The 144,179-nt window shown below is 41.1% G+C and overlaps 3 protein-coding genes and 1 long non-coding RNA gene across 8 annotated transcripts; 1 reads left to right on the top strand and 3 right to left on the bottom strand.

The window, feature by feature from the left end:
* Positions 1–26,676: 26,676 nt before the first annotated feature.
* On the bottom strand, positions 26,677–41,656 carry bet1 (Bet1 golgi vesicular membrane trafficking protein). Its single transcript, XM_059972559.1, has 4 exons — positions 41,357–41,656; positions 40,136–40,230; positions 32,092–32,148; positions 26,677–26,859 (listed from the first exon to the last, which is right to left on the bottom strand). The coding sequence occupies exons 1-4, from the start codon at positions 41,373–41,375 to the stop codon at positions 26,704–26,706; spliced, it is 327 nt and encodes a 108-aa protein (XP_059828542.1). The 5' UTR covers positions 41,376–41,656; the 3' UTR covers positions 26,677–26,703.
* A 7,122-nt stretch (positions 41,657–48,778) lies between these two features.
* zgc:85777 (uncharacterized protein LOC405871 homolog) lies at positions 48,779–88,122 on the bottom strand. The gene is made up of 9 exons (XM_059972555.1): positions 87,911–88,122; positions 68,754–68,874; positions 65,016–65,145; positions 62,383–62,489; positions 59,439–59,606; positions 57,845–58,018; positions 56,114–56,275; positions 52,683–52,833; positions 48,779–50,870 (listed from the first exon to the last, which is right to left on the bottom strand). The coding sequence occupies exons 1-9, from the start codon at positions 88,103–88,105 to the stop codon at positions 50,777–50,779; spliced, it is 1,302 nt and encodes a 433-aa protein (XP_059828538.1). The 5' UTR covers positions 88,106–88,122; the 3' UTR covers positions 48,779–50,776.
* On the top strand, positions 88,003–116,050 carry LOC132395666 (uncharacterized). Of its 4 annotated transcripts, none has more exons than XR_009512710.1 (4): positions 88,003–88,137; positions 94,714–94,776; positions 109,653–109,745; positions 109,849–112,781. It is a non-coding gene; the product is annotated as an uncharacterized LOC132395666 (long non-coding RNA). The 4 variants fall into 4 exon arrangements; XR_009512711.1 differs by lacking the exon at positions 88,003–88,137 and adding an exon at positions 114,958–116,050 and having other exon boundaries at positions 94,585–94,776; positions 109,849–111,152; XR_009512709.1 differs by lacking the exon at positions 88,003–88,137 and having other exon boundaries at positions 94,585–94,776; positions 111,058–112,781.
* Positions 113,081–119,097, bottom strand: LOC132395665 (guanine nucleotide-binding protein G(T) subunit gamma-T1-like). Of its 2 annotated transcripts, XM_059972558.1 has the most exons (3): positions 119,087–119,097; positions 114,114–114,198; positions 113,081–113,206 (listed from the first exon to the last, which is right to left on the bottom strand). In XM_059972558.1, the coding sequence occupies exons 1-3, from the start codon at positions 119,095–119,097 to the stop codon at positions 113,081–113,083; spliced, it is 222 nt and encodes a 73-aa protein (XP_059828541.1). The 2 variants fall into 2 exon arrangements, with proteins under 2 accessions (XP_059828541.1, XP_059828540.1); XM_059972557.1 differs by lacking the exon at positions 119,087–119,097 and having other exon boundaries at positions 114,114–114,206.
* Between the last annotated feature and the right edge of the window lie 25,082 nt (positions 119,098–144,179).

Genomic DNA, 144,179 nt, shown 5'->3' with positions numbered 1-144,179 from the left:
CATGGACACCATCTCCTCGCTGACATGGACCACCGACACCTTGCTGACGTGGACCACCAACACCTCGCTGACATGGACCACCGACACCTTGCTGACGTGGACCACCAACACCTCGCTGTCATGGACCACCAACACCTCACTGACATGGATCACCAACACCTCACTGACATGGACCACCGACACCTCACTGACATGGACCACCGACACCTCACTGACATGGACCACTGTCACCTCGCTGACATGGACCACTGTCACCTCGCTGACATGGACCACCGACACCTCGCTGACATGGACCAGCAACACCTCGCTGACATGGACCACCAACACCTCGCTGACATGGACCACCAACACCTCGCTGACATGGATCACCATCACCTCGCTGACATGGACCACCAACACCTCGCTGAAATGGTCCACCAACACCTCGCTGACGTGGACCACCGACACCTCGATGACGTGGACCACTAACACCTCGCTGACATGGACCAGCAACACCTCGCTGACATGGACCACCAACACCTCGCTGACATGGACCCCCGCACCTCGCTGACATGGATCACCAACACCTCGCTGACATGGACCACCAACACCTCGCTGACATGGACCACCGACACCTCGCTGACATGGACCACCAACACCTCGCTGACATGGACCACCGACACCTCACTGACATGGAACACCGACACCTCACTGACATGGACCACCGACACCTCACTGACATGGAACACCGACACCTCACTGACATGGTCCATCGACACCTCACTGACATGGACCACCAACACCTCGCTGACATGGACCACCGAAACCTGACTGACATGGTCCACCGACACCTCGCTGACATGGACCACCGACACCTCGCTGACATGGACCACCGACACCTCGCTAACATGGACCACCAACACCTCGCTGACATGGACCACCGACACCTGACTGACATGGACCACCAACACCTCGCTGACATGGACCACCGACACCTGACTGACATGGACCACCAACACCTCGCTGACATGAACCACCAACACCTCACTGACATGGACCCCCAACACCTCGCTGACATGGACACCAACTCCTCGCTGACATGGACCACCAACTCCTCGCCGACATGGACCACCGACACCTCAATGACATGGACCACCGACACCTCGCTGACATGGACCACCAACACCTCGCCGACATGGACCACCGACACCTCGCTGACATGGACCACCGACACCTCACTGACATGGACCACCAACTCCTCGCTGACATGGACCACCAACACCTCGCTGACATGGACCACCGACACCTCGCTGACATGGACCACCGACACCTCGCTGACATGGACCACCAACTCCTCACTGACATCGACCACCAACACCTCACTGACATGGACCACCGACACCTCACTGACATGGACCACCAACACCTCACTGACATGGACCACCGACACCTCGCTGACATGGACCACCAACACCTCGCTGACATGGACAACCGACACCTCGCTGACATGGACCACCAACACCTCGCTGACATGGACCACCAACACCTCGCTGACATGGACCACCAACACATCGCTGACATGGACCACCGACACCTCGCTGACATGGACCACCAACACCTCGCTGACGTGGACAACCAACACCTCGCTGACATGGACCACTGACACCTCGCTGACATGGACCACCGACACCTCGCTAACATGGACCACAAACACCTCGCTGACATGGACCACCGACACCTCGCTGACGTGGACCACCAACACCTCGCTGACATGGACCACCAACTCCTCGCTGACATGGACCACCGACACCTTGCTGACGTGGACCACCAACACCTCGCTGACATGGACCACCGACACCTTGCTGACGTGGACCACCAACACCTCGCTGTCATGGACCACCAACACCTCACTGACATGGATCACCAACACCTCACTGACATGGACCACCGACACCTCACTGACATGGACCACCGACACCTCACTGACATGGACCACTGTCACCTCGCTGACATGGACCACTGTCACCTCGCTGACATGGACCACCGACACCTCGCTGACATGGACCAGCAACACCTCGCTGACATGGACCACCAACACCTCGCTGACATGGACCACCAACACCTCGCTGACATGGATCACCATCACCTCGCTGACATGGACCACCAACACCTCGCTGACATGGACCACCGACACCTCACTGACATGGAACACCGACACCTCACTGACATGGACCACCGACACCTCACTGACATGGAACACCGACACCTCACTGACATGGTCCATCGACACCTCACTGACATGGACCACCAACACCTCGCTGACATGGACCACCGAAACCTGACTGACATGGTCCACCGACACCTCGCTGACATGGACCACCGACACCTCGCTGACATGGACCACCGACACCTCGCTAACATGGACCACCAACACATCGCTGACATGGACCACCAACACCTCGCTGACATGGACCACCGACACCTGACTGACATGGACCACCAACACCTCGCTGACATGGACCACCGACACCTGACTGACATGGTCCACCGACACCTCGCTGACATGGACCACCGACACCTCGCTGACATGGACCACCAACACCTCACTGACATGGACCACCAACACCTCGCTGACGTGGACCACCAACACCTCTCTGACATGGATTACCAACACCTCGCTGACATGGACCACCGTCACCTCGCTGACGTGGACCACCGACACCTCGCTGACATGGGCCACCGACACCTCGCTGACGTGGACCACCGACACCTCGCTGACATGGACACCAACTCCTCGCTGACGTGGACCACCAACTCCTCGCCGACATGGACCACCAACACTTCACTGACATGGACCCCCAACACCTCGCTGACATGGACACCAACTCCTCGCTGACATGGACCCCCAACACCTCGCTGACATGGACACCAACTCCTCGCTGACATGGACCCCCGACACCTCGCTGACATGGACCACCGACACCTCGCCGACATGGACCACCGACACCTCACTGACATGGACCACCGACACCTCGCTGACATGGACCACCGACACCTCGCCGACATGGACCACCGACACCTCACTGACATGGACCACTGTCACCTCGCTGACATGGACCACCGACACCTCGCTGACATGGACCAGCAACACCTCGCTGACATGGACCACCAACACCTCGCTGACATGGACCACCAACACCTCGCTGACATGGATCACCATCACCTCGCTGACATGGACCACCAACACCTCGCTGACATGGACCACCGACACCTCACTGACATGGAACACCGACACCTCACTGACATGGACCACCGACACCTCACTGACATGGAACACCGACACCTCACTGACATGGTCCATCGACACCTCACTGACATGGACCACCAACACCTCGCTGACATGGACCACCGAAACCTGACTGACATGGTCCACCGACACCTCGCTGACATGGACCACCGACACCTCGCTGACATGGACCACCGACACCTCGCTAACATGGACCACCAACACATCGCTGACATGGACCACCAACACCTCGCTGACATGGACCACCGACACCTGACTGACATGGACCACCAACACCTCGCTGACATGGACCACCGACACCTGACTGACATGGTCCACCGACACCTCGCTGACATGGACCACCGACACCTCGCTGACATGGACCACCGACACCTCGCTAACATGGACCACCAACACATCGCTGACATGGACCACCAACACCTCGCTGACATGGACCACCGACACCTGACTGACATGGACCACCAACACCTCGCTGACATGGACCACCGACACCTGACTGACATGGTCCACCGACACCTCGCTGACATGGACCACCGACACCTCGCTGACATGGACCACTGACACCTCGCTGACATGGACCACCGACACCTCGCTAACATGGACCACAAACACCTCGCTGACATGGACCACCGACACCTCGCTGACGTGGACCACCAACACCTCGCTGACATGGACCACCAACTCCTCGCTGACATGGACCACCGACACCTTGCTGACGTGGACCACCAACACCTCGCTGACATGGACCACCGACACCTTGCTGACGTGGACCACCAACACCTCGCTGTCATGGACCACCAACACCTCACTGACATGGATCACCAACACCTCACTGACATGGACCACCGACACCTCACTGACATGGACCACCGACACCTCACTGACATGGACCACTGTCACCTCGCTGACATGGACCACTGTCACCTCGCTGACATGGACCACCGACACCTCGCTGACATGGACCAGCAACACCTCGCTGACATGGACCACCAACACCTCGCTGACATGGACCACCAACACCTCGCTGACATGGATCACCATCACCTCGCTGACATGGACCACCAACACCTCGCTGACATGGACCACCGACACCTCACTGACATGGAACACCGACACCTCACTGACATGGACCACCGACACCTCACTGACATGGAACACCGACACCTCACTGACATGGTCCATCGACACCTCACTGACATGGACCACCAACACCTCGCTGACATGGACCACCGAAACCTGACTGACATGGTCCACCGACACCTCGCTGACATGGACCACCGACACCTCGCTGACATGGACCACCGACACCTCGCTAACATGGACCACCAACACATCGCTGACATGGACCACCAACACCTCGCTGACATGGACCACCGACACCTGACTGACATGGACCACCAACACCTCGCTGACATGGACCACCGACACCTGACTGACATGGTCCACCGACACCTCGCTGACATGGACCACCGACACCTCGCTGACATGGACCACCAACACCTCACTGACATGGACCACCAACACCTCGCTGACGTGGACCACCAACACCTCTCTGACATGGATTACCAACACCTCGCTGACATGGACCACCGTCACCTCGCTGACGTGGACCACCGACACCTCGCTGACATGGGCCACCGACACCTCGCTGACGTGGACCACCGACACCTCGCTGACATGGACACCAACTCCTCGCTGACGTGGACCACCAACTCCTCGCCGACATGGACCACCAACACTTCACTGACATGGACCCCCAACACCTCGCTGACATGGACACCAACTCCTCGCTGACATGGACCCCCAACACCTCGCTGACATGGACACCAACTCCTCGCTGACATGGACCCCCGACACCTCGCTGACATGGACCACCGACACCTCGCCGACATGGACCACCGACACCTCACTGACATGGACCACCGACACCTCGCTGACATGGACCACCGACACCTCGCCGACATGGACCACCGACACCTCACTGACATGGACCACTGTCACCTCGCTGACATGGACCACTGTCACCTCGCTGACATGGACCACCGACACCTCGCTGACATGGACCAGCAACACCTCGCTGACATGGACCACCAACACCTCGCTGACATGGACCACCAACACCTCGCTGACATGGATCACCATCACCTCGCTGACATGGACCACCAACACCTCGCTGACATGGACCACCGACACCTCACTGACATGGAACACCGACACCTCACTGACATGGACCACCGACACCTCACTGACATGGAACACCGACACCTCACTGACATGGTCCATCGACACCTCACTGACATGGACCACCAACACCTCGCTGACATGGACCACCGAAACCTGACTGACATGGTCCACCGACACCTCGCTGACATGGACCACCGACACCTCGCTGACATGGACCACCGACACCTCGCTAACATGGACCACCAACACATCGCTGACATGGACCACCAACACCTCGCTGACATGGACCACCGACACCTGACTGACATGGACCACCAACACCTCGCTGACATGGACCACCGACACCTGACTGACATGGTCCACCGACACCTCGCTGACATGGACCACCGACACCTCGCTGACATGGACCACCAACACCTCACTGACATGGACCACCAACACCTCGCTGACGTGGACCACCAACACCTCTCTGACATGGATTACCAACACCTCGCTGACATGGACCACCGTCACCTCGCTGACGTGGACCACCGACACCTCGCTGACATGGGCCACCGACACCTCGCTGACGTGGACCACCGACACCTCGCTGACATGGACACCAACTCCTCGCTGACGTGGACCACCAACTCCTCGCCGACATGGACCACCAACACTTCACTGACATGGACCCCCAACACCTCGCTGACATGGACACCAACTCCTCGCTGACATGGACCCCCAACACCTCGCTGACATGGACACCAACTCCTCGCTGACATGGACCCCCGACACCTCGCTGACATGGACCACCGACACCTCGCCGACATGGACCACCGACACCTCACTGACATGGACCACCGACACCTCGCTGACATGGACCACCGACACCTCGCCGACATGGACCACCGACACCTCGCCGACATGGAACACCGACACCTCGCCGACATGGACCACCAACACCTCACTGACATGGACCACCGACACCTCGCCGACATGGACCACCGACACCTCGCTGAGATGGACCACCGACACCTCGCCGACATGGACCACCGACACCTCGCTGACATGGACCACCGACACCTCGCTGACATGGACCACCAACTCCTCACCGAAGTGGACCACCAACACCTCGCTGACATGGTCCACCAACACCTCGCTGACATGGATCTGCATCACCTCACTGACATGGACCACCAACACCTCACTGACATGGACCACCAACACCTCGCTGACATGGATCTGCATCACCTCACTGACATGGACCACCAACACCTCACTGACATGGACCACCAACACCTCACTGACATGGACCACCGACACCTCGCTGACATGGACCACCGACACCTCACTGACATGGACAACCGACACCTTGCTGACATGAACCACCAACACCTCGCTGACGTGGACCACCAACACCTCGCTGACGTGGACCACCAACACCTCGCTGACATCGACCACCGACACCTCGCTGACATGGACCACCGACACATCGCTGACATGGACCACCAACACCTCACTGACATGGACCACCAACACCCCACCGACATGGACCCCCAACACCTCGCTGACATGGACCCCCGACACCTCGCCGACATGGACCACCGACACCTCGCTGAGATGGACCACCGACACCTCACTGACATGGACCACCAACTCCTCGCCGACATGGACCACCGACACCTCGCTGACATGGACCACCGACACCTCGCTGACATGGACCACCGACACCTCGCTGACATGGTCCACCAACACCTCACTGACATGGACCCCCGACACCTCACCGACATGGACCCCCAACACCTCGCTGACATGGACCACCGACACCTCGCTGACATGGACCCCCGACACCTCGCCGACATGGACCACCGACACCTCGCTGACATGGACCCCCAACACCTCGCTGACATGGACCCCCGACACCTCGCCGACATGGACCACCGACTCCTCGCTGACATGGACCACCGACACCTCACTGACATGGACCACCAACTCCTCGCCGAAGTGGACCACCAACACCTCGCTGACATGGTCCACCAACACCTCGCTGACATGGATCTGCATCACCTCACTGACATGGACCACCAACACCTCACTGAGATGGACCACCAACACCTCGCTGACATGGACCACCGACACCTCACTGACATGGACAACCGACACCTTGCTGACATGAACCACCAACACCTCGCTGACGTGGACCACCAACACCTCGCTGACATGGACCACCGACACCTCACTGACATGGACAACCGACACCTTGCTGACATGAACCACCAACACATCGCTGACATGGACCACCGACACCTCGCTGACATGGACCACCAACACCTCGCTGACATGGACCATCGACACCTAGCTGACATGGACCACCAACACCTCGCTGACGTGGACCACCGACACCTCGCTGACATGGACCACCAACACCTCGCTGACGTGGACCACCAACACCTCGCTGACATGGACCACCAACACCTCGCTGACATGGACCACCGACACCTCGCTGACATGGACCAGCAACACCTCGCTGACATGGACCACCAACACCTCGCTGACATGGACCACCAACACCTCGCTGACATTGATCACCAACACCTCGCTGACATTGACCACCAACACATCGCTGACATGGACCACCGACACCTCGCTGACATGAACCACCAACACCTCGCTGACGTGGACCACCAACACCTCGCTGACATGGACCACCGACACCTCGCTGACATGGTCCACCGACACCTCGCTAACATGGACCACCAACACCTCGCTGACATTGACCACCAACACCTCGCTAACATGGACCACTGACATGGACCACCGACACCTCGCTGACGTGGACCACCAACTCCTCGCTGACATGGACCACCGACACCTCGCTGACGTGGACCACCAACACCTCGCTGACATGGACCACCAACTCCTCGCTGACATGGACCACCGACACCTCGCTGATGTGGACCACCAACACCTCGCTGACATGGACCACCAAGACCTCACTGTCATGGACCACCTACACCTCGATGACGTGGACCAGCATCACCTCACTGACATGGACCACCAACACCTCACTGACATGGACCACCAACACCTCGCCAAGGTGGACCACCAACACCTCACTGACATGGATCACCAACACCTCGCTGACATGGATCACCAACACCTCGCTGACATGGACCACCAACACCTCGCTGACATGAATCACCAACACCTCGCTGACATGGACCACCGACAACTCACTGACATGGACCACCAACACATCGCTGACATGGACCACCAACACCTAGCTGACATGGATCACCAACACCTCGCTGACATGGACCACCGACAACTCACTGACATGGACCACCAACACCTCGCTGACATGAACCACCGACACCTCGCTGACATGGACCACTGACACCTCGCTGACGTGGACCACCGACACCTCTCTGACATGGACCACTGACACCTCACTGACATGGACCACCGACACCTCGCTGACCTGGACCACCAACACCTCGCTGACATTGACCACCAACACATCGCTGACATGGACCACCGACACCTCGCTGACATGAACCACCAACACCTCGCTGACGTGGACCACCAACACCTCGCTGACATGGACCACCGACACCTCGCTGACATGGACCACCGACACCTCGCTAACATGGACCACCAACACCTCGCTGACATTGACCACCAACACCTCGCTAACATGGACCACTGACATGGACCACCGACACCTCGCTGACGTGGACCACCAACTCCTCGCTGACATGGACCACCGACACCTCGCTGACGTGGACCACCAACACCTCGCTGACATGGACCACCAACTCCTCGCTGACATGGACCACCGACACCTCGCTGATGTGGACCACCAACACCTCGCTGACATGGACCACCAAGACCTCACTGTCATGGACCACCTACACCTCGATGACGTGGACCAGCATCACCTCACTGACATGGACCACCAACACCTCACTGACATGGACCACCAACACCTTGCCAAGGTGGACCACCAACACCTCACTGACATGGATCACCAACACCTCGCTCTCATGGATCACCAACACCTCGCTGACATGGACCACCAACACCTCGCTGACATGGATCACCAACACCTCGCTGACATGGACCACCGACAACTCACTGACATGGACCACCAACACATCGCTGACATGGACCACCAACACCTAGCTGACATGGATCACCAACACCTCGCTGACATGGACCACCGACAACTCACTGACATGGACCACCAACACCTCGCTGACATGGACCACCAACACCTCGCTGACATGAACCACCGACACCTCGCTGACATGGACCACTGACACCTCGCTGACATGGACCACCGACACCTCGCTGACCTGGACCACCAACACCTCGCTGACATGGACCACCAACACCTCGCTGCTTGTAAAACAAGACACAACAAGACTCTTCGTCCTCAGAAAGCTGAAACAGGCCAAAATCCCACAAAACCTGTTGCTTAACTTCTACAGAAGCACAATTGAAACCATCCTGACCAACAGCGCCACAGTGTGGTATGCCAGCCGCACAGCCGCTGAGCAACAAGACCTGCATCGCGTGGTGAAGGATGGAGCTCCCAGGACTGAACACCATCTATTCAGGCAGACTCAGGAGGAAAGCAATTAGCATAACCAGAGACACCACACACCCTGTTTGACCCGCTGCCGTCCAGCAAAAGGTTCAGGGCACTAAAAACCAGAACAAATAAACTGAGGAACAGCTTCTATCCCAGAGCTGTGGCCTCCAACACACCACTCCCACAGAACAATGTCTGAAACTGTGAGCACACACAAGGACTCTTGCACAAACACTTGCGCATTACTGTGACATTCTGGTGCTGGTGCAACTTATTTTATGCTACTTATCTATTTAATACTGTTTTTCTATTACTGTCTTGTTTTTATCTACTGCTTTGTTTGATTGCCTGAGAGGAAGCCAAACAGGGTTTCATTGTACCTATGTATAATGACAATAAAGATCATTCAATTCAATTCAACAAAAAGTGATGACATAGGATCAGAAGATGTAGAATCCTTGTCGGTAGGGGTAAGACCAAGAATAAAAAGACCCTGTTGCTAGTTATATACAGGCTTCCGAACAGTAGCCATGATTTGGGATACAAATTACACTGGGGTGTAGAAAAGCTGTATAAAAAGGACCATGTGCTGTACTTCCTAAAGGTTCACTTGCAAATTGAGTCAGTGGGGCTTTATAAGATCACATTTGGAGTACGGTGAGCAGTTTTGGGCCCTTTATCTGAGAAAAGATGTGGTGGCATTGGAGAGGGTCCAGAGGAGGTTCACGACAAAGATCCATGGCATGAAAGCGTTAATGAATGAAAAGAAAACACGAGGAAATCTGCAGATGCTGGAAATTCAAACAACAACACACACAAAATGCTGGTGGAACGCAGCAGGCCAGGCAGCATCAATAGGGAGAAGAACTGTCGACGTTTCGGGCCGAGACCCTTCGCCAGGAAGAGCGTTTGTTGTCTTTGGCTCTGTAGTCTCAGGAGTTTAGAAGTTTAGAAGAATAAAGGTGGATCTCATTGAAACCTATCAAATATTGAAAGGCCTGGATAGAGTGGATGTGGAGAGGATGTTTCCTATCATGTGGTAGTCTAGGACTAGAGAACACAGCCTCAGAATAGAGTGTAGTGGTAGTTACTAATGTTATTCCTATGCCACTTCCACATGGGAGGAGTTCACATACAATACAAGCAGGGTTATCAATAAAGTTGAGTATCCTGCATGCTGACATCCTGGTGTGCTCTGCACTCTCACTCAAATTCAAGCAAAGAGGTGTCAGAAGTGCTTGATCTTTGATGAATTGGTGCTAAAGACCATGTGAGATCCCCCACTAAAAAAGAACTTACAGTAAAACTGTTTTGTTTACATATATTTATGAAAAATATCCAGAAACTTATCAACCTAAACTGCCTATGCTAGTTTGCTAACTGTATGTGTGAGCTGAGAAAGGGCCAGGTTTACTAGACAACACATTCAAGCTACAGCCAAAGTGGGAATATTGTAATAATCTGTGGACCATTGGCCTGGGAAAGTGCACAGAGTTACAGACATCACACAGAAGTCAGAGAAGTCAATCAAACTCTCAGGGAGAGAAAAGAAGACTTTTGTAGTCCAGACAAATAAAATGAGAAGTAAAAAACAGGGACATAGAGCAAATACCTGCAGTACCTACATCTACTTAACTAATAAAACTCCCCGAGCCACTTGATTTCTCTAAACCCGGGGACTTTGAGAGGTGGCTCAGATGCTCGAGAGATTTAGAGCTGCAAGCATTCTCACTCAGGCTTCAGAAGAGCATCAAGTGAGCACACTGATATATGCACAACTTGCTGGAGAAACTCAGTCCTGACGAAGGGTCTCGGCCCGAAACGTTGACTGTTCATTTCCACAGATGCTGCCCGACCTGCTTTGACCCCAGCATCTGCAGTGTACTTTGTGAGCACACTGATATACTGCTTGGGTGACAAAGTAGATGATGTCATGGGTAGATTAGGGTTGACAGATGCTCAGAAAAAGGGGTACAAGACAGCGCTGGAAAAATTCACTGAATATTTCACAGGAAAGTGAAATGTGATAAATGAGAGGGTGAAGTTCAACTCCAGAGAACAGGAGCCCTGTCAGTTAACTGCAAATGGAAATCTGAGAGATGAGCTCATTGGAGACAGGATTGTTGTCAGGCTACTGGACACCAAGAGAGACTCGGTTGTAGGTAAATCTCACACCAGAGAAAGCTATTACTATGGTCAGGCAGAGTGAGAATGCTTGTCAGCAACAGGCAGAACTCAGGCACGAAAATGATGCTAAGGTAAAGCTAGAGGCTATACAAAAAGACAGGTACAAACAAGGTGCCGTCAGAAAGACAATGCCCCTAGGGTTCATAGTTTCTGTGGACAACCACTTTAAAATGGTGGGAGAATGATACTGGCTTTTGGACACTGTTTGTGCTGCTAATGAGAGAGATAGAAGAAGGGGAGGCACCCAGCGCAGAAGTGAGCGAGAGAGAGACAAAGATTTAAAGTTATGGCTCCATAGCTGATTATTTACTTCTACTCCAAGGACACTTTCTTTGCCTGCTTAAGATTCCTGCTGAGACAGCAAGGCAGGACCAGGTGATGGACATGGGCAGTTGATGGATGGCTGGTACCCCGGCAGGGGAGATAAAAAAGCAAGTCTGCTGAGACACAGGCAGACACACCACGGGACTCTGAAAGAGCATTGTGCACCCACGGGAAGGTGGGGGTTTGGAGGATCGATTCGGGGGAATCGATCAGAGGCTCATAGTGTGTGAAGGCAGGCCGGTGGGGGCTTGTGTGTGTGTCCACCCTCACCTGGGTGACAGGCTCACTACTGAAGAAAGGTCTGGCCTGGTACGGAAGGGTCACAGTCGGTGACCACAACAGGACAAGATGACAACGGAAGGTTTGCCTGCAACTACATCACCTCTCGCTCTCTGTCTCTCTCTCTCTCTCTCTCTCTCTCTCTCTCTCTCTCTCTCTCTCTCTCTCTCTCTCTCTCTCCAATGGTACAACAGCAACTACCTCGACTTAAACTAAATTGAACTGAACTCTAAATCATCTTAAGACTATTCATTTACCCCGGACTTTGATAGAACTTGGTTTTGATTCCTATTTCCACACTTCTGTATATATCATTGGTAACCTGTTGTATATGTATATTTGCATTTTATTCTACTGTATTACTTAGTTTTCTAATAAACACTTTTAGTTACAGTACCACCAGACTCCAACGTATTATTCCATTTCTGCTGGTTCGGTAACCCGGTCACGGGGTACGTGACAACAGAAAGAGGTGGGAGTAGAGCTCACCTCAAACAAAACAGGCAAATGAAACAAAGAACAGGTGAACTATCCAACTGCAGGAGATGCGACAAGTCTCCATTCAATGTCAAAGAGCCGTCCAGCAACAGAAGTGAAATGCCACTAATGCAGCAGAGCTAGCCACTATAAAAGCCAGTATCACTCAAAAACAGTCCTTCAGGAGGTCGAAGAAGACCATGATTCAGACGAAGAGAGAGCTTTCCTTTGGGCCTTAGATTCAAATAGACAAGGTTGGTGTACGACAGTTCAGTTGCAAAATGAGTCCGTGATGTTCAAAATGGACACTGACACAGCATGAATGTCCGGTCACAAACTGGTGAAGAAAACAGGCATAGTGCTAAATGCATTAAAGAAAGTTCTTGTTGGACCAGGGAAACATAAGCTCAGTGTGTAAGGAATGTTTACTACTTCCATCCATAAAAATGCGAAACAATTAAAGAGGATGTCTATGTTGTTCAGGATCTCTTCTCACCACTACTGGGATGACATGCCATCAAAAAGCTAAGCCTCAGTACAAGGCTGGATTCGCTAAACAATGTTCAGTGGCAGGAGAAGTACCCAAAGTTGTCACAGGCTTGGTGGTACTGAAAGAAGAGTACTTTATCCATCTGAGGCCAGGAGTGATACCCTACTCTCTGACCACAGTGAGGCATATACCAGTCCCATTGTTGAACAAAGTCAAAGCTAAACTTGAGAGAATAGAGGCTCTTGACCTGTGGTCCTTAAGCCAGTAATCATTGGAGGATCAGAGGTGGATAGGGTCAGTAACTTTAAATTCCTGGGTGTCTCTATCCCAGAGGACTTGTCCTGGACCCATCATATAAATATTATTGTGAGGAAAGCATGACAGCACCTCTACTTCAGATCACCAGATCCAAAAACAGTTACTACCCCTCAGCCATCAGGCATTTGAAAAAAAGTGGATAGCTACCCTCATTTAAGGACTCTGTTATATTGTTATTTCATGCTCATTACTTATTGTTATTTGTTTATATCTGCATTTGTACTATTTATTTACAGTTAACAGTTCCTGATGTTTAGAATTTACAGTTACTGTTCTATAGATTTACTAAGAATGTCTGCAGCAAGAGAACCTCAGGGGTGTATGTGGTGACAAGTATCTACTCGGATAACATATTTTACTTTGAACTTTACACTTTTCAATCAACTCAGCGAAGTGCTTGATCTAAGATTTTATTTTGGTTCCTATCTCTTTTTAATCAGTTTGATTCCAGTTCTAATTTGGGTTCTTGTTGTTGCAATTCCTTTTCTGAATTTGCGTGGGTGTACTATGATTAGTGGGTATGCGCTGCCAAATGCTAATAGATTCCATTCTATTCCTCGTGGTTAATAATGTATCTTGTACAATTTCTAATGATTTCAGATTTGGTGCCTTATGTTCTTTGTAACGGAGAAATCTCTGTCTTTCACTGTGACTAACAAAAGCATTAATAGCATATCCAAAGTGGATGATTTGAATGTTTACTTCCTGCGCATATAACTTCTTTCACATAATGTAACAGTACATCTGTAATAACATTCAATCATTTTATTGTACACAATGTGAAAACTAGTTGAATAAACAAAAAAAAATTAGTTTCATTGAAAAGGATCCATTAAGTAGTAATAACTTCTCTTGTGGAAAAGCAAAAGCAGATTTCTGATGAGAGGATGATTGCTCTAAATATGGCAATATGGCATTCAAAGAGTATATTAGCTAATGGGAGTTCACAATAGAAATCATGCACATTATTGTTAATTGGCCAAAAAGGATACATTTTGTCAGAAGTGCAATATTTTCAAAAGACCTCCACATCAACAAATAAACATCTAAGCTATTTGTAAAGAGCATTGTTATACAAATTCTGTGTGTTGATGGAAGAAGAAATGTAGTGTGGAAAGAAATTTATATGCCTTTTCCTGAGATGTCTCAATTCTCACTGCTCTCATGCACCATCCAAGAACAGCCAGATATCAAATAAACTCACTCTGTGAAAGAACATTATATCTGATCCTTATACAGACTATTCCCCACATAAGAAGTGGCTTCACTTTTACAGGTGTCCAAAGTTAATTTTGTCCATAAGTCAGAACGTACACAAAGAGATCAGCTGGGTAACTGAAGCAGAAAAGTGGCATACAGATATTGCATAATGCAGCTCACAGCACCTTCTCAAAATTGTTCAGGTTGTACAATAAATACTGAGTTTTCCCCGTGAGGACCACAGAACATAGTGCATAGAAGCCAACACAGGAGCAGGCTCTTCGATCATGTAGATCATCTTCGATCATGTCGGTGCCAACCATAACTCCAATCTAACTAATCCCATCTGCCTACACAGTTCCCTGCCTATTCACGTATCTATTTAAATACCTCTTAAACCACACCCAATAGTAACAAAAAACTAAAAGTAGGAACTCCATTGAGTTCATGCTGTTTATGTGTAGATCGGGAAGTTCTGAAGATCAGTGGAACTTTAGTATCCTGACCAGTGGAGATAGAGAAACAGAGATTCTCAGTCAGCTGTTACAAGTGTAAGTGCTCTGTCATTGTGACAATTGCAACAGGGAATAAAAGTTACCTATATAAGTGTAAGGGGTTTCTTATGTTAATCAAAATGTCTTCTTTGTTATGTTAACTGGTGAGAGAGTGCTTTCTCTCGCAGGTTGTTTGGGTTATAATTACTGATAATGAGATTTGTTAACCAATTGGGATAGATGTAATTCTTTCTTGTGGGTCTGTAAGCTGGTGTTATGCAGGCTTTTGGGGAGTTGGAGAGGAGATCACAAGGAAGGCGGATGGTGCTGGATGCACTCTGGTTGACCACTGAGATTGGTTCCAGGCACGTGGGTCGTGGAGGTCGGAGAGGATCGAATTGTGGACTGAAGGCTTCGATGGTTGAGCTCCAATGATTGTGCACTAATTGACTGACCCCTGATAAGTTCTGGTGCCTTTTCTTTCCTTTCTTTTCTTTCATATATATTGTATCGCTATTAATCACTTAGTTCTAGTAAGATTTATAAAATGTATTCTGTAAATGTACATGGTGTGCAGTTTGATATTGTGTGTGCGAGTTTGTACCCGTGTGCATTTCACAGCATCCATGTATATGGGAGGCACGGTTTGGCGGGTGGAGAAATTTTCCCTAGACATACACCAGCCATTCACATGAGCGTTACATAGGCTAAATAGGAAATTTATTACTTTTAAAATGTTAATTCAACCTTTTACGCTAATCCTTCATATGTGTAGTAGAGGCCAATTTCTGAGGATCTAGTCTCGCTGGAAGCATGATCAAGAAAAATCATAGATACTACATGATGGCTCCCATGTCTACTTGGTCACGAGAACAGTTAGGATGATATTTTGGTCTTCACCCGATGATTCACAAGTGAGTGCAGACTGACAGTGCTAATTAACAGCAATGAAGAGCTCATTTCAGATTGTGTAGATACCTCCAAGGACTGCTCCACTGGAAAAAGATACAACATCCTTGACTCAGAGGAGCAGCTAAAATGGACCTGAAGCCCTTCTGAATACACTGAGCCTGAATGCAGACAAAATAAATGAATTTGTTGGTTCACAATGCTGGATAATCAGCGGGGCCCATACCAGCTGTGCACTCTAGATGCCAGCAAGTCCATCAGCCTATGTAAGATGGTAAATGGGATCCCTTTGGATTCATATCTATGCTGCATGAATCCCTCAGCAAAGTAGTTGTGATGACATACAACTGGATCATTTGAGGCATGACAGCAAAAGAACAGGCTTCATTTGAAGCACATTCAATTCTTAACCATTGTCAAAACAAGTCAAGTTTATTGTCATTTAACTAAGGTCAACCCTCATTATCCGTGGGAGATCAGTTCCGGGACCCCCCCCCCCACCCCCAGGGATACCAAAAAATGCGGACGCTCAAGTCCCTTATTTAGTTAACCAGCGCGGAGGTCTTTAGGACCCAGCAGGACCCCGGACCTTATTTAACCTGTCTCAGCGCGGTGGTTATTAGGACCGGGTGTAGCTCTGAATCTGCAGTGTCTCTGTTCACGAAAATAATCACGATCAGGATTGAAAATAAAGTGGAAGTAATAAAGTGATCGGAAAGAGGTGAAATGCCATCGGTCATTGGAAGAGTTAGGCTACAGTTGGTCAATGATCAGAACAATTTTAATGGAGCATGTGAAATGCCCTGCCCCGATGAAAGCTATAATTATTACCGGTACTAAGCAACACAGTGGTTTAACTATCGAAAAACATGCATTTCTTAACTGTTTTATATGCATAGGAAGGTAAAGTATATACTATATACAAAGACAATCATTTGACGAACTGACGCTAAATAATACCGGATGTATCTGTTCCGACTTCAAATCCGACTTAAAGACGGATTCAGGAACGGAACTCGTTCATAACCCGGGGACTGCCTGTACTTTTAAGTCATCTCTAGATTACTTACAGTACCTAATACAATGTAAGTGCTATGTAAATAGTTGTTATACTGTATTGTTTAGGGAATAATGACAAGAAAAAATAGTCTGTACATGCTCAAATAACGAGTGCTGGAGAGAGAACTTTTGGGTTTTCCCAATCCGCGGTTGGTTAAATCCGTGGATGCAGAACCCGCAGATAAGGAGGGCCGACTGTATATGCATGTATACCAACAAACACAATGTTTTGCTGAACTTGGGCTTAAAACAATGCAGTATACATAACACACATACCATATAATAATTTATGAAAGTAAGAATGAATTGTACAAGTGGATTACACATGAGTACACAACATAAAGTGCATAAATTAAGTATTTTAAGATACAGAACAAATTATCCAGTGACACTTTGAAAGTGATGTGACTGGGAGTTCAGAAGCCTAATGGACTGAAGGAAGAAACTGTCTCTCATCCTGACTGTTCTTGTTTTTAATGTATCAGAGTCTCCTGCCTGATGGTAGAAAGTCAAAGAGGATTCTGGATGAAAAGTGTGAAGTGCTACACTTTGGAAGTTCAAACTTGAAGGCGGAGTACAGGGTTAATGACAGGATTCTTATCAATGTGGAGGAACAGAGGGATCATGGGGTCCAGACCCATATATCCCTCAAATTTGCTGCCAAGCCAATAGGGTGGTTAAGAAAGCATACAGTGTGTTGGCTTTCATTAATTGGGGGATTGAATTCAAGAGTCGTAATGACATGGGAAAGATGTGGAAGATTTATGGAAGGTGCCTGGCTCAGAGAGCATGCCTTATGAGGAAAGATTGAATGAGCTACGGCTTTTCTCTTTGGAGTGAAGGAGGATGAGTGGTGTATAAGATTATAAGGGGCATGGGTAGAGTGGATAGCCAGAGACTTTTTCCAAGGGTGTAAATGGCCAATACAAGGTGCAAAATTTTACGGTGATTAGAGGAAAATATAGGGGAGATGTTAGAGGTAGGATTTTTACACAGAGAGTGCCGGGTTCATGGAATATACTGCCAGGGGTGTTGGTAAAGACAGATGCAGTAGGGACATTTAAGAGGCTCTTAGGTACACAGATGGATGATAGAAAAATGGAGGGCTATGTGGGAGGGAAAGGTCAGATAGATCTTGGTGTAGGTTTAAAAACTCAACATAATACTGTGAGCAGAAGGGCCTGCATTGTTCTATGTAACTCTAATTTTCTGAAAATGAATGGCGGAAGACACAACACGTCAAGCTCTGTGGTGTACCTCTGAGGTGAAAGAAAGAGACAATTGGCAATATGGACTGGGAGCCAACAGGTGATAGATCAAAGGCCAAATGCTTGCTAATTTATTTAAAGGTGCACCCCAAGTCAAAAGTTAGCATATATACCTTAAAGGAAACATTGACTTTGACCGCAGGCAGAACTGCAGATGGATTCTCAGATGGAACTTTGGAAGAACTTGTCTACATGGCTACCACCTGGAGAATGACCCTATCTCCACAGGGGGAATGGGAGATTTCTCCTTCTGGTTAAAAAACCCTCCCTCCCCCCTTCTATTCTCCACTCTGGCCTCTTACCTGCTTATGGTTCCTCACCTATTCCCTTTCTCCTATGATGCACTCTTCTTTCCTATTAGATTCCTTTCTCTCCAGCCCTTTATCTTTCCTACCTATCACCTTCTAACTATTCTCCTTCTCCTCACCTCAACTTTTTATTCTAGCATCTTCCCCCTCCCTTTCCATTTCTGAAGAAAGGTCTCAACCCAAAATATCGACTGTTTATTCATCTCCATAGCTGTTCATAACCAACGAAGTTCAACAGAGAACAAAAACAAAACATACATTACTTAAAAAAATCAGAAAACAGCAATCAAAATTCTTTGGACACATCATGCGAAGAGAGACATTAGAACATTTAGTTACAACTGGAAAGCTGGAAGGAAAAAGAAGCACAGGCAGTCAGAGAATGAAAATGATAGATGGATTAACATCACGGTTAGAAACAGGGGAGGCAACAACTACAATTCGGAGGGTCAGGGACCGTGATGGATGGAGAGACATGATCTCCCACACCAAACAGCAAGGCACCTGAACTGATAGTTGTTGCTTGACCTGCTGAATTCCTCTAGAATCATGTGCATGTTGCTGAAGAAGATAACTGCCTGATGGTTAATTCTGAGAACCTGGCTCTGATCCAACATATGTTTAATGTCACCAGGGTTACCAAAATGAGTCCCAAACTCCCTGCTCAATTACTTTGCCAACACCTTTAAACTTCACGTACAAACAAACTGGGTGAACTCAGGTCAGACAGCATCTGGAATTCATCCAGATTGTTTGTACGTGTTGATTTGACCACAGCATCTGCAGTATACTTTGTGTTTACCTTTAAACTTCACTTTACAAAACCTTTCCCTCTCATTTTAATCATTTTTCTTCACACTAAGAATCAGAAATTCACCAAAAAATTCATATTTGGGTCCCTTTGATTCTCTTTCGTGCTTCCACTGCATGTCCCAGAATTCTCAGCAAAGCACCAATCCAGTACTGTGGCCAGGGAATCTCAGTGTTTGCCGTTTTTGACTTTGTACTACCTATGTTGAAAAACTGCTACAATGCAAGAGAATTGTTAGCTTGCTTTCCTGCATTAGTAACTTAAAATGTGTCTATGTTTTTCAATACATCTTGGAAATGTTCCACTGTAGGGTATATCTAAAAATTATTCTAGTACAGTATATATATCCATACCCTTGTAATACTTAATAACAGAGAAAATTGATCCCAGTAACTCCTTTTTAAGTACTAATTTTATTGAAAGGTTTCTAAACCTAATATACTTATCTTATAAAACTTACTTAAGAAAGTAAAGAAGCATTTTATAAGTATTTAATAACTCCTTTTCTACAGTAAAATCACATCCTCTTGTAATCTACTTTCATGGTGATATTCGCAAAAACTATACCAAGAAAAAAACATAAATATCGATTGTAAAGCCAAGAATAAAAGGCTTACAACTGGATCAAGATTCAGTTGACATTAAGAAAGGTGGTGTGCTGGAATTTAAAAAAAAACATTTTGAAATATAAATCCCCCGGGCCAGATGGGATATATTCCAGGTTACTATGGGAAGCAAGATAAGAGATTGTCGTATCTTTAGCAATGATCTTTGCATCCTCACTGGCCACAGGAGTATACCAGATGATTTGAGGTGACAAAAGTAATTTTTTTTTTTAAGGAAGATTGTAGGCATCACCCTGGGAATTATAGACCAGTGAGTCTTACTTCAGCGCTGGGCAAATTATTAGAGATGATTCTTAGAGGTATGATTATAAGCGCTTGGAGAACCATAGTCCGATTAGGGATAGTCAGTGTGGCTTTGTCAGAGGTAGGTCAAGCCTCACAAGCCTGATTGAATTTTCAGATGATTTGACAAAGCACATTGATGATAAGTCTACAGCAAGTGGACGTGGTGTATATCGATTTTAGTGAGGCAGTTAATAAGGTTTCCCATGATAGGTTCATTCAGAAAGTCAGAAGCCACTGAATGCAGACAAACTTGGCAATATGGATTCAGAATTGGCTTACCCACAAGTTGCAGCAGTTGGTAGTTAATGGAACACATTCCACCTGGATATCAGTGACCAGTGGTGTTGTGCAGGGAGCTTTCTGGGGCCTCTACCCTTTATGAATTTATGATGAGGAAGTGGGTGGGTGTCTTACTAAGTCCGCAGATGACATGAGGTTGATTGAGTTGTGAATACGTACTGTAAAAGGTTAGTGTAAGAGTTGACAAAATGAATAGAAGGGCTAGGAAGTTGGAGATGGAGTTCAACCCAGAAAAGTGTGAACTGGAATGTTGAATTTGAAGGCAGAATCAAGTTTAATGGCATGATTTTCATCTGTGTGGAGGAATAGAGGGAGCTTGTGGTTCACATCCATCAATCCCTTAAGTAGAGTGGTTAAGACCATAAGACAGGAGCAGAATTAGGCTATTTGGCCCATCAAGTCTGCTCTGCCATCCAATCATGGCTGATCCCTTTTTTCCCCACTCCCAGCCTTCTCCCCATAACCTTTGATGCCATAGCCAATCAATAACTTATCAATCTCCACCTTAAATACACCCAATGACCTGGCCTCCACAGCTGTCGGTGGCAACAAATTGCACAAATTCACTACCCTCTGGCTACAGAAATTTCTCCGCATCTCTGTTTTAAATGGACTCTCCTCTATCCCGAGGCTGCGCCCTCTTGTTCTAAACTCCCCCACCAAGGGAAATATCTTTTCACATCTGCTCTGTCTAGGCCTTTCAACATTCAAAAGAGTTCAATGAGATCCCCCTTATCCTTCCAAATTCCAGAGAGTACAGGCCCAGAGCCATCAAATGTTCCTCATATTCTCTTTCATTCCCAGAATCATCCTTGTGAACCTTCTCTGAACCCTGTCCAATGCCAGCATATCTCTTCTTAGATGAGAAGCCCAAAACTGTTCCCAATACTCAAGGTGAGGCCGCACCATTGCCTTATAAAGCCTCCGCATCACATCCTGCTCTTATATTCTAGACCTCTCAAAATAAATGCTAACATTGCATTTGCCTCCTTCACCACAAACTCAACCTGCAAGTTAACCCTTAGGGTATTCTGCCAAAGGACTCCCAACTCACTTTGCATCTCAGACTTTTGGATTTTCTTCTCATTTAGAAAAAAGTCTGCTCATTTATTTCTTCTACCAAAGTGCATGACCATGCATTTTGCAGCATTGTATTTCATTTGCCTCTTTCTTGCCCATTCTCCTAATCTGTCTAAGTTCTTCTGCAGCCTTCCTGTTTCAACATTACCTGTCCCTCCACCAATCTTCATATTATCTATAAATCTGGCAACAAAGCCATCTATTCTATCATCTAAATCATTGATATACAGCATAAAAAGGTGTCCAACAGCAACCCTTGCAAAACACCAGTAGTCACTGGCAGCCAACCAGAAAGGGATCCTTTTATTCCCACTTGCTGCTACCTACCAGTCAGCCAGTGCTCTAACCATGCTGATAACTTTACTGTAATACCGTCGACTCTTAACTTAGTAAACAGTCACATGTGTGGCACCTTGTCAAAGATCTTCTGAAAATCCAAATAAACATCCACTGCATCCCCTTTATCTATCCTACTTGTAATCTCTTCAAAGAATTCCAACAGAATTATGAATTCTGTTAAGAATTCCGTGCTGATGCTGTCCTATGTTGTCCTGTGACACCAAGTAGTCCATAACCTCATCCTTAACAATTGTCTCCAACATCTTTCCAACTGCTGAGGTCAGACTAACTAGTCTATAATTTCCTTTCTGATGCCTCCCTCCTTTCTTAAATCAAGTGACATTTGCAATTTTCCAGGCCTTTGGAACCATGCCGGAGTCTAATGATACTTGAAAAATCATTACTAATGCCTCCCCAATCTCTACCGCTTCCTCTTTGGGAACCCTCGGGTGCAGTTCAACTGGTCAGCTGACTTATGCACCTTTAGGTTTTTCAGCTTTTTGAGCACCTTCTCCCTTGTAATAGTAACTACACCCACTTCTCTCCCCTCACACCTGGCACACTACTAGTATCTTCCACAGTGGAGACTGACACAAAATACTTATTCAGTTCATCAGCCATCTCCTTGTCCCCTGTTATTTTTTCTCCAGCCTCATTTTCTAGTGGTCCTATATCCACTTTCATCTCTCTTTTTATTTTTATATACTTGCAAAAGCTTTTTCTTTCCGCCTTGATGTCGCTTGCTAACTTGCTTTCAGATTTCATCTTTTCCCTCCTAATGATTCTTTCGGTTGCTTTCTGTAAATTTTTAAAAGCTTCCCTCTCTTTTGCTTTTTCATTAGCTTTGACTTCCCTTGTCAGCCAGTTGTACTATTTTGCCACTTGAGTATTTATTTTTGGAATACATCTATCCTGCATCTTTGTCTCTCATACCACTGTAATTTCCTTTACTCCACTGAAATACTGCTACATCAAACTTTACTTTCTCCCTATCAAATTTTAAGTTGAAATATTGTGATCATCGCTTCTTAAGGATTCCTTTAGCTTAAGCTCCCTAACCAGCCACAGTTCATTTTAAGATGTTTTGCCATCTGTTGGACTTCAATATTCAGGTGTTTGTATTCAACAGCACAAGGCAATGTTGTGCAGCTCTGTAAAACCCTGGTTAGATCATATTTGGAACATTGTGCTCAAGTTTGGCTGCATCATTATAGGAAGGATGTGGAAACTTTAGAGATGGTGCAGGGGAGATTTACTAGGATGCTGCCTGGTTTAGAGAGTATGTCTTACAAGGATAGGTTGAGCAAGGCAAGGCTTTTCTGTTTGGAGCGTTGCAGGATGAGAGATAATTTAATAAGAGCCATACAAGATGATAATTAGTTTTGATTGATTGGACAGCCAGAGACTTTTTCCCAGGGTGGAAATAGCTAAAATGAATGGGCATAATTTTAAGGTGATTGGTGGCCTGTTTTGGGGGGAATGGGAGTGAAGTCAGAGATTTTTTTTAAACTCAAGAGTGATAGTGATGGGTGCATGGAATATACTGCCTGAGGTGGTGGTGCATCTACCTAGCACTTATGGAATCCCAAGAAGTTTAACCTATTTCTAACATTTACTTCTGTTGCAAAATAAATTATAAGGCATCCAATAAGAAAGCATAGATATAAACTGTACAATTGAAGTAGTCATCTCAGATGATGATCCAGCTATTTACAAATTGCCAAAGTAGCATCTGAGTTAAAGCAGCCATTAGTATGTTAACTTTGCATTTAAGACAAAACATCAGCAAAATAGGATATTAACTGTGCCGCTTCTTTTAACTACTCCTTGTTCCACAGCTATTTTTCCTCATTGCCATAACTATCAATAAAAAATTCCAGAAACTGATAACAGCTTAAAATGTTAAAATTCAAGGCTGTAGAGCAGTTTAATATAAAATTACTAAGTCTTTTAAGTGTGACAGGTATGAATCATGGAAGAATCCTTAAAAGGAATACCTTTGGATAAAGAAAAATATATTTTTTTGTTTTATTTCACTCATTCTCCTCTTTAAGTTCCTCTGCATTATCCTTTGTCCAAGTGGATAATCAACTAGTTTCTGTGGCCTGTGAAACACCTCTCTCCAGAAATGTACCTGATTTTTCCTGTCAACTTCACCAGTACATTTCCACAATTTTAGAATTTCAAATAATCAGGAACTAGTTTAATGAATAAAGCAGTATATCTTACAAAGGAGGTGTAAACAATGTTGGTGTACAAGAAACAATGTTGGTGACTGGAGATGCTGGATCTGAAGCAAGTGAACAAACTGTTGGAGGAACTTAGCAAGTCAGGCAGCTCTTGTAGAGGCAAAGCGATAGCCTATAGTGCCCAAATAATTATCACCAACATATCATTTGTGGAACTAGAGGAGCTAATACACTGGACCACTGTTATTCTATCATTACTGCACCATCCCACACCCACACTTTGGAAAGTCTAACCACCTGGCTGTATCTCTATGCTGAGTATAGGCAGAGACTGAAGACTGAAGCACCAGTACAGGGGACTAAGAACGTATAGACAAGAGAGGCAGAAGTGCACTTAAAGGACTGCTTTGAGTTGGTGGACTGGACAGTATTCAGGGATTCATCTTTTGAGTCTGAATGAGTACACGAGTTATTGCTGGATTCATTAAAACCTGTGTGGATGAGTGTGTGCCTACAACAGATCATACATACCAAAATCAAAATCCATGGATGAACCAGCAGATTCATAGTCTGCTGATGGCTAGATCTGTGGCATTCAAGTCTGGTAATCTAGGACTATACAAGGCCAGGTACAACTTATGGCTATCTCAAGGGCAAAAGAATAATTCTGATTAAGATTAGGTTGTGACTAAATGCAGCCAGGTAATACCATTAGTGCTGCAGTGTCTCTAGAATATGTCTGAAAGCAGTTTGGAAACTACCTTGCTTTTCAGTTTATGAAATGGGTGAACAGACAAGTCTACTGAAATGTTTGAATAATTTATCAACTGTTATGAAACACCAGAGCAATTTAATAGTATTTAAGAATATTTAAAGAAAAACAATAAAATGAAGTGCAGAAATGTCAAAGAATAACAGAGCACCACCTGATTTTCCTTCTTACTCGAATTTCTAGATAAACTTGGCAACACTTATGTGAAAATGAGGAGTTGTAGTTTTTTCGACTATATTGTTTATATATAACAGCGTAACATTTTACCTATCTGATTTTGATGATATATACTTTGTTTTTTTGTTGCTGTTTATATGTCTTTTTTATTATGCTTGCTAAACTTCTGTGATTTGTATATTCTTTATTGGAAAATCAATAAAAAGATTGAAAATGGACATATAGCATCGGAGAAACAGTCCACTCCTTGCTACACTATTAAGTAGTTCAATATATATTGAATCACAATAAAATATTCACATCCAACCTGTAGAAATTACACACGGAACTGAGTTATCAATGGTGCATATTTCAAAAAGGATTTTTGTTTTCCATTTTATTCCTTAATAATTGTAATTAGTATTTCACTCAGTGCATGAAAAAATAGGAAAATTAATTTTAATTGCCAGAATAGCCACCCTAACAGAATATGCAATCTCATAAGGGACTCATCAATTAATTTTGAACCCAAAGAAACATTCTGGAAACAAGGTCACCACGACCTCTGGGAATGGCTCTGAGGATGACTACCACTAACATTTTTCATTTTAAAAACATGGGAAGTTCTGTTAAGATAAGCAAACATTAAGGGTACATGAAATTGCAGTCTGTAACTAGAATGTAATGTTAAATAATAGCCTTCGACATTAATCACATCTCAACTATCTTACAAAAGAGATTCTGTATAGCAATATGCAATAAGTTAGAACCAGATACAAGTTTATTTCACCTCAGTTTAATAATCCAATAAAGTACAAAGAAAACAAAAAATGCAAAAAGCATCATGTAGCATAAAACTTTTGTTTGGCTCCCACGAGACAGATGCTTGAGTCTACCCATCGTGGCACCCAACAGTCCACCTGTAGATTCAAATCCTGCATCCTGTGAAAAGGGTATGGATACACAGTTGAAAATGCAAAATTCAATGCACACACTCGATTATATATTCCTGAACACTACAATGTCCCTTAGCATGATGTATTTTATATTAATTAATGGTTTGCATTTGTTCCAATAGCCTATAAATCATTGTATGATATAATTTTTAGTACAAAAATTTTGATTAAATTCCTATCAAAATGTTTATGCTTTCAGACCAAGTGCCTTCCCAGCATATCCGATGAATAAACTCTTCTTGCGCTTCTAGCCGGGTACAGATGTTGATTTTAACCAACGTTTCAATGACAGACTCTGCCATCTTCATCAGGGATGATGCTGAGACATGTCTTGTCCAGTAGTATATATAACCCATTATCCATTCTTGCTGATTGGGTGAAGACTAGCCAATCAGGTTTTCACTGTCCCACGTTGCTTACAATCGAATTCTAGTTGTTACTTAGAGAGAGACCTTGGTCTTTGTTAAAATTCTTTGTCTCTAGTTTTACTTCAATGGCTTCCTTCACCAGATGATCTAAAACCCAATGGTGCGGCACAAAAGAAGTCAGTCCTATGGCCATTGCAAATGCAATGTTCTGCTACTGCTAATTTCTCCGGGTAACTCACAGATAAGCCTCCTGTGCTCTTTGATGTGGGTTTCCGCTGTGTGTCACTTCTGGCTGATATACACTGCTCTGCATTCACAGGGAATCCTGTAAACGCCAGCTGCTCTGAGTCCCAGGTCATCTTTGACCCACAGAAGTTGAGATTTAAGGTTCCGTATGGATTTGTGGATGGTATTAATCTGGTATTTCTTCAGGATCCTGGCGATCCTTCTAGAAAATGTGGAAATACAGGAAAGACAGGCGGTAGCAACAGGTTCCTCATAGTTACACACAAAATGCTTGTGGAATGCAGCCGGCCAGGCAGCATCTATAGGAAGGGTCTCGGCCCGAAACATCGACAGTGCTTCTTCCACCAGCATTTTGTGTGTGTTGCTTGAATTTCCAGCATCTGCAGATTTCCTCTTGTTTGCTTCCTCATAGTTGTTAGCTTTCCTGGTTTTTCCATCTGCCCTTTTAAGGCCCAATTGAGATCCTTCAGCTTGTAGCCATTCTGTCGGAATGTTGTACGGAATAGTCTTATTTTTCGTGAAGACTTCCTGGGTCCGAAATAATTTTCACATGGTTAATCAAAGTAGATGGTACGACTCTATGCTGGGAGGTGCGATGGTGGCTGTTATTGTTGAGTTCCAAGTCCGTGTGAGTGGGTTTCCAATAGACATCCGGTCCGAGGCTACCGTCCGGTTTCCATATTAGAATGCCCAGGAACAGAAGACAATCTTCTCCATCTCCATCATAAATTGAATGTTTGGATGTGCGCTGTTCAGATGGTTATGGAACTATTGGTTATTTCTACTTTGACTAACCGTGGAGAAACTATTTCGGACCCAGAGAGTCTCCAAGAGAAATAAGATGATTATGTACAACAGTTCAATAGACTGGCTACAAGGTAAAGGAAATTAATCAGGCTCTTAAAAGGGCCAATGGAAAAACCAGGAAACCTAACACCAAGGAAGAATCCATCACTACCACCTATATTTCCATGGTTTCTGGAAGGTTCACCAGTATCCCAATGAATCTGGATTAATGCCATCCACAATCCCAAAAGGAAACTCAAATTAGAATTTACATGGGTCAAAGGTGACCTGGGATTCAGAATGGCGGGATTCCCCGTGAATGTGAAGCAGTGTATATTGGCCAGGCGGGATGCACAGTGTGTAACAGCCAGACAGGACGCACGGTGGAAACCTGCATCAAGGAGCCTAAGAGGTGTATCCATTTGGGTTACCCGGAGAAATTGGCAGTAGAACAACTGCATTCACAATGGCTACAGGACTGACTTCAACAGCACAAAACTACTGTGCTGCACCAAAGACTTTTGGGATCACCTGGTGAAGGAAGCCATTGAAATAAAACTAGAGGAAAAGTACTTGAACAAAGACCAAGGTCTCACTCTAAGTAAGAACTGGAATTCAATTGTAAGCAACATGGGACACCAGAAACCTTATTGGATGAGGACTAACCAATAGGGAGGGACAGACAACAGGGGTAGATATACTACCAGACTAGACATTCCTTGACATCATCCTGATGAAGATGGCAGAACTTGTCACTGAAACATCAGTAAAATCGACCCACTGGAAGTCCGAGGAGAGCTTATTTATATCTGCTTTCATTTATACCAATAAAATTCATTCTACTTCTGTATTTCTTCATTATTCAGTTATCGGCTTTACATGCACTAATACTGAAGCAGCAAAGGGCCTTGCTATACTTTTATTTTCCACTTCCTAGTTGCACACTTGCAATTGGATTTACATGACTTTATGAGTAAAGAGAATGTTGAATTTTCACCTGCACAGTCTTTGTAATGACTATAATGTCAGGATAATTATGTAGTGGTAATCCTTGATAAATATAAAGAAATATGTAGAAAAAAAACTTTTTCTGGTCCAATCCCTTAATGAGGTAAAGAAGCTTTTGTGTTATGCTACTCATAAACTTAGGGTTCAAGTGTCTTCAGTGAGAAAGGCAGAGACTGGGTTGAAGTTTCTGTCAAATTCCACTTTCTTTTTTAATGCCTAATTACAGGAGTGAGAAAGGATCCCAGGTCTGTGATGGGCTCCTCATGCAAGATGTGGGAGATCTGGGAGTCCTCCACTGTCCCTGATCATTATATGTGTGGGAAGTGCATCTGGATGCAGCACCTTACATGGTAAGCAACAGAAGCTGGAACTGGATGACTTCAGGAGAATGAGGTGACAGATAGGAGCTACAGGGAGATAGTCGAATCTAAGATGCATAAGCTTGGTAACTGTCGAAGAGAGAAAAGGAATAGACAGAGTACCCCCAGGCCAGGGGTCGGCAACCCGCGGCTCCGGAGCCGCATGCGACTCTTTCATGTCTGTGCTGCGGCTCCCCGTGGTTTGTTAGTTTTTGAAATGTAATTCGAAATTTGAAGATTATGGTGATCTTGTACAATCTAAATAAAACGTTGTGGAGACCCCATTTCCTGGCACATCTGAACCGGCTCACAATTAGCCACCGTTCCGGCTAAGGGAGATAGCCTACGGGGGTTTGTGAGTACGTGCCTTTTGGAGCATCCGCGCCCACGGGGGCAGGTTGAGGGAGGCTTTAAAGCAAGGCTGTTTAGTTCGAATAAAGTTACCTTTGACTGCAGTGTCATTATTTTAGCGCTGCGTGTAGCACACCGCTACAACGTGTTTTTTTATCGCTATTAATATACATCACCACTGCCAATGCCTGACACCCACCAGTGCGCGCTTTCTTTTAATTCTTCAATCCAAGGTAGGCTAACTATGGAGTAACCTTCAACCCAACGTCTTTTTTTCGGAGTTCAAAATGTTTTTGTTGCATGCAGAAATGTAATTTCGTTTTCTCTGCAGGAGTTCATCAATTTCATAAATGCAACACATTATAGTTTGTTTATACATAGCATAAAGGCAAAAAAAAAACCGTTGTATGCAGTGTTATTTCATTTTAAATGTCAAACGGGTTTTGTGGCTCCCAGTGTTTTCTTTTCTGTGGGAAATGGGTCCATATTGGCTCTTTCAGCGGTAAACGTTGCCGACCCCTGCCCCAGGCTGTTTCCATCGATAACAGAATACTACTTCGCATGCTGTTGGGCGATGACCTAAAAGAGGAAAGCCGCAGCAACAAGGTCTTCTGTCACTACGACTCAGAAGGGACAGGGGGAGAAGAGGAAAACAATGGTGATAGGGGAACAGGCAGGAGATTTTGCAGATCTGAAAGAAACTCCCTAGATGTCATGTTGCCTCCCAGGTGTCAGGGTCAGGGACATCCCAGATCATGTCCACAGCCAGAAGTTATGGTACATATTGGAACCAAAAACATAGGTAGGAAAAAGGAAGAGGTCCTGAAGTGAGAATATAGAAAGCTCTGTAGGAAGCTGAAAAGCAGAAGCCCAAGGATAGTGGCACACACAATATGCTGGTGGAACACAGCAGGCCAGGCAGCATCTATAGGAAGAGATACAGTCGAGGTTTCAGGCCGAAACCCTTTGTCACTACTAACTGGAAGAATACAGCAAGAGATTTGAAAGCGGGAGGGGGAGGGGGAGATCCAAAATGACAGGAGAAGACAGGAGGGGGAGAGATGAAGCTAAAAGCAGGAAAGTGGATTGGCAAAAGGGATACACACTGAGAAGGGAAAGGATCATGGGATGGGAGGCCTAGGGAGAAAGAAAGGGGGAGGGAAGCACCAGAGGGAGATGGAGAGCAGGCAAGCAGTGATTGTGAGAGGGACAGAGAGAGAAAAGAGAGAAAGAAAAGAAAAAAGGAGAGGGAGAGGGAGAGAAATAAATAAATAAGGGATTGGGGTAAGAAGGGGAGGGGGGGCATTAACGGAAGTTAGAGAAATTAATGTTCATGCTATCAGGTTGGAGGCTACGCAGACAGAATATAAGGTGTTCTTCCTCCAACCTGAGTGTGGCTTCATCTTGACAGTAGAGGAGACCATAGATAGACATATCAGAATGGGAATGGGACGTGGAATTAAGATGTGTGGCGACTGGGAGATCCTGCTTTCTCTGGTGGACAGAGCGTAGGTGTTCAGCGAAACGGTCTCCCAGTCTGCTTCGGGTCTCACCTATATATAAAAGGCCACACCAGGAGCACCGGATGCAGTATACCACACCAGCCGACTCACAGGTGAAGTGTCACTTTACCTGGAAGGACTATTTGGGGCCCTGAATGGTGGTGAGGGAGGAAGTGTAAGGGCAGGTGTAGCACTTGTTCCGCTTACAAGGGTAAGTGCCAGGAGGGAGATCGGTGGGAAGGGATGGGGGGGACAAGTGGACAAGGGAGTCGCCTAGGGAGCAATCCCTGCAGAAAGCAGAAAGGGTGGGGGGGAGTGAAAGATGTGCTTGGTGGTGGGATCCCGTTGGAGGTGGCAGAAGTTATGGAGAATTATATGTTGGACCTGGAGGCTGGTGTGGTGGTAGGTGAGGACAAGGGGAAGCCTATCCCTAGTGGGGTGGCGGGAGGATGGGGTGAGAGCAGATGTGTGTGAAATAGGAATATTGTAATTTCTGGATTGCTGCCTATCTACCCAAATACAAACTAAAAAATTACTGTATACAGTAGAGACAATATACTTTTCGTGATAGCTGAATGAGAATGTATTCAATACATACCATATCATCCAGCAGTTTATTGTGGTACTTCACTTCAGTTCCAATATCAATGGAAAGCTGTCAAGAGAGGAAGGTATACCAAAACACTGTGTTTATTTGTACTCAGATATCATGTTTTAAATTTTAAAAAGACAAGAAGAATGATGAAAATTATGAAGAAGCCATTTTCATTCAATGACATGTTCCTGGTGTCTATTTAACAGCAAAATAATATTTAAGTTGAGATTTTCACAGCATTATGGTTTAGCCAGTACAGCTCCAGTATCATAACAGCAGTGAACCAGGTTCAATCCTGACCTCTGGTGTTTACTGTGTACTTGTGATCTTGTGGACCTCCTCTGGGTTTTCTCTCACATCCGAAGCAGCACAGGTGGTTGGAGGAACTGGCCAATGGAAATTGCTCTTTGTGTGTAGGCGAACAGAAAAATCTGGGGCAAGGTGATGGAGATCGGGGGAAAATAAAATGGCATTAGTGTAGATAGGTGCTCGATGATTGGTGTCTTCTCTCAAAGTTGGTACTCTTGGTCAATGACAGTGGAAAGACGAAGAATTTGCTGCTGGGACTGATGATTACATAATATATTAAACTCTGTTCACTTGTGAAGACAATCACTGTATTTCCTACACCATCTAATTAGGATGTTTTGTTTATTTTCTGTATTTTAACTTTTTTTCTTTCTCTATATCCAAAAGCTAGGAAATGGGGATCCACAGAGTTGCAGCAAAGGATGGTAAACATTAATGGAATTGTTCAGTTATTTGAATTAAATCCCTTACTTCAAATAGTTAAATCAAGCTGCTATGCATAGTTATAGGAGTGCATTTGTGATGTGATTTAAAAGTAAACAATATAACAATATGAGATCTGAGGCTTTGGCTCAAAGTTGATGACCTGGAATCTGAGCTTCAAACGCTGTGATTCATCAGTGAGGGAGAGAGTTACCCATACACTGTGCTTCAAGAGGCAGTCACATCCATTAGATTAACTACTAGTCTGTGGCCAGCTACAAAACGGAGTAACTGTGAATGATGCAGGTAGGGGGATCCAAGAGATAGTGCTGGAGCTTGCCCCATAGAGGTGAGATTGTTGCTCCCCATGAGGGTATGAGTGGGGACCGCAGACAACTCTGTCGCAAGGATTGAGAGTCAGGAAGGCCGTGTGTTTGCCTGGTGCCTGGGTTCAGGACAGCTGCAAAGGAATTTGGAGTGGGAAGGGGAAGATCTAGTTGTCGTGGTCCATGTGGGTATTTACTGTAGGAAGAACGAGTTATTAAGTGCCACTGAAGGAATTCGAGCAATTAGGGACTATATTAAAACGCAGAACCAAAAATATAATCTCTGGATTGTTACCTGAGCCACATGCAGACTGGCACAGGATTAATGAGATCAGACAGTTAAATGTATGGCGAAAGATTGGTGTAGAAGAAACAGGTTTGAATTTGTCAGACATTGCTGTCAAAATCAGAGAAAGAGGGAGCTGCTCCGCTGTGGCAGGCTCCACCTGAACTGGGACCAGGGTCTTGGCAAATTGCATAACTAGGAATATGCAATTTGAAACAGACCCTGATGGTCTTTAATCTAAAGAGTAGGGACTAGGTTCAATATCCTGGAAAAGTATGGATAATATAAGAGGGAAGGAGAGTGCAAGAGAAGTTACTGAAGACTCCAGAATAAAAAATAAGACAAGTTCAAAAAGGGATAAGAATTAATCTTCAGAAAGCCTGGAGACAACATTGAAATGAAACGCGCTGAATACAGGACTGCAAGTGCAATATTTGTATGCATGCATCATAGAAAATAAGGTAGATGATCATGAAGCACTGTTAGAAATTGGCAGGTATGACATTTGGCCATAACAGAGTTGTGGCTGAAAGATTACAGGTGAGAGCTTAATATTCAAGGATACACGTCTTATCGAAAGGACAAGCAGGTCGGCAGAGGGGTTGGGTGGCTCTGTTGGTAAAAAATGAAATCAAATCTTTAGAAAGAAGTGACAAAGGTGCAGAAGATGTAGAATCGTGGGTAGAGTTAAGAAAATGCAAGGGTAAAAAGGCCTTGATGGGAGTTATATAAGGGTCTCTGAACAGTAGCCAGGATATAGGGTACAATTTACAATGGGACATAGAAAAGGTATGTACAAAAAAGGGCAATGTCACAATAGTCATGGGGGAATTTCAATATTACAATAGTCATGGGAAGATTAGAAAAGTCAGGTTGGTGCTGAATCCCAAAAAAATGGAATCTGTAGAATCCCTACGAGATGGCCTTTTAAAGCAGCTTGAGATTAAGTCCATGAGGGAAAAGGCAATTCTGGACTGGGTGTTGTGTAGTGAACAGGATTTAATTAGAGAGCTTAAGGAAAAGGAACCCTTGGAGGCAGTGATCATAATATTAAAGAATTCACCCTGTAGTTTGAGAGAGAGAAGCTAAAACCAATTGCATCAGCACTACTATTGAGTAAAGGAAATTACAACAGCATGAGAGAGAAGCTGACCAAAATTGATTGGAAGAAGACAATAGCAGGATATACAGTACAGCATTAACGACTGGAGTTTCTGGGAGTAATTTGGAAGACAAAAGATCAATTCATCCAAAAAAGCAGCATTCTAAAGGGAAGTCAAAGACTGAATAAAAACAACAGAGACAGCATACAATGATAGCAATTAATGGGAAGCTTTTAAAAGCAATCAAAAGCAACTAAAATAACAATAAGTTGAGAAACGATAAAACGTTAATGCAAGCTAGCTAGCCAATAATATTAAAGAGGATAGCAAAAGTTGTTAAAGAGTAAAAGAGAGGCAAGAGTGGACATTGGAATGCTGGGAACTAATATTGGAGAGGTAATGATTGGGGAACAAAGAAATGGTGGTCAAATTGAATAAGTATTTTGCATCAGTCTTCAACATGGAAGACTCCACCAGCATATCAGAAATTTGAGAGGTTTCAGGGGGCATACAGTCACTATTAGTAAAGAAAAAGTGCTTGGCAATCATGGAAGGTCTGGAGGTAGATAAATCACCTGGACCAGATGGACTATGCCCCAGGGTTCTGAAATGAGGTAGCTGAAGAGATTGTGGAGGCATTAGTTATGATCTTTTAAGAATTACTTGAAGCTGAAATGCTTCCTGAGGAGTAGAAAATTGCAATTGTCACTCCATTCTTTAAGGGAGGGAAGGAGGCAAAAGACAGAAAATTATAGACCAGTTAAACTGACTTCAATGATCGGCAAGTGTCAGCCCACTATTAAGAATATCTGGAGGGACATGATCAAATACACTGAAGTCAGGATGGCTTCCTAAAGGAGAAATCATGCCTGACAAGTCTGTGGGAATTCTTTGAGGAAATAAAGGGCAAGAAAAACAAAGGACAGTCAATGGATGTTGTTCCAACAAATTTAAGTTACCTAAAACTAATTTTTTTAGATATTTACAAATCAGAAATTTTCTACATAAAGTTCTACCATCTTTCCCCAATTCAACTTCAATGGATTTCTCAGATTTGATTTTTACCTTAAATCCTTGTCAGAAGGGATTAGTGGCTTTACGATTATGAAGATACAACCAGAAATATCAGGTAGAATTAAACAAGAATGGGAAAAAGAACTTCAATATAATATATCAACAGAAAAATGGGAAAAAATTTTACAAATGGTTAATTCTTCTTCTGTATGTACTAAACATGCTTTAATACAATTTAAAATTGTACATAGAGCTCTTATATCTAAAGATAAGCTTGCTCGATTCTATTCTCATATTAACCCTCAATGTGACAGATGTCATTTAGATGTGGCTTCATTGACCCATATGTTTTGGTCATATCCCGCTTTACATAACTATTGGAAGGACATATTTGCTACCATTTCCTCAATTTGGAATATCGATTTACAACCTCATTTTATTACTGCAATTTTTGGTATACCAAATGAGGATGGTAATCAGTTTTCCCCTTCAATTAGACGAATGATTACTTTTGTAACATTAATGGCCACAGAAGGTCTATATTACAAAATTGGAAAGAAGTAAATCCTCCTACCACGTTCCAGTGGTTCTCTCAAACTATTTCTTATCTGAGCTTGGAAAAAATTAGAAGCACTATTTTTGACTCATCAATTAAATTTGAAGAAACTTGGGGAACGTTCATTCGACATTTTCATATGAATTAATCTGGCCTCTTCCAGACCTTCTCTCTGCTTATTCTTGTTCAGGTATGGAGTTCCGGAGTTCTTGACACTATTATATACATATAAACTGTTATTATTGCCCATGTTAGTTTAGTTTAGTGGTTTTTTTTCTATATATTTTTTCTTGTATTTTAAAATTTTTTTTTCTTCTTTTGATGATTATTTTTATTTTTTTCATATATAATTATTATAGACTTGATTGATTATACTATTTTTTTGTTGTTGATATTTAATAGGATATTGTTATCTTATTATTAATGTAATCTCAAGTCTATTGCACTTATAACCTATTCACTATTATGTTATGTTTCCTTTATATATGAAATTCAATAAAAAGATTGAAAAAGAAAGAAAGGATGTTGTTCACATGGATTTTCAGAAGGCCTTTCAAAAGATTCTGCACATGAGGCTCCACAGGGGTAGGTGTTGGGTTCATTACTTTTCATATTATGTTAATGATGGCATGATGAACTTGATGGCTTTGTGGCCAAGTTTATGGATGAGAAAAGCTACATGGAGGGGCAGGTAGTGTTGAAAAAGCAGGAAGTCTGCAGAAGGACTTAGGCAGACTCGGAGTTGGGCAAAGAAGAGGCAGATGGGATACAGTGTGGGGAAGTACAGTGCCTATAAAAAGTATTTTTCCTTCCCCTTGGAAGTTTTCATGTTTTATTGTTCTACAACATTGAATTACTGTGGATTTAATTTGGCTTTTTTAAAACACAATCAAGAGGATAAAAACTCTTTCGTGTCAAAGTGAAAACAATCTCTACAATGTGAACTAAACTAATTGCAAATATAAAACACAAAATAATTGATTGCACAAGTATTCACCTCTTCAAGTCAATATTTAGTAGATGCACCTTTGGCAGCAATTACAACTCTGAGTCTCTGGATATGTCTCTATCAGCTTTGCACATCTGGACACTGCAATTTTCCCCCATTTTTCTTTACAAAACTGCTCAAGGTCTGTCAGATTGACCTTTTCAAGTTCAGCCACAAATTCTCAATTAGATTGAGGTTTGGACTCTGACAGTCACTCAGGACATTAACTTTGTTGTTTTGAAGCCATTCCTGTGTAGCCTTGGCTTTATGCTTGGGGTCATTATCTTGCTGGAAAACAAATCTTCTCCCAAGTTGCAGTTCTCTTGCAGACTGCATCAGGTTTTCCCTGTATTTTGCTGCATTAATTTTACCCTCTGCCTTCACAAGCCTTCCAGAGCCTGCTACAGTGAAGTATCCCCACAGTACAATGCTTCACACCATGATGTGCGGAGTTTGGCTTATGCCAAACATAGTGCTTAGTCTGGGAGCCAGAAAGCTCAATTTTGGTTTCATCAGATCATAGAACCTTCTTCCAGCTGACTTCAGAGTCTCTGGACTCTGACTTGGCCACTCCATGACATTAACTTCGTTGTTTTTAAGCCTTTCCTTGGTAGCTTTGGCTTTATGCTTGGGATCATTGACAAGCTGAAAAACAAATCTCTGGCTGAGATTTCATGTGAGTTTTTTCTTCCAACAGTGGCTTTCTCTTTGCCACTCTCCTATAAAGCTGCGACTGGCGAAGCACCTGGGCAACAGCTGTTGTATGTGCAGTCTCTTCCATCTCAGCCACTGAAGTTTGCAACTCCTGCAGAGCTCTCTTGGTGGTCTCCCTCAATAGTCCCCTTCTTGCAAGGGCACGCAGTCTCTGAGGATGGTCTGCTCTAGGCACAGTTACAACTTGACGGTTGACTTAACTGTACTCCAAGGGATATTCAGTGACTTGGAAATGTTCTTGTTTCCATCTCCTGGCTTGTGCTTTTCATAGAGTTGCTTGGAATGTTCTTCTGTCTTCATGGTGTAGCTTCTGCAAGGATACTGACTCACAAGCAGTTGGATCTTCCAGAAAAAGACGTATTTTTACTATAATCAATTGAAACACATTGACTGCACATGGCAATCTCCATTTAACTAATTATGTGACTTCTAAGACCAAATGGCTGCACCAGTGATGATTTGATCTGACATATTAAAGGGGATGAATACTTATGCAATCAATTATTTTGTGTTGCATATTTGCAAATAATTTAGATCACTTTCTAGAGAACTGCTTTTACTTTGACACGAAAGAGTGTTTCAGTTGATCAGTGTCAAAACAAGCCAAATTAAATCTACTGTGATTCAATGTTGTAAAATTTTAAAAAATTCTAAGGTGGGGGAGTGGGGTGAATACTTTTTATAGGCACTGTACATGGTCATACATGTTGGTAGAAGGAATAAAGGGGAGAGAAATGGGGAGAGAATTCAGAAATCAAAGGTGCTAAGGGTTCTGGGAGTTCTAGTGCAGGATTACTGAAAGGTTAACTTCCAGGTTGAGTCGGTAGTAAGTTAGGCAAATGCAATGTGAGCATTCATTTCAAGAGGACAAGAATATAAAAGAAAGGATGTAATGATGAGAATTTCTAAGGCATTGGTAGACCACACTTGGAATATTGTGAGTAGGTTTGGACCCCATATCTAAGGAAGGTATGCTGGCATTTGAGATAGTCCAGAAGAAGCTCATGAGAATGATCCTAGAAATAAAAGGTTTAACATATAGGGAGTTTTGACGGCTCTGAACCTGAACTTGCTGAAGTTTAGTATGGGGGGGGGGGGGCAGGGAATCTCACTGAATCCTACCAAATATTGAAAAGCTTAGATTCAGTGGGTGTGGCGAGTAAGTTTCAATCATGGGAGTCTAGAGGCATAGCTCTTTAGAAAACACATACTGTACATTTTAGGAACAGCCTCTTCCCCTCTGCCATCAGATTGTTTTTTTTGCTCTCTTTTTGCACTACTATAGATGTAAATGTATATATTATACTGCCATAATCATATGTATTTATTTCATATACAACTGTAATTTATTGTATACTTTATGTATTGCACTGTACTGCTGCTGTCAAACAAATTTCATGACATGTCAATTATAATAAAACTAATCCTAAGATGAGTACGAATTTCACTATCCAGAGTGTGGTGAATCTGTGGAATTTGTTGCCTCAAGACAGCTGTGGATGCCAAATCATTGGGTATACTTAAAGTGCAGTTCGATAGGTTCTTGATTATTGAGGAATTTAAAGGTTACGGGGAGAAGGCAGGATTATGAAATTGAGAAGGAAAATAAATCAACCATTATCGAATGGCTGAGCTGAATCGATGGGCCAAATAGCCTAACTTTGCTCCTATGTCTTATGATCATTGCAACTAATTACATTAGAACTACAACAGAAGGCTCTACAAACTGCCAGACTTCGGACAAATTTTATTTCCCACATAGAAAATAGAGAAAAGGAAAGTCACACTAGTGGGCAGGTTAAAGAAGTTAACGCCAAAAGAACAAGACTTCGCTGTTCACTTTCGATTGCAAAAACTTTTAATGCCTTGTACTCAAACTGATACTGTAAATGCTAGAGAAAATTTTACCTCAATTCCTTTCTAGACAAGGTTCTCAAAAGTCACACTGCTATTTATTGTTAACTATTGGTTGAAACATTAATTATTCAAGTTTGATGAAACTAATCTGTTATGTAAAGGAAATGTGATTTAGAAATAACAGAACTCCACTCTTTTCACAATTAAGTCAACTTGAAATAAATTCTATTAAAAAATGTTATTCTCAAAAAACATCCATGTGGAAGTTTTAATTAAGTAAATAAAATACAACCGTATCAGTGCTTTCATGTGATTTAAATTAACCAATTACACATTAACACTGTACTCAGATGATGGAATCAGCAACAAATAAAATGACAAGGAAAGATATAATGAACATTCTTAAATACATGATCCAAACCTGTTACTCTTGCTCTGACACACTAACTGCTAACAAGTATTTGAACTCACTGATTTTAAAGCAGACACTTTTTCTCGTAGGCCCTCAGTTAATTTATCATTTTCTTCTTCATGAACACTGTAACCACTTCCAGTGTATCCTTCCCCTAGAAGTGAAAAAAAAATTGTGCAGAGATGAAATATCAATATTTGTGCAATAATAAATGGCACTCAAAATAAGAACATCTTACATGTGTCCTTCATCATTAGTGAAGTCCTGTAAGTATCATAGCAGCTGAAATGTCATAGGATATATTTAACTGTTCACTGAAGAAACAAACCTTATCTAATGCAATTTTGTCTGTACTACCTACCATCCACTCATTAAAGAATTTTACTAAATTAATTTAATTTTTCAAATTCTCCAGTTACTTTCAGGAACTTGCAAGGCATGATCTGGAAGTGTAGTTTTGAAATATGATTTAAGTGATGTTATTAATTCAAGGTTCGCATTTCTAGACTGATATCAACTTTCTATTACATGTAACAATGAACTTAGCTTTCTGAATTCTAGCTTTCCAATACTTCTTTTGACCAGTACTTTCAGAATTTTTATTCAGTTTAAAATCTTAGATTGGTGCAGATTTCATATAAAAAAACAACTGCTGGAGAAAGTCAGTGAGTCTGGTAGAATCTATAGAGGCAAAAGGGATAGGTGACATTGGGCTTAGAATCTGCATCAAATCCTGTAATTTAAATCAATAATGAGGTAAGGGAAAAGAACGAACAGGCAAATATTTAGTGAGGAATTTATAGAGCCTAACATGACTCAAAGGCATGCCCATCGACAGTGAAATGATTATAGGATAATAATTAGAGGAGCACAGAGGTGCTTCATGATATTGAACTGCTAAAGGTTTCAGTGATAAGGTGCGAGGGAAGAATGATATAACTGAAATCAAATACTTGATACAATTATGCAAATTATAAACTTCTCATGCAGTTCTTTGACCATCAACAGCCAAATATTCTCTGAGAGAGTTTCTGCAATCTGGGAACTTCTGCAATCAGTTAGTCGCACTTCCTCCTATCTCTTGAAGTTAATAAAATTCAGTTGCTTCTTTCCCTAAATCACCCAATGAAGTCTGGCCAGCGAATTAACTGTTCCATGATAGACTACATACTATGATAGCTGCTTTCAACCAGCTTGGGACTTGCATCTGATGGAGATTGCATACCCTCAAATAAATGATTTCTCAGTGATTTCCCTCTTTTAAAAACCCCTTGTCTTACCCAAACCTGCACGTCTCATTTTGTCCGCTCCTCTGACGATGACACTAGAGAAGCTTCTCTATGTTTTGAACTCTGTCCCTGACTTCCTGGCAGCGCCACATCACCGCAGTCGGGAAGGAGGGCCTCGCGGCGGCTGCCGGGAGAATCCCGTGCAGTCCCCCCGCCCGCCTTGGCTTCCAGCCGCCGGGCAATCCGCCCCCAGCCGGCGGCACGCGGCCCTCCCGTCGGCCCCACGAGAGGCGTCGGCGCGCGGCCAGTCAATGGGCCGCCCCCTCTCCGGCCAGTAGCGCAACCGTCCGCCGCTTCTTCCCCCAGGAAAACTACATTCCCCAGAACCCACCGCGAGCCCGACGTCACACGCTGGCGCTCGCGGACTTCTGGTCTGCGCGAAGAGATGAATCGCCTTAATTTCGCTGTATGGAGAAGTCCTATTTCATATTTGCACTTTGTTTGGATTATAGATAATTGAAGAACTTGTAAAGCGTCTGCTGTACAGACAAGTGAATTGGTTTATTGACACATGTACCGAGACATAGTGGAAAGCTTGTTTTACGCACTGTTCATTCATATAGATCAAATCGTTATACTGTACAGTGCATTGAGGTGGATCAAGGTGAAATAACAGGATGCAAAATAAAGCGGCAGAGAATTGTGCAGGTAACAGTAAAGTACAAGAACAATACATTTCTGTAAAAGAGGTGCAGAAGGATTAAGTAACACTGTGGTTGCTTGAACTGGTTTCTGAAAGGTCATCTACACTATTGAAAATTAGAAGAATTGAAGATAATGGTAACCTGGGTTGGCCTCTACAATTTATTTCCACGGTAACCCTAATCTCATCCTAACACGGATACACATTTTGACCTATCCATCTCTCCTGCCACCCCCTCTGATGTTAAGATGGTTGATCAGTAGTGCTCTTTTTGAAAAAAAATCGGTGTGACTTTCATGACTCAATTTGCAGGAACCACTATAAAACCTTGGTTACGAAACTATAACAAATACTGCTTTGATAACTGAACTTTCATAGCATTTTGGCTAGAAAATTCCAATAATTCACCACCCTTTTAGAAAGCAATTTCTCCTCAACTTAATCCTAAATGATCTTAAAGTTTCTGACCTGTTGATTCCAAGAAGAGGGGAGACAGGCTCAATAATAAGCCTCGCTGACTCCCTGCAGCTGATGCATGCAAATTGTATTAAAAATGCAGTTGTTAACTCCAGAGAAACTAATTCTTATTAAATTCTCACTTTCAAAGAAATGGCATGACTGAATTGAATTTATAATAATAGTTTTACAGAACATAAACAAAGCACTTATCTAAGAAAATGGAATTGTACTGTCAAAAGGAGTACTTAATAAAACCAAAATGGACAATTTACTTTAACTAGAGGATGGTAAATCTGTTGAATTCATTGCCACAAACAGCCGTGGAGGCTAAGCCGTTGGGTATATTTAAAGCAGTGATTGATCAGGTCTTGATTAGTAAAGGCGTCAAAAAGTTATGGGATGTAGACAGGAGAATGGAGTTCGATGGGAAAATAATTCAACCATTATTGAGTTACAAAGCAGAATTGATGGGCCAAATGGCCTAATTCTACTCCTATATCTTATATCAACCATGACAAATCCTCTCAAGAATTTTGAATGTTTCCAAATTCGAAGAAAAAGATGCATAGCCAATTCATTCTCTTTTCATGACAACCTGTCATCCATGTCGATCTGATTAAACAACAAGAACCATCTTCATGTGTGTGAAGCATGTCTTTTATACGTACAATACTTTTGCCTAATACCAATTGATTTCAGATACACAGGGGCTGCCTGATACTTCATTTTATCAAGTGCTACCTGAATATCAAGGTAAATGTTCTCATTACCTTTAAGAATTCGGCTCTGGTTCTTGTTTTGAACAAGGCTATAAGATTTAACGCTATATCAGGTTGGATGCTAAATATTTCTTAAGAAACACCAACTTAATCTAATACTTAATGTGGTTTAGAGGCAGTATCGATGGAGTAAGCTGGGGTATTGGTTGTAAGTTATAAACATGAAAAATGGGAGTAGTCATTTGCCCTTTTAACTTTCTCCACTGCTTGTGGCTTATCCACCTTAATACCATTTGCCTGCTCTATATCTTCATTCTTCTAGTGTCCAAAGATCTATCAATTCCTGTTTTAAAAGCATTAATGACTGACAGCATTACTCTACAAAGAATTCCAAAGATTCACCATCCTTTGAGTGAAAACATTTCTCCTTAATTTGATCATAAGTAGCTTGATCTCAGTTTGAGGATGTGTTCCCTGGTTCTGGACTCCTCGGCCAATGGAAACATCGTCCCCATGTTTACCTTGGAAGCCCTGTAATTTATGGTTGGACAACTGAGCCCCATCTCCTCTTGTTCTTCTTATAGCAAGTATGCACACCTTGGTAAGGAGAGCAGCAAAATGGTGCAGCTGTAGTGCTGCTACCTTTCAGTGGCAGCAACTGGGGATTGGATATTGACCCCCATTGCCATCCTTGTGGAATTTGAAAGGATCCCTGTGAGCTTGACCTGGCTGCTCCAGGTTCCTCATACGTCTTAAAAGGTAGATCAATTGGTAAATTACCCTATGTACCACTAAATAGTAGGAGTATCAGGGTGGAGTTGATTGGCATGTTAAATTCCAACTGTAATTCCAATGCCCACTTTACTAGTTGATCTAAATCCTGTTGTTACTTGAGGCAACCTTTTCCATCGATTTTAGGGTCATCCACAAACATACCAATTATGCCATCTGCATTATTAATATAGCGGACAAACAACAGGGGAGCCATCACCAATGCCTGTGACCACCAATCTAATTTTGTTTCTGATTGGCTTTCTCACCCTAGATCCCATGTGATCGTGCCTTCAGGGCCAGCCTTCCATGTGGGACATTGTCAACAGCCTTACTAAAGTCTTGCTGGTATAGGTATTTGGCAATTACTCTTTGTGGCAGAATCTGTGAGGTAAAGGCTGTTCATTACACATGAAGCACAAATATTTTCCTTGGTTATTTTTCTCATTATTATTTTCCTTATTCCTTTATTAAATTGCTAGCTCTCACACAGATATTCAAGGGCCATTGGAATGGAAGGATTTCTCAGCCAATCAACCAGTTGGTGCACGGAAAATGACTGCTGGATGCCAAATTTCCGTGTTACAATGCAAAATGAAAATCAAATATGAAGATAACAAAATCTAATGAAAGTTTCAAAAGGAAAATGCATCACATCTTTTGAAATAATAGCTGAATGTTCCATTTGGCTAGAATACAATCAAAAGCTTGAAAAGTGGAACTCACCTGCAATGCATAATCCCACAGGCTAGGCTATTTGAAAACTAACTTATCATTACTTGTGGAACAGGTTAACACACCAAATCACCTCTTTAAAATGAACAGTGCTGCCTCTTTGAAGCAGAATGCAGATTGTGAATTCAATGTAGCTCTGCCTAAACTTAGAGCAAACTTGTAATTTGTCAACTGCCCAACCTCCCATTCCAGAAGTTTTTGCATTTGCATGCTCATGTCCTGAAGCCAGGTACCCTGGGAAGCAAAGATCCATCCATAGCCAAATGTCCATTTGGAGGAAGGAGATGTCTTGTGGTGCACAAAAACACAATAAAAACATTGCACCAAATAGGTAGTTTCTTCTACTTTTCACTAATAAGACTAGAATTATTAGAGTTTATGAAGACCATCAATTCTAATTCCATTCCCTTTGAATAAAACTACCACCTCAGGCTCCCTTGATAGCAATACTCCATGTAAGCTTACTGCCAGAAAACTGAAATAGCCTTCTGTATAATAGGCAGGAACACTAATAAAGTACAATGAGGGATTTCAAATCGGTCTTGGCCCGAAACGTCAATTGCACTCTTTTCCATAGATGCTGCCTGGCCTGCTGAGTTCCTCCAGCATTTTGTGTGTGTTACCTGTATGTAGGCCTTGAATTCATGAAAATTTGATTAAAAGCCTCATATTCTACCAGATAAACTGACCAGGTTCCCAAGAATGACTGTGCGGCCAACAAAGTGAAAACAATCATATGTTGCTATCTAAGTGATTGTTTTTAATGTAGGTAGAGGTGATTTTCCAAGTTTGAATCCACTGAGATATCATGAGTAAAATTAGTAGCTTCATAAGATTTCCATTATCTGCTCTGACCAGTCATGCAGCTTATCTGAAATACATTAAAACATTTAACTCAATGTAGCTGTACAACATTTAATTACTTTTTTACTTCACTTGCTGAAGAGAAATACACAATCACTGTTTTCATTATTTACCAATATGTTTTTGGTTTAAAAAGTATACTATGTTAATTAGATCACTTTGAATTATAATTTTATTCATAATTGTGACCTGCACAGTAGATCACCAGTCTTTGAAACCATCAACCCTGTATTAAAATGAAAAATTCTTTGTAAAAGTCGATATAATTTCTGACTCAGCATAATTCAGCATATTAAAATATATTACCATGATATGAGAGGTTCTTCAGAAAATTATCTACCTAGTCAAAGTAATGTTTAAACCAGGCAAAATGCAGAAGGTTTGATGTAAATAAAAGCCTCTAATGGTCTTGATACATACCATTAAATATACTGACCAGCACTGCCTTCAAAATGATAACTGCTATGGTTAATTGGATTTCTCTTTTCATGAATTTCCCTTGACTAGTGTTTTTTTAATCTTAAATGCAATCTAAATGAGTCCAGTAATATAATGTGTTTGGATTTATGGAGAAAAAAATAATTATTTGTAGAAAAACAACTGACATGAGCGATAGATAATAGGTGTAGGAGTAGGCCATTCGGCCCTTTGAGCCAGCACCACCATTCAATGTGATCATGGCTGATCATCCACTATCAGTACTCCATTCCTGCCTTCTCCCCATATCTCTTGACTCCACTATCTTTAAGAGCTCTATCTAACTCTTTCTTGAAAGCATCTAGAGAATTGGCCTCCACTGCCTTCTGAGGCAGAGCATTCCATAGATCCACAACTCTATGGGTGATAAAGTTTCTCCTGAACTCCATTCTAAATGGCCTACCCCTTATTCTTAAACTGTGGCCTCTGGTTCTGGACTCCCGCAACATCAGGAACATGTTTCCTGCCTCTAGTGTGTCCAATCCCTTAATGATCTTATATGTTTCAATCAGATCCCCTCTCATCCTTCTAAATTCCAGTGTATACAAGCCCAGTCACTCCAATCGTTCAACATATGACAGTCTCACCATCCTGGGAATTAACCTCGTGAACCTATGCTGCACTCCCTCAATAGCAAGAATGTCCTTCCTCAAATTTGGAGACCAAAACTGAACACAATACTCCAGGTGTGGTCTCACCAGGGCCCTGTACAACTGCAGAAGGACCTCTTTGCTCCTATACTCAACTCCCCTTGTTATGAAGGCCAACATGCCATTAGCTTTCTTCACTGCCTGCTGTACCTGCATGCTTACTTTTAGTGACTGATGAACAAGCACACCTAGATCTCGTTGTATTTCCCCTTTTCCTAACTTGACACCATTCAGATAGTAATCTGCCTTCCTGTTCTTGCCACCAAAGTGGATAAGCTCACATTTATCCACATTAAACTGCATCTGCCCACTCACCCAACCTATCCAAATCACCCTGCATTCTCCTAACATCCTCCTCATATTTCACACTGCCACCCAGCTTTAATATTTAAAAATCTTTGGTCTGGACTGTTTAAACCATTCTAGTTTTTAAAATTTATTTTCAGATGTAGTCACTGTAGTTATGGCCAGCACTTGTTAAATAATTCACTTTTCTTGAGAATGTGCCATGGCTACCTTGGGTCTCTGCAATCTTTCTGGTAAATGTTCCAGTATTGTACAAAAGACTTTATTCTAACTGAGTGTTCTGTTATGCCACTTAGGATCAGAATTTTCATTTTCACTTAAGGTCAAAGGTAAAATCAGTTTATAAGATTTAGAACTATCCAATGGATTTAGGCCCATTTTATTTTAGTAATTTACAAAGAATCTGAATTTATTGGCACTGCCACCTCTCTTCATGATTTCAAATCTACCTGGATCAATATTTGGTCTATGTCTATACTGTTACAGATACACAGATCAAGGCTTCATCCATGCCTAGTTTATGCCAGTACCAAATATTCTAATAAGCTTCCTTCTTCTGTTCATTATCTTTAGTTCATCTAAAATTCTGTTATCTAAATTGCATTCTCTACTAATAGTCAATACATTGTTTAATTTGCACCTGTTCCTGATACTCAAATTTATATTTGCATAGTGGGGTGAGTAACTGCTTCTCAACTTGCAGCACTTCAATTTCAAATTTCCAATTCTAGTTTTTATATCTCTTCATTAACCCATTTCTTTCTAACATTGAGTTATTATCAGTCCTGGATGAGTACAAGAGGCATATTTCTAAATATAAATAATATTAAATGGTTAGAGAATATTGTTTCTCAGCTGATGTCATGTTTAAATTTTATTTGACAGATCCAACTGGTTTCGTTTCCAAATGTGCGTACACTTCTCAGTTCTTGCTTGCTTTCAATCCTAAACACCTTTGCTGAAAGTGATTTTTACTTTTTTCCCTTTTTGCTTTTAGTTAGCCATTTGGAAATACCAAAAGAATCAGAAGTAGAATTGTGTTTGTATTACATCAATACACAGGCTCTGTATTATAAGTGTTTTTTTTGGAGAATTCTCCAGTATCTCAATGTCTCTTTCCTTCTTCAGTGTTCCATTATACTCATTGGCTAAACATTTGATCAGCTGCCTTGATATCTTCAACATCTGTGCATTATGGAATGATAGAAAATAGAAACAAGCCATTCAGCCCAACAAATCTGTGTTAACTATCAACGGCTCATTTACCTTAATCCTATTTTTATTCTCCCTACACTCTCTTTAACTTCCCCCACATTTGACAAATCAGTGGCCAACCCTAAATTAGGTAAGTTTTATCAAATGAATGGAATTTATTATCAGCTGAGAAATTTTAGACTTGCTTACATCTCCGATGAACATTTTTAATATTAATAGCTGTATTTTATAGATCCAGATAATGCCACACAAATCCTTCACCCCCAGGAACAGGACAAGCAAATTTGATTCCCCTAACCAATTACACTGAAAATCATTGATAAACAGGACAAATAGGAAATGAATGCTAAAATAATTAATTCAGTATCAAAATTAGGAACTGCAGGTGAAATCATGCCTAAAGAAAAAGTAGATTGAAAGAGAGGATGAATTAAAAGTCAAGACAAAACATAGATACTTAAACAGTTTAGGAAATTAGACTATTCTTTATTAAAAATTAGTTTTCAATATATGAGATTGTTTGCTTGACAGTTTACCTATTGAGTATGTCTTTAAAATACAATTTTTGTTAATATAATTTTTAAATTGCATGGAAGGTTCTTTATTATTTAATTTAAATAACTCATTTTATTTAAGCAACTATTCAGTTTAATACCAAAAATTATCACACAGTCCGTATGAATTTCAAAATTGTAATCCCACACATCCTTATTTTCCTTTTTAATTGTTGCATAAAATCAAGGTAAAATACATAGCTGAGATAGTAACAAAAACAGGTTTCTTTTTGTGTTAACTGAAGATGAGCAAGTTCAGAGAAATATGACTGTGTACATTTTTCATTTTTCCATATCATATTTTGGAGATTTTATTATTGTTACTTCATTTTCACAATTTTGATTATGAATTAAAGGTGCTCAAGTAGAACATCTTATTTGTAACAAATGATAAACCAGTATTATAAAATTATAAGGTTTAATACTGTATTAAAATAAGATATAGAACCAACTATGTCACCCTGTTTTAAGGTATCAACATGATAACTACTAGAAAACATTCAACTTTAGTCTAAAATGCTACATAGGAGAGAAATTACAATTTTTTTCTCCAGAGCTTCTCAACAAAAATCTCTTACCCATGGTTTATATTTGGTCATATTCATCTTGGCCAGTATTTTGCCAAGCCATTAGAATTCCGGTCTGCAACATTTTGATTATATTCCCAAAATATGATTGATAGATTCAGGATTTTTACATCAGAATAGTGGATTTCAACACTACCATCCAGTGTTCATACTGTTTAAAAAAAACAATGAATCACTGAGTATTTTGTGTTAAATGTTTTAACCAAAACTTTACCTATATAATTATTTTAATACTCTAGGAAGCATTTTCTAACCACTAAGATTCACTATCCCAAATTGCCATTACCACTTATAGACTTAGCATGAAGGTTCTTTTAACATTAGAAATGTGTTCTGGCTGTGATGAACTACATATACCTGTCTGGACACAGCCCCCTGCTGACTGCTCCTGTGGCTCCTCCCACGGACCCCGGTATAAAGGCGATTGGAGACACAGCACCGGCCTCAGTCTCCAGGATGTAGTGTGGTGGTCGGTGGTCAATTGCTGCTTGTTCTTTCTTCCAGCCAATAAAAGCCTATATTTTGCGTCACATCTCCGAGAGTTATTGATGGTGCATCACTGGCCTTGGAATTGCTTCACTTGTGACCTGTCCCTCCTTTCCCACAGTACAAGATTGGACATCAGGTATTTTGAATGCTAACTTTCACATGCTGAATGGAGTCACCCTCCAACATCTCTTGTAATAAACATCACTGAGTTTAAGAAGATCATGACCCTAAACAGTAGCAAGCTAGTGGAACTACAAAACATTCTGTCATAAAAAAAGTAAAATAATAAGAGGTTTATAGGTCTTAGTTGGAAGAATTTAAAGAAAACAAGCACTCTTTCCTTCCACTGAACAATAGTTTGATCCAATTCAAATATTTATTTGTACTGTAGTACTCTGCATAATTGCTTTTCCCTCAACATAACCATCCAGAATTTTAAACTGATGGCACTATAAATCTTTCTTTATTTCATACTACCAAAACTCTATATGAATTATAAAAATCTGTTAATTACTCAAGACAAATATTCCAGCTGGAAAAGCCCCAATAATTCATAGCTCAGAACAATTTCACACTTTGGTATCAAGTACCATTAAGTACTAACACAGCCAGGTATAATTACTTAAAAAAAAGCAAATAGTGCTTCTTCCCAAGTATGATGTTAGATAATGGATTAAACTACATAAAAATATAATTTTTCATTATTTGAGTTGAAAGATACCATTAGTACAAGTGAAAATTATCTTTCATGTCCAAAGCATAATCATTCTAGAAAAGACTATGCATCACACAGTATAAAATTTACCTACTTTCCTTCTGTTAACCATTTCTAAATCTTTCATGAAAATCATAAAATGACACATGGAAGACACCAAAAATTAACACAATCACATTTTGATTTTATTATTGTCCTTTGATTGATTTAGCTGTTGTTTTAATCAATCATGTCCTTCCAGGTAAAGTCCCCATGTGCTTGCATATGATGGACAACATGACTTCATCTGCACCAGCTCCAATTGACAGCAATCTCATATCCCTCAAGGAAAAATAAGAAAACAATCATTCATTGAGTGCATATAAAATATGATGAAACCTAGTTGAGCAAATCAGTGACCCAGAATATCCTGCTCTCACTCTATCCAGTTACTGCTTGTTGAAGGTCTTTTGGTGCCAGTTTTTGAAAGAAGATGGATGAAATGTGGTCATTTAGTATATGACCCAAGGGCCATAACATAATGTATGGGCACCACATACAGGAATGCTTTGACAGCTAGCCAAAGCATTCCCTCAGGCTCATGTTTCAGAGCTACCAAACAACTTGCTATGTTTCACACTCAAAAATAAATCAGACAATACATTTTGTAACATTTTCAAAACAAATAGGATGCTAGATAAAAAAAAAATTTAAACAGCTGAATCTAACTCCTCCTCCTTAGTTTTCTCTATTGAAATGAAAAGTGTCATTGAACCTACACAAGTTAGACTGGGCATGGATTCATCAGGCAGATTTTCTAGTATAATTGTGGGGTACAGGAGATTGATACTTTGACACTCGATCCAACATCGGTGTGTAATTGGAAAGAAAACCTGAAAATAGATGTTCATGAAAATTTGTATCCCTAGCCCAAGAATCCCAATTGATAAGAATGGAAGTTTTGGCAGTTCCAAGCAGAAATGGCAGAATTTTCCAAATAAATCCAGACTAATGATTCAAACATCATCTTTTTAGTATTTAATTTCCTACATTTATTGCTGAGACAAGCAGCAAAAACTAGGGAGTATCCTGCGCTACAATGATTTAATGAAATAAAGTGATTGTATATCAGATTACTTAATGCCTTCAAGACTTTCAAGATATTTGTAAAGTAATAACATTTATGACATTAAAATTAGGGTAAGCCAAAGGAAACTGGTATTAGGTAATGGTATATTTTACACTATAATGCTGCTGGTAGAGGTGCTGCCTCACATCACCAATGGTCTTGGCTTAATTCCAGCCTTATATGCTGTGTGGAATGTGCACGTTCTCCCTTTGACCACATGGATTTCTTTTGTGTGTTCTTAGTCCCTTCCCACACCAAAGTCATAGGTAAGTGCAATGGTAGAATGTGGGGAATGTTGATGGGAATTTGAAAAGAATAAAATGTAATTATTATAAATGGCTGCTTGATGGTTGTCAGGGCAACAGTAGACCGAAGATGCTGTTTCTGCATCTATGAACCTAAGTTTGATCCAGCTCTTTGAAAAGAAAATAATGAAAAGAAAAAAAGAGCAGTAATATGGCAAAACCTTTATTTACTATATTTTTTGAAATGAATAAAAAATAGCTTTGCTACAAATAACTGATTGTCATTTGAAGGAGAATATCATTGGAGTAATGGTACATTTACAGGGAAATGGAGGAAAGTTCACACTTATAATGGAATTTGCCTGGTATGTCGAAATACAAAGACAGATTTTAAAAAATAATTTTCCTTAAAACCTTAAATTAAAAATTGATGAAGGTGCAAAGGCAATAAAGAAAATAACATTTAAACAAAGGAATGCAGACATCATTCAAGAAGCAGCTTGAAGTTTCAATACAACTATGAAAATACACTATTTCATTGAGGGCATGGTCCTTTGTTGGACCTGGAGTTTGTTAGCAATATTTGATCACTTTCTATTGTGCATCTTCGGTTCTCTTTGTTGGCTTAGTTGCATATACACTTTTGTGGTTATCATTTGTGACAAAATTTGGATATTAAAAGAACAAGTAGACAGCATTTTCAGTGGAGGCTCTCTATAAAGTTAAATAAATCATTGCTGCATTTTTCATTCCTGCTTTTTTTAAAAAAATATTGCTTACCTATACATTCTGCTGACGAACAATTCATTGGTAAAACCCATGCCTCCCCAAAATTGGAGACAGCTATCAGTAACCTCACGAACCAAGCGGCCTGCCTTCACCTTTGCCATTGAGACTAATTTGGTCATATCTTCTCCTTGAATATATCGAGCTGAATTAAGAAAAAAAACACAACTCAACTTTTATATGATGGAAACATTACAAAGCCTACTGCTATAAAAATTCTCATAATTGCTGATGGATAAGGACAAGGAGACCAGGTTTGACATGATATTATAACTACAAGGTAACTTTAGATGAAATGTCACCTCAGTTTCAAATACTTTCTGCCTTGGGCATACTCTCAGCATCACTTTGAGGAGAAACAGTTAACGTTTATGGCCGATGACCTTTCGAAAAGGTCCTGGACTTGTGTTATTCTTTGTGACATTTACAAATTTTGAATATTGTGACATTACATTTTTTGGAAGCAGAGTACCACTGCTGATGTGAATACAAATTTCCCTGATAAGTTCAGCAAGTTAATGTTGCGATGTGTTTTAATAAATTATTTAAGCTAAGTCTCATGTTACAATAGGTATTAAAATATGTTCAGAGATCTTACCTGAACAATGTAGCAAAAAATCTACTCCCTCTTAAATGCAGTTGAAAATAAGAAAAAAATATTTAAATTAAATGATACACACCTATAAATCTATTTAGAATACCATTATCTATTTAGATACACATTAGTATGAATCAAGTATGTTCATTCTGAATAATTCAAATATCTTTATACTTTCTCATAAAAACTTGCCATACTCATAATATCACTCAAGCTACAGGGAGAATTTAGCTCATGTACTTAAGAGTGCCACAGTAGCACAGCATTTAGCACAACACTGTTAAAGCTCGGAGTTTGGAGTTCAATTCCAACATCATCTGCAAAGAATCTGTTATGTCTTCCCTATAGAATGTGTGGGTTATCTCCAAGTACTCCAGTTTCCTCCCATTTTTCAAAGATGTACCACTAGGTTAACTGGTCATTGTAAATTGTCCCATGATTAGGCCAGGGTTGAACCAGGGGTTGCTGAGCAATGTAGCTCAAATGACTGTAAGAGTCTATTCTGCACTGTGTCACACTAAATAAATAAACTAACTTAACAACATTTCCAATATAAGTTTTTCTGAAAATCAAAAATCTGAAAACCTCCAAAATCCAAAGTTCTTTTGAGTGCTGACGTAATTCCAAACTGGAAAACTCAACAAGGCACTGAGAAGGTTCCCAGGCGATGCACATATCTCTGCACACCACAGACAGTTCTGAAAAGTGACCTCACATGTAGTGAACAGAAGTTAATGAAAATAGAAAAACACTGCATAAAATGAAAAATTAAGATCTCCATCGTGTATTGAAAGAGTGGATTTGGAAACATAGAATAGTACAGCACAGTACATGCCCTTCGGTCCACAATGTTGTACCGACCCTTAAACCCTGCCTCCCATATAACCCCCACCTTAAATTCCTCCATATACCTGTATAGTAGTTTATTAAATTTCACTAGTGTATCTACCTCCACCACTGACTCAGGCAGTACATTCCACACACAACCACTCTCTGAGTAAAAAACCTTCCTCTAATATCCCCCTTGAACTTCCCACCCCTTACCTTAAAGCCATGTCCTCTTGTGTTAAGCAATGTTGCCCTGGGGAAGAGGTGCTGGCTGTCCACTCTATCTATTCCTCTTAATATCTATCATGTCTCCTCTCATCTTCCTTCTTTCCAAAGAGTAAAGCCCTAGCTTCCTTAATCTCTGATCATAATGATAATCATAATCATAATCTCTGATCCCTAAACCAGGCAGCATCCTGGTAAATCTCCTCTGTACCCTTTCCAATGCTTCCACATCCTTCCTACAGTGAGGCAACCAGAACTGGACACAGTACTCCAAGCGTGGCCTAATCAGAGTTCTATAGAGCTACATCATTACCTCACAACTCTTAAACTCTATCCCTTGACTTACGAAAGCTAATGCCCCATAAGCTTTCTTAACTACCCTATCTACCTGTGAGGCAACTTTCAGGGATCTGTGGACATGTACCCCCAGATGCCTCTGCAACTCCACACAACCAAGTATCCTGCCAGTGTCAGAGTGAACATACTTAACGGTTTGCTGATCATGAAACAAGCAAAGCTCATGATGAACTGAAAATTGAAGGTAATTTCAGGCTGGTGCAGAAATTTTAAAAAGGTACAGCATTAGGTTTTTAAAGATTTCTAGTGATATGCATCTGCTGATCATGAAGCAGCACAAAGATTCATGAGTTTGCCAAGATCGTTGCTGATGAAAATCTAACATAGAACAACTCAATGATGTTGAATGTTTTTCTCCCTTACATAAAATCTAAAAAAAGTAAAATACAAATAGAGTGTACTGTAACCTTTTAATCAAAACACAGCATCGTGGTTAAAGAATGAAAGCTTGCTGTTGTTTTTTTTTGTTCAAAATCTGAAGCAGGAATTCTCCCTATGCTGCCGTACTGGTTTTGTTACCCTGCACACATTATGCTTTCATTAATGGGATGTAATAATTTTTACTGTTAAGTACATCTATGTGATGAACAAGCACAAGACAAATAATGCTTACTGGTAGCACGTAAATTCAGAGATGGAAATGATGCCGATCCCAAGCCATCTTATTATATATTCCAAAATAGGAAACACCTCTGGCTCCAAGCATTTTGGATAAGAGGTTCTCAACCTGCATCAATTTACCCACAACAACTCCTCTCTTTTCCAAGGGTATACACTTGTCTTGGTTATATGCTTGAAAATCTTAAGAAGCCTACAATGGTTTCTATCTACTGTCAGCAATCAGAACAATTACTATTAACAAAATTCAATATTTTAAATAACACTGAAAGCAATGTATTCTAGACTTTATATTTTCAGCAGGGCAATTAAAAAAAAGATGCAGCTGGCAGGTTCTCAGTAGCATGGGAAGATAAATCAGGACCAATTTACCCTTATCCTACTGCCTTCTACTAGGTTCCATTATCAACCAGTTAACAGGCCAAGACCAAAGCTAGCAGAGTCTTCTTGAAATTGTGTAGAGTGGGTGATCCAGATCTTGTCTTCATTTTCCTGATCAACTTCCCCTGAACCCTTGACTCATCTCACTACTGAAAGCCAATTGTACAGTCCCAGCTTTAACCTCCTTCCCATAAAGATTTGCTTTTGCAGTTCACTTTCTGGGGACACCAGTGCAATAAAAATTAAGAGCACCATTGAATAAGATTAACCTTCATTTCCTTAGATTTCCTGATACAACCTTAGGACAGGCCATTTCTGCTAGACATTCACACAACTTAGTGCCAGAGTAACTGAAGTCTACTTCAACAAAGTAATACTATTTGAATTTAGAAGTAATTGAGTTACCAAAGCTTCATACCAATGCAACGATAAAGAAGAGAACGAAGAAGTTCAATTTCGGTCTCAAGTTCAGCAAGGCGGAAGTGCACAGACTGGTTATGCAGCACTGGTTGGTCAAAAATTTTACGATGTCGTGTATATTCAATTGTCTCTTGTATGACGTTTTGCATCGGATTCAATGCTGCAAGAGAGAAGGAAAGAAAAGATGTGATTTCACAGCAATGATATTTCACAAACACCCACACAGCAAATTAATGAATGAAGTCATCTTGATTCTATATAGAAAATAGTCCCACAATATACTCCAGCTAAGCTTTAATCAAAAAACTAATCAATATAGCTTTGTAAGAGGGGGTACTGTCTCACCAATTTAATAGATTCTTCCAATCTTCCAAAGTGTTGACTGAAAATGACGAGGAGGCTAGGTCAGTTAGTATGATCTACATGGATTTCAGCATGAACTTTAACAAAGTCCCTTTGGGGAAACTGAAACAAAAAAGCCAGCACCCATGGCATCCTGGCTAATCTGACAAAATAAATCAGAAATTGGATGGACATAGGAAATAGCGGGTGAAGGTGAAGGATCGTGTTTGCAAAATCACAACAGTAGACAGTGACCTATCACAGGAATCTGTGCTGGGTGAATGCCCCTGAGATGTCTTGCTTTTTGATTGATCTTGACTTCAACTCCATTACAGTCAATTGAGTCCTCAAAAATATCTCATCTTTCCTCTTCTCTCACTCGTTTTCCCCACCAATAAGTATATTCTCCTGCTCATTTTCCAACCCACCAACCTCCACATTCTATACATAATCCTTTAAAATTTATGCCATCTTCAATGAGATTCCACCACAACTCATTTTCACATTCCCTCCCACTTTCAGCATTCCAAAGAGACTGTTCCTTTTGCAATTCCCAGCTTTATACTTTTATCTCTACCAACCACATCCTCTCCCATGCAACCACAGGAGATGCAATACCTAATATTTCACATTACCCCTTCCATGTACAAACACTGTAGCAGTCTTCTCGGGTAAAGCAGAGATTTACTAGTGTACTGCATTTGTCAGAAACCAACTGATTTGGGGACCACTTTATTGAAAATTTTAATTCCATCAGTAGAAACAGTACACAATAAAACTGAATTTTGCACTACATATATTAGCGAAAATTCCAGGAAACCAGTTCCAGCTGGTGACCCCATTAAAAATGCATCTGACACTAACAGGTAGCTTGTTTACCAAAGACTTACTACAAATTAGAAGATTATCCTTAAATTTCCAGAAGCAGTACATTAAACAAGCAGATCTACATTGGTTGGATTACATGCTACCTACAGCATTTCTCAGCAAAGCCTTCTGTTTATATGGGAAGGCCAAGTAATATTCTAAAATTGTAAGGTCTTTATCAAATGACTACTGTACATAATTCAATCTGTGTAATACAGTAAATATTTAAAAAACCTGAAATACAATATACAAATACATATAACTTTGCTTTTCCTCTTTATGACTGAGAATAAAATTTTGTCTTTGACTTTATTGTTAACTAAATACAGAGTTATAAATACACATTTTTTTTTTACATAATCTGCAGTGTTTTACATCTTTTAAAACTTTCAATTTGTTACAGTTGTTCTTTCATTGATTTAAGTTATAATCTAAGTTCTCAATTTTTATTCTCCAACTTCCTCTCCACAAGTCCAATTAAAAATATCTAATTTGCATGTGAACAGCAGAAATTACTTACCTACTGCAACACCCCACAAACGTTCTTCTTGGAATTGTAACATCTGATAGGTGAAACCCATTCCTTCATCCCCAATAAGATACTTTCTTGGAACCCTGACATCTTCAAAAAAGATCTCTGCTGTATCTGATGATCTCATGCCTAACTTGTCGATTTTCCTAGCCACATTAACTCCTGGAAAATATTAAGTATATGATGAGGTAATCAAATCACACAGTACTTTGAACTGCATTTCCTATATTGAAGAAATACTTATTAAGAATAAGTACTGGTTATTAAATCAAACAATCAATGAACTATATTTTAAGTTATAGGTCCTTCTACAAATTTAAGGTCATAACCCAGACTGACACTTCATGCACTCTGATACCAGGCTCCCAAAACTACCTCTGCGGACATACACTGTTCAATGCGTTATCAGATCATTGAATGATGCATAGCGCGAGGAAAAAGCCACCAGCAGCTTCAAACTACATTTAGGATGGACTATGGAGAAAAAATAGATCTCCACATGTGTTGCTTCTGCTCTCCCTGTCCTCAAAGTTCCTCCCACCTTCATTTCTCTCTTTTACTTTTAATATATTTTCTGCCTTTCTTACTTCAGCCTTTATCTCTATCTGTCTAAACCCATTAGGATTAATGAGGCTCTGTATTCATCTTTCAACACATACAGAAATGGTCTTAATCTCACCCTCACTCATTTCTACCAATTCGATCTATTCCTTCAAAGCTGTTTGTCGAATCAATCTATTTGATTTTTCATTAATTAAATAAAAAAAAGAAACTAAATACCTTCCATTACATTGCTGGAAGGTATTAATAATTAAATTTCCTAACAAACATAGGTAAATAAACAATAGCGTTGAAGTTCAACTCTTTATGATTTGACTCTCTCCTTTCCTACTTGTTTTATACCCCTCAGGTCCCGTTCTCTCTTTCACTCACCTCCTCCATTTTGAATTTTCTAATTACCTTCCCAAAATATTAAAGCAATGCAGGCTGAAAATTAGAATGCTCTATCTGTAGAGCTGAGTGATTAATGGTAATGGATTCAGAGGGAGAAGCTACAATTTTGATGCTGAGCCTAAAAAATCCAAATTCAAATTACAGGCTTTTAGTTTCATGCAAGAATACCATTCACTTCTAGGGTTTTGTAAGCAGAAGCCTTGATGAAGGCATAAAATACTATCCAGTGGATATCTTTACAGACATTGTTGTAATGATTGGAACTAATTGCTTTCAACATTTAAAAATCTGTGGCTGAGAAAAAAAAACATGCAAAAAAAAATTCTTTGGAAACATTTTGAACATTCTAGGACCATATTGAGTATTCTCAAGATAATTTTACTATAAATCTGGGCATACTTAAACATCAATTACAGTGCTACCTTATCGAATAAGTGAGTATTTCAGTAAACATTACTGACTGTGCAGGGTTGGTTCAGGTCGCAACCACTGAGACATCCAAATTTACACTTAATGAATAGAAACCAAATGGCTCACAAAATTCCTGACATCTAATTATGTATCAGCAGTACAGTGGAACCTTTGATAAACCTTTCATTTTATGTGTATTTCATGCTCAGATTCTTACCTGGTAACTTCAAAGGCAGACAAATAAGAGACTTGCTTTTGTGAGGAGGCCCATCACTGGTGTTTGCTAAAAGACACATCCAGTCAGCTTGACAACCATTAGTTATCCACATTTTTCCTCCATTTATTATGTAGTCATCTCCATTCTTAACAGCTTTTGTCCCAATATCTATAAGGATGAACAAGTTTTAAGATGTAAAACAAAATAGGGCAAGATCTACAAAATATAGTAATCCAAAACAGGCATGAATTCAAAATTGTTGCAATAAAATTGTCAACTAGATCTCAATGGATGTCCTTCAGAAAATTAAGGAAATATACACTTAATGTGAATTCTAAATCTCCACTGCAGGAAATGTTAAAGCAATTACTTGATCTAAGTAAAATTACAATAAACCTGCTCACCAGGATTAAAGCAATCATTTACATACAGCCACTCACTCACAGTTTTCTCTTGCAAAATATGTCAGTAAACAAATGTATGCTTTAGAAAGTACATCATACTTATTTTCATGGCATATGGTGAGGAGAGACATACTGGCTTCGGAGACAGTGCAGAAGAGGTTCATGAGGCTGATTCCAGAGATGAGGGGGATTAAACTATGAGGAGAGATTGAATCACCTAGGACTGTACTCCTTGGAATTCAGAAGAATGAGAGGTAACCTTATGGAAATGGATTTAATTATTAAATAAATAGATAAGGTCGAGGCAGGAAAGTTGTTTTCACTGGTAAATGAGATTAGAACTAGGGTACATAGCTTCAATATTTGGAGGAATAGATTTAGAACAGAGATGAGGATAAACTGCTTTGCCCAGAAAGTTGTGAATCAGTGAAATTATCTACCTAGAGAAGCAGTAGTGGTTACTTTATTAAATATACTTTCATTTACACAGGTAAACAGATTTTTGCATAGCAGGGAAATAAGGGCTATAGGGAAAAAGCACACAGGTGGAGCTGAGTCCTCGACTAGATTAGCCATGATCTTACTGAATGGCAGAGCCAGATGGACTACTCCTGCTCCTATTTCTTAAGAAATAATTTATTATCAAAATTTGAGTCCGAAAGACCACCGTTTTTGAAAATTAAATGTAATTCCCTCAACAATATAGTTCATTGATTTAATTTTTTACTGCTTAGTTTATAATTATTTAAATTTATACTATAAACCAACCAGTTTATTTACTGTACAGTATATAAATATTAAACATTATTTCAACTTCCTAGATTCCGGTCTATAAGAATTCATCAATATGATTAGTTGCTCAGCCAGCTTCATGACATCATTGTTACTGGTTGCAACAAATCTAATGTCATAGAAAGAGAAATCCATGCCACAAAGTTTATTAGATTCTTCCAGGTAAGTTAGTGTTCAGTAACAGATGACTTCATTGCCAGCAATACAGACTGTTTTCTTCTATAATCCTTAGCTACTGAATGTAGAAGTAACTTCCCTGTCACTGACCTAGTAGGTAATATTTACATACACCTGAAATAATAAAATAAAAAACAATAATAGGTCCACTGTGTTATTAAAACAAACTTGGGAGCTATTAAGTCTCATCAAATGAAAACATCTTATAAACAGAACTCCAACTAAAGCTAAACATTTCCATTCCTTATTCATACCATTTTGTTCTCTAATTTTTCTTTGTGCTCACTCTTTATTTATTGATATCTCTTAGGTTTTTCACAAAGTTGGAGGGAAAGGGGTTACTTTCTTAAATCTGCTTGACCTGCAGAAGGAGATGAACAACTGTTTCATGGCACTTCCCCAATATTCATGCAAACATTAAATCAACAGCATTATGTTTAGTTTATTTTCTGTAAGATACCAGCCATATCTAAATGGGAGACTGTTTTCATAGTTGAGGCACACTGACTTTCAGCCATGTAAAACATGCACAGTGCTATTCCAACAATTAAATCTGGAACAGCAACACATTTTGAAAAATCTTTGGTTAAGTTTGAACTTTTAGTTCTTTTCATGATTATTCAAGGGAATAGCAGGTACACTTTGATTTTACATAATTCAATTAAGAAATCAATTGATGAGCTGAAAGTCACAAACTACAAATGACAGTTCATAAATGTTGAACAAGTGTTCGTACCACTTCTGTGCACTGCAGACAACATCACAGGGTTGACCCTCTTGTCTTGGATGCAACTAATGTCAAGCCCCATTTAGAAAGAGAACATTAAATAAGTGTCAAAAATGACATTATGACAATGTTTCTATTAATTATATTTGGGATAAAAATTTCAATGAACAAAAAATATTAATATGATATTCATATTTATGTTATATGATTGGAAGCAGAATCGGGCAGTTAGACTCCCAGTGCTTTTATTTTCTTTTTGTTCCACTCTGAACAATTGTATTTTAAATTTACTTTTTACTCTGATCCACTCTATCACTATGCTTTTGTTTGATTTTAAAAGTCTACATTTTTTCATTAGGCTTTTTTTTTCTATCTCCTCATCTTATTGCCCAACTATGATACAGACAATTCTAAGCAATTCTTTGGAAAATTAACTGAAGCCTCAATTTGTAGTTAATAGAAAAACTAAATTCTGAAAACAAATGTGGTTATACTGCTGGTGGCTCATCTAGTATAACAATATGGTCAAATTGAGCTTGCAACTCACAAAAATAATGATTGAGCAAAGTCAACAATACACAGATAAATCAGAATTCTGGCAAAACAAAGTAAATTATTTTTCCTCTCTCACCCTATTAAAACCTTGGCTTTTACTAAAATGAAAGATTCTACCCCTCTATCAGATTTCTATTAAAATCTAAAAACTGTCATGCTTAGTAGTTTTAAATAACACTCACAGTCACAAACTTAGTACAATCGACGTTAGTACTTGTCTTACAATAGCTCAAATAAACGTTTAACATTATTTGTATTGCTATGTTCCACACTGTTACTAAGTATGTACTTGCAACATCAGATCCAGCTCCAGCTTCACTGATTCCCAAGCAGGCTACCATGTCCCCTGCGATGGTAGGTTGAAGAAACTGGCGTTTCAATTCCTCTGAGCCAAATCTGGGAAAGAATTAAAGCTAATTTTGGATTTTTTTACCTCCTTAGTCACCAAAGCCTTATAATGCAAAGAATTTGACACCAATAAATGAAAAATATGCTTTATACTGCAAGAAATGAGTAATGCAACTTTGGATTGGTTTTTATCCTGATTTTTCAAGAATAAACTCTTGTCTAGAAACTAGACTTTACTTTTCATTAATCATCTACACTGATACTACATGTAAGATTAGCGGCCATGGTACTTATACAAGGTGGATACCATGAGCACAAGTGATGACAACAACTCCTTTGATTCAATCAGTAAAGACAGCTGGGCTGCTGTATCAACAAAACTATAGTTCATTTTGTAACCTTCATCGAAAATCATTTCTATTTTCTCTTTGCCGGGAGACTGGACGTGACATGCATTATCCTTCCCTCAAAGCCAATGGTACCATCTCAGAAAACAGCACCACAATGATGAACAGATTAGGAGAGTGGTGCACATCACAGGAAATTATATGAGACTTTATCAGGCTCCAGCTATTGGGAATTTGGTGCAATGGCACAAGGAGTAATTCATGCATTTGTACAGCCCCAGAGGACTCTGTGAGGTCACAAATGGGATATTTTCATGATGAGGCGCTAAAGATGCATCACTACATGGCTAGCATACTCTCACTGATTGAATGCAGCCAATGACAGGAAGCATGAAGGTCTCGACCTCTATGCTTACACAGGTGATTTTGTACGGGTAAGAGATACGACTTCTTTGGAGACTGTATGCTCTCCTCTGCAAAGGCTGCAATCACATACACTTACTGATGCAGTTGACAATTGCTGTAGAAGCATAGATGTCATTAATACTACTCATAATCAGAATTAACATCACTGACGTATGACAAGAAATGTGTTGTTTTCTGGCAGCAGTATAATGCAAAGTCATAGGAATCAGTTAAAATAAATAAATAGTGCAAAACGAAAAGGAATAACAAGGTAATGTTATTAGCTCAATGATATCATTAGAAGAGGTAGGGAGCTGAAGTGTACGAGGTGGTGGTCAGCCACAGTGATGCATAGATCATCATGGGTTCGTGACCTTTTAAAATCTGATGGTAGAGGGAAAGAATCTGTTCCTAAATCACTGTTTATGTGTCTTCAGTCTCCTGTACCTCCTCCTTGTTTACCTTACAGATAACCTGCTTCTACAGAGCAGTTACTCAGTTACATGTGAAAACCTCAGAGACGGCTTCACTGTTTCCATTTTCAGAATCTGCTGTTTCAGTGGATGGTGGAATCCAGAACAAAAACCTTAGTTGTCACTTAGCATTCTTTAAACCTCTTAACTTCTCACATAAACTGGATAGCATAGCACACAAAGCATGGTGCTATAAAAGGCTTACTGATGTCATTATTGCTGCTTAAATGAAAAATCATTTTTTCTACTCCTTGGCTCTTGTGCAAGAGTTCACAGCATTGGTAACCAAGGGCACAATTCTGAGTATTTTCATGAAGAAATTCTACAACCAACTAACTACACTAAAGTGTATGATGACCTGGGCAAGTTGTATACCCAAATTTGTTCTTATTTATAGGAAAGATTTTGACCGAATCATTGACCTTCCATAAAAGTTCTATCATATCACTTACAGCAACAACAAGTAATATAGCAAAACATTCATGCCACTTACAGAATTACTTCTTAATTAAGAAGTATTGCAATGCAATTTCTATCCTATTTAAACAAAGTCGTACGGCACAAAATTATGCTTTACTGCCAACCATGTCTATGCTGACCACAAATTCCATTTACAGGCTTTGGTCTGAGAATATACAAAATAGCCATGAAGATTACTTTGGTTTTGGAAATCTGCTCTGAAATAATAAATAGATAATTATTCCAATCCAGCATCATTTTGACAGGTAGAAACTTCTCACTTTCCAGTCTTCAGGAGAATCTAGCCTCTGATTACAAAACATTCACCACCAATATCTTTACGCCATGGTTAATTATTCTCAGTTGTGAGTGAATGAAAAGCTTTGACTGAAAGGGATAATTAAACTATAAATACTACTGGTAGACTAAATATTAGTATTGATTCTTCGCTCAGTGTTCTAACTCCCATATCCTGTTTATTTACTATGCTTCCACTCATAGACATGGTTTAACAATGCCTCAAGTCTAAAATTCTCTCAATATTTTTCAAACCCATCCAGCCCTGCACCCATTTGGTTTTCTGTGCTTCTCCAGTGCGTTTTCCACCATTGCCAAATATGCTCAACACTCCCTAACTTTCAATTCTGCTTTTTTTTTTAAAAAATACTATTTTGAAAGCACACCTTTCATTAAACTTTTGGTTACCTGCCCTATTATTCCTTGTGTCAGAAATGATGATTGTTGCTGTCAAATTCCTTGTGACTTTGCAATGTTACAGGTACCAGTCTTAAGTGGTTGCGGTTCTGCCTTCAAATTCTTTAATGACATCCTTAATTTGCCTTTATTGAATAAGTGTTTGAGCAGTTGCCTGCAGGAAGGTGGGATCATACCTGGCTAAAGCAGGTGTTGCCATATCAGACTGGACGCCAATAGCCATTGGAATTCCACCACACCGGATGTTTCCTAGCTCTTCTGCCACTGCAATATTGTAGCTAAAATCCAAACCCAGGCCACCATATTCTGGAAGAAATTAAAATGCTTTGATTCAGCTAGAAAAATTAAGGGCTATAAGTGACAGTGGTAAGTCTGCAATAGAAATAGGAAACACTTAAATATTTGGATGTAGAATATATTCTTTAAATTGTTAGATCACAGGACTTAAAAGTTAAGGAAGGCACAACCATCTGGATAGTTTGATATTCAGGCAAATCCTTTTCTTAATTAACATTTACACTTTATTACATTTTTAATTCTCAAGGTTTCATTGTTTAATCCATCATTGGATTATATTTATTTAGTTTGTAATTGTTGAAATCTGCTAGATCAATCTGCAGGAAAAAGACTCTGAAAAGGAAGAGCATTATTTTTGCATGGGTTCTGCTGTGTAACTCCACTTTATGTTATGCAGAAGCTGACCTTTCAGATACCTGACTCGACAGAGTAGAATAAATTATGCAGGTCAGTTATAAATGAAAATACCAGAGGTGGCATCATTGCTTACCAATCTATTTTCTGAATCTTCTATCCGTTAGGGAATGAAACAGCAGAAGCAGTGCAAGAATTGTAGCACACTCATTCTTCCACTCCCATTCTTTTCGTGGATTCAGTAAAGCCAAAGTCTGTGCTGAATGGTAGGCCTCAGGAAGGTTTCAAAGGGTCATGTTATAAAGGATTTCCTGCATTTTCAGGCTTCATTTTAGATTTCCATCATTCAATTTTTATTTCCATTTACTGATTCTGAAAACTTGATTGTGTGTTTCTTTTTGTGTCTCTGCTTATAAATTCCCTTGTTTAGAACCGAAGTCTATTCCACAGACGACACAACAACTTTCCATGACTATAAACTTTCTTTGCATTAAATTTGAAGATTCAGGCTTAAGACTAGCTCTTCGTAAATGATGAAAACAAGTGATTTTGTTATCACTTAAGCAACAGCATAGTTTGCTCTAAAAGTTCAACATTTAAAAATTATGTTCTTCTAAATCCCTTTTAAAAATAGTTGAAACTGGGTTATTGAATCATTGATCATCAAATGAAAAAAAAAAGTTTCCGAACAAATTTTTTCCACATTTCACAAGCCACTATAAGCACCGACTTCAGAAAAGTACAGCGGATTCCAGTTAATTGGGCCCTTGACTAATTGGGGCAGTCAATTCTTTGGGACAGCTCTTAAAGAACAAAAACTGATCATGAAAAGAGCTGGGATTCCCTTTGTTTATTTGGGACACTATGCCACTTAACTGGGACAGCAGACTGTTACTGAACAGTTTCTAACTAGTCATTCATGAGCACTTGTGTGGCCATTATTCATTGCAGCATGCTTAGAGCGAACAGTTTTGAAAATAGTGTCAACTACATGTGTTTGTATTCAAAAAGGAGTGAATGTTGTCACTTATAGTTGGAGAGAAATAAACAGTAAGATAATTCAGAACTGTTTCGTTCACTGTGATTGTAAGCATTCAGGCTTAGAGATACCAGAAACAGCCATGATGAAAATGAAATGATTTCACTACTTCATGTAAGGAACTATGAAGAATCTGAATATATTGGCAATCATCTTCAATGTTACAATGAAAATTAAGATTTGGAAGATGCAACCTTCAAAAACATTGTGTGAAGGTAGTTCATGATCTGCACTAGGTGCCTGAGCTGACTTTTTAAATTTACAGTCAATCAAAAGAACACAGCAGCCTTTACTGGATGAATTCCTCCGTCAATAACTATTAGGAACCATTACACACTTATGGTACTGTAGTTTTTTGGTAATATTCTAATTTGTTCTGTATTTCTTTTAAATACATAATTTGCTACTCAGCTAAATGGTAGTCTGTCTTTATTTTATACCTTGTTAACTATTTCCATGATATTTTGGCTAACTGTGGCAGCCACTTAATTGGTCAAAATGCACTGGTCCTGAAACATCCCAGTTAACTGTACATGTTGTTATTCCAAAAAAAAATCACATTAATAATTGTAGGGAAATGAATTTTAAGCATATACTGTTCATTGTTCAAAAAAGATAGCCATATAGTGCAAAAGCAATTCAGTGAAAAACCTTAAATATTCTTAAATTACAGGTAATCCTACAAAAACAGAAAATGTTGGAAAAACTCAACAGGCTACACAGCAAATGTGCAAAGAAAAGCAGTCAATACTTTGACCCTACAGCCCTTATTAGAACTGAGAAAGTGAGAAACGTAAAATAGCTTTCAGGTGGGAAAGGGATGTACATAACCAAGACGATGATTGTGGTAGGACAAGCTGAAATGGCTTACTGGTGGTATTTTCCAGCACATTAAGCATCCTGGTGCATGTAATGAGGTGCCTATAGTAAGGTGGTTGGAGCTGCATAGCTGATTAGACTGTGCAAGTTGAATATAGAAAAGTGAGCCCAAGGTGATACAAATACAAAATAAAAATTCCTGGAAAAAACTCAATAGGTTAAAATAGATCTTTGAAAGAGAAACAGTCTAATATTTCAGGTGAGGGATCCTTTATTGAACCCGAGGAAGAGAAAAACGTTAGTCTAAGTAGCAGAGAAATAGAAGTGGAACAAAAATAATTTCGCTGATAGAGTGAAGACATATGGCAGCTGAGATCAGGTTGCGCTACCAGCGCATTCTAATTTGTTGCTAATGTGGTTCTGGCATTCTCAGATATGCCCAGTAGGCCAGACTATATAATGAGAGGAAAAGGAAAAAAATGGCAGGCAGAAATAGCTCTTATATAGATAGGAGGACAGAACATGTTACCCAGAGTTGAGTCTGATTTCATATCCAGAAACATGCTCCAACAGAAGGCAAAAGGTTTCTTCAGCTTGTACTGGGTCTCATTGTAACAATGTAGGAGTTCATACAGAGATCTGAGTGGGAGTGAGACAGTGAGCTAGAATGTCATACAACCAGAAGCTCAAGGTTATTCCTGCAGAGTGAGCATATACTCCTCAAAATGTTCATCTGAACTGCAGTTGGTTTCCCCGGTGCCCAGAGAAGAGCAACTAAAGAACACTAGATTCAAAGAGGTGCAAGTGAATCGCTGCTCCACCTGGACTGTGGAAAGGGAGAAAGTAACAAGACAAATGTTGCACCATTTGTGGTTACACTGGTCATACAAAAGGAAGTGGTAGATGGGGCAGAAGAGAAAATTGAACTTTGCTGACTTTTGAAACTTTTCTGGCACTATCTAGATTCAATCAGTCTGAACTTCCTAGAATCTGAAGGAAGGAATGGCTCATTTGGTACCCCTCAAACCCAAGTCAGAAGCCCTGGAGTAAAACACCACTTAACGAGTTTACAAAGCAATTTCACTTGATGTCACATTTAGTTTGGAATCTCAGAAGTGTGTCTTTTTGGCATCAGTGTATTAAGATCATTTTTCCACTTTTGAGACATTATCTGCAAAACTCTTTTTTAGCAGTTGGATTGGTCTTGAACAGTCTTGCTATAAAATGAAACAACCCATTGCAGCTAGATATTCCAGGTTTTACAAATAAACAGTAATGTACACCTGAGATTATACACATGTGTAATTTTAAGCAGATTTTAAATCCAGTTTTCATATTCCAGTTTCTCATGTTCAAGCAGGATATTTTACATAACTATAATTATAAAATCTGAAACACCAGTTACCTTTTGGTCTGTTAACACCCAGAAAGCCAGCTTCTCCAAGAATTTTGAAGATTCTATGAGCAGGGAACATTCCTTCTGCTTCCCATTTGTCAACAAAGGGATTTATTTTCTTCTCAATGATCTACTTGAAGCAAAATAATCATTTATTAGCATTTTTTGAAATGGATGAATCAGGAAGATATTTTACATATTATTTCATTTAAATATATGTGCCTGATATTTTTCTTCTCTGTTTTATACAGAAACCACAAATTCATTTTAGTTACTGTATATTTCAAGGATTGGGGCACCACGGACACTCAGTAAGAATGCGATCCTCACCAGACCTCATCTAATAGCAGGGGTTCAGTTAATAGGTACCTATAGTCCTGAAGAAGGATCTCAGCTTGAAATATTGACTGTTTATTTATTTCCATAGATGCTGCCTGACCTCCTAATTCCTCCAACATTTTGTGTGTATAGTTGTAGCGTAACGTGTTGGAAGCGTCACTGAAGTCAGTGCCCGAGTTTGATCTACAACCTACGAAGAGCTATTAATTTATTTAGGTTAAAGTCCTTTGGGGTTTGAGGTCAAAGGAGCATAGTCATAAAGGGGTGGAGAAGAATACCCAAGAGAAAAGTGCAGTTCTATTTTCAAGCAGCTTGTTGGAACATATGCTTCAACAATTGTTCTAATCACAACAAAAAGCTGTAGCTTCATTCACAAAGGATTGCTTTTCTTTACAGGGGCAGTTGGCATGGTGTTGATGTTAGTGCAGTGTTTTGCACAGTTAGTGCTAATAAAGAACTTTGTAGAGAGGATTCAGAACTTTAAATGTGAAGCCAGGCACTTGTAGAATTGCAGTGTTACTTAATTATTATTCATTATTATTTCTTTTTCTCCCCCTTTCTTTTTGCATTTACACATGGATTGTCCACCGTGTTGGTGCATTCTTTCATTGATTCTATTATTGTTATTGAATTTACTGAATATGTCCACAAGAAAATAAATATATGGTGACATATATGTACTTGGATAATACATTTACTTTGAGCTTTGTTCTCAGAGTAAATGACCACTTATTCAATTCTCATCAGTTGTGGATCCAATATTTCAGTTACTTGTTAAAATAAAATTATATTGTATATATAACAATTGGCCACTGATCAAGAACAAACGCTGTTCTACTCAAATCACTGAGAAGCAGTGGCCTTAATTCATTACATAACATATGGCACGCACAAAAGTGATTAGCAGCCTAATCATCTTAATGGATTATGGAGGTCATGGACTCATGCAAAGCCATCTGCAGAAGACAGAACTACTTCTGCCAGTAGCAGAAGTACAGTGAATACAGTGGATTCCAGTTAATTGCGATACATCGGAACCAATACAATTTGGCCTAAGTAGCTGCCCAATTACCTAAAGTTTCATGAAAATAAATAAAAAAAGGTATAAAAAAAACAAACCAAGTAACAAATTATATACAGTATTTAAATGAAATACAAATTAGAACAGTTTCAATATGACTATAGTACGATACAACTGTATATTAATTCTTACTAGTTCATCATATATATGCCGCCATGTTCTTTTGATTGACTGTAAATGAACAACATCAGCAAAGGCAGATAGTGTAGGTAATGAACTGTCTTCATATAATGCTATAGACAACTGCATCTTCCAAATTTTCATTTTTATTTTAACATTCAGGATGACTGTTGATACCTTCATATTCTTCATAGTTCCTAACTTCTTAAAGTAGTGAAATCGTTTCATTTTCACTCCTGGCCATTTCTGGTATCTCCATACCTGAATGCTTGAAACCAGAGTGAGCACAACAATTCAGAATTGTCTTACAGCTTATTTTTCACCAACTATCATTGACAAAAATCACTGCTTTTTGAACACATAACTGATACTATGTAAAAACTGTTTGTTTGAAGCATGGTGTTATCTAACAGCCACGCAAGTGTACATGACTTACGTTAGGTAGAAACTGTTCGACAATTGTCTCCTGCCCAAATTAAACAGCAGAGTGCCCCAAATAAATAAAGGGAATCCCGGCTATTCTCTCAATTAGTTTTTGTTCTTTAGGATTTGGCCCTTGTAGTAACCAATAGCAATAATCAACTGGAATCCACTGTATTTAGAAAGTTGAATGTTCACTCAGTTGGGTTTGGGTTACTGCTGATTATAACCTAGTAATAATTACACTCTAACAACTTACTCCCATCTAGGATAAGATCAACAGAAAAGCAAAATAGGATGACAATTCCATTGAATCACATTGGTCCTCCAATCCATCAATGTTAATGTTAATACTCTCTCAACAACCAACAGTCCTCCTCTCCTCCAACCCCAAACACACACACGGACACCATCCTCCATTAATAATGCCACTCAGTCTCTTTCCCTATTCCCCTTAGTTAAAGCTGGCACATTCCCTCCCTGGCCCTCACTTACTCCTGCACCACGTTCCTAAATTAATACTGACTTTGTCACCCTATCTGCCATAGTAACAATGGTACCTGTTTGCGACATTATCACCTTGTGTAAGTGTACAATGATGCTTCAATTTTTACTTAGATATAGTTGATTTTTGACTACCATTTATACAAGACGCTAAATACTCAAGGAGTAAAAACTGAGGAAAACATGATACAAAGGACAGAAAAGTCATATATGGGTGTGGGTGGAAGGAGAAGATACACAAAACTAGAGTTTAAAACAAGGAATAAAATCCAGTACTGGAAAATGCACACTGAACAATAGTGGAGGGGGGGGGGGGGTAAGCAAGCAAAGTTTTTTTCCTCAAATATTTCCAGCAGCTGATGTACAATATCAACTTGTATGTATATGTGCATTAAAAATATTACATCTATTATTTATTAAAATCACATATGTATCCCTCAACTAAAACCTATACATACACACTATAAGTTTATATACAGTATGTGCACATAGCCATGTTTTAGATGGTTAGGGTCTGGAGAGATATTTGCTCAGTACTGGCTGTTCAAGCCATAAAAGATGGTTATAAGACATTTGGATAAGAATCTTTGCCATAAGAATGTAAATTGCTTTTCTACTTCAAGAACTGGAAAACAAGAGTAAAGAGAAGAATAGCCCAGAGGCCTCAAGGGTTGTGTTTGGTTAAAAGACAAAGTTTTGTCATTGTCAATGTGTAGGAATATTGAGAAGTACATGGAGATCTAATGGGTTGGTAAAGAGATCATTTGTCTACTGATAGTACAAATGAACAGTCACATCACCCTTTGTCAAGTCTCAAACATTGCCTTTTATTTAAAAGTAAAACTGAGTATTCTGATAATCCAGAAGGTTTTCTCTTACATGCACGTACGTATGGAGTAAGGGGATGTTATGTCTGTATTGCTGGCTTCCTTATGATTGATCCATAACAAAAAATAAAATACATGTTGAATTAATGACATGAAAATCTATTTTTAATTTATTTGATGAATCTTCTTATTATGGAACAGCTTATTTCACTGACACCTCGGTGTCGAGGCTGATCCATTGAACACAATGGTCATCTAAAACCTTCTATCCATTTAGTGTGACCTAAATAGTATTCTAAGCTTATTAATTTAATCTTATTATACAAGTATTGTTTATAAAACTGAGAGTTGTCCATTTAAAAAAAAATTATCTGTGCAATTACAATGTGACAATGTGCTTGAGTTAAGAACTGGAATTAGTTAAATTTTAAATGTTATAATTTTATAAATTTAGTACTTAACAGAGAAGCAGTTCAGAACATTTTAGAAAGCAGAGGGAAACAATACACATTGATCTGAAATGGAATAAGGAATAAAACAAATGCTGGGTGATGTGTGAATGTGACCAAGGTATTGTCAAAGGGGTGACTTAATTTGAGAGTAGAACAGAAAAATAAGGATTTCCTCAGATATTTGCAGTTCATCATATATCATTTATATAATTAGTTCCACTATTTTATAGATATTTGTATCATTTAACATGAGAGAATTCATGTTTAATACATACCCAATAGGCCCAGAGGGATTAATGCTTTTCAGAACACCCAGCACTACCTCTTCAATTTCAAATGTCCTTGTAAGGTATCATGCCCCACTCTGTTACCACAATTCTCCAAATCCTTCTCCTCGGTTGTCGTTGCCATTCCTTTTCGTACCTTGCAGTTCACTGGGCGGCTTTTTTTATTGCCATTTCCTCAGCATTTGTCTTTTTTTAAAAAAAATATGAGGCCAAGTTGCTAGCTTGACACTCAACCCAGCATACAAGGGGCCTGTCGGTTTCGAACCCTGACCATTCGCCTCAAAGTCTGATGCTGATGCCACTGCACCACCAGCCTGCTTTCTCCTCAGTAGATACCTACAAAAGTATGCCTGAATACTTATTTAGTACCTCAACCATTTCTCCAACTCCTAGCATAAATTCCCTCCTTTATCCTTGAGGGATCTTTGCTCTCCTTGTTATTTTTTTCTTAATACAACATAAAATATTTTGAGATTATCCTTGATCCTGCCTGCCAAGGACATTTCATGGCCCTCTTGGTCTTCCTAATCACTATTTTCATATTCCACAAGAGTCCTGTCTTATCTTCCTAAGACTTAGGATGATGCCTTTTCTTTCCGACTAAATTTAGGAATTCTGTAAAGTTCCCTTACATTACCATCCTTGTCCTTGCTGCTGACCAGAACATGACGATTTTGAACTCTAATTAGCTAGGCTCAAAACAATTCCCACGTTAGGCATGCAGTTTTCTATCAAAAGCTGTTTCCAATCATCTGGCCTGACTCACTTCACAAAACCAGGTCCAGTATGTTTTCTCTTACAGATGAACTCTCCACATACTGTTTCAAGACCCCTCCTGAAAGTTCTGCCCCATTTAAACTTTTTGAATTAAAGAAATTCCAATCAATACTGGGAAAGTTAAAATTTTCCACTAAAATAACCCTGTTGTTTCTGCACCTTTCCATAATTTATGTACATATCTGTTCCTCCACTTCTCGGTGGCTATTGGAAGCCTATAGTTAATCCCACTAGTGTAATTGCATCCTTCCTATTTCTGAACTCCACCCAAATTGATTCTGTGGTTAAGCCTTCCAGTACATCCTCGGAGAACAACTGTGACGTTCTCCTGTATCAGTAGTGCAAACCTTCCACCTCTTAGCCACCCCCCAATCAGGTCTAAAGCAACAAAAAAAACAGGAACATTGAGTTGCCAGTCCTGTCCCTCACCCAACCAGGTCTTTGTAATGATGACCACCGATTTAATAATACCCGCATACATAGTGAAACTTGTTTTGAGGCAGCAGTACGTAATAATCAAAATCAATAAATTACAATAACTATAGATAAAAATAATTAATTATATTAAATAAGTAGTCAAAAAGAGACCAAAATAAGTGAGGTAGTGTATGTGGGAATATTGCTGATTCAGAAATCTGATGGCAGAGGGAAAGAAACTGTTACTGAGATGTTAAGTATACATATTCAATCGCCTTTACCTCCTCCTTGATGGTAGCAATGAGAAAGGGGCATGTCCTAGGGGAGATGAGGGCCCTTAATGATGGATATCACCTTTGTGAGGCATCGCCTTTAGTGTCCTCAGTGCTGGGGAGGTTAGTGCACATGATGCACCTGACTGAGTTCACAACTTTCTGCAGTTTTTTTCTGATCCTGTCCAGTGGCCCCTTCATACCAGATGGTGATGCCCTCAGTTAGAATTCTCTCCACAGTACACCTCTAGAAATTTGCGAGAGGCTGTGGTGACATACCAATTCTCCTCCAACTCCTAATGAAATATAGCCACTTGGTGCCTTCTTCGCAAGTGCATCAATATTTTGGACCTTCCAGGAACCTGAAACTGTTCAGCCTTTCCACTGCTGATCCCTTGATGGTGTGTGTTCCCTCAACTTCCTCTTCCTGAACTCCACAATGAATTCCTTGGACTTACTAACATTACGTGCAAGGTTATTGTGACACCACTCAAACACCTGATCCATCTCGCTCCTGTACACCTCCTCCTCATCATCATCTGGAATTCTGTCAACAATAGTTGTGTTACAGGCAAGTTTATAGATGATGTTTGAGTTGTGCCCAGCCACACAGTCCGGGTCGGGTGTAGAGAGTAGAGCAGTGGGCTAAGCACCCATCCCTGAGGTGCACCACTATTGATTGTAGCAAGGAGGAGATGTTATTTCTAATGCACACAAATTGTGGTCTTCTGATGAGGAAGTCAAGGATCCAGTTACAGAGGGTGGGAAAGAGGCACAGATTTCGGAGCTTGTTGATTAGAACTGACAGTATGAGTAAATAATAAACAGCAGCCTTATGAGAGAATTGCTATTATCCAGGTGATCCAAGGCTGAGTGAGAAACTAGTGAGATTGCATCTGCTGCGGACCTATTGTGGCAATAGGCAAATTGCAGTGGGTCCAATTCCTTGCTCAGGCTGGAATTAAATCTGGCCATGACCAACCTCTCAAAGCACTTCATCACGGTTGATGTGAGTGCAACTGGTGATAGTCGTTGTGGCAGCTCACCCTGCTCTTCTTGGATAATTGCAGGTGGGAAATTCCAAATGCAGCAGCAAGAGATTGAAGATGTCATTGAAAAATCCCACCAGGCGGTTGACACAAGTTTTCAATGACCTACCAGGTACACCATCGGGGCCTGACACCATGCAAGGATTCACCCCCTTGAAAGATGTTCTGACGTCAGACTCTGAGACAGGGATCACAGGGTAACCAGATACTGCAGGGATTTGCACAGGTTTAGTTTTATGCTCCCTTTCAAAGCAGGTATAAAAGGTGTTGAAGCTCCTGTGAATGAAGTATCACAGCCACTCATGATGCTCGGTCTCACCATGAGGGAAGTATCAGCCTGCAAACCCTGCCAGAGCTGACGTGCATCCGATTCCGTCTCTAATTTCAATCAGAATTGTTTTTTCACCCTTAATGCAGACTTCCATAGGCCATACCTGGACTTCTTGTATAGTCTTAATTACCACAGATCTAGCCCTCTATACAAATCTCCTGGTTCATCCATGGCCTTTGATTTGGGTATGTGCAATATGTTCTCAGAGGCACACACTCATCCACATAGATTTTGATGAAGTCAGTGACAAATATGGCTTATTTATTCAGGATTGTACATGAATCCCCGAGTCCAGTCTACCAACTCAAAGCAGTCTTGTAAGTGCTCCTCCGCCTCCCTTGACCATACTTTCTTAGTCCTCACCACTAGTGATACAGTTGTTAGTCTCTGCCTGTATGTTGGGAGTAGAAGTACAGCCAGGTGATCAGACTTTCCAGAGCACAGGCATGGGATGGCAAGATAAGCGTCTTTGACGGTTGTATAACAATGGTCAACTGTGTTGATGTATGTTGGTGTAATTGTTCAGAGCTTCTTCAAGCTGGCCTGGTTAAAATCTCCCAAAATAACAGGAAAGGCATCAGGGTGCGTTTTTCTAAGACTGCTGATTATAGTGCTCAGCTCCTCCAGAGTCGATCTGACATTGGCAAAGAGATCATAGATCCATGTTCTCATCCAGACTCTATATTCATCCTCCTTGGCCTTAAGTACTCCTAGTGTTGAATTAAATGCATTGCAGCTCATCACACCCACCATGTTAATTAGCCTGGCCCTTGTTGTCCTTCCTTTGTCCTTCTTGTTATGCCATCTTTCTTGCCTTGAACTCTAGCACCTGTTGCCCTGCTGCTGTTGTTCCTGACCCCTCTAACTCTAGTTTAAGCCTTCCTGGGTAGCTCTAGCAAACCCAGTGAGAACATTAGTTCCTCTCCAGTTCACATGCAAACCAACTTGTCTGTACAAGTCCCACTTGTTCTGGAACAGAGTCCAATGATCCATAAATTGGAAGCTCTTACTCCCGCACCACACATTGAATGACACCATCTATTTCTCATCTCACTAGCACTTGGCATGGATTATAGCCCTGAGATTACAACCCTGTGTGTCTTGCTTTATAACTTTGCCCTTAACTCCCTAAAATCACTTTGCAGACTGTGACTCCAGTCCTGGTCACTCTGACCAATAGGAACATCCTTTTTATGAACAGTCCTTCTTGAATTTTGCAGGTTTCTATAAAGATTCCCTTATTCCCGTCCCACTTATGTCATCGGTACCAGTATGAACCATGATCTTGGGCTGTTTCCCCTCCCACTCAGAACATCCTGCATCTGCTGCAGGGCATGAAGGAGGCAGCATACCATCCTGGAGTTTCAACTATGGTCACAGAAACACCTACCTGCAACCACTGAGTTCTCTCTATCAGTATCACTGTCTGACTTCATCTTTCCCTTCTTCACCTCAAGAGCCATAGTGGTGGCACTGACTGCGCTACTGTTGCTGAGCTCTGAAATGTCATAGCCCAACAGTATACAAAAAGGGATATCTGTTAGGGAGGGGAATTGTCATTGCATTACCGACCATTCTCATACTTTTTCTGGTGGTCACCCAATTATCTGTAGCCTGCACCTTCAGTGTTCACTAAAACTGTCATCAATTATCTCCCCAGCATCCTGGATGATCCTGAGTACATTTAACCATTTCTTGATCTATTCTGTCAGGGGCTGATAGACCAGAACTAGAAGCAGTCTCATTAATGACCCCTGCAACCATTGTCCATCAGCTGGTAGGCAAATGGTGAGGGTGGCTTTGTTGGTAAGAGATAAAATCCAATCCTTAGAAAGAGGTGTCATAGGACCGGAAGATGCAGCATCCTCGTGGGTAAAGTTAAGAAGCTGCAAGGGTAAAAAGACCCTGATGAGAGTTATATACTGGCCCCAGAACAAGTAGCCAGGATTTGGGATACACTGTAAATTTCAATGGGAAATAGAAAAGGCATGTAATAACAGCAATGTTATGACAGTTATGGGGAATTTCAATATGCAGGTAGATAGGGAAAATCAGGTTGGAGCTGGATCCCAAGGGAGGAATTTTAGAATGCTTCTGAGGCCCTCCATTGCTCGGGGTTGACAATAGATAATGTGTTCTAGCTGTCTACGTGATATGCAAACCAGGGCAATATGATATGGAGTGGAAGCTGTTGCCTGTGCAGCAGGCACCCCCCTTTCTATACCACTCATGAATTAAAAGGAACAGCACAGTCCAATACAGCTTGGAATTGCCAGTCAGCGTTGTACAATGCTAGCTGCCTTAGGGGCCCCAACTCTGGATTTTCCTCGAGGTTTACTCCTGTAGCCTAATCCATGAGGATCAGATATGGCCTCATCCAAGAGAGCTATTTTCCTCAGTCTCTCAACCATGAAAACAGAAAAATAAGACTAGGCTTTTCAGTCTTCTGAGCCTGTTCTGTCATTTGATATGATCAGGACTGATCATCTAAATTCTACACCCTATTCAGTTATCTCCACATATCCCTTAATCTTTAGGAAAATATACAGCATCTTCTTGAACGTGTTTAATGATTTGACTTCAACTATTTTCTGTCATAAGGATTTTCACAAACTTACCACTCTGTGAGAAGTTTCTTTTCTTTGTGGTATTAAATGGCTTGCCTCTCAACCTTAGATTGTAATCACAGTCCTGGTCACTCAGACCAATAGGAACATACTTTTTATGTCTAATCTGTCCAGTTCTCCTTGGATTTTGCAGGTTTCAATAAAGAGTCCCTTATTCATAAACCATAAGACATAGGAGCAGAATTAGACCATTCAGCCCATCGAGTCTGCTCCGAGATTCCATCGTGGCTGATTCTGGATCCTACTCAACCCCATACACCTGCCTTCTCAGCATACCTTTTGATGCCCTGACTGACCAGGAAGCTATCAACTTTTGCTTTAAATATATGCACGGACTTGGCCTCTACCACAGTCTGTGGCAGAGCGTTCCACAGATTCACTACTCTCTGGCTAAAAACAGTAATTCTCCTTACCTCTGTTCTAAAAGGTCACTCTTCAATTTTGAGGCCGTGCTCTCTAGTTTTGGATAACTGCATCATAGGAAATATCCTCTCCACATCCACCCTATCTAGTTTTTTCAACATTCAGAAGATTTCAATGAGATCCCCACACATTCTTCTAAATTCCAGTGAGTCTAGGCCCAAAGCTGCTAAATGCTCCTCATATGTTAACCCCTTCATTCCTGGAATCATCCTTGTGAACCTCCTCTGGACTCTCTCCAATGATAACACATACTTTCTGAGATGTGGGGCCCAAAACTGTTGACAATATTCCAACTCTTTGGCCCTGACTAGTGTCTTATAAAGGAGCAGCATTATCTCCTTGCTTTTTATATTCTATTCACCTCAAAATAAATGCCAGCATTGCATTTGCCTTCTTTACCACAGACTCAACCTGTAAATTAACCTTGCACGAGGACTCCCAAGTCCCTTTGCACCTCTGATGTTTGAATTTTGTCCCCATTTAGATAATAGTCTGCACTATTGTTCTTCATACCAAAATGAACTATCATACATTTCCCAACACTGTATTCCATCTACCACTTCTTGCCCATTCTTCCAATTTTTCTAAGCCCTGCTGCAATCATAGAAACATAGAAAATAGGTGCAGGAGTAGGCCATTCGGCCCCTTGAGCCTGCACCGCCATTCAGTATGATCATGGCTGATCATCCAACTCAGAACCCTGTACCTGCCTTCTCTCCATAGCCCCTGATAACTTTAGCCACAAGGGCCGTATCTAACTCCCTCTTAAATATAGCCAATGAACTGGCCTCAACTGTTTCCTGTGGCAGAGAATTCCACAGATTCACCACTCTCTGTGTGAAGAAGTTTCTCCTCATATCACTCCTAAAAGGCTTCCCCTTTATCCTTAAACTGTGACCCCTCATTCTGGACTTCCCCAACATCGGAAACAATCTTCCTGAATCTATCCTGTCCAATCCCTTTAGAATTTTATGTTTCAATAAGATCCCCCCTCAATTTTCTAAATTCCAGCGCGTATAAGCCCAGTCGATCCAGTCTTTCTTCACATGAATCAATCTGGTGAACCTTCTTTGTACTCCCTCTATGGCAAGAATGTCTTTCCTCAGATTAGGGGACCAAAACTGCACACAATACTGCAGGTGTGGTCTCACTAAGGCCTTGTACAACTGCAGTAGAACCTCCCTCCTCCTGTACTCAAATCCTTTTGCTATGAATGCCAACATACCATTTGCCTTTTTCACCTCCTGCTGTGCCTGCATGACCACTTTCAATGACACCCAGGTCTCGTTGCACCTCCCCTTTTCCTAATCTGCTACCATTCAGATAATAATCTGTTTTCCTGTTCTTGCAACCAAAGTGGATAACCTCACATTTATCCACATTAAATTGCATCTGACATGAATTTGCCCACTCACCTAACCTATCCAAGTCACCCTGCATCCTCTTAGCATCCTCCTCACAGCTAACACTGCCACCCAGCTTCATGTCATCTGCAAAATTGGAGATGTTGCATTTAATTCCCTCGTCTAAATCATTAATATATATTGTAAACAACTGGGGTCCTAGCACTGAGCCTGGCAGTACCCTAGTCACAGTCTGCCATTCTGAAAAGGTCCCATTTATTCCCACCCTTTGTTTCCTGTCTGCCAACCAATTCTCTATCCACATCAATACCATACTCCCAATACTGTGTGCTTTAAGTTTGCACACTAATCTCCTGTGTGGGACCTTGTCAAAAGCCTTTTGAAAATCCAAATATACCACATCCACTGGTTCTTCCCTATCCACTCTACTAGTTACATCTTCAAAAAATTCTATAAGATTCATCAGACATGATTTTCCTTTCACAAATCCATGCTTTGTCCGATGATTTCACTGCTTTCCAAATGTGTTGTTATCACGTCTTTGATAACTGACTCTAGCATTTTCCCCACCACCGATGTCAGGCTAACAGGTCTATAATTCCCCAGTTTCTATCTCCCTCATTTTTTAAAAAGTGGGGTTACATTAGCCACCCTCCCATCCTCAGGAACTAATCCAGAATCTAAAGAGTTTTGAAAAATTATCACTAATGCATCCACTATTTTCTTGGACTACTTCCTTAAGCACTCTGGGATGCACACCATCTGGCCCTAGGGATTTATCTGCCTTTAATCCGTTCAATTTACCTAACACCACTTCCCTACTAACATGTACTTCCCTCAGTTCCTCTATCTCACTAGACGTTCGGTCCCCTACTATTTACGGAAGATTATTTATGTCCTCCTTAGTGAAGACAGAACCAAAGTAGTTATTCAGCTGGTCTGCCTAATTCAATTGCATTGGTTCCTCAGCATTACTTATCTTCGTATCATCCGCAAACTTTGCCAGAAAGCATCATGAAGTGGATGCTGTGCACTTAGTGAATTTGAAAGCATCTAAGGAAGGTACTTTGTGGATAAAGTACAATGGGAAGGGAAGAGATGTCACCAGGTACTAAGAAGAGAACAGGAAGCTGCAGAGCAAATGAACCCTCTTGCATGCTGAGAGAAATAACTGTTCACTGATGAAAGCATGCTGGAGATGACAAGGCAAATTGAAAATGGTTTGTCAAGGAGTTTTATGGAGTATTTTCAAGGAATAGAAAGGTTTATAGCAGAAAACGAATCTCAGGGTTATATAAGGTGACATATATGTACTTTGATAATAAATTTGCTTTGAACTTTGACTTAAAGCACTGGGGCCACATCAGTCTGATTCCAACAGTGGAGTGAAGCAAACCAGAAATGAAATAGAGGAAAGAACACAGTGAATACGGAGATTTCAAATGGTTATTTGCCTTATTGGAACTTATTAGTCCCCAATTCAAAAGAAAGGAATGTTACTGAACAACCATGGCCGACATTTGAAAGTTCCTGACACATACAGGAATAAACCAATCAATTATCAACACCCATGCTCTAACCAGTCAAGCTTAATCAGCTAGTATTGATGGAGCATGCTTACGTTTTTAAAGTTTTTGTGGACTCTTAGGGAAGTGCTACGTTATGCAGTAACTACACTATTTAAATGTTGCGTCAATTATTTTCCATTCCATGTACAAATTAAAAAGCAAACAGTATAAACTGCTTTCTATTGATAGCATTGTCAATAATGGCCGATAATTATAGACTTCTTCACCTCATAGCATTAGAAAACTTAATTGCCATAACAATAAAGAATGAATAATCATGGGCCTTCAATACAGATTTGTAAGTGGGAGATCATGCATGACTAACTTGTTTAAATTGTGTTTATTACCAAACATATGGTGACCATGAATGCTGCGGATATATTTGGATTTTTAGAAAGTGATTCATGAAGTTCCACGCACAAGGCCTCAGTGACGATATTGATCAATAGATACAAAACAAAAATACAAGAGATGCTCTCAAAATTTGCAAGCTGGTGGCATATTAGAGGAGAGGTACCTGAACATTTCCAGCATAAATCTAATGTTTTCCTTCTTACTGCTACTAATTAATTGAAAATTACTAACAATATTAAGCTTGGAAGATGGTGAATGAGGCAAAGCTGCAACAGACTAGTCATAACATAATGCACGAACTTTGTATGGGGTGGAGAGGGAGGAAAGAGAAGGAATAACAAATCTTACATGTTCATATCCTACTGTGAGTGTGCACAGTGGACATGGAAAATATGACAGTTTACTTAGGTACATTCAATCAAGAGAAAGTTTTAGTAGCAGTCTCTAACAATAATATACAAACCTGACCTTTGTCTGGTTATCTTATACTTGCCAAGCAACTTTCCATCTGTGGATTACATTGTGACCCCCACAAGGCCATTCAGGGTGCAGAAGTTCACTCCTACAGAACTCACAACCCAACTCTCCAAAAATCTGAGATGCAGAATGAAATTCAGCCTCATGGAACATGTGTGGATGAAACAGTAAATAAGTACACAAAATTCTTTTCTTTTACATCTCTCATTTCTTGATGCACAAGAAGGTGACGTGCCTTCACATAATGAGAAATCATGGCAGGGCACATTTTCTAGAAATACAATCCCGAGATGTGGGGGTGGCCTGTTTCATGATCATTTGTTGACAGATTAAAACAGACTTTGAATCACGAGTTCCAACACCAAACATTTTAGCATGAAAGTCTAAATTTAAAATGGAACAACTTGTATTTTGATAGTTTACTGGCAACGGTGAAATGGGAAACATCTACCATCTCAGAAGTATAAAAACAATAATGAGTGCTATAACAAACAAGGACTTGTCTTTTTTCACTTATGGACATTTATTCATAAAATAATTCTACTTGAAATTCTTGATACAATATCAAATCTAAAGAATCGAACTTGGTCACACCACTTAATCAAAACTATACAAAAAGCACAAATCTAATTTAGTATTGATAAGCCTTGACTGAATTTGAACCTTATAACAGCCACTGAGACATGTAAACAAATGTAACTCTTTCTATTCCATGAAGCTACCTGAAAAGGGTTCTTCTAAAAACATTTCACAGTAATTAATTTAAATTTAAATTAATTTAAATTAATTACAACACCAAACCTAAAAATTGTATTAACAAAGCTAAAGGCAAAGGCAGGCTGTAGATGGAGAAATGACGAATAACAAATAACACTGAATTACCTGATGGAAATGTACTGATTGATTTATTTAGCTAATCAGATTACAAAAAGGTGGCAGTGAATCATAGCCTTTAACCTCAAACTACAAACAACTTTGCATAAGCAAAAGGCATCAACTCAATATACAGGAGAGCATTAGGCACATACAGTATATATAGCTAGGGTGCCTAAGGCTTTTGCACAGTACTTCAGTAATTTTATATATTGCACTGTACTGATGCTGCCAAAAAAAAAACAAATTTCATGACCTATGTGACTGATGATAAATCTGATTCTGATATGGGTCTCTACTGCAGACTGAGAGTGAGAAAGGGTCAGGGAGAGAGGAGTCATGGTTGGGAAAAGGGGAAGGGAGACAAATGACCTCACCTGGTATCTCAGGGCTAGGTGTGTCTGTACCCGTGCCACTGGCCTCCTGTCCCACACCTGTCCATTGGCTCTCAACCCTCACTATCCCCAGCATCCCTTGCTCCCAGCAGATTTACAAACTCGCTCTCCACTCCACTTTGACAAAAACAATACTGTGCAAAAGTCTTAGGCTCCCTAGCTATATATATATATATATATATGGTGCGCCTAAGACTTTTGCACTGTACTGTACTTTTCAATTCATTTTGGTCAAAACAATTGATCAACTTATTAAAGTAGCTATAAAGAATTCAATAGATTTGATTTTGATAAATTCAAAGCTTTATTCAATTTTTTTAATTAGCCATTTGTTATTAAAGATGGTAAGTTTCATCAATGTCCATCTTTGCTGAGAGGCTACTTCTGAGATATGGGAAATGGCCCACAATTTCCTTATTCATTTTGTGGACCTTCATTCTCAAAGGACAGCGTTAACCAGTAGGACCAGACTGAAAGATCGTAAGCCCATTCGTTCATATGTGAAAAAAACCAAAATGCAGATACTGTGCTTCGGTCTGTTCACTCTGGCTCAGTGACTGAACGGGCTGACTCTGGCTCTGGAATACAAGTTGAATATTTTCTTACGTGTCTGTAGAGCAGGGGTAGTGAACTGTTTAGAACACATGCTGAAACTGGTAATAATCTTCTAAAAATCTGTGTGCCATGGTAATTTTAAGCAGAGATTATCATTATTTAATGAATTAGTAACAATAATTATGGACATTTTTAAAGAAAAAGAATGTCCTGTTGTTTAAGTGTATTAATAGTTTTACTGTTAATAAATTTTTTGAGACATTGAAATAAATGAAGTTTTAGAAAGCCTGTTGAAAATTATTAATATTAATCTGTTAAAAAGACAGATGACCCTACACTTATCTTTAGAACATATGGATAATGAAGAAACCTATGTCAGACTATCAACTATGGACTCCTGTTCTGCCTTCAATACCAAAGTCCCAAGTAAACTCATCTTCAAACAACTAAGCCAGGGCCTCAACACCTTGCTTTGTAACTGGACCATTAATTTCCTGACCAAAATACCTCATTTTAGTCGATATAGATTCTAAACAAATGAAGCACTAGCTCCCACATTAGCACTACCTTATAGTACTCTCTCTTCTGAAATGGCCCATTTAGCCCAACTTCATTTTCTCTTAGTCCTTCACCTATCCATGTCAATAGGAAATCCTCAAACCAGTGCATTTAGTACAACAACTTTAATTTGATACCTTCTTGAATGCCTTCTGCAAATCCAAATAGGCCTCATTTTCTGGTCCCCCTTGATCTACCCCATTTGTTACTCTTTAAACCTCTCTAAATCCCATAAAACTGATTAATATACATTACAGATTGTCGTTCACCTTTCTGCGAGGCCTATTCTGTAATGTTTATTTTGGAAAATGATAACCAATGGCCATGTTATTTTCATGACTATCTCTTTTAGCAATCAGTAATGTCTATTAATCAGATTTAGGGGATTTAGAGAGGCTTAAAGAGTAACAAATGGGGTAGATCAAGGGGGACCAGAAAATGTTGCCTATTTGGATTTGCAGAAGGCTTTCAAGAAGGTGCCAAATTAAGGTCCCATTACTTACAAAAGGGGCTAGAGAGACACAAGCCTAGTTTATCTAACTCCACTAAGTGCCGTAATTGTGGCCCCAACAAGTGGAGCAAACACAACCTGGTGAGCTAATGCCAAACCATCAGCATTTCCAATTAGTTGGATAGTGGATTATCAAAATTTCATCTTGGCATATTGGTACGACAACAGGAGCCAAAATACGAATAAATGGGTCTTTCTTTGGCTGGCATGCTGAGAGGAACCAATACTTGGCCCACACTGTGATTAGGATGAGGGAGCCAACCTGACCCACTGTACTCCTCCAGCCTTTTGTGATGATGCTTAAAGGACAAAATGCCTTCAGAACATCAGATACAACTGAACTACTCTTCAAAACACCATTATGTGATCTTGACTTCTGAAAGGCAGTATAGTCTAACAAACAGAAGTTTCCAAGAAATTCACCATAAATTTGCTACTCAAGTCATCAAAGTGAAATGAAAAAAACAGTCTGAGATTCAAGGTGAGCACCAGCAAAAAAAGAAAAAGCACAAGTTGGTTCACAACTGCAAGTTCCAAGAGAAATAACTGAAGGTGCATTGTGAAAAAAAAACTGACAAAAGTACTGGTCAACAATATTTTTTTATTATTGCATATTGCAAAAAAACAAAGGAAGTTCCTGTGGTTATAATGCTAATTTTGATTCTACCTTTGAATATATGCATGATTTGTTTGTCATAAATTCTGTTCAGACACAAGCACATATGAAGAGTAACTTAATCATGTGCCTGACAGTATTTTAGCCACTTGCAACCAAATTTATCTGTGCAACCTTAAAAACAGATCTGTGCACGGTGATAAATTCAGATAATTTATTTCAGAAAATACAGATACATTCTGACCTTCTATAATCAAAAGGCCTTCGTTGTTATGATCTGAACTTTGCATGCATTTTCAGAAGTGTATTCTGCAATGTTTAGTATTTTTCTATATTTCTACATGCAGTGGATTCTAGTTAACTGGGACAGATCAGGACCAGTACATTTTGGCCAAATTAAGCAGCTGCCTCATTAGCCAAGGTTTCATGAAAATAGCTTAAAAAAAAATATAATAAAGGCAAATTAAACTGAGTAACAAATTATGTACTTAAAGTACAGAACAAATTCAAACACTATAAATACTACTACAGTACTATAAAACTCTATTAGTTCCTAATAGTTACAGATGTATACAGTACACGCTAGTGTTCTCGATTGACTGTAGTAAATGAACAAAATCAGCGCAGACACCTAGTGTAGACAACAGACTGCCTTAATACAATTTTTGACAATCGCATCCTCCAAATCTTCATTTTCATCATAGCATTCAAGATGATTGCCGATACATTAAAATTCTTTGTGATTCCTAACTTGTCAAAGTAGTAATATTGTTTGTTTCACTACAGTTGTTTCTAGCATCTCCAAGCCTGAACATTTGAGACCGCAGTGAGCTAAACAATTCTGAATTGTCTTACTGCCTCTCTCTCCCAACTATCAGTGACAAAAAAACTCGCTGCTTTTTCAACACAAACACATGCAACTGAATCTTTTTAAAAACTGTTTGCTCAAAACCCCATGTTGTCTAACAGCCACACAAGTTAGAAACTGATCGGCACAGACTTGTGTCCCAATTAAGCAACATAGTGTCCCAAATAAGAGTTGTTCCAAAGAAGCAGCTGCCCCAAATAACCAATGGCCCAATTAACCAGAATCCACTGTATATATTACCAGAATTTTTTTTGCCTACTTTCTTCTATAAACATGCCAGACACAGGCTCCATTATTCCATTGGCAGAGAAGCTGAAATGGGTGGTGTCACGTTCTTCATCTTCCACACCTATTTTTTGTGTTGTCAACCTGCTTGACTATCATTAAGTGGAAATATGTCAACGTTTTTTCAAAGTATTTTGAAAATAATTTCATTTGTTCACTGAATTCCCATTTTCTTCCAGGTCACTAACTCATCCTAGGCCTAATATTCTGCTCAACTTGGAATTGGATCTCAATCCTCATTAATACTGCTCTTCTCCACTTTTCCAATATTGTCAGAAACTCAATATTACAAGTGAGTAAAACTTTCAAGTTTTCATTAGTTTCCAGCTGAGTCACCAACAAGACACTGGAGTCATGGACTGAAACATCAAAAATTCTCCACACGATTAGTCTTACGTGAAGTCCTACACCCTCATAGCTGACATTACTGTTTAGTTCCCCCGCAGGATCAGAATTAAAATACTTAACATCTTCAAATCTCTCCGTGACTTCACTGCAACTGTCTTTCACCCAACTCCATCTTCCTCCTGCGACTGGCAGATACTTTGACCTACCAATCCTGCTTTCCAGGAATCCGGACACTAAACCCTTCTCTTTCTCTCATAACTTTTAAAATACAAAAAGTCGCCGCTCATCTATCTATTCTAGAAAGTTTACGAAGTCCTGATGGACTTGTTACAGCTGAAGGAAAGACAAGAGGTAGTGTTAAAGCTGATAGCGGGAGGTCTCGACCGACCACTCCTGGAACAGCGGTCGCTAGTCAACGTGAGTCCGGGAGGCGGCTCCCAGTGAAGTCGGGCCCGCAGCTCGCGTTACCTTCCGGAGCGACTCTCTCAGACTGTCATGCTCCTGCGTGTAGATAATATCTCGGACTGGCGAGGAGGAAAGAACGTTCAGGCTCGCCTTCTCGGAGTAAAATCTGAGCCCGGGACCGAACAGCCAAGCGGCTGCGATCCGCGACCCCATCAACGACCGACCACAACGGGAAGCCATGGCGCTGCAGCCGAGCATGCGCCGTGGCTGCACCCGAGGATCACTGTCGGGTAGGACGTGAAGTCTTTTTTATTTGTTTTGATGCAGCAGTTCTGTTCAAAGACACGAAATTACTAAAATTACATAAAATACATATATAATGCAAAAAAAAGGGTGGGGGGGGGGAAGAGAAGAAGTGCTAAAATTCTGGTTAGGGCTTACTGGAGTATTGTGTTCAGTTCAGGTCGCCCGATCACAGAAACGATGTGGAAGCTTTGGAGAAGCTACAGAGATTTGCCAGGATGTTGGCTGGATTAGAGAGAATGTCTAATGAGGAAAGGTTAAGCTAAGGCTTTTCTCTTAGGAGTGAAGGAGGATAAGAGGTGACTTGATAGAGTTGTATGCAGTGCCTACAAAAAGTATTCACCCCAACCCAACTCCCCCCCTCCCCGGAGATTTACATGTTTTATTGTTTTCAACATTGAATCACAGTGGATTTAATTTGGCTTTTTTGACATTGATCAACAGAAAAAAGATTCAAATATTTTGGCCACATCATGAGAAGGCAGGATTCCTTGGAGAAGACTCTCGTGTTAGGTAGCACAGAAGGTAAAGAAGGAGAGGATGACAGAGGCTATGATGGATAGCTAGACAATGCAAATGACCTTGGGGGATCTTAGAAAGGCAGTTTCCAACAAGAAGGCTTAGGTGCAGGAGTCTTTGAGGTCACTAAGATTCGAATTCGACTTAACGACCGAACAATTACCTTGCAACTTATTGTCTGCCTACACCACACTGTCTCTGTAATTGTAACACGTTATTCTGCATCCTGCTGTTGTTTCCCCTTGCACTGCCACAGACACAGATGTAATAAAATTATCTATATTTATGGCTTAAGTTTTTTACTATACTTTCATCATCGTTATGTGTCGTGTCATGTGACATAAGTGGCCATGGTCTCATAACCATGATTATTCTTGGCAAATTTTTCTACAGAAGTGGCATGTGACTTCAGCCATAATAAATACTCTTCAGTGATTTCCTGCCCAGCATCCCTGGTCGAATAATCAGGAGTTGTGATATGCACCAGCTGCTCATATGACTATCCACCGCCTGCTCCCATAGCTTCACTTGACCCTGATGGGGGGTGGGTGGGGGGGGGAGCTATGCAGGTGCTGCACCTGATCCGAGGGTGACCTGCAAGCTAGCGGAGGGAAGGCACATGTTGCATCTCCTTTGGTGGAGACATATCTCCACCTGCCACCCAGTTCATTATATGCATCATTTACTTAAAAGATAAACATCCTGGTAAATCTCTCTTAATAGTGGTGCACACTTTTGGATTTTTGATCTTTCTGATTTTAACTTACACTGTTCATAATCCTGAACTATTTTCTACAGCCATCCATCTGTCAATATATCTAATGATGGACTTCCCAATTGAAGTGGGTAACTGTCTATTTCAACATAAACGAGGGACAGTTGACCATTTAGCTTGCTTTCAGGAGATCCAAACTAAAATAATTTTAAATGTCTTTTTTATTAGAGTAGCTAGTTCCAAAACCACTCCCTCAACAAATGTACCAAAATCCTAATGGTCTGAAAATGTCGTGAGGACGTCTGAGTGGATAGGTTTCTAAATATATTTTGCAGTTATGGCTTGCAGATGGGGGAGGTTCAAACACATTATTGACCTTGTGTGCAAGGATGGTGTGCATGAAAAGAACAAACAATGCAAATTGCCAAGGCCATGTCACGGCTATAACAAACAAAGACACACATTTTTAGTTTAAAGTTTAACTAATACTGGCGTATTTTATTTTTGTAAAATAAATGTTATTCAACTTGCCAATTTAAAAATGTAAATATGTCAAAGTCTATAAATTAGACTATTTCTGTAATATGGACAGCTCTGTGTAGCAACATGTTTGCAATTGTGAAAATAGAATAAATACAGTTCTAATGCAAATACAAATGAACTATTTTTAAATATTTTAAGGTCATATTTAAAAAAACATTTTCATATAGGAATATTTTCGTAAAGTTTAATTTCAAAATATCCTTTACTATTTCCAGTAAATAACATGTTATTTCCAGTACACTGGCCCATACATATCCTTTAACCATCACCGAAATTCAGCTTAACTGATCATTGACATGCTATTTAAGGCCCTTTATGTGATTTGAATGCTATTTCAACTAGATTTTACTTGATGTGGCAAAAGTAATTATCTGTAAAGTGCTTTAGAAAATTGCTATGACAATTTGTATTTTTAGTTATTTTCATGATTACATCTAAAGCAGGTATATAAATTAAGAGCTCATAACACTTAAGGAAATTAAAAATACAGATTCTCTTTATTTACTGTGGAAACAGACCTTGATTCATAAGACATAAGTATATAGTAACACTTCATACTTTATGTCATTCAGAACTACTCTGGTCTTAAAGACACACTGTTAGGAAACATTTCACTGACAGACACTTGAAGTTTAAGAGAGGTCAAAGTCAAAGTCAAGTTTGTCGTCATATGCACAAGTACATGTATGAACAGGTGCAATGAAAAACTTACAGCAGCATCACAGGCACATTGCATCATATGAATAAAATTCACAAGAAAAACAAAAGTAAGCATAATTGTTTCAAGTTTTCACAGGAAAATACAATTTGAATAAAATGGGCAACGTGTTCGCTGTGTTATTAAACTGTAATGATTAGGGTTTTGTCAGTTGGTTTATGAATGTAATATTGAAGCAAATTAGCTGTCCTTGAACTTGGTGGTGTGGGACTTAAGGCTTCTGTAAGTCCTGCTTGAAAAGCTGGCATGGCATGGATGGCGAGCATCTTTGATAGTACTTGATGCCTTCTTGAGGCAGTGCTTCTTCTAGATACTACCAGTGATGGGGAGCGATGTGTCTGTGATGTATTGGGCAGAGTCCACCGCTCTCTGCAGCTTCCTATATTCCTAACCATTCGAACTGTTGTACCAGACCCTGATGCAACCAGTCCAGGTACTTTCTACAGAACACCTGTTTGTTAGGGTGTTCGGTAACAAGCCAAGCCTCCTTAACTCCTAAGAAAGTAAGTTTGTTGGTATGCTTTCCTTATGTTTGCATCTGTGTGCTGGGCCCAGGACAGGTGGTCTGATATGTTAATGGAGAGGGCACTTTCTGCCACTCATCCCCCAAATAGACAGGTGTCCTGAAGACAAAAATCAGCTTTTTAGGTTGCTAATGCTGAGCAAGAGGCTGCTGATGTGGCACCAATCAACCAGGTGCCCTACCTCACTCTGGTAAGATGTTTAATCATGGCCTGTCAATTGTACAGCAGTGGTGTCATCAACAAATTTAAAAATAACCTCTGCTTAGCCATACAGATGTATACAATGTATATATAGAGAATAGAATAGGGGAATAATCACACAGACTTGAGGTGAACCTGTGCTGATGGTCAGCAAGGAGGAGTTGTTATTACCAATCCGCACAGAATGAGGTCAGCCAATGAAGACAGGGGGTATTTAGTTGCAGAGGGAAGTATAGAGGTCACCAACTAATGGGGAAATGGGAGAGGTGACTTATAAATACAGATCTTGAGAGGTGCAATTAAGTGGGGAAAGATTGCAGGGCACATTGTAAATGGAGTATAAGGGAAACCATTCGTGTGAAATTGTGGGAGGTCTCCAATTAGTGTGATATCTGTGATCTGCACCCTGAAATGGATGGTTAAGATGAGCAGAAAATTGTGCGGGTTGGGTGAAAATGCCAATATGAGAAATAGTGAAATAATAAGAGGTGATTGATAACCATAGATATCAAATGAGGGCACAAAAACATAAGCATTTGAAGATAGAACCAACAAATGGGCAAGAAGATGTCACTGAACATGCTGAAAACACACAGCAGGTTAGGCAGCATCTGTGGGAAAAGAAATAGTTACCTTACTTTATCTTATTTATTTATTGAGATACAGCATGGAACAGGCCCTTCCTGCCCTTCGAGCTGTGCCATCCAACAAGCCCCAATTTAACACTAGCCCAATCATGGGACAATTCTTGTGATTACAATAGAATGTAGATAGGATACAGACCTGGGCTGAGAGAAGTGGCCGATGGAGTTCATTCCGGAAAAGTATGAAATGACACACTTTGGAAGGTCAAACACGAAAGTGAAGTAGAATATTATTGGCAGGATTCTTAACAGTGTGGAGAAATTGAGGGATCTTGGGGTCCACAGCCATAGATCCCTCAAAGTTTCTGCACAGGTTGATAGGGCGGTTAGAGAGATAGGGTGTGTTGGCCTTCATTCGCCAAGAGGTCAAGTTCAAAAGCTCTGAGGTAATGTTCCAGCTTTATAAAACTCTGGTTAGACCACATTTAGAGTATTATGTTCATTTCTGCTTGCTTCATTATAGAAAGGCTGTGTAAGTTTTAGAGAAGGTGCAGAGTAGGTATACCAGGAAGCTGCCTGATTTAGAGATCCTGACTCATGAGGATAGGTTGAGCGAGCTAGGGCTTTTCTTTTTGGATTGAAGGAGGATGAGAGATAACTTGATGGAAGTGTATTAGATGATGGGAGGTATAGATAGATTGGACAGCACTTTTTCCCCAGGGTGACAATAGCTGTTACAAGAGGGGATAATTTGAAGATGATTGTAGGAAAGTTGGGGGAGGATATCTCATTTAGGTTTTTTTAACAATGAGAGTGTTAGATGCATGGAACACACTTCTAGAGCTGGTGGAAAAAGCAAATATATGAGGGGCATTTAAGAGACTCTTATATAGGCACATAGGGAAAGAAAAATGGTAGTCTATGAGTCTGAGAAGGGTTCGATCGATCCTGGAGTGAGTTAAAATGTTGATATAATATCATGGCCTGAAGACCTAGACTGTACTGTACTGTTCTATGTTTTAACGGTCTATGAATAATTTTCAGACAGTTTTGCCAAACAATATATTTTTTACAAACAATGAGTGGGCCCTACCCAAATCAGCTAGTGAACAGGCAATTTCAGATATAGTCAAGTGCAGTTAGGTCAGATAACTAAAGATCTTTTGGTAAAGGATCCTCTAGAGATGAGTAATCATAATATGACAGAATTTTACTTCCAGTTGCAGAGATAAAGTTGGTCTCAAGCTATTGTCTTAAGTATAACTATGCCTTAATTATAAAGGCAATTTTGACCAAATTGGACTAGAAAATAGGTTTAAAGCAAGTGTTCCTAACCTTTTTTATGCCATGAGCTCCTATCATTTACTGAGGGGTCCATGGACTCCAAGTTGGGAACCCCTAGTTTAAAGGTAAGAAAGATGACCAATGCTTGGTTAATGTCAAAATAAAAGAAATCAACTAGAAAATTGGTAATATTTCAAAAATTAGAAAATTACAACTTAAGGTGAAACTAGATTATGAGAACAAACTAGCAATAAATGTAAAACATAGGTGCTTCTAAAAATAGTACAAAAATGTAAAAGAAAAGTATCTAAAATAAATTTTGACTGTAATAGATGAGAGTGAGGAATTAGAAATGTGAAATAAGACTTGGAAAGCAATGTTTTGTATTTTTCTTCATTGTTGAAGTCTCTGATAGCATTCCAACGATCATAGAAATTCAAGGGATAAGAGAACTATTTAAAACAATAATTATCACTAGAGATGAAATACTAGGCAAATTAGTGGGATTAAAGGTTGATAAATTCCTTGGACAACAAAGTTCAAAGTTCAAACTAATTTTATTATCAAAGTAGATACATGTCACCATATACAACCCTGGTATTTGTTTTCTTGCAGGCATATTTAGTAAGTCCAAGACCATAATAGGATCAGTGAAAGACTGCACCCAACTGGCATAATAATAAATAAATAAGCAATAGGTATCAAGAAAGTGAGATGAATAGTCTTGGAAGTGAGTCTATTAGTTCTTGGGCAAATGAAATTGAATGAAGTTATCCCCACAGGTTAAAGAGACTGATGGTTGAGCGGTAATAACTGTCCCTGAACTTGTTAGTGTGAGCCCTATTTGAGAAAGGAGAAAGATAGCAGGAAATAATAATCCAAATATTTTTCATGAGGAAACTGCTCAAATTAATTACTAAGGAAATAGTAGCAAAACATTCATCCAAATCATTTATATAAATTGTAAAAATTTGCAGATCCAACACTGATTTCTATGGGACATTAATCATTATATTTCGTTAATCAGAAGTTGAGCAATGTACTTCAATTGTCTGTTTCCTGTTAGGCAGCCAATCTATTACCCATCCAATATTCCACCACGTATACATGTGCTTTTTGATGTAGTGTTTTGTCACTGTGAATTTATCCACTGATTCTTCTCTATCCACAGCACACATTATTTCTTCAGGGAGCTTGAATAAGTTTTTCTAATATGACTTCCTTTTCATGAAAGTATATTAACTCTTGCTTTGGCTTATTTTAACTAAGTGGCTTGTACTAACATTTTTGACTATAGCTTCTAACATTTACGATGTGACAAGTATTAAGCTGAGGGGCCAGTGAATTCCAGTTGGCTGTCTTCCTCCATTTTTGAATAAAGAATTTACATTTGCTGTTCTTCAAATCTAGAGAATTCTTAAACATTAAAGCTGACAGATTAACTCTGTCACCAGCCACTTCTTTTAAAATCCTAGGAAGAAGTCGATCAGGACCCTGGAACTTGCAGTCAGCAGCTCCAAACAATTCCCACTGCTCAGGTAATTATCATTTTACTGTGTTCTTCTGCCTTTCCAGTTTCCAAGTTACAGACACTTCTGGGAACAAAAACTAAAAATAGTTGCGAAATTCAGGAACTCAGGTAGTGTATGTGGAAAGAGCAACAGTCCCTTCATCAGAAATGAAATAAAGTACCTTTCTTAAATTATCAACCATCTTCATCTTTAATTTTCCAAACATATTTTCAATTGGAGCCACCATTCACTCATTTAATTCTTTAAAAGTCTGCAGAAACTGGCATATTTACATTCATTGTCACACAGTCTTATCATGGCTGAAAGGTCGAGCTTCCTGCCAGTATAGGACTGAGACTGTGTGAATTAGCTGTACTTTGGTTCCCTAATGCAGATATGGAACATTGATTAGGGACTTGAATTCACCAAGTTCAGGAAAAATTCACTTCAGCCAATTACTGTCCCTGGGATTGTTTTCTCTGGAATGCTGGAGGCTGAGACAGAAATATATAAAGTTATGAGAAGCATAGGAAGGATAGTCAGAGAGTTTTCCCATAAACTCCACACTTAAGGATAAGTTCAATTCTGAACATACTTCATCCATTTTTTAAAATCCCTCCACCTTTCCCTTCTTTCAACAGGGAATAATATTGTTTTCCCAATGGAAGTCAGTAGAGAAGCAGTCAATAGTGAGTGGACTATGATGACTGGAAGAGTAGTGGGGAAGCAACAGTACTTCAGAGATGCAGTTTAATTTATGCTCAATTTATCAATCTGGGCTGGCACAGAAGAAAGGGGAGCATGGAGGCAGAGAGCAAAGAAAGAATGGGTCAGTGGGGTAGAGGCAAGTGTGTAGTCAGGGAGAGGTAGAGTGGAGAAATGGGGCAAATGCAGACAGAAGAATGAGGCATTGGAAGTGATGCAGAGTCAGGACATAGGAAGCAGGCAGAATCGAAGAAAGCTGTTAAATTACAACTAAATTAGTCCTTGTCCAATCGCATGTAGCATTTGTGTTCTTGCAATTTGGCAATCATACAAGATTCTGTTCACACAGCTTGTTCTCTAAAGCTATCAACCATACAGAGATTGATATGTTTGAGTGCCCACTGGTCAGTGTGGACATAGTGGACTGAATAGTTGTTTGTATATGTTAATTCTATGACACTCCTTTGTTTTCTTGGGTAGCTATCAATCACTAAACTGGAGACTGTAGTGCTTTGAAATTTACCTATATTTTTGGTATAAGTGACTTTGGCTACAGGCCATCACTTTCACAAGTGCAATTGACTCAAATATAGATGTTAATGCTGAGGTGAAGAATGAACTGCAGGAAATTATTCTAGAATGCAGGTAACTTACAATCAAGAGGAAAAGAGTACTTGAGGCTTGTTCAAAGTACATTTATTATCAAAGTGGAGATAGCAATGGAAAACTTGGGCTATTGTTATTATTTTATCACTGTTTCTTCAAAACACTGGAACTCCCTATATAATAGCTTAGTGGGAGAGTCTTAAACTGGCAGTCGTTTAAAAATAAATAACATTCCAGCAACTTTTCCAGAATCTGTTGTTCCCCTCTATGCCCTGTGGTGCTTTGGGCAGCAACCAATCTTTAGCATTTGTCTGTTCTTCTATGAGGCCAAGTTGCTAGTTAAAAGTTCAACCCAGCATGGATGGAAAGTGTTCAAGGAGCCGACTGGATTCGAACCCGGAACCTCAAAGTCTGGTGCTACGGCTGGCTTTTTTCCAGATGAATTAGAGGTTTTGACAGCCAATTCCCCATTCAGTGAATAAAAATTCATGGCAACATCCTACTCTGTTAAATACAAAGGTGTTATTCACTCCAGGCAAGAAGAAATGAGTGGTCCTGTCTCTGAATACTGGGTTGATATTTAACGGGGTGTTGACAGCTTTTGAAAATGTGGTGAAAGCACTGTACAAACCCTCTGCAATTAGAGTGAATAGGAGCAGGAGACAGGAGTTTTAGCATTTGAATATTACATATTCTATGTAGTATTTATGCTAATGCAAGCTTAAGTGGTGACTCCAGCTATTTCTAAATGACTTATTTTGGGGAGAGTTGTGAGTTATGTTAATGATAACCAACGTAAAATGGCACAGTTCTCTTAAGAAGGAAACATCGGAAGAAATGGGTTGCTGTTGAGAAAAGAACTAGACAAAAATCTACTAGTGTTAAAAAGAAGTAATCATAATCAAAAATGAGAAGTGAAGAGAGAGATTAATGAGAGTAGGGCAGTGGATGTCTACATGGATTTTAGTGAGGCATTTGACAAAGTCCCTCATGGAAGTCTAATTCAGAAGATTCAGATGCATGGGGTCCTTGGCCAACTGGCTGTTTGGATTCAGAAATGGCTTGTGCTTGGAAGACAGAGTAGTGGTTGAAGGGATATATTCAAGCTGGAGGTCTGTAATTAGCTGTGTTCTGCGGGGATCTGTGCTGGGACCTTTGCTGTTTGTGATGCATGTAAGTGACCTGGATGAAAATGTACAGCAGATGGGTAGGTTAATAAATTTGTGGATGATACCAAAATAGGGGGTGTTGTGGATAGTGTAGAAGACTGGCAAAGAATACAGCACAATATAGATTTGTTGCAGATATGAGCAGAGAAATGACAGATGGAGATTAACCCAGATAAATGTGAGGTGTTGCAACTCAGTAAGGCAAATGAAAGGAGACAGTACACTATTAAGGGCAAGATCTTTAACAATGTTGCTCAGCAGAGAGATCTTAGGATCCAAGTTCATAGCGACCTGAAAGTGGCTACACAGGTCGATAATTTGGTGAACAGTATTATGGAAAGCTTGCTTTTATGAGTCAGGCTTTGAGTTCAAGAGTCAAGAGGTTATATTGCAACTTTATAAAGCTCAGGTTAGGCCACATCTGGAGTCTTGTATACAGTTCAGGATGCCACATTATAGGAAGGATATTAAGGCTTTGGAGAGGGTGCCGAAGAGGCTTACCAGGATACTGCCTGGTTTAGAGGGCATGTGCTATCATAAGCGGCTGGATAAATTTGGTTGTTTTCTCTGAGCACTGGTGGCTGAGGGAAGGTCTGATAGAGGTTTATAAGATTATGAGAGACATAGATAGAGTAAACAGGGAATATTTGTTTCCCAGGGTTGAAATGTTTATTACCAGAGGGCATGCAGTGAAGGTGAGAGGGATTAGGTTCAAAGGAAATGTGAGAGGTAAGTTTTTTATTCAGAGAGTTGTGGTTGCCTAGAATAAGGTGGCTGGTATAGTGGTAGAGGCAAATACATTAGAGGCTTTAAAGAGCAACACACACAAAATGCTGGAAGAACTCAGCAGGCTGGGTAGCATCTAGGAAAAGAGTACAGTCGAGGTTCTAGGCTGAAACCCTTCAGCAGGACTCACAAAATGCTGGAGGAACTGATGCGCCATCAATAACTCTTGGAGACAGGAAGTGAACGATAGGCTTTTATTAGCAGCAAAAAGGGAGCATGACATCTCGGAGACTGAGGGAGGAGCAGTGCCCCAATCGCCTTTATATAGGGGTCTGTGGGAGGAGCCACAGGAGCAGTCAGCACAGGGGCGTGTCCAGACAGGTATACATAGTTTACCACAGGAACTCAGCAAGCCAAGCAGCATATAGGAAACGTTTGGATAGCAAATGGATGTAAGGAAGATGGAGGGATATGGACATTGTGTAGGTAGGAGGGTTTTGGGTTTGGGTGTTTTTAATTTGCATTTTAGCTGGTTCGGGACAACATTTTGGGCTGAACAGCCTGTTCCTGTGCTGTACTGTTCTATCTTCTATAGAACCCAAGCGGTCACAGGGAGAACGTATAAACTCCTCACAGAAAGCAGTGGAAATTGACACTGTAAAGTGTTGTGTGAGCCACTACACTACTGTGCTGCTCACAATAGTTTATAAGTGTGCATTGATAATTATTATTCTAAAGTAGGTTCAGCACTAAGATCCATTCTTTCTCAACAATAACTTTACTGCACTCTTTCACCAATTCTAAGGATGGGTAATTATCCCAAAACACTAACGTATTTCTCATTCTACAGATCTTACTTCACTGTCAGAATTTCCAGCTTTTCAATTTTTATTGCATTAAATTGACACCCTAACTGTCACACTACCTGTGCAAATTTTCAACAGAATAAGATAGATTGGGAGAACAAATTTAATAATTTTGAGCTGATTTCTTTCACTCTTTGCTAGTGATTTAAAGTTCAAGTTCAAAAGTTCAAAGTAAGTTTATTATCAAAGTAGATACTGTAAATGTCACCATCTATAACCCTGAGATTCACTTTCTAACGGGCACTCACAATAAATACAAGAAACACAGTAGAATCAATGAAAGGCTGCACCCAAAATGACACAAACAACAAATGTGCAAAAAGAAAGCTAACTGTTCAGATACAAAAAGAAAGAGAAAATTAATAAAAAGCAATAAATAAGAGTTCTTGAAAGTAAATCCACATCAGTGGGAACAGTGCAGTGATGGGTCAAGCGGAGTGAAGCTGAGTGAAGCAATCCCTACTGATTCAAAAGCCTGATGGTTGAGGGGTGATAACTGATCCTGAACTGGTGCTGCAGGTCCTGAGGAATCTTTACCTTCTTCCTGATGACAGAAGTGAGAAGGGAGCATGGCCTGAGTAGTGAGGGTCCTTGATGGTGGATGCTGCTTTCCTGCAACAGCGTTCCATGCAGCACTCCCTCACCTGTGCTGAGGGAGATTGTGAAGATCTTGTTGCCAATTCAACTAATTGGGGTCTGCAAGTGAGGAAATTGAAGATCCAGTTGCACATGGAGGCATTGATTAGGTTTGAGGCGATTGGTGAGCTGTAGTCAATGATGAGCATCCTGATGTATGCATCTTCCCTGACCAGATGTTCCAGGGTTGAGTGAAGATCTATTATCACCGATGTGTGTCATGAAATTTGTTAACTTAGCAGCAGTAGTACAATGCAATACATGATAATATAGAAAGGAATAAATCAATTAATCAATCAATCAATCAATTACAGCACGTGTTAAAAATAGTGCAGAAACAGACATGATATATTTAGAACAAGTGAGGTGGTGTTGATTGGTTCAATGTCCATTTAGGAATTGTAGGGCAGAGGGGAAGAAGCTGTTCCTGAATCGCTGAGTGTGTGCCTTCAGGCTTCTCTACCTCCTACCTGATGATAACAATGAGAAAAGGGCATGCCCTGGGTGATGGGGTCCTTATTAATGGATTTTGTCTTCGTGTGGAACTGCTCCTTGAAGATATCTTGGATATTACAGAGACAATGCAGTAGCATCTGTTGTTGACTTCTTGTAACTGTAGGCAAATTGGAGTTGATCCAGGTCACTTCTCAGGCAGGAGTTGATATTTTTCATCAGCAACTTCTCAAAGCACGTCATCACAGTGCTACTGGACAATGGCCATTGAGGCAGGTTACCAAGATCATGGACACTGTTATCATTGAAGCCTCCTTGAAGTAGCTGGGTACCTCATACTGCTGAAGGAAGAGGTTGAGGATGTCCATAAACACTCCAGCCAGTTGATCAGCACAGGTCTTTAGTATTGGTCAGGTACCCTGTCTAGGTCAGATACTTTCCTTAGATTCACCCTTCTGGAAGATGCTCTTATGTCAGCCACAGAGACTGAAATCACAGGGCAATCAAGGCTGTGGGAGCACGTGAAAGTGCCTCCATGTTTTGACAGTCCAAGCAAGCATAGAAGGCATTGAATTCATCTGGGAGTGAAGCCTTGTTGTCACCTCTGTCACATAGTTTCACGTTGTAGGAGGTGATATTTAAGCCCTGCCACATCAATCGAGCATTGTTGAATGATTCAAGTGTGGTCTGAAATTGCCACATCGCCCGTGAGATGGTTTTTCAGAGGTGCTGCAGGTAATACATTGATAATAATTGGGCAGAGATTTCTTCAAACAAACCTGATTGAATTCCCTGACAATGTTTTGAAAGGAGTAGGCTTTTGTAGGCTGTTTCTTGTTTGCTGATCACTGCACTCAATACTTTAAGGGGCTGTTTAGGATCTGCCTTCAGCAGTATTTAAACTCCATCCATGATCACGGAGGAGAATTCTGTTGGTAAGCACATAATCATGAGATTTTCTAGGTTGGAGGAACATGAGCATGACAAGAGCACCACAAAGAGTTTATCATGAAACACAAACCCTCACTTTTTGTCTTCTCCAAATAAACAGTCTGGTCCATCTGGTGTACGAAGAAGCCCTCAGGTCTTACTGATGTATCTGACATGTCTGAAGTGAACCACGTCTCCGTGAAGTACAGAGCATAGCATTTCCTCATTTCCCACAGACACATCAATCTTGTCCATAGATCCTCAGTCTTGTTCTTCAATGAGTGTACATTTGCTAGCAAGATGTTGTGTAGACAGAGTTTCTTTCCTTGCCGTTTCAGCCTGGCTTGGAGTTCTCTCCTCGACCCTCTCTTCCAGCCGTGCCAATGCTCCTTTGTCTACTTAAATAATGCCGCACCTACTTGGGGAGTTAAGTCTGCTAAGTCCTTCAAAAGATCGCGAAATCGCTAGTTCGTTAAGGTGATTCAAATGTATGTTGCTTAAAGGGAAATTACAGTACAATGAGAGTAATTCAGAAGATGCATTTTAGAAGTTTTGTAAGCAGTCTGCGATGTATCGCCATGATTCACCAGTGCATTCCTGGGCAGAGCCCAAAACTAACCTGTCTTGTAATAATCTCAAACAGACAGTCTGGAAACAAAATTCTGCACAGACAGCACTGAACATTCTGTACTATATTATGTCCCTCCAGCTATTTTTACATTTACCTTAACTGGTTGCCAAGTCAAGTTTTTTCCTTCAAGTTTCTTAGTAACACTTTCAAAATGCTGGAGGAACTCAGCAGCTATAGAGAGGAGTAAAGTGCTTACATCCAAACATATTATTCACTAAGCATGTTAAGTTAATTAACTTATAATTTTGGAAATGTATACTTTCAAACAGTACTGTCTTGACATTGGCTATCTTCACACCCTCTTAGTCATAGTCAGTAATGATTATATCCCGACAAAAAATTCTATGGGTGCATGCAAGGCTTGCAAGGCTTCATTTAATGTCAACCCCAAAATGCCTGAACTTGTCAATACTTTGATTTTCCATTTATAATACTAAATAAGAAATGAATGTGGGGACTTGACCATTGCAGTTGAACTCACAAGATGATTGTAATTCTACATCTTATTTTCTCTGAGATAATGACCGAATGGTGGAAAACAATGTCAAAGTAACATCTTGTACACTCCACAACCATATTGCTCTGCAGTGAGAGGGAATAGATACTGTTAACAGTAGTCAAGGTAACTTTAGGCAATCCCAGATGATGTTATCTATTGTGAATTATTTTGCTCTGATTTGACCTTAGTTTTGAAGGGTCTAAAGGTGAAACATTCATTTGTGAATAACCACCAGCTTTCCTTCCATTTTTGTACTTATAATATTGGCATGATTTGCTTAGTTACGTTTTTCATCAGTGGAGGTACTTAATAATGAAGGATATGATAATAATAGTGCCATTGAATATTAATACAAAAATCATTGATTATGGAGAAATTTAGTGCCAGTGGTAAATACTTAGCTCAAGTTTACTTGCTGCTTACCAGTTGAAGCTATGCATGGCCTTGTTATCAAAAGTTTGTATGAAGCTAGCCAGACAAAGCAGGGAACGACATGAATGCAGATTATTAGTCCAGGAATATTGTTTTTCTAAGACTCTTGAATCAAAATACTCAAAATGCAAATGATTTTTCTCTGACAGCAGCAGGAACTTCCCTGCATGCTAAATATGCATTTGGAGACAGGTGGGTTACCTGTCCATTGAGAGGGGATATGGGCCGTTCAGTAGATAAGCTGTACCATATAGTCTCTCACGTTCAAACATTTCAGCATTCATCAGCAGTCCGTCTTTGTACAAATACATGACTCTGTTGCTATAGAATGCTGGGCCTGCTCTTGTTTTGATATCTCCTGATGCCAGAACAGTACCCAGGACTCTGACATTGAAGGGGCACTGAGTCATTGGGTTACCCTTTAATCTAACCTGCATTCACCCAGCAAGCAAAAAGTAGGTAGGCTAATTGTCATATGTCATGCAACCAAATGAACCTTTATACACTTCGTTCATTGACCCATTGACCAGAATAACAACGAACATATAGTTCAGTTTTTTGCTGGTTTACTGTAAAAAAAAACAAGCTTCTGTGGACAAAATAGGAAGGCTGCAGGCCATTATGATTTGATATATAGATTCTCTGAACCCATTGTCAGTAAGGGGAAACTCCTGTGATTTCAAAGTAACCCCATTGGTTTATATCATGTAATTCATTGATGATTTAGTCCTATTGATACCATCATAAAGACTTCTTCTATAATTCTGGGGTCAAGACCCCAGTGGCTCTTCCTGATTTCTTGTCGTGGCCATTGCTCTTTACCACACAGCTGTCATCTCCAATAGGTTAGCCTCCAGAAAAAGGAAGGACATTGAGTACCTAACTTTCCATAGCAGTGGAATCAGAATCAGATTTAATATCACCAGCATACATCATGAGAAAGAATTTTGGGATGCATATTGTATACGTTTCTCTGACATTAAAAGTACCTAGTGAACCTACAGAAATTATGAAATTTGGGTTCTTTGCAGCAGCAGCACATTGCAATACATAACAATAGAGGAAAAAAATCGTGAATTACAGTAAGTTTATATATTAGTGAAATTAAATAAGTAAGTATACTCTGTGTGTATGGTAGTGTTCATGGGTTCAATGTATATTCAGAAATTGGATGGCAGAGGGGACGAAGCTGTTCTTGATTCTTGAGTGTGTACCTTCAGGCTTCTGATGGTAGTAATGAGACAAGGGCATGTCCTGGGTGACTGTCGCCATCATTTGATTCACCTGCATGTGAGTCACCAAAACATAGAATCTACATAGGTCTATATAACACCACATTGTGAAGTCAGGTATTTGATGACCTGAATGATCCCGGGGATATTGAAATGCTGGTTGAAAATGCTTGATGCGTTACTCTTTACACCGGAGATTATATAGAATGAGGGCCTATATTGTAACCTGGAAATAAATGGGGGGAAAAAATAAAATACAGGCTACATGATAAAAACAATCTGCAGATCACAGGTACAACATATTGGAAAGGTAAAATTATTCACCTAACTCAGCTGCAACCTTTGTGAAGCTACTGAAAAAAAAAACTAATTGCTTGAGTGTGTGTAACAGCTTACCAGCACAATACTGCTTTAGGGTTTGCCAACAAGGTCAATAACAGCACTTTTGTGTGGAAAATTGGACACACTTTTTAAAAGCTATTTATTAATGCTTTTTGGGAGGGTGATTTTAGATGCATATCATATTTATACTGGAGTTAAATACTGTATGTAATTAGTTTTGCTATAATAAGTGTATGGGACACTGGAAAAATGTTGAATTTCCCCTTGGGGATGAATAAAGTATCTATCTATCTATCTATCTATCTATCTAATTGGGTCTGTGTCAGATACTTGGCGTCCAACAACAAGTGTACTACCACTACCATAGGATAATCATTGAAATTAATAATATTTTGACAGAAAGATTTCTTTACAAACTCACTAAAGAATAGCAACGGTAAATGTAGACCTGATAACCGCAAGAGAAACAAATCAAAGGATATTTACTTGAGCTCCAATAAATGGAATGTAACATTGATTAATATGCCTAAGGTTTGCCGGGTCCTAATTCAGTAACTACAACAAATAATGATAACTTGTATTTAAGATACAGTACAGATATTTTCCAAAGTATATCACAGTTTGACATTAGGACATGGATACAGAGATAAAGAGGCATTAAGAGAGGTGATCATAACTTTAGGTAGGAAAATAAAGAGGGCTTAAAGTTTTAGAGATATCCAGTGCGTAAGACCAAGGTGGCTAAAGCTAATAATGGGATAGATGGATGGCAGACGCACAAAAATCTGGAGCCATTGGAATGAAAAGATAAAGGGATTTGAAAGAGAATTTAAATGTAGAGTTGACAGAGTGCACAATATTTTCTAGATTATAAACTTGTCATTGAATTATGTATGTTGGGAGGAGCATGAGTGGAACCTAATACAAATGCTCAGAGGCAACAAATGATTACCTAGAAATAAAAAAAAACATACTGGAAGTTGAAGGAGGTTGGGAGATACAAACAAAATTGACAACTGGACATCTATTAAATAGGATCTATTTGTTACCCAGGAACAGCCTGTAATGGCAACCAAGAAAAGTTGAGTGACAAAGCGGGAACAAAGAATCTGATTCCAATGAGCAGAAAATTATCCCAGTGACTTAAGAAAATCTATAATAGATTGATAGGGTAGTGTGATGCCCAGTAAGTCATCTGGTTAAGTCCAGAAGCCAATGGAAGAGCTGTTTGAGTGACCAAGGAACCCTAGAACAAATAACTTGAAATGAGCTTAAATAATAAGGATTCTTAACAACAACACATGTTATTGGGAAGTAATATCTGGATTGATTTTAAGACCATCATACAAAAGTAAGATGACTAGTTAATTTGTTTTATGTGGCCTGGTTGGTTCTTGACTGTTGGCCAGTTCTTTCTTGGTTGAAACAAGGACAAGATCTGCAAGTCAGCACTCCAGGGTATGAAATCCTTAGTGTGATGGAGGGATGCAAAAGGGATGGGGTGGAGTGTTGGGGGGAAGGACACTGTGATGTGATTAAAAAATCCATTACTGTAGTAAAGAGGGAGAATTTCCCAGAAGGGTCTTCCAAGTAGGCCATATAGGAAAACAGGATCCCCACCACAAATTAGCATCCACCACTTTGTCATTCTGAAATGCAGGGAGATACCAATGCACTCACTCCTGACTAGTCACTGGATATTTAGAAAACACAAAAAAATAGCACTATTCTCTAAATACTCAATTCCCTCTGAAATGCGATCATCTCATATCCAGAACCAAGTTGTCCAAATTTCAGCTCAAATTTCATATGGCCAGTATGAAAAATGAGTTATCCCTACAACCAATTATATGGGGAAACAAGTAACAAAGTAACAGATTAAGACACAATAAACACGTAACAGGTTTACAAGAAACAAAGCAACTGACAAAAACAAACACAAGAAACAAACTAACAGTTTAGAACACAAAACACAAAGCAAAGGCTGTACCACTCTTCTTTAAGACTTCCTATGAAACCCAGCACATTCACAGTCTCTTAAAGGCAAAGTCCTCACATACACACACACACACACAAACTGGCTCGTGCGGCTGCACCTCACATTTCTCTGCATTCAAATTATTCATACTCTATTTACAGGGAAGAAGGAAGCACATCAAGTGACCCCCCCCCCCTACAAAAATACTAACCACCCCCCACCCACCGATTCCCACTGTCGGTGAACGTTAGCCAATATCCTTTGCAGGGAACCCCGAATGGAATGCAAGGAATCTGCCAGAGGACAAAAGGAACCCCTCTCTGAAGAGGGCTTGAAGAAGGAACCTTCCCCTCAACAGTTCCCCCTTTCTTGCTCCCCATTGCATAGAAGGTGGGACCCTATTTGCCTACTCCTCTCGAGCCGCAGCTTTAAGCAATGCTAAAAACATTTCTTTACAGGACATGTGGGATTCTGCTCTCCTCACCTGTTTATTTAACTTCTGTACCTGGCTAAGCGCTCCCTCTTCTACATACTCTAAAACTTGTAATAATTAAATCGCAGCATTTATAGGATGACCAATCGTTTTTAAAGACAGCACTACACCTTTTATTGGGAAAACTGCCCCAGTAACCATGTGTCCCACCATTTCAGAAGTTAATTCAATATCCTCTGGTGGGATACCACTATCACTGTATATTTCTGAGATAAGAGCCGCTGGCAAAGGACTTTAGTAATCTCCTCTACTGTGCTCCACACTGCTTGGGGTTTTAAATTCCATTCAGTAACAGTGGGATACCTAAGTTTAACTACCACCGTTACCTGAATCCATAGTGATTCATTATGCTCAGGGGGAAGCAAGCACAGTTCTCAAGGCATTATTGATTGTGTGCTGGGAGGATAGGCTCCCTAAAGCACACATCTCTGTCTTAGATAGGATTATTCAAGTATCCTCCTCATTCCATATCCTCAATTACCACACAACAAAAAGACTCCAGCAACACACACAAAATACTGGTGGAACACAGCAGGCCAGGCAACATCTATAGGAAGAAGTACAGTTGACGTCTTGGGCCGAGACCCTTCGTCAGGACCAAATGAAAGAAGAGATAGTAAGAGATTTGAAAGTGGGAGGGGGATGGGGGAGATCTGAAATGAAACGAGAAGACAGGAGGGGAAGGGATGGAGCTGAGAGCTGGAAAGTTGATTGGCAAAAGGGATACACAGCTGGAGAAGGGAAAGGATCATGGGACGGGAGGCCTAGGGAGAAAGAAAGGAGGAGGGGAGCACCACAGGGAGATGGAAAGCAGGCAAGGAGTGATTGTGAGAGGGGCAGAGAGAGAAAAAAAGAGGGAGAGAAAGAAGGGGGGGGGGGAGAAATAATAAATAAATAAGGGATGGGGTAAGAAGGGGAGGGGCATTAATGGAAGTTAGAGAAGTCAATGTTCATGCCATCAGGTTGGAGGCTACTCAGCCGGTATATAAGGTGTTGTTCCTCTAACCTGAGTGTGGCTTCATCTTGCTAGTAGAGGAGGCCATGGATAGATGTATCAGAATGGGAATGGGACATGGAATTAAAATGTGTGGCCACTGGGAGATGGTGCTTTCTCTGGCGGACCGAGTGTAGGTGTTCAGCGAAACGGTCTCCCAGTCTGTGTCGGGTCTTACCAATATATAAAAGGCCACACCGGGAGCACTGGACACAGTATATCACACCAGCCGACTCACAGGTGAAGTGTCGCCTCACCTGGAAGGACTGTCTGGCGGGGGGCCCTGAATGGTGGTGAGGGAGGAAGTGTAAGGGCAGGTGTAGCACTTATTCCGCTTACAAGGATACGTGCCAGGAGGGAGATCGGTGGGAAGGGATGAGGGGACGACTGGACAAGGGAGTCGTGTAGGGAGCAATCCCTGCCAAAAACAGAAAGGGGGGGAGAGGGAAAGATGTGCTTGGTGGTAGGATCCCATTGGAGGTGGCAGAGAATTATATGTTGGACCTGGAGGCTGGTTGGGTGGTAGGTGAGGACAAGGGGAACCCTATCCCCAGTGGGGTGGCAGGAGGATGGGGTGAGAGCAGATGTGCTCCCCAGCCTTTTGACTGTGCCTATCTCCTAAACTTTCCCCTTCATTGCCTGCACCTATCCCCTTCTCCTTAGCGGAGAATTCCCTGAGCTCTGTTGTCTCGAAGGTGTCTATTACACCATCCCCCATACATCCCTGAACCTCCTCACCCTCCCTCTTCTGAGAGGAAGAAACTGTAGGCCAAAGCCCCACCCCCCCACCACCTGGGTAATCACTAACCCAGCCCATACTGTTTCAGACACACAAGGGAGAGGGTGATCACCTCAACAATTAAACTGAGAGGTCCACACTACTCTTTCTCCCTCATTTTCATCATCCAGCTAGATATCCCCATCTCCCAGCCCCACAGTAGGATCATCACCTTGTCTCACATGGTTTGAACCTTAACAGGATCAGGTTCCCAATAGGCCCTTCAAGCCGCCTCTAAATTCTGTACTTAGCTGGCGGGTTATCTGTATATTCATATCTTCTAACTTCATAGTCCTGCTCTGAGCTCTCAGAACGATACAGTGCTGACTGAGATCTTCCAATTCATCTTAAAGTCTCGCAATTGTTTTACAATTGCTTCAAAGAGCCAGAAAGCATTCCACTGGCTATCTTTTCTTATGGGAAAACCCAACGTTTAAAGTATAGAAACAATGTGATGTCCCATATTAACCCTGGTGAAATTTAACTGGTCTGATCAATTTACCGGCATCCTGTAACCAATCAGATAGTTAGCAAGACTTCCAAACCCAGCGATATTATGTGCAGCCTGGGACTCTGCATTACTCAAACGGAGGGTCCTCTCTTTTAAATAACCTCTTAAAGAGATGCACTTATGCTCAAAAAACCAAAACACCAAATGTAATGTTGAATCAGGTTCACAGTCTAGCACTAATTTCGAATATGTATGTTAATCAATTATTTACAAATAGTAAAAGATTTGACCAAACATTCATGTTCCCCAAGCTATGGACAATACAAAGCTGTTTTGGATAGTGTGGAGGGCTGTCAGAGGTTACAGCGGGACTTCGATAGGATGCAAAACTGGGCTGAGAAGTGGCAGATGGAGTTCAACCCAGAAAAGTGTGAGGTAGTTCATTTTGGTAGGTCAAATATGATGGCAAAATATAGTATTAATGTTAAGACTCATGGCAAAATGGAGGATCAGAAGGATCTTGCGTTTCGAGTCCATAGGCCACTCAAAGCTGGTACGCAGGTTGACTCTGTGGTTAAGAAGGCATATGGTGCATTGGCCTTCAACAACTGTGGGATTGAGTTTAGGAGCCGAGAGATAATGTTACAGCTATATAGGACCCTGGTCAGGCCCCATTTGGAGCACTGTGCTCATTTCTGGTTACCTCACTACAGGAAGGATGTGGAAACTATAGAAAGGGTGCAGAGGAGATTTACAAGTATGTTGCCTGGATTGGGGAGCATGCCGTATGAGAATAGGTTGAGTGATCTCAGCCTTTTCTCCTTGGAGTGACAGAGGATGAGAGATGAAATACTAGCCCTGTTTCTCTTTGCACAGATACTGCCACCTTTGCTGCTGAGTTTTCAACATTCACTGCTTTTATAACATTCTTGAAGAGAGTTGATCCGCTGATTTTGTTTGTCCTTTTTGTTTTGCTTACCAGCATTGACATAGTAACGAATGGAAACCCTCAAAAACGTATTACAATTGGAAATGGCTCATTCATCTGTTCTACCATTTGACTTGAACATGCAAGGTCAGCATCTTTATTCCATTTATCCATATTGGCTTATATCATTATCTAAGAAAAATCTTTCCAATTCAACAGTTAACAGAACCAATTTTAATCTGCTCTGCAGGGAGAGATCTTCTGATTGTTAGTAAACCTTGTGTGAAAGTTTATCTCCTGGAATGGCCTGGAAGATGCACGCCTTCCGGGTGTGGCCTGGGGGTTAACCCATTTCCTTGCCAATGTCACTGACTGAAGTGTCGTGGGAGACCGAAACATTGAGACATCGGGCAGTGTGCGCTGCTGTCGGAGGAAAGCCCCTGTACTCGAGCAATCTCTCTTTTTCTCTCTCTCTTTTGATGGTGAATGAGGGCCTGTTGGTCCTTGTGCCGGGGCATCTTGGAGAAGTGACGTGGAGGATCGTAACATTGGAACAGCAAGTTGATGACCTCTGCTCTGGTTGTTGCAGGGGAAGATTCTCTCTCCCTCGATACGGAGAGAGCCTGTCTGAAATACCCAAGTGCTGAGTTATGGACTGTAGTTTTTGATGAACTCTAGGTTAAAGTCTCTTGATGGGCTTTTGCTGTTGTTTGCATGATGTGGGATGGGGGCTGAGGCTTCTGCTGGGGCAAGGGGTGAGAAGGAGATTGAGGGTCAATACTTCTGCTGCTGCTTGTGTGTGGGAGTGGGAGGGTTCCGTTGTTTCTATCATTCATTCTTTGGGGTCTCTTGTTCATTGGATGTCTGTGAAGAGTAGGAATTTCAGGTTGCATACTGTATTAAGTGCATTCTTTGATATTAAGTTGAACCAGTTGAAAGTTTTGAAGAAGTGACTCCCAACATCATCGCTGAAATGTATTGTTTTCAGGTTATACTTACTCTTCCTGGATTCTTCCATTGGAGGAAATAATTTCTCACTTCCTAGGTTATTAAATTATTACATTAATTTTCAATGAATAACTCATTCAAAAATTATTTTGTTTCATTTAATTATCCAGTTTCGAGGGAGACTGTCTGTTTCCTCATATGTGTTGAATATTGAGCAGTGTGTTGCCTAGATGAGCTGGAGGGTCAGGTTATGCCAATAGGCACCGAGGAGACCAGCGCTCCCCAGTTCACCAAAACCAGAGTTGGAGTGGCAGTGACCACCTCCAAACCACTAGGATCAAAGGTCTGTGTGAATCTAGAGGCTGAGAGCTGAGGCACTCAGTGGTTGAAGTTGAATGATCCTGGAGGTCAGGTCGTTTGAGGCCTGAATATCAAAACGGTGATTGGTGAGTCTTGGGGTCAAGGCCTGAATGACAAACTGTGATTGCTGAATTCATGTGTTGATTTCCAGAGGTCAGCAAAAACTGGAGTGCAAAGCTGAAGGTTGAAGTCCAGAGGCCAACGAGTCCAGAGGGAGAAAAGCCAGAAGGCTGAAGACTGAAACTGGTGAGTCCAGAAATTGAGGGCAAGTCAGAGCCAGACTGGAGGTTTAAACCCAAAGTCTGCAAGGATGGGAATCCAGGCCAGAGAGTTTGCGGGACCAGGGCCACAGATTGGAGGGCTGGAGGTAGCCTCTGCTGAGGTTGGAGGCCCGTGTGTGGAAGGAGATGGAAGTGTCAGAAACAGCTTGCTTTCTTATTGTCTTCTTTTATTGTTTTTGCTGCTTAAATTGTTATGTATTGTGTGTTGAACATTGTTGATATGTTATGTTGGTGGTACTGCAGGCTACCTCCAGCACATCCTTGGGTGTGTTGGTTGTTAACACAAATGACACATTTCACTGTATGCTTCTATGTCCATGTGATAATAAATCTGAAATGTTCGGCCAGTTATATTTTGCACATAAACCAACAGCACTCAATTCCACCTTTACCACATGTCAAACAAGAGAACATCTGCAGATTCTGGAAAGCCAAGCAACACGCACAAAATACTGGAGGAATACAGCAGGTCAGGCAGCCTCTATGGAAAAAAGGAACAATTGACATTTCGGGCCAAGACCCTTTGGCCTGACTTTACCTCTTCTCTCTTGGTTTCGGAGACAACCTTTGCAGAAGTACCATCTTAATCTACACTCCTAAGTAAATTATGTTATTGTTCAGGCAAGCACTCAAAAGGCCAAAATTCACTCCTCACAACACTTGAAACAAACATTCTTTAGTGTGACGATTTAATGATTTATCCTGGCTGCACCCAAAGGATGAACTAAATAGTTTTCACTCTTGGGAGTTGTCTGTGATCTTGACATGTTTTTCATATCTCATTTACTGTCCACCACATATGATTGTATTCCCCTTCAAATGTCTGATCACCTCCACCTATTTGGCATTGACACCCTTATCTTTGGCCATCTTTTGTGGACTTGAATCTTGTTCATCTCAGTATCATCTAGAAACTTCAAATTGTCCAAATTTCTGCAACATACAATTTCCCTCCACAATAAGTCTTGTTCATTAATCATACTTACCCTTCCGAAACTAATTTCCTCTACTTCACCAACTTAAAAATTCTCATCCTTGTCATTTAATCTATTTTAATTCTCAATCCTTCTCAAACTGGCATGTTGTGCAACTTCTCTCCATTTTTACCTCAGCTGCCTGGATTCTTCCATTTGAAGTTCCTGACTCTATACTTGTCTTCTCAACACTGCGAACTTCCATCAAATATTTACTCACCTTCGCTAATTAATCCCATTCTATATGCATCTCTGGACTGTGAGGTTTCTTTTAAAGCAGTGAAAGAGATCTGGTGTTCTTTTTGATGACTGAATAGTAGGGAAAACAGGAACACAAAAATCCTTCAACTCAAAGCATTTATTTTTAATGTATAAATAACTGTATTTGTATTGTACAAATGCATTAAATTGAAGCCCAGATGTGTTAAATTCTGTATTAAAATGTTTAAAAACATCAGTGTAACTCTTACCTGTTTATACATGATAAAACATTTGATTTTGCGCATTTTCAATATGCTTTGAAATAGGAAATACACTTTCTCTAATATTGTACCCTATACACATTTTAGGATATGTACACATTTGTAATGCCATTTTAAATAGTATTATTACTTTGTGAAGGAACTTAAGTTATGATTTTATAGGTTTAACCCTTACAGATTAGTTTCAGAAGTATACATTGTTTTCTAAATGTTAACACCATTCACGATTGAATTTGCCAAATTTTCGACTTTATTTGCAACATTGCAGAAATGCCTTTTAATTTCAATAGCAATAAAGACTACATGCCAATGTAGATAATGTACCCATTCCTTTTCCCTCGTTCAGGTTTATCACCTACAGGGTTTCATTGTACGAACAATTACTAGGCTGTAGGAAAATACCCTGATGACCTGAGTATATGCGAGTGCTATCTGATTTATGAGATCACACAGCCTCCCTTCTCTTTGAAGGGATTCTTGTCTTCTGGGATCCCCTTTACCAAAGGATCTTCTGCAGACTGTGATTCAATGTAATCCTTCAGTTCCTCCGCACACTTGGATACCTGAAATAGTTCAATGCCAAACCATAAGCACCAGAAGACAATTGGAATGATGGCAAAAATCTAAACATAATACATCTTGGAATTTAATTTGGCAGCCATGTGGCTCAAAGAGTGCCACTCTTGTCTGTGTATCACAGAACTCTCATTTCAAAAATGTATGTTGACACTTTATTAGACTGCGGAGATGCCAATTATTAAAGGTGTCAGAACAGAGACTGCTGCCCTTACAGGCGTGTTCCAAAGGCTATATATCCTCTAAAGTTGACACAAAATACCCCACATTATTATTTGGAAGATGAGAGTTAATCTGGATGCCCTGACCAATATTTAGTCATTTATTGGATTTGACTATCTGGTCATTTTTATACAGCTATTTGTCAGAGGTTACACTTCAAAAGTTATTTAACTGTAAAAAGCTGAAGTGCATTAAAGATACTTTATCTTCTATTACTGTCTATCATAAGTGGTCAATGCAACAGGGATCTAAATGGTAAAATTTTGGACATTGCAGCTAAGAGTAGTTTGTTATAACAACGATTTGAGGTTCAAGTTAATATGCACTGTAACATTTCTATTTATAAAGTATCATTTCATCTACTCCAACTTAAAAAGAACAATACACCAAGCCCAACCTTAATTAGGATCAGCTAGGTAGATCCCCGCACTCTATGATTATTAGTAAAATTAGTATTTTTTCCTGAGACTTGCATGAAATTTAAATTGGTTTCTCCCATTCTCGACCGTTAATCAAATTTATTTAATATTACTGGGAAGCTTGCCGTTTGGAAATGTTGAAATGAATCTTAGCAATGAGAAGACACACAATATTTATAATTCTTCAAAACAGCACCAACAGATGCAAGATTTTGCGATGCTACTGTTCCGAAACATAAGCAGAAGTTCCTACCAGCATCCGCTCTAAAGGCAATTCTTTCTTAAGTTGCTCTATCTCCATTTTCAAACGGTCTTTATCTGATAAATCTTCCATTTGCCTTCTATAATTGCCTTAAAAATAAACCAACTTTCGTTCAGAATCGTATCAAAACAATCGCAATTTTCAACCTCAGTTTTAATATTTTTTTAAAAAGCGGCGAGAGCATGCCATAATACAAACAAGCAGGCGATGGGCTCACCAGTTTCCCGGACCCGTTAAGCTCAGCAGTGGCGAAGGATGCTCTCCCGCCACAGCAGCTGCCCACCTTCTGTCCCCACTCCACCGCCACAAGCAGTGATCCCGCAGTCTGCCGTCAACCCTTTTAAAGCGGTGCCCATAATATTTTAATCTATAATATGATTAAATCACCAGATTTAAAAGATTTGTGCATTAAGTGGAATGATAGAAAATCCTTCCTTTCCAAACATATTGTTTTGGAACTGCATACGCAACTTCCAAAGAAAAAAAATGTATATTTTTAAAAAACACATATCCTTCCTTTGGTTCGTCAGCTTTCCTGTAAACATACTTTTTGTTTATTTTAAAGTTGCATTTATTAATAAAGTGGATCATGCTGACGTCAGTAGCCGTAAGCTGCAAAAGTCGGTTATCAGAGTATTTATCGCCTCTTAAACATCTGTTGAACTAGCCAGCTGATTCATGCAGTCCCAGTCACTTATAATAAGCACACATTTTAGATATCGCATTGTACACAACACTAAAATAGAACTAACAATTATTCTCTTCTAAACATAGACTCAAATTTAAATATTTATCCTTTGTTTGAAACATGCTGATCTCTTCAAAATTACTGCAGAAATATGGCTTCTATTATGCCAAAGTCTACTGATTCGGAGTTGAAGAGGGCAGTCTTACTCAACGGTAACGTCGATTGCAGGTATGTTTACATGTGATACAATTGGATAGAAATTGATTTTATTTTGCCAATTTATAAAATAGATTTAGAGAAGCCCAAATTCTGCACGTGCCAGTAAGATAACTGTGAGAGCTTAACGATTTTTTGCAAATTTCTTTGGTTGTCATCTAAAACTTATACAGCACAGCTACAGAGGTAAATGAGGTGTTTAAGCTCCCTCATAAAATTCCATATTACTGAAGCATATTGATTTTTTTAGTCAGCCTGAGATGATTGGATGTACACTGCCAATGAGTTGCAGTGGCCCCCTGCCTCCCTCATAGATATTCCAAATTCTTCCCTTCAGTTTACCCCCGTGCTTCCGGAAGCAACAGGCCAAAATTAGCTTTTTTTAAGCTGAAGGCTTGATGAGATGCTGGATGTCTACTCAAAGGGTGGATCAGGCCTATATTTCTGGTTTAAGATGGTGCTACTTGCCGGTTTGAGCGACAACTTGACGGTGGCCAATGAAACAACAAAGCAACTAAATACTTAATTATTCATACTTTTTCTGGTAAACAATTGCTGCAAACAGAGGCCCATGGCTTCCCTGACAGAGTTCAGCTGAGTCATTTTACGATCTGACATTTCGGTGGTGTGGCTGGAGTCTTGCTGGAGCTGACTGATTGCAGCATGTCAGGGCCGGAGCTGCTGGAGGGGAGTTGAAGGGAATTAAACGTGGCGGAGCCAAGGTGAGCAAAGATCGGAGGTTTGATCAATTTAAGAGCCAAGCTGAATTGGAAAGGTCAGGTAATTCGACGTGGGAGGGGTGAGACATGGAAAGATTCGAGGTTTGATAGATTTAAGAACTGAATCAACAGGGTGACAAATCAGTAGTGGAGAGGAAGCGGGCAATTGAAAGCATCAAATCACTTGATCTGAATCCTGCCATTCATGGGTTGATAATCATTTGTGTACAGAGTGGGATTAACAACATACCTGGTGACCACACCTGAATATAGAAGAACCGTCATCCTAAAATTACTATGCTGCTCTCAGTTTAACTGCAGTTAATGTTCAAAATTAAAAGTAAATTTATTACCAAGGCACATATATGTCAGCATACCCTACAATGAGATTTATTTTCTTGCAGGCATTCACAAAGAAAAACAATAGAGTCAATGAAAAACTACATAACGATGGACAAACAAACATTGAGTAAAAGAAGACAAGATGTGCAAATGCAAAATCTAATAATAATAAATAAATAATATTAAGAACATGAGTTGTAGAGTACTTGAAAGCGAATCTGTAGGTTGCAGAATCAGTTCCGTGTTGAGGTGGGTGAAGTTATCCATGCTAGTTCAGGAGCCTGATGGTTGAACTGTTCTTGATCATAGTGGTGGAGGACTTGAGGCTCCTGCATCCGGAACATAGCCCTCCATACTCCTTGCATCCATGAACATATCCAAATTTCTCTTAAATATTGAAGTAGACTGCACTTCTACTACTGGCAGCCTGTTCCACACTCTCTGTGCCTTCTGAGTGAAGGAGTTTCCCCTCATATTCCCCATAAACATTTCACCTTTCTCCATTAACACATGACCTTAGTCTTAATCAACCTCAGGGGAAAAAGTTTGCTTGTATTTACTATCATCATCATTATCATGTGCCACGTCATTTGACGTGGACGATTATTGTCTTTTCGTGACCATGATTGTTCTTGACAAATTTTTCTACAAAAGCGGTTTGCCATTGCCTTATTCTGGACAGTCTTTACAAGATGGTGACCCCAGCCATTATCAATACCCTTCAGAAATTGTCTGGTTACATAGCCAGGACTCGAGATGTGCACCAGCTGCTCATGCGATTACCTACCACCTGCACCCATGGCTTCACTTGACCTTGATCAGGAGGTTAAGCTGGTTCTACACCTTTCCCAAGGGTGACCCCAGGCTAGCAAAGGGGAAGAGAGCGTTGCACCTCCTTTGGTAGAGATATATCTCTACCCAACCACCCAACTCTATCTATGCCCCTCATAATTTTGTATACTTCCATCAAATTTAAGCTCAATCTTCTACGTTCTGGGGAATAAAGTCCTAACCTATTCAACCTTCCCTATAATTCAGGTCCTCAAGTCTCTGTACTCTTTCAATCTTTCTTATATATTTCCTCTGGGTATGTAACCAAAACTAGGCACAATACTCCAAATTAGGCCTCATCAAGGTCTTATTCAAATTCAGCATAACATCCCAAATCCTGTACTCAATACATTGATTTATGAAGGCCAATGTGCCCAAAGCTTTCTTCAGGACCCTATCCACCTGTGACAACATTTTCAAGGAATTATGATTCTTTCTCTGTTCTACTACACTCCTCAGTGCCCTTCCACACACCTTGTAAGACCTACCCTGGTTGGTCCTCTCAAAGTGTATCACCTCACACTTGTCTGCATTAAATTCCATCTGCCATTTTTCAGCCCACTTTTCCAGCTGGTCCAGTTTCTGCTACATGCTTTAATAGTATTTCTCACTGATTCCTATACCTCCAATCTTGGTGTCATCCGCAAATTTGCTGATCCAGTTTACCATATTATCATCCAGATGGTTGATATAGATGACAAGCAACAGCGGACCCAGCACTGATTCATGTGACACTCTACTAGTCATAGGTTGACAGTTAGAGAGGCAACCATGTACTACCACTTCTGGGTTCTCCCACAAAGCTAATGTCTAATCTAATTTACTACTGCATCTTGAATACCAAGTGACTTAACCTTCTTGACCAACCTCCCATTTAGGACCTTGACAAATGCCATACTAAAGTCCATGTAGAGACCATCCACTGCCTTGACTTCATCAACTTTCCTGGTAACTTCCTTGAAACACTCTATAAGATTTGACAGATATAATCTACCATGCACAAAGCTATGCTAACTATTTCTAATCAGTCCCTGTCTATCCAAATACTTATACATCTGGTCACTTAGAATTCCTTCCAATAACTTTCCCACTACTGATGTCAGGTTCACCAGTCTATAATTTACTAGTTTATTGTAGGAGCCTTTCTTAAAAAAACAGAACAACATTTACCTATCCTCCATCTTCTGGTACCCCAACCATGGTCATGGTTGCTTTAAATATCTCTGCTTGAGCCCCTGCAGTTTCTGCACTGTCCTCCCGCAGGGTCCAAGGGTATAACTTGTTAGGCCATGGAAACTTATCCACCCTAATTTGCTTCATGACAGCAAACACTTCTACCTCTGTAATCTGTATAGGGTCCATGACCTTGCTGCTGCTTTGCCTCATTTCTATAGACCATGTGTCCATCTCCCAAGTAAACATAGGCACCAAGACTCCATTTAAGATTTCCCTATCCTTTTAGGGTACATATATAGATTACCATTGATCTTCCAGAGGACCAATCTTGTCCTTTGCCATCCTTTTGCACTTAACATACCTGAAGAATCCCTTCGGATTCTCCTTCACCCTGTCTGCTAAGGAAACTTCATGCCTTCTTTTAGCCCTCCTGATTTCTTTCTTAAGTGTTCCCTTGCATTTCGTATATTGCTCAAGTATTTCATTTGTTCCTACCGGGTTATAGCTGCTATGCACTTTCTCTTTACAGTGAACAACAAAGATTTTGCTTCCTGAATACCTTTAGGTGTACCTTATGAAGTTTGGGCTACTGATCGTGAAAATCACCATGACATTTCCTTATCACGCACCATTTCTTGAAATCACTTATGTTTATTATTCAAATTCATAATTCAAGTCAATTAAAATGTTGCCTACAATGTAAGCTGGAAAGTTTCCTATCTTGTCCAGGCATGCTTGGGCATGCTTAGACAGTGTGGCTGCTGCATGGCAGGACAGGTTTCAGTAATAATTATTGGGTTCAGGACTGTAAGGATGGAATTTGCTATCACCAGGTACAAAAATTTCCATGAAGGATTTTGATATTTGAGACAGATGCTTCCAAGAATAACTGTTGCCAAGATTAAGGAAAGCATTTTTGTTGGTCCACAAATCAAACAGGCCATCAATGACAGGCAATTTGAAGAATTTCTAGTGGGACCGGAGAAAATCACATGGAAGGCATTCAAGAAAGTTGTTGAAATTTTTCTCCACATCTACAGAGCACCAAACTACACGCAGCTGGTTGAAAGCATGCTTCAAGCATATAAAATCATGAAAGGCAACATGTCACTAAAGGTTAATTTTCTGTCTTCCTATTTAGACTTCTTCCCTGTAAATCTTGGTGCTGTTAGTGACGAGCATGGTGAAAGGTTTTTCCAGGACATTATGGTCATGGAGAAAAGATACCAGAGCAACTGGAATCCATCAATGCTGATGAATTATTATTGGACACTTAAGCAAGAAGACTCAGACACTGAGCCTGAGTACAAATGAAAATCATTAACAAAATATTTTAACTTAGTTGAACTATTGCAATGCATCAGGGCCATTATGCAATTCAACACTTTATATTCAATAAAAGTTAATTTGTTGTTTCTCCAAATTCCCATGTGATACAAGTAGTCTGAAATTATATCTGTGTTCATTTTCAAGCAGTCTATCATAAACAAAAAAATTCTGAGGAAGCAACACTTATGAAAAAAAAAATGTTGTCTAGTGTTATTCTTAACCAGTGCCTCAATATCTTTCCAAAAACCAAGTTTTCCTAAACTTGTTATTCTTGCATTTCATTCTGACAGGAATGTGTAAACTCTGTACCCTCAAAATTTCCCTTTTGAAGGCTTCCCAGTTAGCACGTATACCTTTGCCAGGAAACAACCTGTCCCAATCCACATTTGCCAGATCCTTTCTGATACCATCAGAATTAGCCTTTGCACAATTTGGAATCTTAACCTGAAAACTAGATTTAACCTTCTCCGTAATTATATTGAAACTAATGACATTGTGATCACTAGATGCGCTGTCTATCCTGCACAAAATTCTGTCAATTGCCCTTTCTCAGTCCTAAATAAGAAATCTAGTATTGCACTTTCTTGAGTTGGTACTTTCTATGTACTGATTAAGGAAGCTTTCCTGTACATGTTTGACAAACTCTTTCCCATCTAGCCCTTTTACAGTATGGGAGTCCCTCTCAATATGTGAAAAGTTAAGATCACCTACTATCACAACCTTATGCTTCTTGCAACTATCTGTGATCTTTCGACAATTATTCCTCTAAATTCCACAGACTGTTAAGGCCATAAGGCATAGGTGTAGAATTAGGCCATTCAGCCCATCATGTCTGTTACACCATTCTATCATGGCTGATTCCAGATCCCATTCAACCCCATACATCTGCCTTCTCACCATATACTTTGAAGTCCTGACCGATCAGGAAACAACCAACTTCCAGCTTAAATACATACCTATGGACTTGGTCTCCACTGCCATCTGTGGCAGAGCATTCCACAGATTCACTACTCTCTGGCAAAAAAAAAATCTTCCTTACCTCTGTTCTAAAGGGTCTCCCCTCAGTTTTGAAGCTGTGCCCTCTAGTTCTGCATACCCCACAGTAGGAAGCATTCTCTGCATATCCACTCTATCTGGTCCTTTTAACATTCAGTAGGTTTCAATGAAATCCCCATGCATTCCTCTAAATTCCAGTGAGTACAGGCCCAAAACTGCCAAATGTTCCTCATATTTTAACCCCTTCATTCCCGGAATAATCCTTGTGAACTTCCTCTGGACATTCTCCAATGACAACATATCCTTTCTGTGATATGGGGCTCAAAACTGTTGACAATATTCCAAGTGCGGCCCGACGAGTGTCTTACAAGTCTCAGCATTATCACCTTGCTTTTATATTCTATTCCCCTTGAAATAAATGCCAACATTGCATTTGCCTTCTTTATCACAGACTTAACCTGTAAATTAAGCTTTAGGGAGTCTTGTACGAGGATTCCCAAGTCCCTCTGTACCTCTGATGTTTGAACCTTCTCCCCATTTAGTTAATAGTCCACACTATTGTTCCTTTTACCAAAATGCATTATCATACATTTCCCAACACCGTATTCCATCTGCCACTTTTGCCCTTTCTTCTAATTTGTCTGTCGCTGCAATCACATTGCTTTCACAGCACTATCTACCCCTCCAGCTATCTATGTATGATCTGAAAACTTTGCCACAAAACCATTAATTCCATTATCCAAATCACTGACAAACAATGTGAAAAGTAGTGGTCCAATACTGACCCCTGAGGATCACCACTAGTCACCGGCAGCTAACAAGTAAAGGCCCCTTTTATTCCCACTTGCCGCCTCCTACCTGTAGCCATTCCTCTCTCCATGCCAGTATCTTTCCTGTAACACCATAGGATGTTATCTTATTAAGCAGCCTCATGTGTGGAACCTTATCAATTGCCTTCTGAAAATCCAAGTAAGTGACATCCATTGCCCCTCCACTGTTCACCCTGCTTGTTATTTCCTCAAAGAACTCTAACAGATTTGTCAGCAAGATTTCCCTTTACAGAAACCATGCTGACTTTGACTTGTTTTATCACTAGTCTCCAAGTACCCCAAAACCTCATCCTTAATAATAGACTCCAATGCTTTCCCAATCAGTGAGGTTAGGCTAACTGGCCAATAATTTCTTTTCTTTTGTCTTGCTCCCTTCTTAAAGAGTGGAGTGACATTTGCAATCTTCCAGTCCTCTGTGACCATGCCAGAATCAAGTGATTCTTGAAAGATCATGACCAATGCATCCATTATCTCTTCAGCAACATTTCTCAGGACTCTGGGACATAGTCCACCTGGTCCAGTTGACTTATCCATCTTAAGACCATTGAGTTTGCCTAGCACTTTCTCCTTTGTAATAGCAATGACACTCACTCCTGCTCCCTGATACTCATGGAACTCTGGCACACTGCTAGTAACTTCCACAGTACAGATCGATGCAAAATATCCATTATGTTCATCTGCCATTTCTTTCTCCTCCATTACTACCTCACCAGCATCATTTTCCAGTGGTTGAATATCAATACTCTTCTCCCTTTTACTCTATATAACTGAAAAAACTTCTGGTATACTGCTGTATATTACTGGCTAGTCTGCCCTCATATTTCATCTTTTCCCTTCTTATAGCTGTTTTAGTTGCTTCTAGTTGGATTTTAAAAACTTCCCAATTATCCAACTTCCCACTCACTTTTGCTAACTTATATACCCTTTCCTTGGCTTTTATGCAGTCCTTAACCTTCTTTGTCAGCCATGGTTACCTAACCCTGCCATTTGAGAACTTCTTCCTGTGTGGAACATATCTATCCTGCGCTTTGTGAACTTTTCCCATAAACTTCAGCCATCTCTGCTCTGCCGTCATCCCTGCCAATATCCTCCTCCAATCCACCTGGGCAAGCTCCTCTCTCATGCCTCTGTAATTCCTGTTATTCCACTGTGATACTGATACATATGAGTTAGGCTTCTCCCTCTTAAATTGCAGTATAAATTTAATCATATTATGATCACTGCCTCCTAAGGGTTCCTTTACATTAAGCTCCCTAATAACATCTGATTTATTTCACAAAACCTAATCCAAGGTAGCCTTTCCCGGAGTAGGCTCAAACACAAGCTGCTCTAAAAAGTCATCTCGTAGGCATTCAACAAATTCCCTCTCCTGTGATCCGATAGCAACCTGATTTTCCCAATCCCCTTGCATATTGAAGTTCCCCATTACATGCCTTTTCCAGCTCCCTTTGCAATCTCAACCCCACATCTTGGCTACTATTTGGAGACCTATATATGAATCCCATAATGGTTTATGTACTCTTGCAGTTTCTTAACTCCACTCACAAAGATTCAACATTCTCTGACAATATGTCACCTCTAAGGATGTAATTCCATCTCTTACCAATAAAGCCACACCACCACCTATGCCTTTCTGCCTGTCCATTCAATACAAAGTATATATTTTGACGTTAAGCTTCCAATCATGGTCTTCTTTCAGCCACGACTCAGTGATGCCCACAATGTCATACCGACCAATCTCTAAGTTTGTCCACCTTATTCCAAATGCTACATTTAAGTACAGCACCTTTAGGTCTGCATTCTTCACCATTTTGAATTTTGCCTCTATGGTGCAATGTAACTCTTTGCTCTGTCTGCATTTGTACCCAATCATTGGCTTGTCATTCCTTACACCCATCATCTACTTGTAAACTTGCTGGCTCATCCTTAGCTGTATCATCCTGATTCCCATCCCCCTGCCATTTTAGTTTACACCAATCACAACAGCTTTAGTAAATCTGCCCACAAGAAAATTGGTCTCCCTCAGATTCAAGTACAACCCGTCCCTTTTGTATAGGTCTCACCTGCCCCAGAAGTCCCAATTATCCAGAAATCTTAATCCCTGCCTCCTGCTCCAATTTTTCAGCCACGTATATATCTGCCACTTCATTCTATTCCTATCCTCACTGTCACATAGCATAGGCAGCAATCCCAAGATTTCTATCCTTGAGGTCTTGCTTCTCAGCTTCCTCCCTAACTCCCTATATTCTTTTTTCAGGACCTCTTCCCTTTTTATTCCTATGTTGTTGGTACCAATATGTACTACGACTTCTGACTGCTCACTCTCCCTTTTCAGGATATTGTGGACATGCCCAGAAACATCTCAGATCCTGGCACCTGGGAGGCAAATTACCATCCGTGTTTCCTTTTTGCATCCACAGGATTGCCTATCTGTCCTCCTGACTATACAGTCCCCTATTACTGCTGCTATCCTCTTCAGTTCCCTGCCCTTCTGAGCTACAGGACCAGACCCAAGTTCCAGAGGCACACCTGCTGTTGCTTCCACCAGGTTGGTCATCTCCCCCAACAGTACTCAAAGTAGAGTACTTACTGTTGAGGGGGATGGCCACAGGGGTGATCTCCACTATCTGACATTCCCCCATCCCTCTCCTGACAGTCTCCCATTTATCTGTCCCCTGTAGCCTTGGAATGACTACCTCTCTGTAGGTCCTGTCTACCTCTGCCTCACTTTCCCTAACAAGCTGAAGGTCATTGAGCTGCAGCTCCAGTTCCCTAACACAGTCTCTGAGGAGTTGCATCAAGAAGGCTGGGAGTCTCCTAGAAATCCGACATCTGACATCCAGAATAGAACACAGTGTCTGTAGACACACACCCTATTCTTTCTAGAGTTGAATAAGAAATAAGGAATGAACTTACCCTGATTCCGCCTGTTCTCACCCAAGCCTTCCTACTCTGACTCAGACTACTCTGATGATGACCGCTCCCACGATGACTGCTCCGCTAGGCGGTACTTCTCTTTTGGGTGGTCTGCAGTATTATATAATCCCATTAATGTGGTCATACATTTCTTACTCTTCAGTTTTATCCATAAAGGCTCACTAGATATTCTCTCTGTTCTGTCCTGACAGGGACTGCCGTGACGTATTCCCTGACTTTTAATGCCACCTCTCCCCCTTCAGTCCTTCCTGTACTATGATGTCTAAAACAATGGAAACCTGGAATATTGAGCTGCCAGCCCTGCCTCTCCTGCACCCAAGCCTCACTAATATCATAATTCTCCATGCTGATCCATGCCCCAAACTCATCCACCTTTCCTACAGTACTCCTTGCATTGAAATATACGTAGCTCAGAACAGTTGCCCCATCATGCTTGACCTTTTTCATTCCTGACTTTGTATGCAGGCTTAGCAACATCTTCCTACGCTACCATTCCATTATATATTTTCTGTTGCTCTGATTCCCATTCCCCTAAAACTCGAGTTAAAACTCCCACATGCAGTAATAATAACTTTTCTGCAGATCAGGTGCAAACCATCCTGCTGTACAGACCACTTTCAGAGCCCAATGATCCAAAAATATAAAGCCCTCCCTCCTGTACCATCTCCTTAGCCATGTGTTAAACTGTATGATTTTCCTACTTCTGACCTCACTAGCATGTGGCATAGATAGCAATCCTGTGATTACAACATTGCACAACATCCTTTAACTTAGCACATAACTCCCTGAACTCTTTTTGCTGGACATTGTACCCTTCCTACCCCTGTCAGTGGTACCAACACGGACCATGGCCTCTAGCTGCTTACCCTTCCACCTCAGAATGTTGTGCACTCAATCCGAGATGCCCTTAACCCTGTCACCCAGGAGGTGACATACCATCCAGGAATATCATTATATCCACAGTATGTCCTTTCTGTTTCCCCTAATCAAAGAACCCCCTATTACTACAGCTTGCTTCTTCACCCTCACTTCTCTTCTGATCCACAGAGCTAGACTCAGTGCCAGAGACCTGACCACAGTGGTATTCCTCTGCTAGGTTATATCCCTTCACAGTATCCTGAGAGCACTTGTTGAAATGGAAGATATAGGTAATATAGGCGGTAGGCAATTCTATCCCCCAAAAGACAGCAAAAGTCGTAGTTCCTAGGTGTTCAATGTCATTAAGGAATAGCTGTACTCAGAACAAGATCATTCAGCTCTTTTGTTTGGACCCTCTTTCAGTGGAACTCACTAATTCCACCCAGTCACTCCTTCTATCTATGTATGCAAATTTTATTCCTTTTTGAAGGCCAATGTGGAACCTGCCTCCATCCCATCTGCAGGAAGTGCATCCAGAGTCCAACCACATGCTGCTTAAGAAAATTTTCACTCGCAGTAATCTTAACTTTATTTTATATTTGTGATCTCCAGTCCTGGACTCCTGAATGTACACAACTGAATGTACAGTCTTAGGCACCCTAGAATTTTTATATGATTTCAGATGGTATGGTCTCCACAGACCACTGATCTCAACATTGTCAAGGGTGTCTGGGATTATCTGGAGAGACAGAAGCAAGCAAGTTAGCCAATGTCTGCAGAAGAACTGTGACAAGTTCGCCAAGGTGTTTGGAACCACCTACCAGCCAATTTTCTCATAAAACTGTACATAAACTTTTCTTTATTTTTAAAGCATCTTAGCTTTACAGAATTTTTTTACAGGTGCCTAAGACTTTTGCACAGTGCTGTAGTCCTAGACGGTCCATTCTGACAATACAGCTCACCATTTTATATACACCTATCAACAATCTCTTCATACTGCTACAAAGAAAACTGTCTGAACCTCTCTTGTACACTTTTCAAGCTTTTGTCCTTTATCCCAGGAATCATGCTTTTAAGCCTTCCATGATCCCCCTAATGCTTCCACATCCTTTTGTTAATGGGACAAACAGAATTTAACACAATGCTTTTGTTAAAGCCAGACCAGTGTTTCACAGAAGTTCAGCATGATTTTCTTGCTTTTACATTCTGCCTCCATTGTTAATGATGAGATGGCTGTTTGCCTTATAACCACTTTCTAAGCGTGCCTGATAACTTTGAAAGTCTTCGGTTGGGACAGTAGCATAGTGATAAACACAATGCTTTACATTACAGATGATCAGGTTCAATTCCACCACTGCCTGTAAGGAGGTTGTACATTCTTCCCGTGACCATGTGGGCTTCCTCTGCATGCTCCAGTATGAAGACCAGCTGGTTGGTAGATTAATTGGTCATTGTAAATCATCCCACGATTAGGCTAGCATTAAATTGGGAGGTGCAGGACAGCCTGGCTTGATGGGCCGGAATGGCCTACTCCGCGATGTATCGCAACAAAATAAATAAAAAATAATCCACTTGCCCAGGTCTTGCACCAGATTACAGGTGGATCATTTGTTGTCTCTCCTCATTCATCCTACCTCACACTTCACTGCACACATTTAACCACATAACTAGCCAGTCTATATCCCGTATCAGTCTATATCAAGTTATCCTCATTGCTGTTTGTATCATCCACAAATCTTTGTAATAATGTAGACTAAAAAAACTGTCCAAACACTGATCCCTGGAGTACACTTTCCTAAATGGATGAGCTGCATGCATTTTGTGGCGAATCTCCCACGTTCTAAATTGCCAGAACCTTTACACTCAGGCAAAAGGTTGGCAACTTGACAAAATGTTCTCCCACTTGTCCCTTAAAACCAGTCAGGATAAGGACATTGGAAGCACTACCCCAAACTTTCACTATGGAATCCAGAAATTTGCATGTGCCTTACAAATGTTCATTAGAATATCAGAAAAAAATGCTACCTAACTTCACTCCATTTTAGATAAACTTTATCTAATATTTATTTTTATATTTGAAAAAAAAACGTGATGTGAAAACTTTGTTCTCTTCATTTTGTTCTCCACAGCTTTGAAGTGCCTTAGAACCATGTAGTGGTATCAAATTTAGAGTTTCTCTTGTGAAATAACCAATTTCTTTAATCTATCAAATGTTTCTTGCTTTGACACAGATACATTTTAATTCTGATTATAAATTCGGCTTCTGGAGCAGGCTTGTTGGGCTGAATAGCCTAATTCAGCACTTATGTCTTATACCTTATGGCTCAGACCAAAGGATAGTAAGACACAGGAGCAGAATAAGGCCATTTGGCCCATTGAGTCTGTTCTGCCATTTCATCAGGGCTGATCCAGGTTTCCTTGCAACACCTTCTGCCTTCTCCCCGTATCCCTTCATACCCTGACCAATAAAGAATCTATCAACCGCTGCCTTAAATATACATAAAGACTTGGCCTCCACAGCTGCCAAAGAACTCCACAGATTCACCATTCTCATCTCCTTTCTAAAAAGACGCCTCCTTATTCTGAGACTGTGTCTTCTAGTCTTAGATTCTCCCACCATAGGAAACATCCTATCCGCATCCACTCCATCAATGTCCTTAACCATTCTATAGGTTTCAATGAGTTCACCCCTCATTCTTCTGAATTCCAGTGAATACAGGCCCAGAGTCATCAGATGCTCTTCATGACAAGCAATTTAATCCTGTAATCATTTTCATGAACCTCCTTTGAACACCCTCCAGTTTCAGCACATCCTTTCTAAGATAAGGGGCCCAATCCTGCTCACAATACTCCAAGTAAGGCCTCACCAGTGCTTATAAAATTTCAACATTACATCCTTGCTTTTATATTCTAGTTCTCTTGAAATGAATGCTAACATTGTATTTGCCTTCTGCACCACAGGCTCAACCTGCAAATTAACCTTTAGGGAATCCTGCACAAGGACTCCCAAGTCCCTTTGTGCCTCAGTTTTTTTTGTATTCTCGCTCCATTTAGAGAAAAGTCCTTTCATTTCTTCTACCAAAGTGCATGACCATACACTTCCCAATACTGTATTCCACCTGCCATTTCTTTATCCATTCTCCTAATCAGTCTATGTCCTTCTGCAGCCTCTCTACTTCCTCAAACGTACCTGCCTCTCCTCTCCACCTATCTTCATATTGTCTGCAAACAATACAACAAAGCAATCAATTCCATCATCCAAATCATTGACATATAATGATAAAAGAATAGGTTCCAATGCAGACCCCTGTGGAACACCTCTAGTCACTGGCAACCAATCAGAAAAGGCTACCTTTCAGAATCAGAATCAGGTTTATTATCACCAGCGTGTGCCGTGAAATTTGTTAACTTAGCAGCAGCAGTTCAATGCAGTACATAATGTAGAAGAAGAAGAGAAAAATAATAATAAATAAACAAATCAATTAGTTTACGTATATTGAACAGATCAAAAATTATGCAAACAGCAGAAATAATAAATTAAAAAAGTGAGGTAAGTGAGGTCGTGTTCATGGGTTCAATGTCCACTTAGGAATCAGATGGCAGAGGGGAAGAAGCTGTTCCTGAGTCACTGAGTGTGTGCCTTCAGGCTTCTGTTCCTCCTGTCTGATGGTAACAATGAGAAAAGGGCATGCCCTGGGTGCTGGAGGACCTTAAAATGCATGCTGCCTTTCTGAAACACCATTTCTTGAAGATCTCCTGGGTACTTTGTAGGCTAGTACTCCATCTACTTAGCTTTAGGTATTAATTCCACAATTTAGGGGCATAGTTGAAAAAAGCAGGCCTGTCAATTACCTTTTGAAGAGGGATTGTTTAAATTTAAGAAACTGGCAGTAGAAAATCTGAGAGTTTGAACAGGATTGTAAAACAAAAACTATTGTGTTGTACTCTAGTCCCAGACCATTAAGAGCTTTTAAAAACCAGTAAGAGAACTTCAAAAATCAATTCAAAAAGATACAAAGAGTAGCTTGTACAGAAGTGATGTGTTCCCTCGTCATGATTTTGGCTAGAAGTCTAGCAGCGGTGTTCTGAATGAGTTGCAGTTTGTAAATAGGTTGTTTTGGAAGGCCAGTAAAGAATGCATTGCAGTAATCTAGTGTATTCAATATAAAGACAAGAATTAGTTTTTCAGCATCATGATGAGACTCAAATATTTTTGTATTACTACTTGTGCAGAAATGGTGCCCTGGTCAGATTCTTAATGTGCTATTGAAAATTCAAATCTGAGTAATGGAGAGTTACTTCCAATTTTACAAGGGAAGCCAAATTCCTAAGTTTATCAAGCAGTTTCTCTTTTGGCTTTGGAACCAACCATAAGTATTTCAGTTGTAAATTCTTCATTTAGATATCATATTGCTCATAAATTGCATAATTGCAAACAACTATGGTCGAAGGTTTCAGTTGTTTAGAACAAACATCAGAATGAGGAAGAAGTGTAACTCTGACCATGTGCCAAACAGGGTGGTTTGATGATCTCAGTGACTGCTGATCTCCTGGGATTCTCGTGCAGAACAGGCTGTAGAGCTTACAGGGAGTTGTGTGAAAAAAAAAACTCATTCAGTGAGTGGCAGGTCTATGCGTGAAAATACCTTTTGTTAATGAGAGGTCGGAAGAGAAAAGCTCAACTGGTTCAAGCTGACAGGAAGGCCATTGTAACTCAGAAAACCACACGTTACAACAGTGGTGTGCAGAAGAGCATCTCTGAACACACAGCACATTGAAACTTGCAGCAGAAGACCACAAAGACCACAGGTACCTAATAAAATGAACACTGAGTTTCAGAGAATGGATGAATGTATGATGTTCTGTGGTCAGTTTTTATTCAAGCTGTTTTTCCTACTTTAGATCCATCAGCATTAAGAACAAGAACATGATAAGAAAGACTTCTGGTTTCTGTGACATTTCCTAATATAGAGTGAATAGCCAACAATCTGAATTGAGTGACACTATAAAATGCAGTGTGTAATTTTCAAATTTGTCCTCTGTTGAATCTCAAAATACTTAGCAACATAATCCTTTTGATATTACTTAAAGGCATTACAGAAATATTTTTGATATATTGATCCCAAAGAAAATTACACTGTCACAGTAGCACCGCAAGTGCACAGGTATATAAATATTAAAAGAGAAGAAAGAAATAATAAAAAAGCTACCTCAAACAGTCTAACAGGAGGAGATCCATCACTTCCCCAGATACAGGTTGACTCATTTTAGAACCTAATGGCTGAGGGTTAGAATTACCTCGTATTGTGCTCTTTGGAGCAGTGCAGTTGCCTTAGTCAATCACTAAAATTGCTCCTCTGCTCAGCCATGGTGGCATGCAGAGGGTGAGAAACATTGTCCAGAATTGCCAGGATATCTGTAGGGTCACTTGTTCCACCACAGACTCCAATGTGTCCATTTGACTTCAGTAGCAGAGCTAGCCTTTCTAATCAGTTTATTGAGCCTGTTGGCATCACCCGTGTTGATGCCATTGTTCCAGCACACCACCGCATAGAAGTCCTGCATACTCTCCTCAGGAAGTAGAAGTAACTCTGGCCCTTCTTGTACACAGCCTCTGTGTTGGTGCTCCACTCAAGTCTGTGATCCATGTGCACCCCCCCAGGTACTTCTAGGTCCTCACCACATCCATGTCATCACCATCAATTTTCACAGGGACACTATTTGTATCAACACAGCTTAGATAATATTTTATTTTCAATTACTTCCATGAGGCAGATAAAGTGGAACCCAGACCCAAAAAAGAAGCAAGGGAGGAAATAGTTAAGGTTTTGATAATAATTTGTGACTGTTTATCAGTTACGGGCTTGGTGTCAGTGGTCTGGACACTTGGTCATGTGGTGCCATTGTTTAAAAAGGGAGAAAACCAGAGACTGAGTAACCACGGTTCAGTCAGTCTGCCTCAGGGGGCAAATTGTTGGAAAATTTTCTGAACATTAGCATCAATCAACATTTGGGGGAGACAGATGATAAACAAGGGTTGTCAGCCTGAACTTGTTAAAGTTTACTACTAACTAAATGAAATGTGCTTTAACACAGCGTTTGACCTGCATAGAGACAATTGGTGAAGGTCCAGTTAATAAATGAATCAAGAAATGAAGAGCCCAATGTACATTAACTTTACCCCAGATAAAGAGGACAACCATGTTGTGAATTCTATTTCTGGCAATACTTTTACTAAATAGTAATAACTTGTATTTGTGGTTTTTTTTTGTATCATGACATTGAGACCTATGTTTTTGCATTATATTCATTTTACAAAAGCTTCATTTACTTGCTTTGTACTCTTCCAGTGAAACCAAACCGTCATAAGCCAAAACATTCAGGAATGTGCAGACACAGTATAATTCGAGACTACTTCAACACATTCACTCAGAGATGTGAACAGTTTATTTATGGTGGCTGCGACAGCAATGGAAATAATTATGGGAGCCTTAATATTTGCAGACAAAATTGTTACTAAAATTCAGGTAAGTTTCTAAGCCAACATTTTTAAACAGCAAAACATCTCCAACAGTGCCTGTTTTCACATGTTGTAGGAAAGAGAATATGACAAGGAGAAAGGGAATAACCCACACGTCAGCATTTATGAAGAGGAATAAGTAACTGACTTTTCATGCTGAGACACTGATGCACCATCAATAACTCTCAGAGACGTGAGGCGAGATATAGGCTTTTATTGGCTGGAAGAAAGAACAAGCAGCAATTGACCACCACACTACATCCTGGAGACCGAGGGCAGGGCTCAGGCTCCAATCGCCTTTATACCGGGGACCGTGGGAGGAGCCACAGGAGCAGTCAGCGGGGGGGGGCGAGTCCAGACAGGTATATGTAGTTCACCACATTCACCCCCCCTTTGTTTTAAAAGAGAGTCCCCATGGGGTGAAGTTTCTTACAAGTATATTTACAGGTTAAGTCTATCAGGTGGTCGAATCTGTCGCTGCAATCTACGTAGCACCGGCTGTGATTGCACAGGTGCCGGTGGTGATTGCACCGGAGACGGTGGTTGTGCTGGTTCTGATCTAACTGGAGGTGTCAGCCCACTAGGCATCAGTGATCCCTCATGAATGTATGAGGCTCCTGGTTTATGCGCGTGCGAGACACCCGGTATAGGAGTGTCGTGAGGAGTCTGTGTAGGGCTCGGTGTGCGCGGTGTCACCTCGGGTACAGGGTTCATAGTTACCGTGGAGTGTTCGGGGTAGTGGTCTTCTGCTCCTGCAGGTGCCAGGTCACGGACGGAGACCATGTCCTCCCGCCCATCAGGTAAGACCACGTAGGCATACTGGGGGTTCGCATGTAGAAGGTGAACCCTCTCCACCAGCGGGGAGTATTTATTGCTCCTCACATGTTTCCGGAGCAGCACTGGCCCTGGGGACGTCAGCCAAACTGGTAGGGTGGTCCCAGTGACAGACTTCCTGGAAAAAGAGAATAGGCGCTCGTGAGGGGTGGCATTGGTGGATGTACATAACAGGGAGCGGATAGAGTGGAGTGCCTCAGGGAGGACCTCCTGCCATCGAGAGACCGGCAACCCTTTTGACTTAAGGACTAAAAGTGTGGCCTTCCACACTGTGGCATTCTCCCTCTTCACCTGTCCATTTCCCCGGGGATTATAACTCGTGCTCCGACTCGTAGCAATGCCCCTAGCTAGCAGGTACTGGCGCAGCTCGTCACTCATAAAGGAGGACCCTCTATCACTGTGGATATAGCAGGGATATCTGAACAGAGTGAAGAGCTGGCGCAGGGCTTTTATGACGGACGTGGTAATGATGTCAGGGCAGGGGATGGCAAAGGGGAACTGCGAGTACTCGTTGATAATGTTGAGGAAGTCGACATTGCAGTTGGTGAAGGGAAGGGAGCCTTTAAAGTCAACACTCAGTTGCTCAACGGGGCAGGTGGCCTTGATAAGTTGCGTCTTTTCAGGACGGTAGAAGTGCGGTTTGCACTCAGTGCAGACTTGGCAGTCCCTGGTCATCGTCCTGATGTCCTCAAGGGAGTACGGCAGGTTCCGAGCTTTCATGAAATGGTAAAATCGGGTGACCCACAGGTGGCAAAGATCTGCATGGAGGGCAAAATTTTATCATTTTTGATTTTGCCCCACTGTTCGTTGCTGAATATGAACGCAATTGAGCGCTGGTCGGTCAGCAAGGTGAACCTTTTGCCGGCGAGATAGTGCCTCCAGTGCCTAACAGCTTCCACTATGGCCTGGGCTTCTTTCTCCACCGCGGAGTGCCGAATTTCAGAGCCTTGAAGGGTACGAGAAAAGAATGCTACCAGCCTTCCTGCCTGATTGAGGGTAGCAGCCAGCGCGAAGTCGGAGGCGTCACTCTCTACTTGGAAGGGAATGGTCCCGTCCACCGCATGCATCGTTGCTTTGGCCCTGTCCCCCACGATGTACCTCCTGCTTTTAGTTGCCACAGGTTGACAGTCGGGGGTCAGGTTGGCGAACAGCGGTGGGGGAGGGATCTTGAGGGTGGAGAGGCTGCAAGTGGTGTCAGTAACGCAGCTGTCGGCATGATGCTGGGTGGGATGTGTGTGTGTGTGGTCAGTAGTGGGGTGTATGACGAAGTCCCACAAAACTGAAGATTCCTGACAGTGAGTGGTGGGAGGGGCCCGTCATATGCCATAGTCACACTTTCGAGGTGGCTCTGGAAGTCTAGCCCCAATAGCACAGGCGTGCACAGTTGAGACATGACCAGTAGTGCAAAGTTCCGATATTCTGTGCCCTGCACCACCAATGTTGCTACACAACCCACCTGGATGTCTGTGGAATGCGACCCAGAAGCCATGGTGACCCTCTGGCTTACCGGCCGTGTCACGAGTCTGCAGCATTGCACCGTGTCCGGGTTAATAAAACTCTCAGTGCTGCCCGTGTCAAACAGGCAGTTAGTCCTGTGCCCCTCCACCAGGATGTCCATCATTGATCTTGCAAGCTGGTGTGGGGCGCTTTGGTCGAGGGCTACAGAGGCCAGAGTTGAACCGCCGTCTTGGTGCACGGTAAGCACTGGTGGGTCGGGGGCGGGGCAAGGTGGCATCGACAAAAATGGCCACCTCCATGTCTCGCATGAGGCGGACAGGCAAGATGGCGGCCCCCAAGCCACGCACGAAGCAGGCAGGCAAGATGGCGGCGACCAAGATGGCAGCCCCCATGCCTCACACGCAGTGCTGCCCGACCCCGCTCGTGGTTCCGACTTACCGACCTTGGTGAAATGGCCCTTCTTCCTGCAGCTGGAGCATGTAGCTTCTCGGGCCGGGCAGCGTTTTCTGGGGTGCTTTTCGAGTCTGCAAAAGTAACACTGTGCAGACTTGCGACTGGCAGCAGCTGTGGTCGGTTTCGGGGAGTTCGTGGACTCGCGACTGGCAGCGGCGGTGGTGAATTTGCTCGCGGGTGGCGGGGTCTGCAGCGACCACGGAACCGGTGGGGGATCGCGCGGCTGGACAGCGTCAGCGTTGTGCAGAGCAGCCTCCAGCGTGTCGGCCGTCTCGATCGCTGAGAGTAAGGTAAGATCGGCATTTTCCAGCAGCCGCTGGCGCACGTACACTGACCTGATCCCCGTAACGAAGGCGTCTCGTGCTAGCAGCTCCGCATGCTGTTCTGCCGTCAGTCCTTTGCAGTCGCAAGCTTGCACGAGTGTCTGTAGGGCTCGGAGAAATTGCCCGCTCGACTTGCTGGTTTGCTGCCGCCGCGTCGCTAAGCGATGTCTTGCGTAGACGGTGTTCACCGGCTGCAGGTACTGTCTTTTGAGAGCGTTCAGTGCCCCTTGGTAAGTCGGCAGGTCCCTGATAAGGGAGAATACTTTCGGACTTACTCTAGATAGTGGTATTTTGTACATTGTGGCAGGCTCAGTCACTGGAATCGCTTCAGTATGATTGGAAGCATGCAAGCCAGAGTTCAAAAGCAAGAGCTGCTTCTGGAGCTTGGGGGTCCACGTCTAATTTTTCCTGACGTAAAGTACTTCCCATATTTTAAAACTTCCAGCGAATAAAATTGATGCACCATCAATAACTCTCAGAGACGAGAGACGAGATATAGGCTTTTATTGGCTGGAAGAAAGAACAAGCAGTAATTGACCACCGACCACCACACTACATCCTGGAGACTGAGGCCGGGGCGGTGTCTCCAATCGCCTTTATACCGGGGTCCGTGGGAGGAGCCACAGGAGCAGTCAGCAGGGGGTGGGGGGTGGGGGGCATGTCCAGACAGGTATATGTAGTTCACCACAGACACTTTATCAGGTCTTGGTCTGAAACCTCTACTATTTATTCCTTTTCATAGATACTGCCTGACCTGGTGACTTTCTCCACTATTTTGTGTGTGTTGCTCTGGATTTCCAGCATTTTCAGAATCTCTTGTTGAAGAAGGAAAGAATTCTTGCACAGTAAAACAATTTCAAAGTTATTCTGAACAACCAAGAACCTGAGAGAGACAGCAAGTACTTTTCAACTTCCAGTTACACTAAGGCAATATCATTTTACATTTAACATGACATAGGATTTTTATTAATTTTACCTTCCTCTCAATTTTAAAATATTTAACAAAATTATTCTTTTGATAGCTTATTTTGAATGATATGACCTAAAGACTATATAACCAATTCCATAATTTCTGCAAATTCAGTTTTTATTCAATAACTCCAGATTTTGAAAGTCCCATTCTCTCACTATGCACCATGCATCAGCTCTCTCACATAAATGCTAATGCTGTCTTGTTTTAAAATACTTCCACATGTGATAATATTGAATGTACCCATTCTAGGGTTCTGAGCCTGAGCCAGGGACTTGAGTCCATGTTCCAAGTTTCCCTGGTAATGCTCCCCAACTCTTTCTCGGCTACATGACCAACAGCTTTGGTGGTGCTTCCTGCACCCATGCTGAGCACGTCAATTTATCAACTTTGCTTCTAACTTCCTCACTCTTCTTGCTTGGTCTATTACTGACACCTCCCTCCTCTTAATCACCATCTCTGGAGACAAACTGTCAACTGACTACTTTTTTAAACCTACCTGTTCCCACGGTTATCTTGACAGTATCTCTTCCCACCCTGTCTCCTGTGAAAATGCTGTTCTCTATCTCAGTTCCTTTGCCTCTGCCGCATTTGTCCCAAAAATGTGGCTTTCCTTTCCAGGACTTCAGAGATGTCTCATCCTTTCCTCCGCTATTGATGCTGCCTTCATCCACATCTCCTCCATTTCCGGACCTTCAGTGCTCACCCCATTTTCCCATCTCCTTTGCGGTGATAGAATTCCTCTTGTCCTTCTCTACCACCCCATGAGCCACCTGATCCACCACATCATCCTCCACAATTTCTGCCATCTCCAAAGGGATCCTACCACTAAACATATAAAGTACTATATGGACCAGATAGTGTACACCCTAGAGACCTGAAAGATGTGGCTGAAGAGATTTTGGAGGCAATAATGATCTTTCATGAATCACTTGGTTCTTAAATGGTTCTGGAAGACTGGAATATTGCAAATGTCACTCCAAGAAGGGAAAGAGGCAGAAGAAAGGAAACTGTTGGCCTAATTAGTCAGCGTGGTCTCCTCAAGGGAAAATATTACCTGACAAATCCATTGGAAATATTTGAAGAAGTAACAAGCAGAATAGACAAGAGGATCAGTTGATGTTTTATACTTCAATCTTCAGAAGGCTTTTGATAAAGTGTGACACAGGAAAGATTCTAGCTTGGATAAAGCAGTAGCTGATTGATAGGAAGCAAAGAGTGGGAAATAAAGGGAGCCTTTTCTGACTGGTTGCCAGTGACTAGTGGTGTTCCACGGGGTCTGTGTTGGCACTGGTTCTTTTTACACTATATTTCAATGATTTGGATGATGGAATTGATGGCTTTGTTGCAAATTTGCAGATGATATAAAGGTAGGTGAAGGGGCAGGTAGATTTGAGGAAGTAGAGAGGCTACAGTAGGACTTGGACAGATTAGGAGAATGGGGAAAGAAATGGCAGATGGAATACAGTGTTGGGAAGTATATGGCCATGCACTTTGATAGAAAAAATGAAAGGGTTGACTATTTTAAAAATGGGGAGAAAATACATAAAACTGAGACATAAAGGGATTTGGGAGTCCTTGTGCAGGATTCCCTAAAGATTAATTTGCAGGTTTAGTCTGCAGTGAGGAAGGCAAATGCAATGTAGCATTCATTTCATGAGTACTAGAATATAAAAGCAAGGATATGATGAAACTTTATAAAGCACTGGTGAGGCTTCACTTGGAGTATTGTGAGCAGTTTTAGGCCCCTTATCTTAGAAAGGATGTGTTGACATTGAAGAGGTTTCAAAGGAGGTTCACGAAAAAGATTCCAGGATTAAATGACTTGTCATATGAAGAGCATCTGTTGGCTCTGAACCTGTATTCACAAGAGTTCAGAAGAATGAGAGGTGATCTCATTGCCTTTCACCATTCTATAGGTTTCATTGATAGAGTAGATGTGGAGAGGATGTTTCTTTTGGTGGGAGAGTCTAAGACTAGAGGACACAGCATCAGAATAGAGGGGCATCCATTTAGAATGGAGATAAGAAGGAATTTCTTTAGCCAGAGAGTGGTGAATCTGTGGAATTCTTTGTCACAGTCAGCTGTGGAGGCCAAGACTTTATGTATATTTAAGACAGAAATTGATAGATTCTTGATTGGTCAGGACATGAAGGGATATGGGGAGAAGGCAGGAGATTGGGGCTGAGAGGAAAATTGGATCAGCCATAATGAAATGACAGAGCAGACTTGATGGGCCTAATGGCCTAATTCTGCTTCTATATATCTTGTATCCTCTACAATGGGGAGACCTGTCGTAAATTGGGGACCGCTTCGCCGAGCACCTCCGCTTCATCTGTCAAAAGCGGAACTTTCTGGTAGCCAAACATTTTAATTCCAATCCCCATTCTGATTCTGACACGTCAGTCCATGGCCTCCTCTTGTACCAAGATAACACTGCCCTAAGGGTGGAGGAGGAACAATTTGTATTCCATTTGGGTAGAATATCGATTTCTCCTTCTGTTAAAAAAACATTTTACTCTTTCCCTCCCTTCTCCTTCCAATCCCCATTCTGGTCTCTTGTCTTTTTTCACCTGCCTGTCACCTTCCCTTTCTCTATTGTCCACCCTCCTCTCAAATCAGATTCTTTCTTCTCCAGCCTTTTATCTTTCCAACCCAAATGGTTTCACCTTTCACCCTCTAGCTATTCTCTTTCCACTTTCCCCCACATTTTCATTCTGACATCTTCCCCCTTCCTTTTCAGTCCTGAAAAGGGGTTTTGGCTCAAAATGCTGACTGTTAATTCGTATCCATAGATGCTTCCTGACCTGCTGAGTTCCTCCTGGTCTGTATGTCTGTGTGTGTACGTACCTTGCTGGTTGTCTGCACCTGGAGTGTGATCTTAACCATAATGAGCCTCAGGTGGTGTAATGTATAAACCTTCTCAACAATGTTCTTGGTAGCTGGCAAAACTGGGGGGGGGGGGGTGCGGAATCACAAATTTGTTGACGTTCAACCATATACTGAAACACAAACTTTTCAAAGCTAATTGAAGCAACATGAGATGTCCTACTTCAAAGAACAGGGCTTCTCTTCCTCTATCATTGATGCTATCCTCATCCTTCAACCCCTGCAGCACTCTACTGATCACAGGTCTGCAGACAGAGGGGCAACAATCTACTGCCAATTCTGGGTTCTCTTGCAAAACCAATGTCTAACCCAATTTACTACCACATCTAGAATGTCAAGTGACTGCTCCTTCCTGACCGACCACCCATTGGGGACCTTGTCAAAGTCCATATAGACAACATCCACTCCCTTGCTTCATTAACTTACCTGGTAACTTCCTCAAAAACCTATAAGATTGGTTAGGCATAAGCTACCATGCACAAAACTATGCTGACTATCCCTAATAAGTCTCTGTCTATCAAAGCACTTAAATATTCCTTAGAATACCTTCCAATAACTTTCCCACTACTGATGTCAGGCTCACCAGCCTATAATTTCCTGGTATATTTTCAGAGCCTTTCTTAAATAGCGGAACAACATTAGCCATCCTCCAATCCTCTGGCACATCACCTGTCGCTAAGCATGATTTAAGTATTTCTGCTAGGGCCTCTGAAATTTCTTTACTTGTTTGCCACACAGCATCTGAGGGAACACCTTGTCTGGCCCTGGGGATTTATGCACCATAATTTGCCTCAAGAGCAAACACCTCTTCCTCTGCAATCTTGAGATGCAAAAAATCATTTTAAGATCTCCATCTCTTTTGACTCCATGCATAGATTACCATTCTGATGTTCCAGATGACCAATTTTGTTCCTTGCAATCCTTTAGCTCTTCACATACCTGTAGAATCCCTTGGGATTCTCCTTCATCTTATCTCCATGAGCAAGCTGATACCTTCTTTTAACCCTCCAGATTTCTTTCTTCAAGCTTTCTCTTGCATTTCTTATCTCCAAGTACCTTATTTGTTCCTACCAGCCTATACCTGCTATGCACCAGCCAGGTGTGGAAGAGTAGAGGCCTTTCTCTTGCTGAAGGCATCTTCAAAGTCCTTGTACATGGAAGGAACTTTGACCAGCTTGAATGCTGCAAATTCCTCTGAACTCTTCTTCAAGAAAGACTCCTGAGGCTTCTTGGGTGGCAGGGATGGTTTGATCAACTGACCTCTGAGTCTCCACCCTAGGTTCACTAGAATTTGTCATATCCGCAGGCAATGGCAATGAGGTATTGCAGATTGTCCTTGCACCCCCAGGAACAGGCTCCAAGGGTTAGGGTTAGGGTTAGGAGGCTTCCCTTTAATCGAGATATGGCGGCTGGATCCCTTAGGTTTCAGGTTACCTCAACCTGATGTCAGTCCCTTTGCTGGTTGTTGGTCTTGGGAGAATCTGGGGGTTGGAACACAATGCCGCAAATGTGCCATTTTACAGTAACTGGAGCAAGTGATGATTCTCCCATCCCTCTAGTCCACGGGTGAGTTATGCTGGGGCAGCCATGTGTACCCAAGGATCAGGGGTATGAGTGATGAGTCAATGATGTTAAAAGTAATGTCTTCCATGTGATCCCATTCCTCAACTTCAAGGTGACAGTCTGTTGCCGGTTCTGCCCAGAACCACGCAGGCAGACATCCAAGACAGTCGCAGCATGGACTTGATCAATCCTTGCGGCAGTATGTCAAACTGACAGGTGGTTCTTAAGTTCAGGAAATTACCTAACTGCCCCCGAGTCCACAAAAGCCTTCACTTGCCTCAAGTTCTTGCCCCGGGTGAACTCCACCTTCAGCACAAAACCAGAATCCATGAGATTGGGAGAAGTGGCTGCTACGAACATAGTCCTCCCAATACATCGTGACTCTCCAGGTGACTGCAGCTTTGGATGTTGAGCCTGCAGGTGACCTGCTTCCCCGCAGTAATAGCAGTAGCCTTGATTCTGATGCTGGGACCCCCCATCAGCGGAGAGCCTCATGTGACAGGTCTGCATGGCTCGACAGAGACCTGAGCAGGAGACAGGCTGTTGTAGTCCAAAATCAGGGGGCGGGAGTGTCCGCAATCAACTGAGGCCAGTGTCAGGCTAGTCCTCTTTGGCTTCGTAATGTGGTCCCTCTTGTGCTCTACCAGATTATTGTCAAAGTGGATGGACTGGTCATTGAGGACCTCTGGGTCCCCAGTTAGCTTTCCCAAAATGAGGGCATCCTTTAGTTTGTCCCAGAGTCTGGCAGTACAGAGTGGCCAAGGCCTCTCTTCTCCAACCACTCTGTTGCAGCAAAGTTGGGAACTCAACTGCATAGTTGGTCACTGAATGACTTCCCTGATGCAGCTTCTTCAGAACATCCAAGGCTCTGTTTGCCCTGGCAGTATGATAAAATACCTTTCCCATGGTGGCCATGAATTCCTCCGAATCGGCACAGATCTCCAATCTTCACTCCCAATGATTAGTGGCCCAGGCGAGGACTCTCTCAGTTAGGAGAGAGATCAGGAAGGCCGCTTTTCAGCATTCTGAAGGGAACTGGGACAGTTGCTCAAACACCAATGAGAATTGAGTGAGGAAATTGTGGCAAAAACCCAGTCAAATCTGGCTCCGCAGAGCGACTGACAGCCTCGCCCGAGTGACTCTGACATCCTCCTTGCGACTAGCTGGTACACAGCAGCCTGGAGGTCATGTATTGCCAGGTTCTGTCTGGAAATCCTCTCACTGTGGCTGGCCGCAGCGGCCAAGAGAATCTGATGTCCCCTGGATCCATGTTAGCTCAATCGTACTGTGACAAGAGAACTTGATGACGATGGTTTGGACCCAAATGCTGGAATTCCTCTCTTGCAGACCCGTCAGTTTGAATAGGCAATGGCAACCCCATCTGCAAATAAGCACCGCAAGGCTGTGTGCTTAGCCCTCTACTTTACTCACCTTACACTTGCCTTGTGGCTAAGCATAGCTTTAACGCCATATTAAGTTTGCTGATAACACCATTTGTCATAGGCTGAATCATAGGTAGTGATAGGAGGGAAGTTGAACTTCTGACTAAGTAGTGTCATAACTAGAAACTCTCACTCAATATTGGCAAAACCAAGGAGCTGATTATAGACTTCAGGGGAAGGAAACAAGAGGTTCGTGAGCCAGTCCTCAGATGAGGATTAGAGGTGGAGAGGTTAGCAACTATAAATTCCTAGGTGTTATTGTTATTATTTCATAGGACCTGTACTGTACATGCAAGTACAATATTGAAGAAAGCACAGCAGTGCATCTGCTTCCTTAGGAGTTTGTGGAGATTTGGCATGACATCTAAAAGTTTGACATACCTCTATAGATGTATAGTGGAGAATATATTGACTGGCTGCATTCCACCATAGTGCAGATGCCAAAAAAACTGTGCAAATGCAAAAAAGAATAAACAATAAATAGACAATAAATTTTGAGAACCTGAGATGATGAGTATTTGGTTGTGGGAACATTTTAGTGTTGAGGCATGTGAAGTTCTCCCCAATGCTCAAGAGCCTGATGGTTGAGGGATAGTAACTCTTCCTGAACCTGGTGGTGTGAGTCCTGAGGCTCTTGTACCTTCTTCCTTAGAGCTGCAGCGAGAGAAGAGTGTGGACTGGATGGTGGGGGTCCTCAATGATGCATGGTGCTTTCCTGTGACAGCTCTGCTCAATGTTGGGGAGGGCTTTACACGTGAACGGCTAGGCCATATCCATTAGTTTTTGTTGGAATTTCTGTTCAAGGGCATTGGTATTTCCTTACCAGGCTGTGATGTAACCAGTCAATATACCCTCCAGCACACATCTATACAAGGTTGTCTTCTATAGGCCTTACAATCTATATCCAAACTCCTCAGATTATTCATTATAAAGGAGACGGGTATTTAAAAAAAATATCCTTGAATGATATTGTTTGCAGTAGAATCTGACAGGCTAAGTAAATGTTCTACTAATAAAAGGAAAAGTGCACACATTTAAAATGGAGGAATTTTTTGATTTAAATCTTACTTGCTAATTTTTGCCGCAAAATGTGTCTGGCCTTTTTCTCAGTTTGTGTCAACCAGGCAAGCTCGATCAGTTGCCTTGACATTTCAGTTCATTAGAATGTATCTTTATTCCTCTCAAAATTCTGCCTTGTATTAGAAAAACATGTAATTGTATCTCATTGATATTAACCTCTGCTTTTCTGTGTTTGTGACAGAGAAATGGCACCTTTGGGACAGAGAAATCAGTATCATTTGTGGCCAGAGCTAAGGAATGGAGATGTGAGCATCAAAGAGAAAACTTCACAGAATATCAATATTATTGTCTTAAATTATTTTACTCTTTTGAAATTCTGCACGTTAATCCACACATACCTTTAATTGGATGCATTTAATGAAGAGATGTGGAAGCAGTGTGATTTTTGTCATCATTTTCAAAGAAGTTAAATCTGATAATTACTGCTAAACTCTTGCCATGGTGTAGAATATCCTCTATTTCAGTTCTTGCAGTTCTATTTACAAATTGTGCATGTGCTAAAATCAAAATAAAGTAAAGGAATTCCATGTACAGTGTGATGTGTGAATATATTTATGTCAGGCAGCAAGTTACTTGGTTATGTTTCTGAATTCCTTCTTCTCAACACTTAAATACACATTACAACTTTGGCTTCAGGAAAGTGTTGTGGAAAGTTCGGCAATAACCCCTGTGACTCATCTCCATATCCCATGCTTCTTGTATTTACAACACTAAATTTGTATTAATAATTTATTAAGTTACATAACCTATTGGCTAAAGATGCTTTGTGAAGCACATTCTGAATTGTGAATACTCCTGTTTTGAAAGTACAGTCCTCTGTAAATAGTCCATTTGACTATACACCATTCAATCTGTCAATGAAATTTTCCATGTGAAAATTATTCAGTTATGTAAAGCTGTGAATCATACTAGTTTTTTAAGTGAATAGCACAGTGCAAATATAACTCTGTAAGAGTGCAGTGACACAGCTGGTGGAGCTGCTGCCTCACATCTACAATCACAAAGATTTAATCTTGGTCTCCAGTGCTGACTGGTGGAGGTTTCATATTCTCCCTGTCATGACTTGGTGATTCCTCCTGGTCAGCATCAACACGGGGAGCCAAAGGGCCTCAATTTGTGTTCTACAAAGGCAACCCGAAGGCCCTCTGAGAGGTGGGATCAAAGATGGGCTAAAAGCTTGGGTTGCACAGTAATGACTGGAATGAATATAGACAGCAAGATAAAGATCCTTCAGAAGAGGTCCTAAAAAGAGAATTTAGAGAGCTAGGTAGAAAGCTGAGAAGCAGGATCTCTGGGGTAGTGATTTCTGGATTGCTGCCTGGGCCGTGCACCAGTGAGAGTAGAAACAGGATGATTTGGCAGATTAATGTGTGGCTGAGAAGGTGGTGCAGGGGGCAGTGCTTCAGGTTCTTGGATCATTGAGATCTCTTCCAGGGGAGGTATGGCCTGTTCACAAGTGACAGGTTGCACCTGAACCTGAAGGGGACCAATATTCTCGTAGGCAGGTTATTAGAGCTGTTGGGGAGGGTTTAAACTAATTTGGCAGGGGGCTGGGGTGAGGGGTTAAAGGGTAGGATGGATGGTAAAAAATCAAAGATAGCAT

This window comes from Hypanus sabinus, chromosome 6 (genome assembly GCF_030144855.1).
Source record: "Hypanus sabinus isolate sHypSab1 chromosome 6, sHypSab1.hap1, whole genome shotgun sequence".
Classification (NCBI taxonomy): domain Eukaryota; kingdom Metazoa; phylum Chordata; class Chondrichthyes; order Myliobatiformes; family Dasyatidae; genus Hypanus; species Hypanus sabinus.
Note: the sequence above shows the minus strand (reverse complement) of the source record. Positions and strands in the feature narration are given on the sequence as shown.

Bases quoted from the DNA above. Each gene is read 5' to 3' on its own strand.
- bet1 (XM_059972559.1), bottom strand. The intron at 32,149-40,135 runs GTGAGTTCAAAT...CTCTCTTGACAG, and splicing joins AAGTGTCTGCTTTAAAATCA to CTTTCCATTGATATTGGAAC. The intron at 26,860-32,091 runs GTATGTATTGAA...CCCTTTTCACAG, and splicing joins ATAAACTGCTGGATGATATG to GATGCAGGATTTGAATCTAC.
- zgc:85777 (XM_059972555.1), bottom strand. From the start codon at position 88,105: ATGCTCGGCTGCAGCGCCATGGCTTCCCGTTGTGGTCGGTCGTTGATG. The intron at 65,146-68,753 runs GTAACTGGTGTT...AATTTCTTCCAG, and splicing joins GGGTGTTAACAGACCAAAAG to AATATGGTGGCCTGGGTTTG. The intron at 59,607-62,382 runs GTACATACTTAG...TCATCCTTATAG, and splicing joins AGCTGGATCTGATGTTGCAA to ATATTGGGACAAAAGCTGTT.
- LOC132395665 (XM_059972558.1), bottom strand. The intron at 113,207-114,113 runs GTAGGAACTTCT...GAACTATTTCAG, and splicing joins TGCCTTTAGAGCGGATGCTG to GTATCCAAGTGTGCGGAGGA.